General features: G+C 37.8%; 1 protein-coding gene across 1 annotated transcript; it reads right to left on the bottom strand.

Annotated features, from left to right (window-relative positions):
* Positions 1–79,738: 79,738 nt before the first annotated feature.
* Ccdc14 (coiled-coil domain containing 14) lies at positions 79,739–140,508 on the bottom strand. The gene is made up of 13 exons (XM_027936107.2): positions 140,428–140,508; positions 126,715–126,770; positions 126,320–126,392; positions 125,996–126,065; positions 125,780–125,902; positions 107,926–108,162; positions 107,719–107,813; positions 106,205–106,721; positions 103,805–103,946; positions 95,377–95,459; positions 89,832–90,050; positions 89,626–89,758; positions 79,739–80,744 (listed from the first exon to the last, which is right to left on the bottom strand). The coding sequence occupies exons 1-13, from the start codon at positions 140,455–140,457 to the stop codon at positions 79,814–79,816; spliced, it is 2,709 nt and encodes a 902-aa protein (XP_027791908.2). The 5' UTR covers positions 140,458–140,508; the 3' UTR covers positions 79,739–79,813.
* Positions 140,509–144,179: the final 3,671 nt, after the last annotated feature.

Genomic DNA, 144,179 nt, shown 5'->3' with positions numbered 1-144,179 from the left:
AGAAAACTGTGGTAGTGTGACAAGCCCTGATTTCCACACACTATTAGTCCCCTGCTCTCTCCACCAGTCTGCAGTGTGGGTGAGAAACAATGGCTTAGTGTTTTATGGAATTTACCTAGGGTGGTAGAGGGCTGCCAACTTGAGCAGCCAGGTTTATCAGTCCAAGGACAGAAAGTCAGGCTCAGGCACATCCTGCTCTCCTCCAGCCTCTCCACTCTCCATGCCAGGCAGCTGCTGCTTCTACCACCCAGCCCCATCCAGTCCCACCAGAGGTAGGGCTACAGGGAGCCAGCCTCTCTGAAGTTCCTGCAGGATTCGTTGGTACCCGTTTCAGGTCCTTTGTGGAGGAGAATTACATACCCCAGAAACCTGGAATATCACAACTAGGAGGGACCTTTGGAACTATCTAATCTAACCTCCATCCCCATAGGGGTGCAGCTGTGTGATCTTTGGGGAATTGTGAGGGTACCTCATTCTGGGACATCAACTTTACTCAAAGATTTGGGGAAAGCATTTTTATATTAAAATCAATCCATTCACATTATTGTAAAGAATGCCAACTGTAAGTCAAATTTATGAATAAATGTAAGAATGTAAAGAAATGTTTTCTGCAAGCTGCTTCAGGCTGCAACCCGAGCCTCACTCCCAGAACACATGCTTTTTTCTCTGCGACCCAACGGGCAAAGCTGGAAAAGCCCTGCTCTAATCCAACCCTTCTGTTTTACAGAAAGGAAACATAAGTTCTGGATGAGTGAAGGAACTGTGAATCACATGTCTATTGTCCCAATAAAACATAACCCATTTATTAAATGTTGACTGAAGCTATCTCTGCAGGTAACTTAGGGTTTAACCTAAGTTCACTTTAGTTCATTTTTACCTAAGTTCACTTTAATTTTCAAAGGAACTCCAGAAGATAGGTATTACTTTCATTTTAAAGATAAGGGAAAGACTCAGAAGTTAAACTGAAATCTCAAAGCTAATAGTAATAACCACTTGTGAGACCCCTGAATCCTGAAAGAGCTAGTCATTCAAAGGGTGAGCAACCAGATTTGAACCCAGATCTCTTGACTCCGCAGGTTCAGATCGTTGGTAGCAATTCACATTGTTGAAGATACTTTGAGGACTGGAGCTGAGTGGACTGGAGTCCAAGGTCCTGGTGGTTTGTCCTGGCTCAGCCACTAGGCAACATACAGCTATAGAACTCAAAGGGACTTTAGCTCACCTTCTCAGTCCACGGATAAGAAAGCTGAGGCCTAGGCTTAAGACCAGAGCCACCAAATTTTAGGGACAAGGTCTGTTAACAGTGGGGTCTGGGGAAGTGTCCTAACTCTCTGTCCCCCTGGGTGCACTGGCACACAATGCACACTTCCCTTTTCAGATGGCAGCTCAAACACTCAACCTCTTGCCAGTGAGCAGCGCACCGGATGCTAGGGACCTCATCTGACCATCCCAGTTGCTCGGCCTGAGACAGCGTGACAGTCTGCTAATGATGAGCTACGCCTGGTGTGCCAGGAAGTAGAACATACACACAGCAGCCACAAGCCAGTCCTGAAAGCATGCACAACCCTCAGCAAGGAAATTCCAGAAGTTTGTTAATTTCTGTGGTTTACATCTATAGAAAGTCTTCCTCCAGACACTGCATGCTTATGCCCCTGATGTCTAAGAGCTTACTCCACAGCCAGACAAGGTCAGCTGAGATAACAGGGCTCCCTCTTGACCCTAAGAAGGGCCTACATTATCTGAATTCAAGTTGCTCACTTGGACCAATCAAGCCAGGTGCATCAGGTTTGTGCTCTCAGGATAGCCTGGAGAATGAGGGCCTAAGGCCAGACACACACACTGTCTGTCTACCACCAGGTGTTTGCTGAGTGCTCCCAAGGTAGTAAAGAGCATGAATGGGTGAAAGGTTAAATAGAGTGTGGCAGATGCTCCCTTCTCCCACAGTGACATAAAATGCTGCAGGAAGAGCCAGGACACCCCCTTATCTCCCAACCTCATTCTGCTCAGGTTCCCATTTGTTCCCATAATCTACACCCTGCCCCCTCACCCCCCACATGCACCATGACTGCCCTCCCCTCTCCCCTGCCCTTTCAAACAGGGTGGCTGCTCCTTGGATGAAGGGATCAATCTGCAGTCCCCTGCAGGTGACAAGCAGGGCTGGAATCCTCAGGGCTGGAGTTGGTTTTGCTGAGCCTGGAATTCTCAGGCCCCCACCTAAACTGGCCCAGGGCCTTGGTGCGCAGTCCTCACTGCTCCATTTCTGACTCTCAGTGGAATAACTATTATCTCCCCCGCCTAGGGGAGCAGCAGGTGGAGCTGTGAGAGGACAAATTAAGGTCAAATACAAGATGAGAAAATTATTGTTGCCTTCAAGCACTTATTGACTATCCATCACCTGATGTGCCAATCAAGAGTCCAGGATTCTCCCAGACCAAGACCAAGGGCATCAGGCCAATGGGAGGGAAGACTCACAGCATTCCAGGGTGAAGGGACAGGAGTCAGAGAAAGCAGAGACTTGGGGAGCAGCCTTGGGTGGGGATATACTCCTCATTTTGCCTCTGAGGAGGGCCCTGGACATCAGAAACCTATTGGAGGAGAGCAACTATTGGAGGAGAAAGGTTTGGGTATAGAGAAAAGGGGGCTCATGGCCCCTGCTGACTTCCTCCTGGCTCTACCCCTTGACTCCACCCACACTGCCCCAAGCTGGAGCTGGTCTGCAGGTTGCTGGGGTCTCTCCTCTGCTCATAGCTAAAGCTAGTGAAGTGTACCTGGCCTCTACAGGATGTTCTCAGACTGCCCCTGGCTCTCTGTAGAGCTACCAACTGGGGGAGCTATTTGTATTTCCTCTAGACAAAAGGTCCTCTCAACAGGCTCAGGAATCCAGGACACCTCTGACCTGTCCTTTGTGCTCTGTGGGTAGGCATCTGAACCCACCTGAGGTCCAGATGTGATGCCTATGGCAGGGCTGGCTGGGAGTTCAGTCAGATCCCCAGCTGGCCTGATGGGACCTCACGATGGTCCAAAGTTGGAGGCCCTTCCACATCATGTCCTGCCTGCCTCTCTCCAAAAGGATTCCCTCAAGTTCCAGTGCCTCGGAGGGTAGCCTGTGTGTTGCTAACATCTGCTCCTCACCATCAGCAACATGGCAACCACAGGGATGGGCCTATTTTCTCCTTTAACAGTCTGATTTTTTTAGCAGTTCTGCCTGTCTCTTCATCTTCAGACTTTATGGAAGACACTGATGAAGCTAACAGGGTTCACTTCTTCACTTCTGGCTGTTGAGAAAGAAAATGGGGACCTTGGGAGCCTAGAAGAGAAGGTCTAGAGAAATTCAATGGCCCACCCAGGGCACAGCACATCAGCAGGAGGGTATTAAGGAACCTCAGCTCAGAGGTGTTACTCAACTGGCTCCCAGTGGTGGGAGACAGTACCTGTCCTCTTCCCACTCTCTCTCTGACACAGGAAGCCACTTGCATAAGTCCTTTCCCACAGAAGGCTCCATCAGCTGCTAGGGCAAGGAGACAGGATGATACAGGGTTGCCAGGAAGGTGAAGGGCTGCTGTTCAGTATTAGAGGGGCACACACTCGACTGGGGAGCATAGACCTCAAGGACATGGTTCAACTTCAGGGAACTTGGAGTCCAACTGGAGAAACCAGATTAATGAAAGAGAAAAAAAATGGAGCCCTAGAGGTGAGGAGAGTGGGATCTAGTAGGACAATATCCTGTTCACAGGTCCTAAATCTCTTCATGTTTTTCTACCCAATCCTGACATTCTGCACCTGCTGAGGCCACTACTAATGTAAAAGCAGTAGTTCATTTTATTAGCCTTCAGGCTTTCAAGAGCGTGGCATTTATGGGATGTAAATGCCGTCTCTCCCCCACAGTAACAAGATTGGTAGAGGACTCTGAAGAGAAGTATGGTGCTTACCATTCCTACAAAGCTTTAAAATATCAATTCTAGTTGGCAGAACATTTTCTTTCAGGCAATGTAGGGAAGCTTCTACCTCGGGGATAGAGCAGCCACCTGCAGGCCTCTCCAGGTGTGACCGATTAGGCCTATTTATATCTCTATAAAAACATCTATTAAATTCATAATGGAGGGGCTGGGGTTGTAGCTCAGTGGTACAGCACTTGCCTCGTACATGTGAGGCCCTGGGTTCAATCCTCAGTACCAAATAAATAAATAAAAAGATAATTTTTAAAAATTCACAATGGAGGTGCTGGGGTTGTGGTTCAGTGGTAGAGTTCTTGCCTAGTATGTGTGAGGCACTAGGTTCGACCCTCAGTACCACATATAAATAAATAAATTAAATAAAGATATTAAAAATTCAAAATGGACTTTTAATTACTACCCTCTATTTCTAGTTACATAGTATTTAGCAGAATGTTATTATCTGGAGCTTTTATCTTTAATGCTTAATGTAAGGACCCATTTTAATCTTACTTTTATTTTTTTTAATCATGAGTCAATTCAAGACTTTTCTTAGAGAAAGCAGCTACAGCATGGGACTTCTCAGAGTCCAGCATCTGAGAGAGATTCAGGGCACCCACAATGAAAATCTCTGGGCCTCAACTCTGCTTCCCTTATACCTATTAATTGGGGATGGTTTCCATCTTAATGGCCTCATCCCTCTCTGTTTCTGGGTCCAAGTGCAAAAGTGACTGTACTATTGATAGTACCCAGTCCCCATAGCACAGCTAAAATCCAAGGAGGAGCAGGTGGGCACCATCTTGCTTATGCAGCTTCGGTTTAAGCCCTACTCTGGTACTTCCTCCCTCATTACAAGTTCCTCTACCTCAGGAAGCTGTGCTTGGCATCAGGTATGCTCTGATCTTTGCAGGTTCCTGTCAATTCGATGTATAGCCTGGCCTCCAAAGTACAGTGGGGCAATGCTTCCTCCTTATCTCTGAGCTAGAGACTTAAAATAGCCTCCAGGCCCCAGGTGGTGGCACATGTCTGTAATCCTATCCACTCAGGAGGCTCAAGCAGGAAGATTCCAAGTTCAAGGCCAGCCTAAGTGAGGCCCTAAAGCAATTTAGTAAGACCCACTCTCAAAATTTAAAAACTAAAAATTCACTGGTGATGCAGCTCTGTGGTAAAGCACCCTAGGTTCAATTCCCAGTATATAAAAAAAATACATTAAAAATAGTATCCAGGTGCCACAAGGTAATTTCTTGCTTAAGTTCAGGAAAAGACAGTCTACCCCAACACTCAGCACCTGCACCCCTCAACCAACCAACAGAATGAAACATCTACAAAAATCTAGATATCTCTTTACACTAGCAATCCTGGCAGCACTAGTCTGTTGGTTCAGATACATGGTTAGCTGCACAGGTCTGGCTCCTCTACTGACTGGGAACTAAACTGAGCTGAGACTGGCTGCAAGCAGATGCCACCTACAGGTCCTTTGCCTCTTCCCTCCCAGTCCTCCCAAGATGTCCAGGCAGGCATCTTGGGGCACTCAGGGTCAGATCAGTCCTCCAGGGGGCACAATTCCATCTCACTTTTCTTGCAAGTTGAACCTAGGCTAGGCTCCCAGGCTGGTTCGTGGATGGTCGACATGGCACTGTGTTCATTATGGGTGACAGGGTCAATAGAATGGAGGGTAGCATCAAGAAGTAAACAGTGCCATAGGCTAAGCCCCCATCTGCTTGAAGTGCTCATCTACCCTTTGAACTGAATTTTGCAGGAGCCACGCCAGACTTCCCCATGAGAAGTCAAGAACTTCTGCAGGGAGAAGTGCTTCAAGGTCGCCAACAGGGGACAACTCAGCTGGCAAATTATTTACTCTTATTGCTTCTGCTCAATGGAAATTTTAGTGATTATGTATTACGGGTCTGTGGCAGGTAAAGAAGGAAGCAAGAGGAAAAAGGATCTCCTGGGTCAGAGATGGATATGAATTTTAGATTCATTGTGGGGCAGCTTAGAAATAACCACCTTGGTTATCTTCCATCCAGTCAGGAAGCATAGCTGTACCTTCTACTATACCTGGGTTACTTCTCCATCAGACTGGATCTACCTCAGCTTCTGAACCCAGGGGTTCTCTACTATGGAGTTATATCCTCAGCACCCCCTTTTTATTTTTTATTTTGAGACAGGATCTCACTAAGTTGCTGAGACAGGCCTCAAACTTGAAATTCTCCTGCCTCAGCCTCTCAAGTAACTGGAATTACAGGCATCTGCCACCACACCCAGCTACCATTTACCATTTTATTCATATAGATTCATGTACATATGTATAAATAATGTATATATGTGAAATGTGTATATGCATATATTTCAAGTCTTTTGTACTGGAAAAAAAAATTTTGTACATACATTATCACTGGCTTTATTTTCCATGTTTTTTTTCAAGCTACCACAAACTTTTTCCCAGATACAGAACACTTTTTATAAATTTTATTTTCAATGACTATATAATATTACACTGAGCAGATCAACCTTAATTCCTTCAGTCAATTCCATTATCAAACTATTATTTGTTTCATTAAAACAAATAATGTTTGTCAATGTTTCACAAACAGAACTCTTCCAGATTATTTCCCCAAGATATATTTCAAAATTTTTCATTTCTGAGTCAAAGCATATGAAATTTTTATGGTTCTTGAATCTGGGTTCTTTTTTTAAACTTTTTTTTAGTTGTAGATGGGAACAATACCTTTATTTTATTTATTTATTTTCATGTGGTGTTGAGGATTGAACCCAGGGCCTCACATACGCAAGGCAAGCGCTCTACCACTGAGCCACAACCCCAAAAGGAATCTGGGTCCTCTTGATCTCTGCCAACCTACCTAAAGCTAACTCATGTTAAATATTTCTCCCAAATATTTTACTCTCCTTTCTCAGCTCTGGTTTGTGCTTGGTCTCTTTGATCCTGTGCCAGGGTTGGGTAAGGGATCCCCAGGCACTTTAAAGGGATGCACGCTTAGATACCCAACCAAGTGAGGCAAGACCTTGGAAGTGAGGCAAGCATTGAGCAAGACAGGAAAGCATCCAAATCTGAGAAGTCACGAAGTTCAAAACAGCTGTTGTTATCAAACAAAACAGAGGCCTCTGCCCTCTCCTATAAAATTCTGCCAGCAGAGGCAGCTGTGGCATGGATTCCAGAGTCTCTTCCACTCTGCTGGAACCTGCTCCAACCTCAAGGTCCATCTCTTCTCTAAGGACTTCCCAGGAGGATACATGAGCTGCTAATGTCTTACCTAAGACCAGGGTTCACAAGCACCTGCCATGACAAAGTTCCCACCAAGTCATAACAAGTAAGAAAAACGGGGACAGCAAAAAAGGGTCTTTTACAGCTCAGTGCCTATAACTTAGAGGCTGTCCTTCCATCATGCTAAGTAAGCCTGTCCCCCAAAAGTCAAAGTTCTAGTGTTTTCTCTGATGCACAGAAGCTAACCCACATTAAAGGGGGCAGGGTAAAAAAAAATAGAAGAAAAATCAGTGAAGCAAACAAAGGGGAATGAAGGGAAGGGAGGAGGGAAAGGATAGGGAAATGAATCTGACCTAACTGTCTTATGTACGTATGTGAATATACCACAGTGAATCTCACCATCATGTAATCCACAAGACACTAATTTAAAAAAATTCTGTAAGTAAGCAGCAGGAAGATCAGTAGAATAGAGGGAACAGAACAGGGGGTAGGAGGAAGGGAGGGGAAAGGGAAGTACTGGGGACTGAATTAGAACAAACTGTATTTCATGCTTTTATGTCAAAATGAATTCTATTGTCATGTATAACTATAAAGAACCAATAAAAAACATTTTGTACCATAAAAGGTTTATTCTTAATGAAAGAAAACAGAAGATAGCAGAGACTGGAAACAGATTTCTACTGTTAACAAGTTCTTTCTATTTTTCAAAAGAATCTAATGTGTCATCCTTAATTTCCCTGGTTCATTAGAATTCTTAGATAAATACTTCTTATGTTTTATTTAAATGTCATGAAAGACAAATGACATCTTCCCTTACTGGACAAAACACTTATAAATCAATCAATAAATAATGGTACACATCCCACTCAAAAAAGAGAAAAGTAAAAGGCACAGGAAGTCCAGATATAAAAGATGGTTAACTTCAATGTTTTCTTCTTCTTCTTCTCCCTCCTCCTCCTCCTTCTCTTCTCCTTCTCCTTCTCCTTCTCCTTCTCCTTCTCCTTCTCCTTCTCCTTCTCCTTCTCCTTCTCCTTCTCCTTCTCCTTCTCCTTCTCCTTCTTCTTCTTCTTCTTCTTCTTCTTCTTCTTCTTCTTCTTCCTCCTCCTCCTCCTCCTCCTCTTCCTCTTTTAAATATTTATTTTTTAGTTGTAGTTGGACACATATCCTTATTTTATTTATTTATTTTTATGTGGTGCTGAGGATCGAACCCAGGGCCTCAATCGTGCTAGGTGAGCGCTCTACTGCTGAGCCACAATCCCAGCCCCTATTTTTATTTTTTGTACTAGGAATTGAACCCAGAGGCACTTAACCACTGAGCCACATCCCCAACATATTTTTGTATTTTATTTAGAGACAGGGTCTTGCTGAGTGCTTAGGGCCTCTCAAGTTGCTGAGGCTGGCTTTGAACTCACAATACTCCTGCCTCAGCCTCCCTAGCCACTGGGATTACTGTTGTGTGCCACTGCGCCCAGCTTAACTTCAATTTGTAAACCCTGAATTCAGAGTTTACTCCAGATGGTTTTTAAATTTTAGAATAATAAATTCTAATTTTAAGAAATCTAAAATAATGATAATAATAATAATGGCTGTCTTTGTATCTAACTTTATGGACTTCATGCTTTTTGGAATGAATATGTTCTTTTGTTTATTTGTAAAAATGTCAAGGCTTTGTTTAAAGTTTGCTGTTCATCACATATTTTTCAAGAGCTCACTGCTTTTAGGTGCTCTTCTGGTCCTTGGAGGTGAAGCAGTGAACAGGCAAAGTCATGGTTCTGACAGCTGAGGCTCTGCTCCCTGGCTGCAGTGCTGTGGGCAGTGCTAGGGTTGCTCTGTCTTTAGACTTCTGTGGCAGAGACTTCCCAGTCTGTACTCATTACACATTGGCTGAGGATAGGGTGATATCAGACACCAACAGTTCCTGAGGGGATAGGGGAGCATGTGCACACACAGCAGCTGCCCTATGTATGCATGTAGGGCAGTGTGGAATGGGGGCTGAAGTCAACCAGCTCTGTCCCACACTGCCTGGCTTCTAATCCTGGCTCTGCTATGGGACCATCAGCAAATTCTTTAATCTCCTTTAGTCTGCATCTTTAATTATAGGATGGGGAGGGTGATGATTAGTTAGTTTTCCATTACTCTAACAAGACACCTCCTGGGTACTTATGAAGAAATGAGGTGTTTCAGCTCAGTTTTGGAGGCTGATAGTCTAAACAGCATGAAGCTTGCTCTGGTAAGGACCAAAGTTCGCTGCTAGCACTGAGATTTAAATGGAATGTTGTACAGATTTAATATCAGTGGTGCAGATAAAATAATGTCATGGTGGATGGCATTGCAACAGTAGGAGCATACACAGGAGGGGGAGACACATTACAAGACACGAAGCCAGAGAGTAAGAAAGGACTAGTCTTGTAATCCCCCGCTAGGTCCCACATCTTAAGGCTCCATCACTTCTTAAACTGCCTCATTGGGGAATAAGTTTCCAACTCATGAACCCTTGCAAACCACACTCAAACCATATGCAAGCCATAGCAGATGGCAGTAGCACTTGCCTCAAGAGGTTGTGAGAACTGAAGCCCTGAGCACTCTGCCTGGTACCCTGGAAGCCCTCCTTAAGTGTGACCTAGCTGGAGTAGTAACAACTATAGTATCCACTGGATGCTAAATAACCAGCTATTTGGTGACTGTGTCAACCTTAAACCAGATGGAAAGGTCCACAGTCTGGAGAGACAAAATGAAATTGAAGATCCCTTTGACTGGCCAGGGAAAGTTAAAGATATAACAGGGAAATTTTCATTTGTACATAAAAGAGGGGAGAAAAAGTACACAGACTTTCTCTTCCTTCTCCATTGATGTCAATAACAGAAATATGGCAAAATGCTCCTGCTGAATCCATATTGCTCTAATGAGCATATGCCAGAACTCAACACAAGTGGCCAGGCTGCGCTGAGGAGGAAGAGTTGGGGGGCAAAAGCACACAGTTCAGGGACTCTCCTAAAGTATAGATATGCCACAGACAGAAAATTTCCAGTACCACAGAGAACTTGAGAGTTAAAAAGTCTGAAGGAGGGTGGAGTGGGAAACAGCATTGGCCACGACCAACAGAAGGACAAAGGCCCAAGTTCGCTGCTAGCACTGAGATTTAAATGGAATGTTGTACAGATTTAATATCAGTGGTGCAGATAAAATAATGTCAGCAGACTGGATAATTAAAGCTTTTTGGCTCTCTTCTTCACTCTCTCACATTCTGGAGGGATGTTGAAAGAGAAAGGAGATGGGTCCAAAAACCAAGAATTCCTCCGAGTTCTAAGTGTATTTTTAGTGATTCCTGACATCTGGAATAGCAGAGACATTATTTCAGGATCAACTCCTGACCATGCCCTTTACACTGGGCTAAGCATTACTTTTCAAAACTCTTTGATGAGATCGTAATTCTTTTAAAGAAATGCACAGGCTAATTAAGACCACATTTGGGGAGTCATTTGCTTCCAACAGACGATGTTTCTGGCTGAGTGGAATAGATGCCATTAAGTCAACTGCCACTGGTCCTATTCCTCACCATCTCCCCAAATTCCTCTCCCAACCAGTCCAGGGTCCCTCCCTGGACCTGCAGCTGGACCTGATCTGCTCAGCTCCAGACTGGAGCTGCCCACCACCAGGGGAGTTTCCATGGGGCCACAGCCAGGTCACTGCAGAAAGGCTGGACCCAACCACCTGTTCCCACTGGCTTTTTAAAGCTTGGGCCACTTGACAAGGAAAGAATGAATCACAGAACCACAGATAACAGTAGATAACAGTTAAGAGACACTGGAAATTTGCTAACTCAACCTCCCACCCAGGACAGGAATCCTGTTCTGTTCCAAACTGGGCAACACTGGGCCTGGGGTGTACATGGGGAATGGCTAGGCCAGGCCCTGAGGCTGGTGATTGCAGGATGGCAGCAGGGAAGGGATCAAAACCAGCAGGGTTAAGGCAGGACTTAGTCAAGATCCTGGAGATCTCCATAAGACTGAGCAGGCCTGGGAGTGCAAGGAGTGGGATCCCTTGGGAGGCAGCTGAGACTAAGTCTTCCAGACACCTTTGGTGGGCCCCAATTCCCAGAGGTGAGACACCCTCTACACACACACAGGAACCCTCTCTGTGCAGGTCTGACCCACAGAGTACCTAAGGTCCCCAGAGAAGACAGGAAGGGATGGCAGGGGAAGGAGCTCAGGCCACTGTGTCAGCAGGGTCATCTTTCTTAGGAAAAATCTAAAGTGGCCTCATTCAGGCCTCCTCCTATATTGTCTAGCTCCTGCAGGGAGTAGAAACAGAGGTACTTATTGTCAGGATCTTAACAGATCCTAGCCCTACGAGGTAATAACCAAGAAAATCCTGCATGAGGAGGTACTTACACTCAAGCACCCCGTTCCACACCATATCAGGGGGCATTAAATTACTTAGGACGTTATTTTTTGCTGAATATAACATGTCTCCTCCTCAAAGGCTCCAATTTTGCCTCCTGCAGTCATGAAGAATAAACCCTACTCTTCTAAAAGACATGTCTACAAATATTTGAAGTCAGTCCTCACTTATCCTTTATCTTTCTGCAGACTAAACACAGCCCTTCAACTATTCCAACTTGGCATGGTTTCCAAATCCTTGCACATCCTCTGGGCACATACTAGTTTGACCATGACCCCCTTGCTGTGACCCTGAGGACTAAAGAAAGAACATAACAGCACAGTGAGTGGTTCAGTGCACGGACTTAAGCCCTGGCTGTGTCACTCAGTGTCCTCAGCAGCACAGGATCATCTTGGTTGTAAGCATTAAATAAATCCATTCCTGGAGAATGCTCAGAACTATACTTGGTGCCTGATAAGAATCTAACTAAGTCTTGGCTATTTCATAGCACAATGGTAAGATATTCCTCGTGTACCCCCAAAATCCTCCATTAATCACCAGTTGCCTTACTGACAAAATAACAAAAAATGGGTACCACTACCTATAGAGATGAATTTAGGAATTTAGTGGAGTAAGGAATGAGAAGTCTCCTGGTCAGCCCCTGGTCCTTGCCTAACAAGGATGCAGTAAACATTAGATTCCTCTCCCTTTCTATTGGGAGAAAGGGATAACTATTAAGAGACCACGTTCATGGGTCTCTCACAATTCTGCATGTTACAAGCAGAGGTACTGATTCTTTATTCCTGACTCCCTTTTCAAGAATATTTGCATAGCTGGGCATAGTGGCACATACCTGGAATCCTGTCTACCTGGGAGGCTGAGGCTAGAGGATCATAAGTTCAAGGCAATAAACAGGGCAAGGTACGTAGCTAAGTGGTAGAGCACCCCTGGGTTCAATTCCAAGTGCCACCAAGTAAGAAATAAATTTAAATATGTATATATTTGCATAGCAAATAGCCTGGGAAGTGAAAGATGCTCCAACTAGAAATGTCTTCCTCTAAATGGACCAAGGGCAGGTGTGCTCCCTTTCCATTAAAAAAGAATCAAGTTCCCTTAGCTCAGGATTTCTCTCCACTATACAGGTGTCACCTGACTCTCTGTGTCATCTACGGGGTGGGAACTCAAAGAACCAATACAAGATACGCTGGCAGCTATGGGCTGGGGTTGTGACTCAGCGGTGGAGAGCTTGCCTAGCATGTGTGAGGCTCTGGGTTCGATCCTTAGCACCACATATAAATAAATAAAGTAAAGATATTGTGTCCAACTACAACTAAAAAATAATTTTTTAAAAAAAGATACTCTGGTAGCTGTACTGTTGTGAATCATAAAGTGCCTCATCTCTAAGCCATGAGTCTCATCTCCTGCCAGCTTCAAAGAAACTGGCAGGTTAACTCCTTAGCTTGCAAGTAAGTGAAATCTCAGTTTCTTCACAGTTATTAATAATAATCTATAGAAAAGATAGTAGTAGGGCTGGGATCGTGGCTCAGTGGTAGAGCGCTCGCCTAGCACGTGTGAGACCCTGGGTTCGATCCTCAGCACCACATAAAAATAAATGAATAAAATAAAAGATATTGTGTTCACCTACAACTAAAAAAAAAAAATTAAAAAAAAGACAGTAGTAAATCAACTTCCTCACTCTAGTCCTTATCTTAAATGTCATCAACCCCATCTCTTTCTCATGAAAGCACATGTATTTAATTTTTTAACTTAATTTAATTTTTGTGTATGTATGTGGTACTGGGAATTGAACTCAGGAGTGCTCTATAACTCCAGCCATTTTTTGTTTTGTTACAGGGTCTTGCTAAGTTGCCCAGGCTGACCTTGAACTTGAGATCCTCGGACCTAGGCCTCCTGAGTTGCTGGGATTACAGGTGTGTGCCTCTATGCTGTGATAATTTTAATTTTAAAAAAGTTTTGGAAGTTATGGGATTAAACCAGGACCTTTTGCATGCTAGTCAAGCCCTCTACCACTCAGTTATAAAAATTAACTACCACAGTCTGGGTTTAGTTGATTTTTATAAAATCCAAAGTAAAGGATTTTATACTTATTTATTCATGTTCATCTTCATCTTGATTTTAATCTAAGGTCCCATTCATTTAAGGTCCTTTTAAGGCTTTTGGCGTGGGAGGTGCATTTTTGAACTTGAAGTGCCCCTTTTTAAAGTTTCTTCTGAGATGCACAGACCACTGTCTCCCTCCTGCATTCCTTTGACCAGACCAGACAGACCCTCCTTTTAAATCTAGATTCTCACCCATGGCATCAGATGTGTAACTCATAACAAGTTTGAACCTTCCTTTGGTTTGTGGGCAAGAGGCCTACAAGTTCAAACATCATCCATCCTCTCCTCATTCTTTACCAGGGGCACTGAGCAGGTCTCTTATACTGACAACCCCACCCCACAAAAGGCAGAAATGCATGACCTGAAGAGTATGATATGGCTGACGGCCACCGGACACCAGAAGAGGTGAGGTAAACAGCCAGGGCCTTCCAGGAAATCTGGCCTAGGTTGTTAACGCCATACCCACAGCAAGCCAAGAGCTGAGATGCCACTGTGTGAATGGGGCAGGGAAGTGCAGACGCTGCCAGACGCACCAGGAACAGGAGGGAACAGTTAGGGACAATGTTAAGAAATGCACTGCAGTGGGAGGCTGGTAGATGCAGAAGTTGCTGTGGCTCCACATCTTCCTCAGATGCCAGGAATTAGTGGGATCTGAGCAGCACCCTGACATCACCACCACCCCTGTGACTCATTGCTAGATCAAGGACATGTGGGTGTTCAACTCTACCTTATAGATACCCACAGACTACTCCGCTAAGCTACCAGTGATTTGCAGTTTTCTCCCTTGGGTACTTTCTTGTTTTCTGTAATTATCCTCCCCTCTATAAAGTTGGATATATCTAGGTCTCCGCATCTGGTATTAAACTATAACTTATGATTCTTTTTCAAAAATAAACAAAAATAAATAGGCCAATAAAATCTCTTGAACTAAAAGTCTTTGCTATTATTCATCTTTTCAGTGTTTTGGTTTTTATTTTTATATTTTACTGTTTAAAGATTTCTTACAATATTTTTAAGCATGGCAGGGTATCCCAAGACCTCAACATCTGGTCATAAGTTACTTGCAGAACTGTAGCATAGTTTTCTTTCTTTTGAAAAATAATTAATCTGAGATGGCTTTAATGGATAGCAAATGAATAAAAACAGCTTTAATCTAGACATAGTTTTAGCAGTAAGATTGGGCTTTATCAGGTCCTGTGATCAGGGATCATCTGGAAAAGTTTAGTAATTAGGTTCCAAGGAAAACTCCAGGGGATGGACCCTTGGCCTGTGAGATTATTACCAGCTTAAGCTCAGTGGGGCCTAACTTCATCCCACACCCAGAGTCTCCTTTATTAGTAGAGGGCTCTCAACTGCTGTCCTGCCTTCTCCAAGATGGCCTTCCATCTCTTCAAAGCCCCCACAAGTGTCATAACCAGAAATTTTTCCTGTGCTTTCCTATGATACAATGTGTCCTCTGGTATCACACTTCCATGTAAGAGACAAGACAGGACCCAAATATTATCCCAATTTCCAGAAAACTCATCTCTTTCTATGTATAGATTAATTTTCATTTTGCCTAATTTGAAGGGTTGCTTTGCAGAGAGAGAAGAATAGAATTCTATTGTTATATCAATCAATGAATATTCAATAATCCTTCAGATCAGAGCCATATGACCACATTTAAGGGACCCAAAGTTTCTTAAGTTAGAATTTGACTCTTTATTGGATTCTTTCCTATTCTTCCATCTGTCTTCTCTGTCACCAACCCTTCTACTAGTAGTTTGAACATGACCAGGCTCTTCTACTCAGATTGAGATTAGTCTTGTCCTTTCTTATCAGCACTGTCCCCACAAAGCCTTGATGGACAACTCCAAAATTAGAGGAAGTGTCACCTCAGGCCTCAATTTTATATTGTAGAGCTGTTCAAGTGAAGTGCTTAAGTCACAGCTTTGAGTGGCTTCTAGTGCAAGCAGGAGAAGAGTAAAGTCATCCCTGGCCTCAAAGTGGTTCTAGTCTAATGGGGAACACAAGGCCCACACGTGGACAAAACCAGAGGCACAGGCTCAGTTGCTCAACCCCTCCTCTTAGTCTTTTCCCCTTGGTTTCTGGGATGTCACATTCTCCTCTTTTCCTCCTACTTCCTCCTCCTGGCCTCCTCATGACTGGTATGCTCATTCCTGAGGTAATCAAGTCCAGACTCCTGGTTTTATGTGCCAAGTACAGGCTGGGGATTCCCAAATGCAACTCCTATCCCAGGCTCCCACTGACCTCCAGAACATCACACCCAGTTACCTATTCCACATCTCCACTGGAAACAAGATATAGCAGAACCCTCCATCTTCTCCAAACATGCTCTTCTTATAATATTTCCCACCCAGCAGAAGGCACCACCCTCCACCCAAATGCTCAGGCTGAGTGCCATCCTGCTCCTCTCTCTCTCACCCACTTCCCAACCAACAGCTGCTTCTATCTTCAATCTGATGTTCTCACCTCCATTGCCACCAGCCACCAAGCAACCAGACTGATACTACAGTGGCCTCTCTTCTCCCCATCCGCTTCCCTCCCCTCCAGCCAGTTCCCAAACAGCAGTCAGATCAAGACACTACTCAGCACCCTCCAATGGCTGCCTATTATCTGAAGAAAAAAGCCCAACTCCTTCCCATGGCCTACAAGGCTGCTCAATTCAGGAGCCAACTGGGTAGGAAGGAGGGAGGGAGAAAGGAAGCCAAATCAGAGACAGACATGCAAAAGGGAATGTGACATGGGAGTACCTGGGAAGAGCTCATCATCCCAAAGATAGGCTTCCCTGTGTGGAAACAGGGAAGCATCCTAAAGATGACAATGGGTGGCTTTTTTTCACCAGACCTGGCCTACTGCACCAAACTCATATGTCCTGTTAAGCCCTTCTTCACCCCTCCACTCATACTCGCTGGCCTACTTGCTGTTCCTTCAACCCACCAAGCTCACTCCTGCTTCTGGGCCTTTGCAACTGCCAGACCCTCGCCTGAAAGAAATCTCCCTCCAGATCATCTCAAAGCCACTCACTCACCTCATTCTGTACCCTGATCACCTATGGCCTCTACTGAGAGGTCTTTCTCCATTACTTGACCATCGTAGATAAACAACCCTCTGCCTCTGCTCTGTTCTTCACAGGACATTACTGCCCTCTTCTCCCACTAGAAAGAAAATTACATGAGCGAAGGGACCTTGCCTCACTCGTCACTCAAAGAGGAGTTGGTGAATGAACGGATGCCAGGTCTGATAGAACGCTATGTCATGTTAACCACATTGATGGCAGTCATATTCTTTTCTGAAGAGATGGTTATAGTATTGATGAAGGTCCTAATGCCTACCTTTTAAATATATATGACCAAGCCAGGCAAGGTAGCACACTAATATCAGCTACTTGGGAGGCTGAGGCAAGAGGATCACAAGTGTGAAGCCAGCCTGGGCAAGTTAATGAGACCCTGTCTCAAAATAAAATAAAAAGAACTGATGCAGCTCAATGGTAGAGCACCCCTGATTTCAATCCACACATTGGCAAAAAGAGATGATCAAGCACCATATTTATTTATTTATTTTTTTAAATTTTTTATTGTGGGTTGTTCAAAACATTACAAATTTCTTGACATATCATATTCCACACTTTGATTCAAGTGGGTTATGAACTCCCACAAGCACCATATTTAATTACAAGTTATATATCAAACAAATAAAGATCTCTAAAATACATATGCTTTGTAACTGGGGAGGTAGTTGAGTGGCAGAGGGCTCAACTAGCATGCACAAGGTCCTGGTTTAATTCTATAACTCCCAAAACTTTTTTTAAATTAAAATATCACAGCATAGAGGCACACACCTGTAATCCCAGCAACTCAGGAGGCCTAGGTCAGAGGATCTCAAGTTCAAGGTCAGGCTGGGCAACTTAGCAAGACCCTGTAACAAAACAAAAAATGGCTGGAGTTATAGAGCACTCCTGAGTTCAATTCCCAGTACCACATACACACACAAAAATTAAATTAAGTTAAAAAATTAAATACATGTGCTTTCATGAGAAAGAGAACAGCACTGAAGCATATATAAATATAGTTTGATGTGGTATGGTATCACAACTGAGTGTTCAAAGTTATTATGTCCAAAGCAGAGATGAACCTCTTCATTATGGCCACAAAATTTAGACAGGAGATTTTCACAGGTGTTTCTGAAGATACACATGGAGGAGACTAAAGATTACATTCTCTTTAAGATACCTAAAGGAATGTCTATGACTATCAAGGAATGTCTGTCACTTGCTAAGGGTTCTGCTTTGCCTGGGAATAGCCCATCAGCTCAGACCTGAAGGGACTCAGAGTAAGAGCACGAGTTTTAGCAGCCTCTGCACTGTGAAGGGTGGCTCCTGGACCTTGCTTCTGTTGCTGTGTTCCCTCCTTGAAGCAGAGAAAAAGGTGCTGGACAATTCCTGCAGTCCCCTTGGCTGCTAGGTTTTACAGCTGAAGTCATTTGCATATATGTACTTCTTTTCCTCCTTGCAAATTTCCCTGTCCCCAGCATAATGCTAGTGACTGAATAGAGAGGACACTGCATGGCCCACGCATCAGCACCACAGGCACCAACTTCATTCTAATTTTAATTCTAATTTTAGCTGCAGCAAACCTGCCCTTTTTAATGAAAAACAAAATTGCACTGATCTTCCCAACCTTTGACCTTGCACCTCAGCTGCTCCAGGGTCACAAAGCCTTAAGGTTTTCCTTTAAAGGACACCTTTCTCGCATATACAGTGTTTTCTTTGGTCCAGCTCTCCCCAGCCACAGGGTTCTAAAGTGAAGCCCCCATCTCAGCCACACAGCTGCATTTTTCTCCTTTATCAGTCACTTTAGAGTCCAACTTCACAATCACTTTTAAAAAGCCTTTTAACTTCACAGGATTTATTTCCTTAACAAAAGAACAGAACCTACACACAAAGTTTGTGTTTCAAAGTAACCTAAGAAGCTGTTCTCACATCAGTGATGGGGCCACAGTTGAAAGCAGATTTAGAATCCTGGGGAAAACATTTAGCATTATTACTCTTTTTTTTTTTTTTTTTTTAAATCACAATCCATACTTTCTTTTACTAATTCCCATCTATCCTTCTCCCCCTGCTCTTCTCACTTTCTTGGCTTCAATGGAATTGGTTCTGGTCCTGCCTATCTCCTTTGCAGTGACAGAGAACAGAGACCCTAGGCTGACAGTGGCCAAGGATCCCTGGAGTCCTATAATGGTGAGACCCTAGGAAGGGGGTGAGGGTGGCGAAGGGAACTGTTCATCTCCCTCACAAGCAAAAGCTACAAAAAGCAATGGATACAGTCCTCCTAAATACACATAAGAAATCTCAAAGATATCTCCCATTCGTGAAATATCATTTAGAATATTTGCCAACTCACAGCTGCCCAAAGAAGGTGCCATCTTCATTCAACAGGCTCACTCCATGTGTGTTATCATAGGGAACTCCTCACTGGACAGAGGAAGATGACGGTGACTGTGAGGCAGTGCCTGTGGGAGCTCTTGGTCACAGCCTGGAAGAACTAAGCCCCACAGAACCAGATGTAGTAATGGGCCTAAATAACAGGGTTCTGCCTGTGCTCCAAACCCAAGAAGCCTGCTCTGAGTTCAGCAGAGCAGCAGGAGTGGAGGTTTCCTCAGTGTGGAAGGATGGAGGGCCACAGCTTAGCAGTGTGAACAGTCTCTAGCAGGGACCAGGGCACCCAGCAGGCACTTAATCTTTGTCCTGACTTACCCAATGGCTGTTCCCACCGACTTCACCAGTTCTAGAATTCTGACCAGCTAAGCTGAGGTCAACAGATAATGCTGCCTTCACCCCCACCTCACTGGGCAGCTGGCTAAGTGGCATATGACCTCGAGGGCACTGGTCTCTCCTGGTTGCCAAGCAAGACACACAGCCTCACTCTCTCCAGACTCCTCAGGGTGCTGGAAGGAAGAATGGTGCACAACAGAACTTTAACTGACCACTCACCAATGTCTTCTCTGCTGTTTGTTGTGGCAACTGGGCTGGGAAGCCAGGAAAGAAGTCCTAAGGTCTGCTTCCTGCCCTGGAGTCTGCTTCCTGGGGCTCAGGGAGTGCCTGAGACTGCTTTGAACTGCAGCAGAGGCAGCGACTCAGGAGCCACCTGGGTGGGAAGGAGGGCAGGAAGAAATGAGGAAAGCAAAACCAAATTGAGCAGACACCCAAAAGGGATGTGGGAGTGGCCAGGGGGAGTACATTGTTCCTGAGACAGGCTGTGTAGAACCAGGGAAATGTCCCAAAGGTGATAATAGGTGGCTTTTATTACCATGTGGAGGGTTATAGGTTTGGAGTTTCAGAACAGTAGTTACAAGGAGAACCAGAACAAGATGCTTTTCTCCTCCACTGAGGTCAGACACAGAACTGTGGAAGGCAGTGCTCAGGATAGGTGGGAGAGTTTGGGGAGTGGCCCTGGCAGGGGTGAGGGAGGAAGGTCCTGGGAAGCACCTGGGAACTACCTCCCTACAGGTGAGAGGGGTAGTGTAAGTAGGTGCCTGGCAGGCCTTCTGGAAGGAGTTGCCTTTTAGGCAATCAGGAGTCTGGCTCTGGTGATATGACCAGGGGAAGAAGGGACTAAAAGGGTAGGAAGAAAATACCCACACTCTGGGAGAGAACTGTCCTCAGAGATGAGTGACTCTCCACCCTCACTGTCCCTAGGGCTTAGCTCATGTCCTCTGTTTCCCCAGAACCCACACTCTGGCAGCCCACAGGGTCCACCCACCCTACCCAGCCTTCTGAGTTCCCCCTCCTCTCTTCAAACACTTCTGCTTCCTTCTGGAGGCAAGTCTCACTTCTTAAGGGGGAAACAAATAACTGCAGTAAATAGTAAAAACCTTTTCTCATAAGAGCAAATGACTTGTTTCTGAGCATTTGCGGCTTGTTTCTACCCTTCCAGAAGGTGTGTTGATTTGTGAAGCACAGTTTGCAAACCCAAAGGGAATCCAGCTCTCACAATGGCATTTCAGCAAGGAGACTTTCAGAACGAAAGGTCCTTACAGGATTCCCTAATAAAACACACAGGAGACCTAGAGGGTGGAACTTCTTGGCTCAGAGTGGTGGCTTCCCTCCACATTTTGAGGCACACTTTAAAGAGGAACTGGAAGTGCTGGGCTCTTGGTGGAGAGGTGGGATAGGATAGAATTACTCCCTTACAGTCCACTACCTTGATATCTTTTCCAACTGACAGTAACAGCAGAAAGCTAATCCCAGGAGCACCAGTCTTGTCTGTACCCAGTGACGCCCTTGAATCTATCTGGCTACAGGACCAAGTGGGAGCTAAAGCATGGTGGGTACTTATATAAGGAAGGTTTCTGATACTTCTGGACTATACCAGGCAGTCCCCATGAGGCTTCTCTTGGCCTTGAAGACAAAGGTCAAGCTCGGTTTCAGTTGCTGTCACTCTCTTCAATGATTCTCCACGCCCAGTGAGAGCTCTTAGTTCCTTGCCCTGACTCCACCTCCAACATGAGTACACCTGGCACCTCAGCCTCATTGGCTACATTTCCATGACCTGCCAGCCAGAGGTGCCTCCTGGCCTATTGCTCCTCCTATCCTCAGACCCACAACCCTGCTCTCTGTTCACACAGGGGGACATGGGAGCTCTGACAGTCCTACTCTTTGGGTGAACTTACCTGTACTATGAACCCTTTGTAGAACCTTTCTGTTTTTCAAAAGGTTTTAAATCATTGACAAAAAAGCACAAAACTATGGATTATTTGGAAATTATAACTGTATGAAAGCTGAGAAAATATGCAAAATGGTTTTCTATGCTAATTTTGCAACCTATCAAGCATTACATCTAGCCCCAAGATCTCTGACACTAACAGCAAACAAAAGAACAGCACAAGTTGCATAATTCTCCTGATCCAACAAAGATGCAAAGCCTCTTCCTCAGGAAACAGCCATCCAGTGCTAACATCCAAAGACCTCTCTACAAAAGGGAAACTGAACATCACATTGCACAATCCCACCTACTGGGTTTTCAGAAAGAAACATTTACTGTATGATTCCTTTTAAAGTCAAAATCTGAAAATATTAAAACATGGATGGAAGGCAATGGTTTGGGCAAAGGTCTCATGGCTTAATACAAATCTTGTGGTTCTCAGTGGAAACTTGTCCTGCCCTCACCACCCATCCTGTTGAGGGTGGGGGGTATGAGTGGATGGAGGTGGAGAGGTCAGAGGGCACTGGGATATGTGGTGGGATTGACTGTCATGATTTGAGGACAGGGTGAAGGGGGCTTAATGACCTACATTAAACAGAATGTTCATTATAAAGAACTGTCTTTCCTCAAATGCTAATAATACTCCTGCAAAGAAACACTGGGAGAGGAATCAGTAATTAGCATGACTCTTTCAATGCTTCCTCTTAAATGCCAATTAAGCCTTTGCAGGGATTTGACAGAAGTGACCACAAGAATGTCTGCTCTGAGAAGTGTAGATGAGATGCCAGGTTTCTGATGTGTCGGGCCTGATAGTGGTAAAGTGCATATTGTCTTAGGAGGGAGAAAGAAGCCTGGCAGGCATTGCTGGCTGGATAGAAAACTGAACACAGGTGTGCTACAGACATGCCCATGTTAAGAAACACACCTCTCCTGACTTTTATTTCTTAATAGGTCAAAATGAGGTCCCATCTGCACATTGACACATCACAGAAGAAGCAATTTTTTCTAGAGCAATGGTTCTCAAAGTCAGATACCTAATGAGTGTTACCTGGGAACATTTTAGACATGCAGATTCATGGGTTCACATCAGACCTACTGAATCAGAAACTGAGGGTGGGGGCCTGCCTTCTGTGTACTTTCCAGGTGACTGTGATGCAGGCTTAAGTTTGAGAACCACTGATCTAGAAAGTTTGGAGCTAAATATAGCAATCAGCCACAAGAGATATTTTAGAAATGCTGCCTCACCCTTCTATTTAACTCTGAGAGGGAGAGATTGCAACAGGTCTGCCACAAGTAAATGATCCAGAGTGAAGGGTGTGAAGAGGGAGGGACTAGGAGATGAGAAATGGGGCAAAGTCTAAATTATTAGGGGCCAATCTAAGTCTCAAGTTTGATTAACCATCCTAGAAGGATTCTGCTCTAATCCAACATCTAGTTCTCTTTGAATAGACAATGCATTGATATGGTTCAAAACTGAAAAGACACACAAGGTTATACATCCACCCCTGCTCTTTGGTGACCAATGACAATGCTCCAGAGTCAACCATGTCATCAGTGTTTTCTAGAGATATGGTACAAAAAGATTCATTTTTATCTCTACTTTTCCAAATACAAATGATAACCTATTATCATTTGGACAGAAAGCTGAACTGTTCTACAGCTTGCTTTTTATACTTAATATAGATGAGGGGGGGGGGGAGTGTTATTATATACCAGAAACATCTAGAACCATCTAGGAGAGTTCTGAATATTTAGAAACATACAATAGCCCAGAGCATGAGCATGTTTGCTGCAGAAAAGGAGCCCCTGCTAGGCTACCATGTTATGATTGTGAATTTCTTAGTGAACCTCCTAGGGAATCTGTCCTTAAATTCTCAGTTTGAAGAACTCTCCACAGGCCCTACTTATATGTTGTTTCATAACAGAAAAGGTAATATGGAAATTCTCAGCTAGGTCATTAAAATACAACAATAACACTGCCAGATAACCCCAGCACCAAGTGACCAGGCATCCTAGGACATATAGGAGAGAAGCACCTGAACACTTAGCAAGAAGTGAAAGCAAAGCAACAAACTACCACTTTTTTATCTGTAAGACTAATAACTACAGCCAATATTTTGTTTTTTCTAACATAATCACAGAATTGTGTAGTCATCACCTCAATTAACTTTGGAACACCTTTATCACTTGAAAAAGAAATCCTGTACTCATTCACAGTTGCTTCCTGTAACTCCCTAAGTCCCCTATCTCTAGGCAACCACCAGTCTGCTTTGTGTTTTTATGGAATGAAGGATGCGGTTAACAGGCATTATCCAAACTGAAAAAAAAAAAAAAAAAGAAAGAAAGAAATGAATAAGGGAAGAAACAAAGCACCTAAGAACTACAGGATAATATCATATGATCTAATATCTATTTAACTGGAATCTCTACAAGAAGAAATAGAGATTGGGGCAGAGAATGTATTTAAAGAAATAATGGCTAGGAATTTTCCAAAGCAATGAAAGTCATCAAACCACAAATCCAATAAGCTCAGAGAACTCTAAACAGTCTAGAGAGAAAACAAACACACTTAGACACTTCATATTCCAACTACTGAAAAATCAAACACAAAGGGAACATCTTAAAAGCAATCAGAAAGGGAGGGAAAACATTACATACAGAGGAAGAAAAACAAGTATGAAGGCACACTCCTCATCTGAAATAATGCAAATCAAGAAAAAAAATGACATCTTAAAAGTGCTGGAAGAAAAAACAAATGTTTATCCAGAATTATAAACTCATGAAAATATTGCCTGAAATAAAAGAGAAAGGAATCTGTTTAAAAATAAATGAAAACCTAAGAAAATTTGTTACCAAGAGACTTGCATACAAGGACTGTTGAAATAAATTCTTCAGGCAGAAGGAATATACCAGACAGAGCCTGGATCTAAACAAATAAGATCTCCAGAAATGGTTGAAATGAAGATAAGTGCTAATGACATTTAAAAAAAAAAATGTTTAGTTACTCTAAAAGATAATTGGCTACAAAAAACACAGTCATAATGTACTGTGGGTTTATGGAATACATACAAGGCAAATGCAGAATGACAATACAAAAGGTGGGAAGGAAGGATTGGAGTAGAATATTCTAAGATTTTATACTATATATGAAGTGGTATACATTATTTGAAGGTAGACTGTGATGAATGGTGTATGATGAAAACACTAGAGCAAACACTGCATTTTTAAAAAGTAGAAATAATAAGCCAATAATGGTAGATCACATGAAATAATAAAATTCTCAGTTAATACAAAGATAGGCAGGAAAAGAAGACAAAAAGAAAAAGAAGAGATTAAACAAAAAATATAAATGATACATTTTAATCCAACCACAATAATAATTACATTAAATAAAAATGGTCTTCCAACATCAAATAAAATTAGCAGATGGGATAAAAAAAAAAACAAGACCCAATTATAGGCTGCCTACAGAAAAGCTAATTTAAATATAAAGACAGTAGGACTGGGGATGTGGCTCAAGTGGTAGTGCGCTCGCCTGGCATGCGTGCGGCCCGGTTCCGTCCTCAGCACCACATACAAACAAAGATGTTGTGTCCGCCGAAAACCAAAAAATAAATATTTAATCTCTCTCTCTCTCTCTCATATATATATATATATATATATATATATATATATATAGAGAGAGAGAGAGAGAGAGAGAGAGAGACAGACAGACAGACAGACAGACAGTAATGGGTTAAAAATAAAAGGACAAAAAAAGGTATAAGTGCAAACACTAAGCAAAAAAAAAAAACCCTGAAATGACTATATTAATATTCAAAGTTTAGAACAAGGAATATCACCAGGAATATACAATATCTTCATAATGATAAAAAGGTCAATTAACTAAGAAAGAATAACTGTCCAAATATGGATGCATTTAACACAGGTCTCCAAAACATATTATTGAAAAACTCTTAGAACTAAAAGGAAAAACTAGGAAAATCCAAAATTGTAGTTAGAAGCTTCAACACTTTCTGCCTTGGTAACTGATGAAACAAATACAGAAAGTAAGCAAGATGTAGAAGGGCTAAACCGATTCTTAGTCAATCTGACTGATTTGAAACCCATCTACCAATGCAGAATACATATTCTTTTCAAGTGCACATGTAACATTCATCAAGATAAAAAAGATTCTGGGCCATTAAACAAGTTTGAATCAAACTAAAAGAAGCAAAATAAGAGGAATTTTTTCTAATAATAATGAAATTAAACTAAAAGGAGGTTATCTGAAAACATTCCTAAAATGTTTGAAGATTAAGCAACATAATTTTAGGGGTTGGGGTGGTGGCTCAGTGATAGAGTGCTTGCCTAGCATGTATGAGACACTGGGTTCGATTCTCAGCAGTGCATATAAATAAATAAAATAAAGGTCCATTGACAACTAAAAAATATTTTAAAAACATAATTTTAAACAACTCATAGGTCAAAATAAGAAGTTGCAAAGAAATATTAGAAAATATTTTAAATTGAATGAATATGAAAATACAACATTCACTTTTGGGTTGCAATGAAAGCTTAAACGAAAATTTATAGCATTAAATGCATATGCTAGTAAAAAAGTAAAATCTCAATCATGAGCTAAGGTTTCACTTCAGAAAACTAGGGGGGAAAAAAGCAAACTACATCCAAGTCAATCAGAAGGAAGGAAATAATAAAGATAAAGCAGAAATCAATGAAATTGAAAACAGAAAATTGATAAAACCAGAAATTTGTCCTTTGAAAATATCGATAAAATTGGTAAGCCTGTAGTCAAGCCTGTAGTCAGGAAGAGAGAGAGAGAAAGAGAAAAATTAAAATCTCAGGAATGAAAAAAGGGACATTATTACAGCTCCTACAGACATTGAAAAGATAGTAGTAGACCTCAACTGTTTCTGGCAATTGTATGAAATCTCAAATAATACCAAACCTTATATACACTGCTTTTTTTACATATAGATTTCTAATAAAGTTTAATTTATAAATTAAGCATAAGAAATTGACAAAGCTAAATCAAACTAAAAGATAAATATTATTTTTAAATAATAAAATTAAAAACTACTATGTTAAAATGTTTGCATGTTAAAGCTATTAATAAATAAAATAAGAGTTACTTGAACACAAGCACTGTGATACTGGGTCAGTCAATATGACAACTGAGATGTCTACTAAGTGACTAATGGGTGGGTAGTATATACAGTGTGGTATGCTAGACAAAAGGACAGAACTGGATGGTACAATTTCATCATGCTACTTAGAACAGTGCACAATTTAAATCTTACAAATTGCTTATTTCTGGAATTTTCCATTTAGTATTTTTGAAACTGTGGTTGACCTCAGGCAATTGAAACCATGGAAAGCAAAACCACAGATAAAGAGGAACTACTGTATTATGAATTAGTCTATGCCTGTAAATTTAATGATTTAGATAAAATAGTCAAATTCTTTGAAAGATACAAACTACCAAAACTCATGCAAGAAGGAATATAACCTAAATTAAAGAAATTTTATGAGGTTAATATTACTTGATATGAAAATCATATAAAAACCTTACAATGAAAAAAAAAACACAGTACAAAAATCTTCAAAATATTAGCAAATCCAATTCAGCAATATAAAAAAAATACATTATTATGATGTATGGTTAATCCTGAAAATGTAAGCCTAGTCTTACATTTGGAAATCAATGTAATTCATAATACCAACTAGTTATCAAAGAAAAATTAAGTAAACCCTCCTATTTCACTTGCTCTTAACTAACTTAAAAATTGCTAAATTTGGAGGTCACACATTGAGGTGATACATTACTAGTCCCCCACTAGTTTTGCTGTGGATGACACCTCTAACATGGGGGTTATTATAGTAACAGTGGCCTAGGTTACTCTTCAGGGACCTGAAGGCCACTTTTGCTGAAAACACTCTTCACTTATGTCTACAGAAAGCCCCATGAGAGACTAAAATGGGATGAAAAGGCTTGACATCTCTGTCTCTATATTGTGTTTGTCTCCTTTGTTGCCTTAACTTTTTTGGGGGGGTCAAATTATACTCAGATCTGCAATGTAGATCTATTGAAGATCTGAGAAATGTTTTGTCCAAAACTAGAATATAGGATTAACATGATCAAGACTTGCCGTGTGTGTGTGTGTGTGTGTGTGTGTGTCTTTTTTGTTGTTATTGTTTTATTTTGTTTTGTTTTGTTTTTCTCTCTCTCTCTCATTCTCCCTTCAAGGCTAAAGACATTTACCAGTCATCAAGACCAAAAACACCAGACCATGAAAGTAGTAAAGAGTTGGAGCACCCACATTCTTGGGAAGATCTCTACTTATTCCCAGAAAAGACATGAATATTCAATAGAAATCTGCAAACATGTAACCAGTTCTGCATCAAAGTAGCCAATTCTCTATTGTGATTATATTACATGTTTGAAGACTCTACCACGTGTCTATCCACTTATGCCCCATCCTCTAACATTAACATCCTCTAACCATAGAGAACTGGTTACATTTAAGTAGATTTCTGTTGAATAAAAGAAGAGCTTTACATTTCAGGCCTTGAGGCCAAGGCAGCTGCTTGCCATTTGAGGTAGTGGATTCTAAAAACTACAAATGTTCAACAGACCCTTGAAAACTATTCATCAAGGATGCTGTAAGAGGCCTCCAACCATAGATATAAATATCCTCGTGCTAAGAAAGAGTAGGAAAAGAAAATCCAGTTGGCTTAACTAATGTTTATTAAAAGCTAGTTAAGAAAGTAAGGGATTTATCTCCATTTTAAAAATCTAAATGCTTATCTTTATGTAGTTTCCACTGATAATTTAGTAGAGATGTATATATATTCCTATGATACACAACATTAAAAACTCTTCCTGCATATCTCTCTCCCTAAAGAGGCTAAGTGATAGCTTAGTCCTTGCCTCATTAACATCTTCAACCATTTGTTTTCTGACCATTCTTTTCTTTCTGCTCCAAACAGACCCCAAATTAGACCTACTGCTCTTTCCATGCTATTTCTAGCCTTCCTTTCCATCAATGCTCCCAATAAGTCATCAATACCTCCTGCCCACAATTTCCTTTCCACTCACTCCTTCTTTAAGTCCTGCAATCAGCTCAGTCCTTTTATGTACCACCTACATGGTCAGAATACACTAGAGGTCATGGAGGCTAAGAATATCATCAGGAGGACAACATTTGCACTCAAAGAGTAATAAGACTAAATTGATACAAATCATCCAAATATCAACGAGGCAGTGCCTGGGGGTACCTGGGAAAGGAGAACTCACGTTTATTAGATACCTTCTACTACTGTTATAGTAGATTATCTCCTATGACAACCATCAGAAATTCTTCCATTACTATACATTCACATCCCATTAATCCAAAATGCACTGAAAATCACAATAAATATAAGTGGATCAATTTCACCAGTTAAAAGACGATTTTATATGTATGCATATTTTGCATATAGTATATAAAATATCTATCTCTATCAATATATCCTAGTTATATACTGTTAGCAAGATGAACGTAAAACATGAAAAGATATTGAAAAAAATAACTGGGAAAATATGTCAGGCAAAAACCAACAATAAAAGAGAATAGATTAATTACAATCAGATTAATGACTTTAATGTAGTTAATCAGGAAAGAATCACTACATAATGATTAAGGAGTAAAATAAAGATGTAGAGGCTATCCCTTGCATTGATTTTAGTTAACAGGGACCCAGTAACAGCAACACAGTATAACAGCTCAGAATCAGACCAATTCTGCTCAATTTAATTCAATTTCATAGTTAATTATTTTTGTGAAAACATTCATATTTGTTACCACTGCAAAAAAATTTGATTAAAGAGATAAATATGGAGCCCTATATTTGATAATTAGAAAAATATGCATTATTTTTTAAGCACATAGGAAATATTTTCAAAAATTAATCTGTAGCCAGGTGTGGTGACATATGCCTATAATCTCAGCTACTCAGGAAGCTAAGGCAGGAGGATCACTAAGTTTGAGGCCAGTCTGGGCAATGATAATTTAGTAAAACCCTGTATCAAAATTTTTAAATCTAATAAAAAGGGCTGGGGATGTAGCTCAATGGTGGGGTGCCCCTGGGTACAATACTCAATACTTAAGGGAATTAAGTATTAATTCAATACTGTGAATTGCATTCATAGCCTCTTACAGGCTATGAATGCAATTCACAGCAAATTCCAATCATATAGACAAGATCAAAAGACAAGATCTACTGGTCTTGTTGGTATCAGTATCTCACTTCTCTGAAACTCCCTAATTCATTGTTGTACTTCTTTCTTTTAACATTGCATTAAGAACACTGAGTGCACTCATTCATTTATTCAGCACATTTATTAAATACTTAAATTTCAGTCCTGTTTTAAACTCAGGGACACATTAATGAACAAAGCAAGACAGATGAAGATCCCACCTTGGAGGGATTTATATTCTAGTCTCACATCTCTCACTAGACTCAAACAACTTAAGGCGGGACCATATATAACAGGTTTGGCTGGCTTCCAGTATACTGCTGCCTCTGGTCAGACAGGACCTACACACCCTGTAACCAAGTTCAGAGGACTTCATGGAGATGAAAGCTTGTCTTGGTACTCTATGAAACATGGCTCATTAGGCAGGTATCTGGGACCGGAAGTAATGAGAGAATATAGACACCCCTCATTATTTCACTGTCAGTTATTCATTAGCTAAAGTTTCAGAAGTCCATGAGTTAAGGCGGGCCAAAGTCTAGAAACCAGATTGTCAAAGCAGAGAGGCAGAAGGCCAGATGGAGGTCAAAAGTACCAGAAGCAATTAAATCAGACAGAATATAAGAAACAATCGTGTCTTTTAATATGTCTTTGCAAACTGAACTGCAGTTTAAGGAGGCCACATAAGCGAAGTGACTATGACGAGTGACCACATCCTATAGGTTAGCCTGGTTGAAAGGCTTCTTTTATCCTTCCCTGTGAGGTAGGAAGGAACAATCAGGCCTGAGAACATCCAGACAAGGAGAAGTACAACAAGGAGCATATGTGTAGCTTACTGCAAACAGGTTCACATTCTAACAGGAATGGGGGCAAAGTGGCTGACTTTAAAGAGATTCTGCTAAGTTTCAGAATAGCAAGTTAACAGTATACCCAAGAAAGAAAATGGCCTAAGAAAGAGAGATGCCTTCAGTTTTTGACACAGGTTTAAATAACGACTAGTTCCTTCTGCAGGGAGGTGCCTCCTTTCCAAAAGCCACATCAGTCCGGGTGGGGGGGGAGAAAAAAAAACAAAGTGAAGGCCCCACAGTCAGGGACAGGAAGGAGGGGAGCCCCTCTCCTCCATAGTACACAATAGCTGGGACCTCCAGTGGACAATCATGGCCCCAGGAGAACCCCTCTGACCTGGTGTTTTCTGGTTTTTAAGTCTCTGTTTAAGCACTGTCACTATGGCAACAAGGCTGGGATGCTCTGCTCTATGTGAGGGGCTTATCCCTCCAAATATGCTTCTTGAGTCAGCAACAAAGGAATTCGCTGAACCTCAACTAATCTCATATTCTCCTGGGAGACCTCTCTCAAAAGGCACTTTCCTTCCTTGCTCCCACACACTTCGCAGGTTACAATCTGCATTTAGCCCGCAGCCACAGTTAGGTAGTGATCTAGGTTTACTCACATATCTGGGCCAAGCTTCTAGGAGTAGAGGATATTTATGAATGCCAAGAATTTCTAACTGGAGCCAATGATGCACCACTACTTCACTAAAGTCTGTCACTCCCAAAGACAACCATGGTGACCAAGGTAAATGGGCCCCAATCCTACTCTCTGCCACCACCAGCTGCCCTGGAGACTTGGGTCCTCCTCCTTTTATACCTAAGTCATTCACTGATTAGGCCCACTAGAACAGAAGGCTTTGGCAAGAATTCAAGAGTAATATAATTGTTACTATTCATCCAAGTGTAAAAATTCTAGGTAGAAAGGGTGACATGGGAAGTGGAAAGAGTGGATCTTGTGATGTGAAACATAGCTCAAATCTACAAGGCCAGTCTTTCCAGAACAACACTTGGCACATTGGGCCCTAAATACCCGAGTCTCCAGTGTTTGTAATTTTTCTTTTTTACTAAGTTATAGGACAAAAAAGGGAATATAACCTAGTTTGGAATCAACAAATGGTGAATTTACAACACTTAAGTGGTTTTCCTTCCCTTTCCCTGAGAAGGGGCTCTTCCTTGCCTGTGAGCACAGAAGGAGAAGGTCACTTTCACCTGGAACACGTTCCTCTTTAACACACTACTACCACTCTGTGTACTCACTAGGGTCTTCTAAGAACCAGCATAATCCTCAGAGCTAACCACCTCGGTAGAAGGGTTATTTGTACATTTGCTTATTTATTTTTTTTATTTTGATTTTTTGGTACCAGGCATTGAACCCAGGGGTGCTTAACCATTGACCCACATTCCCAGCCCTTTTTTATATTTTATTTTGAGACAGGGTCATACTAAATTACCTAGGGCCTACTAAGTTGCTGAAGCTGGTTTTGAACTTGCAATCCTCCTGCCTCAGCCTCTGAGCCACTGGGATAACAGGCATACTCCACTGCACCAGGCCTCCTGTGCTTATTTTATTTATGCTCTTGCTCTATCCACCCAAGCACAGCCAGTTTTCCATTTAGCCACATCACCCATTCTTATATTTATTGAGCACCTATTGGTAGTAATTGCTCTTATTTAATGGGACTTTCTTCTCTATGCATTACAATGCATTGTATATACTCATTTAATCTTTAGACATGCAAAATCATCAAGGTCATCCTCACTTTTTAATAAATGAAATAGGCTCAGAGAAGTTCAGTGATTTCTCATCATCACAAAGACTAGAGCTTGAATTCAGCTATAACTTCAAAACCCATACTGTGTTTTATTATAATATGATGATGCCTGTTCTTTGGCATAAAGTTCTGCGACACTGGCTATGGCCATTACTGTATTTTCAACCCAGGGGCAAGGTCAGCCTAATAGCCTCTGCTAGGCCTATCTAACATCTATATATTCCTTTTCCCCTTCCACCTCAATCCTCACACTGTACTTATGGGGTCTAAAAGCCTATGACACTCTATTATAGCCAAAAGGCACAGGGAGACCAAAGACTTAGGGGTCCCCATTGGCGTGGGTTCTGGGTCCTTTCAGTGTCCTGAGGCTTGGTAGTTTCTTATGGCTGCTGCTGCTGCTGCTGCTGCTGCAGAGGCTCTGGGGAGCTGCCTGCCTGCCAAGCATATTTTTATCATTTGCAATGGTGCCCAGATCCTGTGGTATTGGCCTTGGCCTTGAAGATGGTATAATAGGCAGGAAAATGCAGAGTGTAACTTTGGAGAACTGAGAAGGTTCCAGAGTGGGAGAGGCCTCAAAGTACTGAAGAAAGGAAAATTGGAGCTTGTTCTCCAGAAATATGAGCAGTCAAAACCCACTGGTTTTGTCACTTAGGTAATTTCCAAGAGAGCCTGAGACAGTCATAAGTTTCATTTCAGCAAAGTGCTTCCCCTCACCCACACTGAAACCTCTCTTCCAGCCAGTGGGCTTCAGATAGCTTCCTGTGATACTTTTACATACTTGGCATCATTTGATTCTAGGACATAGGTGGGAAAGGGGTTGTCACCCCCATTTTAATGAGTCAGAGACAGAGGCAGTAGCTAATAGCTGCAGAGCTGGAACTAAACCCATCCTCCTGACCTGAATCCAGTGCTCTTGTTGCTCAAAGATAACCGTATTTACCACACTACCTCCAATCTGGTCTTGCCTCTGTAAAGTCTTACCTCTCCAAGTGTATTTGAACAGGGCCTCATTTTTTCACTTGAATCACTTCAACATGCAATTAGCCCCCTACCTTCATCCTAGTCCACTGGCACCCTGTCCCCATGGCATTCTCCGCTTCACTGGAAGGAGCTTCCTAAAAAGCAAATCTGATCATGTCACTTTCCCATGGTACATACAGTTGACAGGATGAAATCCAAAGTCTCTAGAATGGTATGATCTGGCCTTTGCCCACCTCACTGAATCTCATCTAATGCCACATCCTCATACACCCTAGGTGAGCCACATGCCTTCTTCCTCTGCATCTGTTGCTGATCCACTTGGAATAGCTTATTTCCACTCTATCTCCTGAACAATCATCCCCTCTATTTGTGTCATCTGTCTTAAGTTCTCCCAGAGTGCCCTCTTCCTGTCTTGTTCATAACTCTTTTATTTATTTTTTTAATTTTATTTACTCTTATTAGTTATATATGACAGCAGAATGCAATTCAATTCATATTATATAAATAGAGCACAATTTTTCATGTCTCTGGTTGAACATAAAGTAGATTCACACTATTCATGTTTTCATATACGTACTTAGGGTAATGATGTCTGTCTCATTCCATTGTCTTTCCTACTGCCATGGCACCCCATTCTCCTCCCTCCCCTTTGCCCTATCTAAAGTTCGTCTATTCCTCCCTTTCTCCCTGCCCCATCCCCATTATGAATCAGCATTCTTATATCAGAGAAGACATTCAACATTTAGTTTTTTGGGATTGGCTTACTTCACTTAGCATTATATTCTCCAACTTCATCTATTTACCTCAAATGCCATGATTTTATTCTCTTTTAATGCTGAGTAACATTCCATTGTGTGTGTATATGTATGTGTGTGTGTGTGTGTGTGTGTATATATATATATATACACACACACACAATATAATATATATGTGTATATATTATATATATATAAAACAGTTTCTTTATCCATTCATCTACTGAAAGGTATCTAGGTTGGATCCACACTTCAGCTATTGTGAATTGTGCTGCTATAAACATTGATGTGGCTGTGTCCCTGTAGAATGCTGTTTTTAAGTCCTTTGGGTATAAACCAAGGAATGAGATAGCTGGGTCAAATGACGGTTCCATTCCAAATTTTCCAAGGGACCTCCATACTGCTTTCTATATTGGCTGCACTAATTTGCAATCCCACCAGCAATGTAACAGTGTGCCCTTTTCCCCACATCCTCATCAACACTTTTTGTTGTTTGTATTCTTAATACCTGCCAGTCAGACTGGAGTGAGATGAAAACTTAGAGTAGTTTTGATTTGCATTTCTCTAATTGCTAGAGATGTTGAACTTTTTTTTATATATTTGTTGATTGATTGTATGTCATCTTCTGAGAAGTATCTGTTCAGTTCCTTGACCCATTTATTGGTTGGATTGGTTTTTTTTTTTTGTTGTTGTTGTTGTTTGTTTGTTTTTGGTGCGAAGATTTTTGAGTTCTTTATATATCCTAGAGATTAGTGCTCTATCTGATGTGTGTGTGGTAAAAAATTGCCCCCATTCTGTAGGTTCTCTATTCACCTCACTGATTGTTTCTTTTGCTAAGAAGAAGCTTTTCAGTTTGAATCCATCCATTTATTGATTCTTGATTTTAATTCTTGCACTGTAGGACTTGTTTTAAGGAAGTTGGGACCTAATCAGACATGATGGAGATTTGGGCCTACTTTTTCTTCTATTAGGTTCAGGGTCTCTGGCTTAATTCCTAGGTCCTCGATCCACTTTGAGTTGAGTTTTGTGCATAGTGAGAGATAGGGGTTTAATTTCATTTTGTTGCTTATGGATTTCCAGTTTTCCCAGCACCATTTGTTGAAGAGGCTATCTTTTCTTCCATATATGTTTTTGGCACCTTTGTCTAATATAAGATAATTGTATTTATGTGGGTTTGTCTCTGTGTCCTCTATGCTGTACCATTTGTCTACAATTCTATTTTGATGCCAATATCATGCTGTTTTTGTTACTATTGCTCTGTAGTATAGTTTAAGGTCTGATATAGTGATGCCACCTGCTTCACTCTTCTTGCTAAGGATTGCTTTAGCTATTCTGGGTCTCTTATTTTTCCAAATGAATTTCATGACTACTTTTTCTATTTCTATGAGGAATGTCATGGGATTCTGATTGGAATTGCATTAAATCTGTATAGTGCTCTTGGAGGTATGGTCATATTAACAATATTAATTCTGCCTATCCAAGAACAAGGGAGATCTTTCCTCTTCTAAGGTCTTCTTTAATTTCTTTCTTTAGCGTTCTGTAGGTTTTTTGTTTGTTTGTTTGTTTAGGCTATTATAAATGGGGTAGTTTTCCCTATTTCTCTTTCAGAGAATTTGTCACTGATACACAGGAATGCCTTTGATTTATGGGTGTTGATTTCATATCCTGCTACCTTGCCAAATTCATTCACTAGTTCTAAAAGTTTTCTAGTGGAGTTTTTTGGGTCTTCTATATATAGAATCATATCAACAGCAAATAGAGATAATTTGAGTTTCTCTTTTCCTAGCCATATCTCTTTAATTTCTTTTGTCTGTCTAATCCTCTGGCTAGTGTTTCAAGAACTATGTTAAATAGAAGTGGTGAAGAGGGCATCCCTATCTTGTTTCAGTTTTTAAAGGGAATGCTTTCATTTTTTCTCCATTTAGAATGATGTTGGACTGGGGCTTAGCATAGATAGCTTTTATGACGTTGATACATGTTCCTATTGTCCCTAGTTTTTCTAGTATATTGAACATGAAGTGGTGCTGTATTTTGCTGGATGGTTTTTCTGCGTCTATTGAGATGATCATATGATCTTATCTTTAAGTCTATTGATGTGATGAATTACATTTATTGATTTCTGTATGTTGAACTAACCTTGCATCCTGGGATGAACCCCACTTGATTGTGGTGCACTATCTTTTGGATATGTTTTTGTATTAGATTTGCCAGAATTTTATTGAGAATTTTTGCATCTATGTTCATTAGAATATTGGTCTGAAGTTCACTTTCTTTGACGTATCTTTGCCTGGTTTTGGAATCAGGGTGATATTGGCTTCATAGAATGAGTTTGGAAATATTCCTTCTTTTTCTATTTCATGAAATAATTTGAGGAATATTTGTATTAGTTCTTCTTTAAAGGTCTTGTGGAACTCAGCTGTGTATCCATCCAGTCCTGGACTTTTCTTCATTTGTAGGTTTCTGATGGCTTCTTCTATTTCATTACTTGATATTGTTCTGTTTAAATCATGTATATCATCCTGGTTCAAATTGGACAAATCATGTGACTCTAGAAATCTGTTGATGCCTTTGGTATATTCTATTTTATTGGAGTATAAATTTTCAAAATAATTTCTGACTATCTTCTGTATTTCTGTGGTGTCTGTTGTGATATTTCCTTTTTCATCATGGGTGTTAGTAATTTGAGTTTTCTCTCTCCTTCTCTTTGTTAGCATGGCTAAAGGTTTATCAATTTTACTTATTTTTTCAAAGAACCAACTTTTTGATTTGTCATTTTTTCAATTGTTTCTTTTGTTTCAATTTCATTGATTTCAGCTCTAATTTTAAGTATTTCCTATCTTCTACTGCTTTTGGTGTTAATTTGTTCTTCTTTTTCTAGGGCTTTGAGATATAATGTTAGGTCCTTTATTTGTTGACTTTTTCTTCTTTGAAGGAATGAACTCCATGCAATGAACTTTCCTCTCAGTAATGCCATCATAGTGTCCCAGAGATTCATATGTTGCATCAGTGTTCTCATTTACCTCTAAGAATTTTTTAATTTCCTGTTTGATGTCTTTTGCAACCCATTGTTCATTCAATAGTATATTATTTAGTCTCCAGGTGTTGAAGTAGCTTTTATTTTTTATTTTATCATTGATTTCTAATTTCATTCCATTATGATCTGATATAATGCAGGGTAGTATCTCTACTTTTTTGTATTTGCTAAGAGTTGCTTTGTGTCATAATATATTGTCTATTTTAGAGAAGGACCCATGAGCTGCTGAGAAGAAAGTGTATTCACTTCTTGATGGATGAAATATTCTATATATATCAGTTAAGTCTAAGTTATTGATTGTTTAATTGAGTTTTATAGTTTCTTTGTTCAGCTTTTGTTTGGAAGAGCTACCCAGTGGTGAAAGAGGTGTATTAAAGTCACCTAGAATTACTGTGTTGTGATCTATTTGACTCTGGAACTTAACAAGAGTTTGTTTGATGAACGTAGATGCTCCATTGTTTGGGGCATATGTATTTATAATTGTTATGTCTTGTTGATGTATGGTTCCCTTGAGCAGTATGAAACGTCCTTCTTTATCCCTTTTGATTAACTTTGGCTTGAAGTCTACTTTATTTGATATGAGAATGAAAACACCTGCTTGTTTCCACAGTCCAGTGGGTGGTTGTTTTTTCCTAAACTTTCACCTTTAGTCTGTGGATGTCTTTTCCTATGAGATGAGTCTCTTGGAGGCAGCTTATTGTTGGGTATTTTTTAATCTAATCTGCCAGTCTACATCTTTTGATTGATGAGCTTAGGCGGTCATCATTCAGGGTTATTACTGAGACATTATTTATATTATTTCCAGTCATTCTTGTTCATTTTTGGTATTTAACTGACTTGGTTTCTCCTTTGATTAGTTTTTCCTTTAGTGTAATACCTCCCTCCGCTAATTTTCATTGTTGTGTTTCATTTCCTCCTCATGGAATATTTTGCCGAGGATGTTCTATAGTGCCAGCTTTCTAGCTGTAAATTCTTTCAACTTTTTTTTTTATCATGGAAGGTTTTTATTTCATCATCAAATCTAAAGCTTAATTTTACTAGATATAAGATTCTTGGTTGACATCCATTTTCTTTCAGAGCTTGGTATATGTTGTTCCAGTATATTCTAGCTTTCAGGGTCTGGGTTGAAAACTTTGCAGATATCTTAATTGATTTCCCCCTATATATATCTGATTCCTTTCTATTATGACTTCTAAGATTCTCTCCTTGTTCTGTATGCTAGACATTTTTATTATAAAATATGCCTTGGTGTGGATCTGATGTGATTTGGTACATTTTGTGTCCTGTAAGCCTCTTGTATTTGATTTTCCAATTCATTCTTCACGTTCAGAAAATTTTCTGATATATTTCTTTGAACAGATTGCTCATTCCCTGGGTTTGGAACTCTATGCCTTCCTCCCTCCCAATAATTCTTAAATTTGGTCTTTTTATGTTATCCCATATTTCTTGAATATTCTGCTCATGGTTTTCCTACCATCTTCACTGTGTGATCTACATTATTCTCAAGATTATATATTTTGTCTTCATTGTCTGAGGTCCTGTTTTCTAAGTGGTCTAATCTGTTGGTGATGCTTTCTATTGAGCTTTTAATTTAGTTTATTGTTTCTTTCATTTCAGAGATTTCTGGGGTTTTTTTCCAGAACCTCCACCTTCTTATTGAAGTAACTTTTTGCTTCCTGTATTTGCTTACGTAGCTCTTTATCGAAATGATCTTTTGCTGCTTGTATTTGTTCTCTGCTATCATCCTTTAATTCACAGAACATTTTAAATATGTACATTCTGAACTCCTTCTCTGTCATTTCTTCTGTTGTGCTGGTCATGGATTCTAATAAATATAGGATCTTGATTTCTTTGGGGCACCTTTTTTCCCGTTTTTTCATGCTGTTCGTGTGTCCTTCTTTCTAGCACTGAGGATCCACGGCATTACTGTTTTTTCCAGTTTAGGAGTATAGTGCCCCTGCAGAGTTCTAATACCTCTCCTGCCCAGCCCAAGCTGGGAGTTGCCACAACAAAAGATGGCCACCATGGAGGCGGCTGCTTTCAGAGATGTAGTGTCAGGTTGGGTGGGAGGTGCCCAGGGAGGTGGTGTTGGGCGATGTTGGTGTTTAAAGATGCAGTGAGGACCCAGTGTGGGCTCTGTGCTGGCTCAACAGGGCTGTCCTGGGCCTGCCTGTGCTCCACTCAGGCTGGCGGGGTCGGAGGGGGGCATGTCCTGGGCCTGCCTGGGCTCCGTGGATGTCGGCCTTTTTCATAACTCTTAGAGAAGCTTTTATATATAGTCCATCTATTTCTGTGAGCTCCTTGAGGACCGTATATTATTCATCTGGGTCCCAGAATGCAAAATAGGTTCTAGGCCATACATTGGTAGGTTAATAAATGACATCTGGCTGAGGTCTGTGTGCCTGCCTTGACTATTTTCTGTGTTCTTTCTTTATACGAACACTCAGGTTTTCCTCTCCCAAGTACTTGAGGTATTTGAAGTGTTAGCCATAATGATTGTACTCATTTATATTCTGTTAAGAGTTCCCCTTACCCCACACCAACACAAACTCTAATTCACCCCTTTCTAACAGGATTGGTGACATAATTATTGGAAATTTTGGTTGAAGAGTCCAGAGTCCAATTAAATCAACATGTACCAGCCAGTACTCTGTGCTAAGAATCCCTCCAAATCCTCCAACCACACAAGCAAACTTTAGAAGACAATATGGAAAGGTCAAAGGGCATAGTCCTTTCAAAATACAGTCAAAATACACCAGTCAAATACAGCGTTGACCTCTCATAATCCAAATCCTCCAAATCCCTATAACTAATCTTTATGGACACATACAGATTTTAGACTTATCTTTTCTGGCCTTTACTATGAGACTATTTCCATACTGCTTTAGAGTATAGTCTGCATCAAACTGGTTGTTTGAAATCCCAACTGTGCCATTTACTAGCTGTGTTTGTAAGTAAAGTGTTATAGAACTTCTCTTTCCCTTGGTTCTTGCTTCTAGAAAATGGAGATAACAGTACAGACACCTCATAGCATGTTGTAAACATTAAACATCTTCACAGACATATGAAATAATGCAGACAAATCACTTAGCACACAGTAGTCACCCACTAAATGTTAGCTAGAGTCCCCCCCCACACTCCTTTATTAAGAGTAGTTTGGTTTTGTATTGATGCACATTATACATATCTTTCCACACTTTCATACATTAAAACAACAAAGCTAAAGCTCTGACATTTGTTTGATGTAGTTCATGGGACCCCTACACCTTCTTTAAGATCGATACATACTATTTGTACATATTTATGTGATGCATGTGTATAATTCAATTTGTGTGTACAATGTATGATTACCAAATCAGGGTAATTATCATTTTCATCTCCTGGAATGTTTATCATTTCTATGTGTTGGGAATCTTTAAACTTCCTAGTTATTTTGATATATGTGATAAATTGTTATAGGCTATAATCATCTTACACGTAAGTGAGAACAAATAAGTGAGAATGTGCACTATTTGTCTTTCTGTGCCTGGCTAATCTTACCAAACATAATATCTGTGTTCCATCTGTGTGGTTGCAAATGACAGGATTTCATACTTTTTGTGGCTGAATAATATTTCACTGTGGGTATACACATTTTCTTTATGTAGTCATCAGACACTTTGATTGATTATTGTGAATAGTGCTACAATAAATGTGGGAATGCAGATATCTATGACATAATGATTTCATTTCCTTTAGATATATGTAACACACACACACACACACAGAGTAGTGGAATTGAGGATCATTTGGCAGTTTTATTTTTAGTTTTCTGAGGAATATTCATAATCATTAGCCATAATGATTGTACTCATTTATATTCTGTTAAGAGTTCCCCTTACTCCACACCCTTATCAGCATTTGTTATATTTTATCTTTTTGGTAGTAGCCATGCTAACTGGGGTGAAGTGATATCTCACTATGGTTTTGATCTGCATTTCCCTGATCACTAATGATGTTAAACATTTTTCATATACTTCTTGGCCATTTGTATGTCTTCTTTTTAAATTATTTTTATTTTTGTAGTTGTAGATCGATGCATACATTTATTTTATTTCTTCATTTTTATGTGGTGCTGAGGATCAAATCATTGCCTCACACATGCTAGGCAAGCGCTCTGCCACTGAGCTACAGCCCCAGCCCCTGTATGTCTTTTTTTGAGAAATTTTTATTTGGATCATCCACCCATTTTTAAAATTTGATTTCTTTATTTTTTGTGAGGCTGGGCTGTTGAGTTTCTTCATTTCCTTATACGTTCTGGATATTAATCCCTGGTCAGATGTGTGGGGTGCAAATATTTTCTCCCATTCTGCAACCTGTCTCTTCACTCCACTGATTGCTTCATTCGCTTGTAGAAGCTAGAGTAGAAGCCCTTAATAAAAGGCCCCCACTCACCAGAATCACCTTTGTAGCCAGTACTTTCTGTCCCACCCCCACAAGATGCTGACCAATGCCCCATGGTGCTAAATGCTCATATCTAAGCTGCCTCAACCTTCTGCTCTCTGCATGAGAGCTGTGTGCTTACCAAGAATCCAGCAGACTTGTCACCAAAACATTTAAGTCAATTTTATTTATTATTTAAATTGAATTGGTAAATTTACATATAATTTAAATATGCTATACAGTGACTAAATATGAATATAAAAGATTTGTTTCTGTGAAATTTGATTGATAAAGATGAAATGTTAAAAAAAGAAAAAAGTTACTGTTGGTTTAGGTTTGGATGGCACAGCTGTAAAAAAATGAGAGAAAAATTATAAAAATTAGAGCTGTTGTGCTTCAGCTTTGCAGTTTCTATGCCATCATATGACTCAAATGGGAAAGTGTAGAAAATGCCTTGAAGATACAGTACAAGCAAGACAAAGAAGAAAAACTCCCACTGGCAGATCCAAAGGCAAAGAAAAAGTATTTCCCACAACAAAAGTTTACAAATGACATGACATTACATATTTCAAGTCCAATTGTTTAAGGTACACATGCATGAAGTTTTCCCCAGCTTTCTCAACTAACCAATTACTCATCAGAATCACACCTCCAATACTGTCTATTCTTTATTATATCAGACTCCAAGTCCACATGACAGGCTTAAATTCTTCCAAACATATGGTTACTAAAGTTATACTGCTGAAGTCAATCCAACCTGACTCAGTCGTGTCACATGTCAGCCATTTCCAAGAATCTATTCCATGTTCAAAAGATGAAGCCATGCACAATACCAGATTTTAAAAGGATTGTACAAATATCATTATCATATGCAGAACTTCTATAACTCAAGAAGAAAAAGTCACTTATTTTAATACAAAACAAACCAAGAACAAAAACAGAAAATTCACAGATAGCTAAAAAACATGGAAATGTGCCCAACCTCCCCTAGAGGTAAGTACAAATTAACAATGGGTTAGCATTTATTGCCCATTAGATTGAAAAATGTTTAAATAACTGTTATCATCTGGTTTGGGAAGCTAGGGGAATCAAATTGTTGCCAGTAATTTTCCCCTAGGTAGTAGAAGCAATAAGTTCATACACATAATACAGTTTTGGGTGTTAGGTTCTTCAATATTTTCAGGCACAGCTGAAAAAAATTAAAATACCCCCTCAGAAAGAAGAAACTTTATTGAACTTCAAACACGATTCTGAAACTAAAATTCCAGAAACATTTTGAGCAATGGCAGCATCACTAAGTTCTCTTCACTCTCTGAAAAGAACTGTTTTGAAGGACATTAGTGACTTGTACCAGGGTTAATCATGCCCCTCCTCCAGGTCTGCAGTCCCACCTCAGATGGCAGAGCGGTACCCATGTCCCTGCAGACCTGGCACTGGGCAGCCCCACAGCTGAACAGCCAGCATCGCTCTTCTCCTCAACTTCTGGTTCTTTCCCATGCTCTCTCTACAAAGCCTAGGCTGCACTTGGAGGGACGGTTTGCCTCTCACATTCTTTGATCGGGACATTGCTATGTCTCCAACCTTTCATGCTTGAAGCAGACTTGCTGGTATTTGAGCCCTTATGACACCCAGAACCTGAAGTAAAATAGAAACCCAGCCCCTCAGAGGACCCCTGAGCCAAGGACATAGCGTTCTATCTATACAATGAAATGCAGATTTCCCAATAAAAGGCAAAATGCTTGACTTCAGGAGGTTGAATAGGATGGAAAATAATTCCAGCTGGTTAAATTTATGGCATTGAAAAAAGCCCTGTCTGGGGATATTTCTTGTGTCTGAGCCCAAGATGTTGTCACCTTGCCATGGATTGTTAAAATGCTCATTCAGTGTGCTCCCATCCTCAAAGCTGTGCCCTGAAACATCCTAAATTGGTCAGTAAACACAGAAGTTTGGTCTTTCTGCCTCCTCTTCTAATATTAAGAATACTTTTGCTGAATTAGTGCCAGGGCAAAATGTCCAAGAGGCCATATTTAGTTAAAAAAAAAAAAATTGGCTGGACACTGTGATTGCATGTTAAGATCTTGAAAGAAATGTCAATAATCCTCCTTTGTGTTCCATATTTGAAAGAGGAATGCCATAAAACATAAGCCAACCAGGCTTTGATGGCCTAATAATGTAGGCTGTGGAGTGAGACTTCTGGTTTCCCACCCTCGTACCATTGCTTACCAGCTATGTGCCAATGTCAGTCTCCTGATATCTCTGTCCCTCTAATTCCCTGTCTAAAACACAGGGGGACTAACAGAGCTCATGTGTGATAGTCAGCTTTCCATTACTGTAACAAATATCTGAGACGATCAGTTAAAGAGAAAAGGTTTGTTTCGGCTCACAGTTATGAAGATTTTAGTCCATGATCAGTTGGTTCTATTGTTTCCAGCCCGTGGCAACACATGGCAAGAGCACAGAGCAGAGCAAAACTGTTCACCTTGTGGCCAGGAAGAGGGAAAGAGGAAGAGGAAGAGGCTGAGGCCCACGAGCTCTTTCAAGGACATGTGGACGAAGATTGGAAGACTTCCCAGGAGGCTTTGCCTCTTAAGAGTTCCACCACCTCTCAGGAGCACCAGGCTGGGACCAAGCCTTCAACACATGGGCCTTCAGGGAACACAAGATTCAAGCTATAACATCACCCACCGCATAGGGTCAGCACAAGGGGGCAACTGAGTTAACACATTTAAAGTGCTGCCCCTGTGATAAAGACCCAAATGTTGGTTATTACTACTAGAAGTGAGTGAAGACCGAGGAGATGTTGAAGGGCCTGAATGTCTGTCACAACCCACACTGAAGGCATCTATTCAAGTACTCTGCCCAAGCTGTCTTTGTCATTTCATCTATTTGGTCATTTCCATCTGGCACTTACCACAAACCCCTCTGTGACAGGAGTTTTAAGTCCTCCTATAGATACCCAGGGCTAAGCTGGCCACAGGAAACACCTACTCTCTGGTTCATGCACCCACTCACTTGTTGGCTCACTTGCTAAGTATTCATGTTGTGCCAGACAATCTTCGAGGTTCTTCAAAACACAAACCCGACCCTGAAGAAACTCAATTAGTGAAGACTGAGGAAGAGAGCCATCATAACTCACCCTAAGTCCTGGGTGGCAGATTTCACTCCAGCCTCACTCCAGATGGGGGCATGGCCTCAAAACCTTTGACATTCCTCCCATCAAGATGGGGAAGGAGACAAGCTCCCTTTGAATGTGAGCTCATAGTTTACAACTGCTTTGACCAATAGAATATGGCAGAGGCACCATGTGACTTTGAAGGCCAGGAAATAAAAGGTTGAACATCTTCTACCTGATTCTCACTGACTGCCCTCCTTTCCTCTGAGAATGCTTCCTCTAGAAGCCACCCCCACCATGTCCTATTGAAACTATTGACTCATAGAACCCTTGAGCATGATAAAGTGACTATTGTTTTATGCCACTAAGCGTAGGGTCTTTTGTCATCAGTAATGAAGAACAACAAATCCCTATAAGAATAGGGACTACTTATGACAGTCCCTGGGCAATAGGGGGCTGGAGCCAACAAAGAGTGACATCCCTCAAAGATCATAAGTGCTATAACCCTTTTAAATTTTTGCCCCATTTATTAAGTTTATGATACCTTCATTTATTCAACTTTTGACAAATATATATTGAGTGCTAGTATACAACAGGCGCTATTTTAGTATTGGATAAAAGCCTCTGCCCTCAAGGAGTTTACCATTCAGTGGAGAGAACAGACAATAAGTGGGACAAGTAAAACATAAACCCTGTTGGATAGGGACTGAGTACGGGAAGAAAAACAAAAGCTGAGACAGGGGGTTTGAAGTATCAGAGGTGAGGACACAGATGATTCTAGGCTTCCCTGCCCACCCCCAACCAAGACCTCTCTGCCCTCTGGATCAGGCACATCATGGTTTTACTAGATTTTAGAGACAGTGACCAAGAAAGTCCTCCTGGAGAAGGAGGCTTGAAGAAAGTCCTGGTGGAAAGGCCTGGGAGGGAAAACACCAGGCCCATCTGGCTGTCCCCTCCTCAGCACTCTCCCCATGCCAGCTGCTCACACACGGTCTCCCGACAAACCTCAGGACCACGCTCAGGGTCGAGGAGCTTGGGCTTCTCTAGAGCATCTAGTAGCAGTCTGCTCATTCCCCTAAAGCACTGTTTGGCAATGCGGAACAAAAGCAAAGCAGAGGATCACACCTTTCAACCTGCTAGTGCTTATCTTGGAATGTAATCCAAGCAAATGATACAACAGAGGAAATACACCATTTGGACAAATTATAGCAGGATTACTCATAATAGTAGAATAAAACCTGTAAACTTTAACTGTGAAACAATTAAAAGAGTATCATAATAATACCTAACATTTTATGAGCACTTACTCCATGCCAGGCACCAGGCCAAGCACTTTGCTGGATTTACCTATTTAACCCTCAAAGAAATCATATCAGGTAGCTGTCGTATCCCTGTTTCTTTATAGATCAAGAGGCTTTCAGGGGCTGGGACTGTGCCTCAGTGGCAGAGCGCTTGCCTAGCATGTGTGAGGCACTGGGTTTGATCCTTAGCACCGCATAAAAATTTTTTTTAAAAAAAGGCATTCTGTTCATCTACAAGTACAAAAAAAAATTTTTTTTAAAGAAGCTTGTTCAAGGTCATATAATGAGGAAGTAACCAGTGACCACTATTTTATACCCTCTGCTTAATTTGTGTCAGGCCTTTACTGTGGCTATTTGGTCTTGGGTGAGTTCCTTTTACTTCCCTAAACTTCAGACCATCACCTATAAAAATGGGAACAAGAGAAGAATCAAAGGATTGACAAAGATTAAATGTAAAATGTGTGAACGCAATAAAGTAAACCATACAAGTGTTATCCAAATGAAAAGTATTTATAGCCCCTCAAATGAAAACTCTGAATATCTTATATGGTAGGCCTCACTGTAACCTATTTTACATGTCAAGATGGAGAGTTGAATTTCTACCTTTTATGCAACAGGGGATTAACATTGTTTTTAATCAGGGTATTACAAGGGAATCTGTGTTTTAAATGTTGTTTTATGGTCTAATAATAGAAGATTATCTTAGGGTTATAAAATTGGAAATGTATTTAACTCCAGATTCTCAGGCCTTATGGACTCTCTAGTAAAACCATGATGTGTCTGATCCAGAGGGCAGAGAGGTCTTGGTTGGGGGTGGGCAGGGAGGCCTAGAATCATCTGTGTCCTTAACTTACTGACTTTCTGTAGGGTCCTCATTCCCAAACAGCCCAGGGGACTAGGATCTTGCCAAGAAGAAAGCAGAGACTCCAGAATACAAGAAGAGGTGGGGTGTTCTGAAGGCAGAGATGACTCTCACTTCTCTATCACTGTTGGCCTAAGGAGGGTTGTTAGTGCTGCCAGGTTCCAGGGCCTAGCACTATCAAATCCCAGGCAATTACATAATTGGTTCCTCCAAACAAGAACAAGCACAGCCCCAGATTCCCATCCTAATGAACTTGGCTGAATAACAAAAGACAGAGGTCCATACAACCCAAAGTATCACCCAGATCTAGCAGTCAATTCTCTTTTGCTCCAGAGTAAAATGAGGAAACTCAGTCCTTGAATTACCCCTATCTACTCTTCAGCCATAAAGCATCCAGGGAAGAAGAAAGTAACTACTACTTCCTTTCCATACCTTAGTTGTGTTAGAGGTACTTCACTATAACAAAATACCTAACATAATCAACTTAAAAAGAGAAAAAGTTTTGAAGTTCCTAGGATATGATTAGTTGGCCTTGTTGCTTTGGTCCTGTGACAAGGCAGCACATCATGCCAGAAGGATATAAGGGAGTAAAACTGTTCACCTCATAATGAGAAAGAGAGCAGGGTCCCACAAAACCCTTCAAGGGCACTCCCACAATGACCTAAAGACCTTCCACTGGCCCCGCTCCTTAAAGATTCCACCAACTCCCAGTAGCACCATCCTGGGGACCAAGCCTTTAGCTCATGGGCTTTCTGGGGAAATTCAAGCAGCATTAGTCTTCTAATGGATTTTCCCATTTTGTTTCAATTGGTTTTGTACTTCTCTGCAAACTCTTGTCCACCACTCCCTTCACCTTCCCAGTGTTGGGATGGTGGAGAACACAGTTAACAGAAGCCTCATAACAATACCATGAGGTTGTTACTATCCCCATTTTATAAGTGAGTGAACTGAAGTTCAAAGTAGCTAAATAATGTGCCCAGGTGCACCCATTTAATAAGTTGTTGAACTGGATTTAAACCCAGGTCTTTTAGCTCCAGACTCTTAAGGTAAACCCACATCCCACCCTCCTAATCAATGAGATAGATAATTCAATCCAACTGTATAAAATCTGTTTGGCATGCTGTGTCACCTTGCCTCTATCTGATCTAGGCTCCACAGACATGAAGGTCATTCAGAAACCAGACAGGTCTGGTCTTCTTGCTCTTCCCCTTCCCCCACACAGCACATCCCTTGGTAAAAAGGGCCCTCAGCCCTGGAAAGTGGCCATCAAGCCCTTTTAGAACACCAGCATGAGGTTGGCATCAGAGGCCTGAGTTCTTGGGTCTGGCATTCATGGTCCTGACCACAATCCTCAGGAAAAGAAGAGAGTAATTAGAGGGCAGAACCCACAGACAAAACTTGAGTCCCATTCCCAAAATAGCCTCTAAAATGAAAGATCTTCCTGGGACTTCAGTGACAGCACTTGAGCTCAATTCCTCCACACAACCCCCATGTCCCTTATAAGTCCCGGAGGCAACCTGAGCATGGAGCTGCAGCAAAGGTGCCACCATGAGCACAGTTGTTTCCAGCCAGCCACAAATGCTCATGAGCCCTGCTATATGCTTGATTAGAGACATGAGGTGGTACTACCATGGCCTTGCCTTGAGAAGCTCACAGCATGGTGATAACACACAGTAAGAAACAAAGACAGGGCCAGATGCTCTAAACCAAGTGAACTTTATCTCAAGAATGCAATCCATCTGACTTGATTGCTACAAATCAATGTATTTCCCCAAAATAACTGGCTAAAGCAGGAGCAGGCAAACTGTGGCCTGTGGCCCATCTTGTCTGTTTTTGTAAGTAAAAGTTTTTTGGAAAACATCCATGCCCATTCATTTGCATATTCTTTATGGCTATTTTCATATTAGTGGCAAAGCTGAATTCTTGTGACAAGGATGGTACAGCCTGCTAACTCGACAATATTTACCATCTGTCTCTTTAAAAAAAAAAAAATCACCCACCTCTAAACTATTGGGAGAGAATCCTTTCATTCATAAAACAACAGCAACTCCAGCTCTCTCTACTTTCTGCCTCTCTATCCTATAGACTATGTTGGGAGACAGATAAGCATTAGAACCTTAGACCATTAGGGCTAGCAGACCAGGCCACTGCTTCTCCTGAAGAAAACAGTCCAAGTATGACTTCTCTTCCTCCTTCCCACTAGTCTCACCCCCAGGCAGAAGCTTCAGGGCTCTATGGAAGAATCTGGCTCAGGAATTTTACTAAAGCTCTCATAATAAATTCTTGGAAGAAGGAAAACTAGCTCCATACCTCTATGTGCCTCTTCCAAACCCTATTGTTCCAGAAAAGGAGAACCCTGGAGATTACTGGAAAAGAAAAAGGTCTTAAACCAATTAAGTAAGCATCCATTTTAGCAAACTAGAAAAGGAAAAGCAACTAAACCCAAAGCAAGCAAAAGAAATAATAAAGATAATAAACCAATAAAATTAAAAACAGAAAAATAACCAAAAAAATTCAATGAAACCAACAGCTGGCTCTTTGGAAGGACAATAAAATTGACAAACTCTAGCCAGATTAATCAAGAGTAAAAGAGAAGATGCAAATTATAAATATCAGGAATGAAAAAGGATTCCCAAAGAAAGACATTAAAAGGATAACAAGTACATATTCTGAACATTTATAAACATTCTCTTTTAGATAAAATTACTCAAAAAATACAAACTATTGAAAATCACTCAAGAAGAAATAGATTATATAGATAGTCCTTTATTTATTAAATAATTTGTTGTTAAAATCATCCCACAATAAAATAAAATCTTCAAACTCAGATGGGAAATTCTACCAAAACTTAGGGGATAAATAATAACAACTTTATACAAACTCTTCCAGAAAATAGAAGGGAACACTTTCCAACTCATAAGACTACCAATACTCTGTCATGAAAATTAAGAAATTACAAGAAAACTATATCAATATCCTTCATAAACACAGACACCATAAATCTAAATCTAAAAAAATAATTTAAGCAAGCTGAATCCACCCAATACATAAAAAGATTAAGAATATATCATGGGCTGGGGATGTGGCTCAAGTGGTAGCACGCTCGCCAAGCATGTGTGAGGTACTGGGTTCAATTCTCAGCACCACATAAAAATGGAATAAAGATATTGTGTCCACCTAAAAAACTAAAAAATAAATATTTTAAAAAATATATCATAATGACCAAGTAGAGTTTATCTAGGAATTTAGGGCTGTTAAACATTTGACAAGAAGTCAATGTAAGTCAGCATATCAATAAATTAAAGCAGGGTCAGCAAACTATAACTGAGCAAAGTAAGACTCAAAGGCCAAATCCAATCTGTAGCATATTTTTGTAAATAAAGATGACTAGAATACAGCCATACCTATTCATTTGTATTTTGTCTAAGGCTGTTTTCATACTACAGTGGAGAAGTTAAGACATTGAGTAGAAGAGATCTGTGAAAATTAAGTAGAGAGTTGAACAGAGATGGTACCTCCCACATATGTTAAAATATTTACTATGTGTGGCAATTATGATTTATTTTTATCTCCCACATTTGACAGCAAATGTGTGGGAGTTTCCCCCTCACATCAAACAAGTCTCTAAGACTCCAGACACCAAATGGGAATCCTACAATTCAATTCAATTATGACACCATCTACTAGCAGTTAGCACTAGGTTCTACAAGTTAAGAGTTCAGTTTCATAAGACTATACCCACTTCAGATGCTAATCCCAAATCATGAGTCTCCCATATTTCTGACTGACCACTATAAATTATGGATTCCCCAAACCCTCTCCTTTGGTTCAATAATTTGCTAGAATAGCTTATAAAACTAAGCAACCCTCTTTACTTACATTTGCAGGTTTATTATAAAGGATACAACTGAGCAAAGGCCAAATGAATGAGATGAATAGGATGCATATGAGATATGCATATGAGAAGGGGTGTGTAGCTTCTGTGCCCTCTCCAGGCATAATACCTTGCAGCTTCTCAGTGTGCTTGCTTATCAACTTAAAAATCTCAGAACCTTCACTTAGGGTTCTTTGTAGTGGTTCCATTAAATCAGAATAATTAATTAAATAATTAGCCATTGGTTACTAACTCAGTCTTCAGCCCCTCTTCTCTTCCTGGAGGATATGGGGTAGGCCCAAAGTTCCAAATTTCTAATTATATGGCTGGTTCCTCAGACAACCAGGCCCCAACCTAAAGCTATGTAGGGGTCCTCCAAGTGTTACTTCACCAATAAAAGCTCAAATACATACATATACATCACAATATCACACTGGCCTTTTAGGAAAACTCATAGAAGAAAAAAAAAAATGTATGCTCTTCTCAAAGGTAAAAAAAGTACTTGGAAAAAATCATTATTCATTCATGATTAAAGAACAAACAAAAGGGGCCAGGGATGTAGCCTGGTGGCAGATTATGTACTTAGCATGTGCAAGGCTCTCAGTTCAATTCCCAGTACCAAAACCAAAAAGAAAACAAACAAACCTGAGAAAAGTAGGAATAGAAGCAAACTTCCTCAATCTGGTAAAGCACATTTATAAAAACTCCACATAAAGATCTAAGACTAAATGCCTGCCCCTAATATTTGAAGTAAGGCAATAATGTGTTTTTATTGTTCCAATTTAACTTTATACTAGGAGTTGTAGCCAGCACAGTAAAGCAAGAAAAATAAAAACAAATCAAAGATATTGGATTGGAAGAAATATAACTCTTTATTCAAAGATGACATAATTATCTATGATTAAAATCTCCAAGAATCTACAAAAAAGCTACTAGAGCTAATACAGTTTGGAAAAGTCACAAGATATGAGATCAATAAATAAAAATAAATTAAGAAAAATATGAAATAACTGCTCATGGAAATAATTTGCAGATAGATAAGGGCTGAAAACTATTCTAAACTACTCTCTGTATGCATTTTATTTATTGGCTAACTATAGTTAGATACTATTTATATTAGATCCCCATATTTTGTAGATACATATTTTGTTCCTCTTTAAATTCTTAAAAAATCCACAAAAATAATAAATCAATTGTATTATAAGTACTAGCAACAACTATAAAATAGAATTTTATCAAAATTACAATTTAAAATCATACTGAAATATGAACTAAATAGCTATAAATCTGACAAAATACATTCAGTATTTATAAGCTAAAACCTACAAATCATTGATGAAGAAATCAAAGAAGACCTAAATAAGTGGAGAGATATGGGTTGGTGATTTACTGGAAGACCCAATATTAGTATGTCAATTCTCTGCAATTTAACCTATTGATTCAATGCAGTACCAATGAGGGTTTTGGTTTGGCTTTGTTTGCAGTAATGTGGATTAAATCCAAGGCCTCACACAGGCTATGTAAGCACTCTACTACTGAGCTATGCCTCTAGCCTTATTTCTTTTATTTTGAGGAAGGGTTTCACTAAGTTGCCCAGGCCAACCTAGAACCTGCAGTCCCTCCTGCCTCAGCCTTCCTAGTAGCTGGGATTACCCATGTGTGCATTTGGGAGTAGCTGGGATTTCAGTTTCCAGCTAAATCAAGTATTTTATGTAGAATTTTATGCCAAGGACAACAAGAAGATTCTAAAATTTATATAAAAGGCAAAAGATCTGGAAAAGCCAAAACAATTTTTGAAAAGGAAGAAGTAAGCTAAAGAACTCAACTTTTTTTGTTTCAAAATTTATTCTAAAGGTACAATAATCAAGACAGTATTGATGGAAGGATACACACATAAATCAATGAAAGAAAATACTCAGAAACAGACCCCCTCATACATGTTCAATTGACTTTGAACAAATGTACAAAGATAATTTAATAGGGGAAGGAGAGTCTTTCACTATGGTGAACAATTGGACATTCCTATGCAAAAACAAAACAAAATAACTTTCGCACCTTGTACCATGTAGAAATTTTAACTGAAAATATATCAGACCTAAATATAAAATCTAAAACTACAAAACATCTCAAAGAAAGCACTGGAAAAAACCCTAAGGACTTCATATTACATAAATATTTCTTAGATTCAACACCAAAAGCATAATTTATTTTCTAAAATTGATAAATTGGATTTCATCAAAATTAGAGCCTCCTGCTCTGCAACAATAGATATTGTTAAGAGAATAAAGACAAGCCACAGACAGCAGAAAATATTTGCCAACCATGCACCTGATAAGAGACTCATGTCTAAAATATAAAAATCACAGATTTGCATTTCACTTGTGATGGTGCTTACATTTCAAGTTGTGATGGTGCTGAATTTTGTCAAAACTCAGGATCATGCACTAAAATAAGTGGATTTAACTCCATATAAATTATGCCATCATTTAAAAAAAGAGATAAAGAATCTTTAAAAATTCTATTGTGATGAAGCATTAAAAAGAAAAGTTACTGTGTACCTACATGAATAACTATTACTTGCCAAGCAATGGAATCAATAGGTAGTAAGAACTGACAAACTTATCAGAATAGAACACAAGCTTTTTAGAAGTAGGAAACATTGGAGGACTGATACAAGAGCAAGAGATGAGCCACTGAGTACTGAATATTCAGTTCTTCAAATTTCCAGTTAACTTTCAGAAAAGGATGCTCAACTTTTATCAATATTGTTTACTTACAGAAAAACCAGAACCATAAGTTGAACCTAAAGGAAATGTAAATAAACCCTTGCAGACGTCAGTATCTCTCAGAACCATTCTCTCAGTTCTAAAGGAGCTAAAAATGTCAAAATCATGGGCACATACAAAATTAGCCAAGGAAAACAAAGATAATAGTTTGATCTTACTTTGGACTATCGATGCAAAAAATCCAGACAAAATATTAGAAAATCAAAGCCAGCAGTGTTCTTTTATTTTTATTTTTTTTAAACTACATATCATGAGCAAATGTATCTCAGGAATGCAAGGATGGGTCAACATTCAAAAATCCCCAACACAGATTATAAAAAACAGCATTTTGTTTTGCAATCATGTGTAACTTTGACAAATAAACACAGTTGGGATCTTTATATTCTGGTTGTAACAATGATGAAGAAACTGGTATGTAACATTATGAATAAAGGCATGTTACAATTTAGAAAATTTTCTTAAATTGTGTATACTAAAAAGAAGTGTTTCCTCAAAAACTATAAAGTCATATGACTCTTACAGCCTGTGGTAATTTGGAACCAAGAAAACATGGGGATTTTAATTAATTCTTTCCTCTGCAGCTAAACTGATTAGTTTCTGTTAACTTTGAAGAATCATTCCTGATACACAAATCAAAGAAATAATTACATAGTAAAAAAAAAAAAAAAAAAATCAATTGATTCCCAACTTTGGCTGCCCTCTGAGTCACCTGGGGATGATTGTAAAACCAGAGACTCCCTGACTCCACTGATGTAGACCAGGTGGGGACTGGGAAGGCAAGGATTATTTTTCAAACAAGGATACTACAGGGATTTTGTTACCAGTCATTTCTAGAATCACTACTATGAGGAAATAAAGGCATTTGGCATGCCCCCCCATAGAAGTTTTCTCAATGTAATTATAAATATAAATTTTAGCATAAAAACTTAAATAAAAGTTAACATTTTATAATAATATTTGATTTATCACCTTAAGAAGAATTTTACAGGGACTAATTGCTGCAGAATTTCAGGATGGGGAGATCAGAGGCAGCCTCCATTTGGGGGAGTACCTGACAGATGATTTGGTACCCAACTCAGTCCCTGCAAACATCAAAGGATAGAATTTGTCAAAGAAGCAAGTGATTAATAATCCAGGAGAGAATGAATTCATAGTCAAAGTCAAAGAGACAGGACAGTATAAACTGGGTGAGGGACAGATCTTGTTGCTGTGGGACCCAGCAGTGTCGGGGAGACTGCTATGAGACTGGCCTTGGAATCAGATTATGGAGCCCCCTGAAGTTCAGGTTAAGTTCTTCTGTGAGAAAGAGCCACCAGAGGTTTTTGAAGGTGGAGTGACACAGCCTATCCTCTAAGATGAACAAAGCAATCAAGTGTACAATGAGTGTGGTCCAAAGACAGGTCATGGTTAATAGTCCAAGTGTGAGCTAGTGAAGGTCTGTCAGGAAGAACAGCAATATGAAGTAAAGCCCAGGGTTTCTTCGGGATAAACAATACCCACAGGGGAGGAGTTGAGTCTCTGGGCAGCTGCAACAAGCAGCCTGAAACACCACAGGTTGGAACTCCGTTGGGTGCTACCTACCAGCAGTGACTGTATTAACTGCACCATGCCCACCACAAATCACTGCTGAAACAACACAGCTTTTGGTAGTAATCAAAGGCAACCTGCAAGTGAGGACTGTGTTCCCACAGACTCCCACAGACACATTCCAACAACCTGCTGCCTCCTCCTCACCATGCTAATTTCCACAAGGAAATGATCTCTGGACACACACAGGAAAATAGCAAAAGGAATCTTAAACCTGGATAATGGGATAATGGAAAAGATTAGGAACAGATTAATTTTAGCTATGTTCTATGATCAGAGATGGTACTTAGCTGAAAAGATGCAAAAGCTCAGGAAAAAAGTGATATGAGGTTATACCTAGCCCTAGGTAAGACATAACCGAGGAAGTGAGGTAAGTGAGCAGCGCTTTCTCATGGAACAGCAGAAAGCAAAACTCTTCAAATCTTTTTTTTTTTTTTTTTTTTTTTTTGCATTTACCCCATTTGCCTCCATTTACCCCATTCACCTGTTCAATAACCTAGATGAATCGAGTACCTATAATGGCTCTGTGTGAGGACACAAAGGTGAACCATAGCCAGGAGCTCACAGCCTAGTGGACACTACACCTTAGAGCTCCATTGCAAATGAAGGTTCCTTCTTTTGCCCATAGCTTCTCCAGGTAAATACAGAGTGACTCCACTATTCACCTACAGATGCACAAGCAAAGACCTGGAGAGACGAAATCATGCAGCAGGGGACAGTGCCAGAACTTGGGCTCAAACCTAGGGCCTTTTCCTAGTTTTTCACACAGCATAGGAAGAATTCCATGTAGTTTAGCCCTAACAAAGGAGATCAGCACTCCTGCCAGGGCTGGCAGGGTCTGCCAGAGCCTGGAACTGTTCATCAGGGTGAAAATGTCTGTGCATTCCAGGGCCAATGCTGGCCCCAATACATCAACCACAGGTTTTGAGTCTGTAAAAACTGTGGTGGGATAGGGGTGGGGATGGAGGCTGGAACTTAAGAGTGGGATAGAATGTGTGATCAGACACTAGATATCCAAGGGCCCTGGAGGTAGAAAAAGGGCAGTGATCACAGAGTGGAGCCAGAAAAAGGAAAGGAAAACATCTCACAATACCCTCAGACTAAGAGAGGACAGACAGCCTTTAAGGACTCCAGAAAGACAGATGAAGCACATGATGGATCCCATCTGTATCCATTCCTCTATCCTTCACCTTCTGCCTGGTTGCTATCTTCCACCAGGATATACAGATAGAATTCAGGTTGATTGACTCTATCATGCACCTTCTTAGGTTAGAGTTTCCTTCCCCATCCAATGCAATGGTAATGTGAACCCACCTCCTCCAGTCCTAATGCCCTGTGATTCCACAACCAGAAAGTGAGGTATAATAAATGAGCCACAAGACTCCCAGAAACCCAAAAATCTTCTATGGGACTGAACTTTCATTCTGGCCATAGAATTGCTTCTCATTATTTTGATTCAGCATAAAATTAAAACAAATCCATTCCAGAAATATTCTGGGCAGCAGAGAGAAAACAAACCCAGAAATGAAAACCACCACCAAAATAAATCTCAGAATAAGCAGATACACATGACTGGAAGTGCCACAGGGTCAAAGGTGTAGCACCAGGTTCCAGCACAGGAGGGGCTGAGAACCTTTGAACACTGTTGTAGCGAAGTGTTCTGCCCTCCTCTCTCCTGGCCAATGCCCACCCTCCCTTTCTTTGAGGCAGTCCCCCATCACTCCAGCCCCTAAGTTTCTTGCTATCCTTTAATTCTCTTAATTGAGTCTGTACCACAGAACTTGGAAATTATGTGTTGTCCCTGTTTTCTAATTACTTCATACATGTTAGCTGTTTTCCCATATAGACTCAAGGTCTCTTGGGCATAAGACCTTTGTTTTATAATTCTCTATAGAGGTAGATGAACAGTAGGTACCTAATTATGTTTGTTGACTTATTTACAGGTCATTCCATAGACATGGAGAACACCCAATGCATATAGTAATAGCTAGCTATTCCTTATTTTGTGCTTCCTTTTATATTAATATGTTCATCTAATTTTAATAATTACTCCCCTAGTCAGATGAGGAAAGTGATATCAGCTATCAAAGGATAAAGACCACACCCAAGAACACCTAGCCAGAAAGTGAAAAGGGTAGATCTGAATCCAAGCTTGACACTAAAATTCACCTCTATCCTGCTGCTTCCTTCTGCCTGGGATCTAAAGAACTACTTTGTCCTAGAAATCCTCAATCTCTGAAAGCAAAAAAAGACAAACACATTCTCAATTATGAAAGCCCAAAACTGTAGGCATTTGATTCCTAAAGGATTATAAGAAATAACTTATGAGGTCCTGGATTAACAAATTAACATCAGATCTGAGGGCCCAGAGCCAGGAAAAAAACATCAAAAAGCAGATCTGAAAGAATAGGAAATCCTCTCCTCATCCCCTTTCTTTTGTCCCTGAGGGGTTTTCTGTCTCCGGAGGGCCCTGCTCTCAAGACCCAGGGGAGGAGCAGGGGTGGGCAGAAGGGGAGGGCGCAGAGGTACCAATAGTGGGGGATGGGACAACACTGGGAAATTTGAGAAGTAGAATAAAGACAAAAATGCCCACAGCTCCCTAGTGGGGTGCCCATTGTGAGCATTCACCCTCAAACGCCCAGGAACAGTGAGCAGGATGGCAGTGAAAAGGTCATGTGAGCATCTGGAAGTCTAGCCTCCCCCAGTCCCTGAGCTTCAAACAGGGAACAATTCTTGCTGGCCTTGCTTCTGTCCCAGCCCCCCTGGCCTGGATGTCCCTGCAAATTTCCACAAGGGCTGCAGCCCTGGCATCCCATGTGCACACACCAAGGCAGAAGAGATGCATCTGATGGTCTAGAGTGACACATGTTGAGGTCTATCCACCCTGAGTATGTAAGGAGAACTGCATTTGCTCAACCTGTTAGGTTCAAACAAACAGAAAATGTGCAGCCAAAACTCAAGAAAGAATAAATAGAATTTAACTGCAGAATGGTACAAGAGGGAGAGGCTCGGCTCATGCAGCAAGCTGCTACCCAGCACCCCACTTCATGCCTGTGGGATAAGAGGCCTTGTGACCAAAGGAAAGGGACAGAAAGCACATGGCATGGGAGCTCATCACTGTGATACTGCTGTCCTCATCCTGGATTACTGCTCAGTGGGTCCTTGATTCTGTGCCTCCATGCTACCAACCAGACCTAACTTGAACCTAAGCCTCATACAGATTTCCCAAGCCCCTGCCTTGCATCCTCTGCATGTACCATTTTTTGGCCAGAGGAAAATGACTCCATACTCAGGACGATGTCTTCTGATGGGAAAGATTACTTTTAAAGGGTTGTTCTCTAAATCTCAGTATATTTGTAGAAAAAATAAGATGGGAAGCTTTTAAGAATGAATAAACTCCCAACCTGTGTTTGGTTTCAGTTCGGGCAGGGATAGTTGGGCTTCCAAGTGGCCTTAGGAAATATTTCCCAAACATCAAGCTTTGGTCTCAGAAAGATACTGACAGAGACCCATATTCACAGGGACTCTGGACATCTACCTCCAAGCATGGCCGCATTCCCAAATTCCTACCTTATGAAACTTAAAAGGCAAAGACACATAAAGTCAATGAGTTGGATTTCACAGACTCTAGATTCATCAAAAATATGTATATGTATTTATGTATACATATATGTATATATTTTATTGTTGTTGTTGTTATTGTTGAGATGGGTTCTCACTATGTTGTCCAGGCTGGTCTCAAACTCTTGGGCACAAGCAATCCTCTTGCCTCAGCCTCATGAATAGCTAGGACTACAGGCATGTGTCATTGCACCCAGCTGTTCATCCTGTATTTTGAGAAACAAAGCAATGGGTCATTTTAATAGACAGTGAGTCCAGGGACCCATTCTATTCACAATTCATGTCCAAGGTTGGAGAAGACCTACTCATCCAGGACCAAGACCCTTTCCCTACCATGAGCCCTGCAAAGGCCTTGCTCCACTCTGCACCACCTGGAGCCAGCCATCTTCTCTAACAAACCTTCTCAGAAGAGTCCTCCCCATCTACCTGCCAGTCAGGATCCCCCTGATCTATAGTGACTCCCACCTATTTACTGTGTTTCAGGGAGCAGGTGGGTCTATCTGACCTTACCAGTTAGATCAGGAACTTCCCAAGGGCCTTGTCTGCTCAATATTTAATCCCCTAAAATCCAGTCCCTAGAGAAACCATCTCCTCCTGAAGAGGTCAGCAAACCTCACACAAATAAAGTTACTCCAAGGCTCTGGCCACCCTCCTCCTCAGCTAGCCAGTTACTGCACAAAAGAAACTGAACAAAGGACAATGGACTAGCACAAATCCTTCATCACAGGGAGACTGATCTCTAAGCTCATGCCTAGTGGTTTATGATTTAGATATGAGGTGTCCCTCAAAAACTCCCATGTTAGTGCAGGAATATTCAGAGATGAAATGATTGGATTATGAGAGCTATAACCTAACTAATCCATCCTCATTTGAATGGACTGACTGGTTGGTCACTGTAGGCAAATGGGTCTTGACTGGAGGAGGTGGGTCACTGGGAGCATTCCCTGGAAGGGTACATTTTCCCTGCCGTCCCTTTCCCTTCCTCTCACTCTCACTGCTTCCTAAACCCACCATGAGGTAAGCAGCTTTCTTCCACTGGTCCCTTCTTCCCTGATGTACTGCCTGCCTCTCACTGAACCCAGAGCCATGACGTCAGCTGTCCATTGACTGAGACCTCTGAAACCACCCCAAATAAGCTTTTTATCCTCTAAGTTGTTCTTGACAGGTATTTTGGTCACTGCAACAAAAAACTCTAACTAAAATAAGCAGCATCCTTTTATGTCGTCTGTGAATGAAGGGATAGACCTATCCGTCTTGGGGAAAAGATGTTCCTAGTGTCCTGAGTCCAACCACTCCCCACCCAGAACCAACTGCTCAGGCAGACTCCTACCTGCTTGGCTCAAGGCAACCTCACCCTGGCACAGGAAGGAATATCTCATGCTGGACTAGGGCACAGTCATGCCAACAGCATCACCCTCCACATTCCCTGCTGTGTGGAGAGCAAGGGAAGAGACAAAAATGACCACACAAGAGAAGGAAGGGAAACAATTTAAGAGAAAATAAAAGAGGTAGTAGAGGGGAAGTGAAAAAAGTAACCAAAACAAAAATGATTCTATTAGAACTCAAAATGTTTTTTAGGAACCCAATAAGGCACCTAGACTTCCCCCTGAACTTTGCATTGTGGATACCTAATGCTTTCATGTGTGTGTGGTAAGGGGAGAGGGTCCCTATGTGGTTATCTCAAGCTCCTCATTTGGAAATAATTTTGACAAGTTATGTGGTTTGGGGGAAAAAAATGATTCCACCAGGACAGAGAACACAGTCCCACTTGGAAGGAGAAAGCGGCTCTCCAGTAGGCTCTGGAGGGCTGGGTGGAGCAACACATACTCTGTTCCTAGCATTTGGGGAAGGGAAGGATGGTGAAAGCCAGTGCCCTGAATCCTGGCACCATGCCCACTGTCCAGGTGTACCAGTGCTCTGCCCTGCTTCTTGAAGCACAATAGCTGATTTTATTCCTCAATACCCCAATGGAGAACTAGGGATATAGCACAGAGGTAGAGCAATCGCCTAGCATGTGAGGCCCTGGGTTCAATTCCCAGTTACACACACACACACACACACACACACACACACACACGGATCCAGGTCTTTCTCCTTTATGATACAGCAAGTGTCTCCCATCCCAATTTTTAAATAAGTTCTAGAAACCCTGTCCCTGACAGCCCATCTTCACATCTGCAATACCAATCCTAGAAATTCAGTCTTTTGGGTCTAAAAAGGCTCACAACTCTGGAGAATTACTTTTAACCACAACTCTCCAACTGCAATGATCTGCGAACAAGGTCCCTCAACACTGGCACCCCAGCTAAAGCAAAGAAGGCAGAGTGCGGCCAGAGGCTTGCGTGAGGAGTAAGGAGTAAGAGAGCAAGACCACAAAGTACACGTCCCAGTTTCGCCCAGGACCTCCAGATCCTGGCAACCACGGACCAACAGCCTTTGCTGCCCTATCCGTCCTCATCACATTTGGGCAGGGAGGACCTTCACGTGGCATCCCGTCCTTGTGGCCGTCGCCGGGTCTTCTTGCAAGGGGCAGGGGTCAGGGAGAAGAGCCCGCTTCTCCTCCTTAATGTTAGCGGCGATTTGTACCCCTCAAACCAAATTCACCCCCTTTGGATAATTCCTATACAGACTGTCACATCGCAGTCTCCAAGTACCTTACCTCCCCCCAAGAAAACCAGGCTGTTTAGCGTCACTAGAGTCTTCCCCTCACGCCGCCAACTCCTCGCCGAACCTAGGAGGCCTTCTCAAATAGGGAAGTCGGAGAGTAGGGCCCTCGGCTTTTGGAGGGTCTCTGCCCTCACCCCAATCCTGCCCCTAGGTTATGACTCCCAGGGGCCTCGCCAGGACAAAGCACTGGGCGGGATCACTCACCCACGCAGCCGAGGCAGACAGCAAGCGAGGCACCAGCGCTTGGCGGGCGCACCAGCTGCAGGCACACAGCGCGGGATCCGCGCTGTCTGTGCTCGGACTGACGACCCCGCGAGGCGGGGCGGGACTGGGGGACCCAGCGAGAAAGCAAGTCGCCCAGCTCGAAGACGCGGAGACGCTCTAGCAAGCAAGAGCGCGGCGCTTCGGGTCTGGACTCAAACTGCCGGCTGAAACTTACACGCGCTGATTTGCATGTCATTTGCATGGTGCTCGGGGAGTGGACCTGCAGCCCTCCCGTTACGCCCACCCGCGCTCTGCATCGGATTCCAGAGCCGAGGACCCCAGCATAATTCATCGCTGGACTCGGGTGGGTCTGCCCCCGGCCCTCCCTGCCCTCCAGAGACTAGGAAGCGGGCTGTATGGTTTTTAATTTTTATTTCTGTATTTTACCTGGAGAAATCAGTAAATATAGGACAAAAGAGGAAACTATGTAGCGTAAACCTTAAATTAATTTCTTTTCTTTCCTATCAGCAACAAAAATGGACCAAGGACTAAGTAAGACTTCCTCAAAGAGATACAATTCGAGGACAAAGTATGTGAAAGACTCAATTTGATCAATTTCAAAATTAGAAATGTTACATGGTAACCCCAGCCACTCCGAAGGGCTGAGGGTGTAGCTCAGTGGTAGAGCACTTGCCTAAAATATTCAAGGCCCTGGGTTCAGTGGGGGAGTGTGAGAGAGAAAGGAAAAATAATGCATGCAGTATTGTTCAATTAAGAAAACAAAATTATGTAGACAAGATAACAGTTCTTAAAAATGACGACTCTGAAAATGAAGACCCTACACCCTTACTTCCTAGCTGGAAAATTTTGGGCATCTTAACATCTCCAATTAGATTTTCTTATCTCTAAGATAGGGATGATCTAAATGCCTCGAAGGCATTTAGGGTTTAGTGAGATACTGCAGGTAATTCATTTACACAGTGTTTAATATGCAATTACTATTAAAATTTTAATATGCAAGAATGATATAAATCTACTTACTTGAGAGGCATCCAGATGTAGGTGAGTCAAAGAGAAGGAGAAGAAGGGGCTCTCAGAAGTTAAGAGCAGAACTTCCCACCCAATTCAAAGCTAAATTTAAATATTTTAAAATTTATTTTTGGTACTAGGGATTGAACCCAAGGGTGTTTTACAACTTAGCTGCATCCCCAGACCCTTTAATTTTTATTTTGAGTCAGTGTCTCCCCTAGCTGAGACTAATCTTGAACTTGTGATCCTCCTGCCTCTCCCTATTGCTGGAATTCAGGTGTGCACCACTGCACGAGGCGAAATTTAAATATATTTGAAGGACTTCAATCTTCTACAATTCTAACCCCAATTAAAGCTCAAATTAAACCTACTTAAAGTTCCCAGTTTGGGTCAGAAGGAGCCTCTTCACTGGTTCTCCAGGGTCCTGTTGGTAAGACACTAATAGTCTTGACAGTTTCCAACCCCAGGATTCCAAGCAAGTGACTGAGGTGGATGGAGTCAAGGCTGGCACCAGGAGTCTGGGCCTCTGCTCCTAGCTGGTTCAGAACAACTCTGCTTTTCTCTATTTCATGTATTAGGCCTGCATGTAAGACTTTGCAGAAAACTTAAATCCACTGTTTTAAATAGTGCAATAATATCAGCAACAGTTTAAATGTTAAAAAAAAAAAAAGAACTCAAGTGATTACATTCTATTATTTTATATTCTATCTTCCTTCCCCCTTTTATTCTACTTCTGATAACCTGCACATTCTCTCTTTGCCGCCCTCACCAATCCGCTAGCACCGTGCCATGTAGACATTTGTTTTAGAAAAGCGATGGCGATCTAGGCAGGAGAGAGGACATTCTTTGAAAACACAGCACAGCAAAAATGACATTTACAAAGTTGAGCACATGTGAATCATGACTGAGAAACCTGTTGTATAAAGCAAATTGGGGTGTTTTATATATAAGACCTCTGATTTACATAAATTCTGTAAACTTAATTTTCTGCATAATGAGAATCTATAGCTAGATAATATCACCTATGGGGAAAAATAACAATTCCTTGACAGTAGAGAAAGTGGAGGGTACCTCAACCTACTTTGTAGGGTTGTTTTGAGGCCTGAAAGAGAAGATACACTGCAAAGAATATCAGCAGGGTGCATGGTATATCCAAATTATTTTACAAATAGTGAGTAGTATTGTTTAGGAGTATCAGTCCTAAATCATGCCATGCCAATACTGTCACTCCCAGTAGAGTAAAATTCTTTCCATTTTTCTGTGCTACTTCTTTTTGGATAACCACTACCTATGTGGTTTTCATTCAGTGCCAGATTAGAGAGACCCTGAACTAAGACAAGGCCCCAGTCAAGGAGGGCCATGCATAGCAGCAGGAGAGGTGGTATAAACCTAGGTGAGTGGAGTGAACAAACCAAGGAATCTCATAGGTGAATGGAGTGGGTAATACAGATTATCTGCACTTGGTGGATCCTGATGAGGTGGGAAGTGAAAAAACTTAAGTTTGAACCCACAGCACTTGTGAATATTCCATAAATTTTCATTCACTTTTTAAAAACTGACTTTTATAATTGTTTATTAATGAATTCAGAAGTTATTTTAATAAATAGTTGACTATAAATACAAACAGTATGCATTTACTAACTTCTCTGACTTTAAGACACATTGATTGCTTAATCAGTTTAGATTCTAAATTAAAACCGCATCAGAGGTACAAATCTGGTTCTGTTGTGAAAGCATTTCTCTGTTAAGTCGTCTTTGATAATTACTGTTGGAATGTGAGAGGAACTAACCCTTGGTTCTGTACCTTTCCTAGCCTTTCTTAGCTATTCACATGGTTTCAGCTCTTTGGCTGCCGCCAGTGATCCCTAAATGCACATCTCTAGTCTTTGCCTTCTGAGCCCCAGAACCCCACCCAGCTACTGGACTTTTTCACATGCAATTCACATTCAATAGTGCCCTTTTCCTCTTGTCCCCATTAAACTTGCTCATGCTCCTGGCTCCCAGGTTAATAATACTGACACCCATCCAGCTGCCCAGGTTGCCTCATTCCCATTGCTTGTCAAATTTTCTACCTGCGTGGATGACAAATTCCTCTTCTCAGTTCTCACTACCACTTGCCTTAGCTGTCCCTTAGGCTATTGTGGTAGCCTTCCACGTAGGTGTCCTGCTATCAGTCTTGCCCCTCTAATCCATAATCCACACTACTTAGTGACAGCATGATTTTCCTCAACATCTGTTAATCCAAGTCTCCTCTGTAAGCATCAGCTGACCAGACTCCTGATCTGTTTTCTGGGCTGTTCTCTAGCTATACATCATAACATGAGCTCTAGCTTCAAGCTCCTTACCACTTCCTGAACGTGCCCTGCTAGTTCAGGACTCACTGATGACCCTTTCTCTGTGACACTAACCAAACCCCACCCGTCTGATTGAGATGCCTCTCCTTTGGCTCCAATAATGTGTGCTGAGTAAGCTGTGTGTGTGTATCCTCAAATAGAAAGCAAGCATCTGAGGACAAAGACTGGGTCTGTGTTTTCTATACTAGCAATAACTAGAGAGCTTGACACAAAGTGAGTATTTTCTATAATATCTGTGGAAATATATTTTTAAAAGTATTAATTGCTGTGATGGTTACTTTTAGATGTCAATTTGACTGAATTAAAGAATACCCAAAGAACTGTTAAAGCATTACTTCTGGATGTGTCTGTAAGGGAGTTTCCAAAGGAGACTGGCATGTGAGTTGGTGGTCTGAATGAGGATTCCCCTCAGTGTGTGCAGCTACCTTTCAATCAGATGGGGAGCCCAAAAGAACAATAACAAACAAAAAGGCAGAAAAAGTTATTTCTTCTCTTTGTCTTGGGACTGAGATACTCTCCTCATGTCCTTGGACATTAGATCTCTAGGCTTTCTGGCTTTTGAACTCTAGGGCTTATACCAGAAAATACCAGGTTTTCAGGACTTTGGTCTCACACTGAGAATTTCACCATCAGCTTCCCTGGTTCTGAAGGCTTCAGACTTGGACTGAACTGTACTATTGAAATGCCATGGTCTCTAGCTTGCCTGTTATGGGACCTAGTCTGTATAATTATGTAAGCCAATTCCCCTAATAACTCACCTCTCCTTAAATATCTATTTCTATATCCTATTAGTTCTATCACTCTGGAAGACTCTAATTGCAAAAATAAAAAGGACACAAATAATTTCATAACAACAGAATTTATTCTTTTCCTTTTATTTTTGACTGGGGGCTGTAATGGAGATTGAACCCAGAGGTACTCTACCACTGAAGCACATTTCCAGCTTTTTTTTTTTTTTTTTTTTGAGACAGGGTCTCTCTAAATTACCTAAACTGGCCTCAAACTCAGTGATCCTCCTGCCTCAGCCTCCTGGGTAACTAGGATTATAGGTATACAACACTGTTCCAGGCAACAAAATAGAGTTTTCAAGAGACAGAGAGAAAAAATAGAAAGAAATTCTTCTTTGGGAAATGTTTGCTCTGAATTATCTCTGCATGTTTTATAATGGTTTCCTATATATCCATGTGCCCATTGGAAAAACTGGCTAGTTATGTCAAGAATCTTCATGAGTCCTGACTTTAGGAAGTTGGCTTAAACAGTAATGTTCAGATTCCTCTTCTTTATAGGTTTTCCAGGGCTCATCTTGTCCTTCCCCCTACCTCTCAGCAAGACCATACTTAAATGGTCTTATAAAGATACATATCCACCTTTCCTTTCTAGTAATATAAGAGATATATATTCCAGTAAGTTATGAATTCCAGTGACTGAACAACCTGTCTGGATAGTTCTTTTTTATGCTTTCATAATCATTTGTTGTTAATAAAAATCTATTCAGAATACTATAGTGACAAGAATTCTAAGTACTTATAAATAAATAAATAAATTTAACAAAATAGAGGATCTATATTTTTTAAAATTTGGAAAAAAAATATTAAAAGACATAAGATAGTATTTGAATAAATTGAAAGTCATACTAGCATGCTCCTGGAAGAAGAAAAGACTTAATGTAAAACTTAATTCTAGACATCTTAATATATAAATTTAATGCAGTTCTAATTAGAATTTCAGTTGGATTTTTCTTGGAATTAAATGATTCTGGAGTTCATAAAGAGAAAGAACACAAAGAATAGCTAGTAAAAACTATTTTAAAATGTAAGGGAGAGATACCCCAATTGATTCAAATGTATGAATTGCCAAGATCATTGTAATATCATGTGTAGCTAATAAAAAAAAATGTAAGGGAGAGAGACAGAACAAACGAAGAGGGGGGACTTACTAAAATATCTGTCATACTCTAAAGCTTGTGAATTTAAATCAACATGATACTGATAAGGAAATATAAAATATATTTGTGGAACAAAATAAACAATTATAATTATATTGGCAATTAGAAATGTTTGTGTGCCATATTGATAATTCAATGGGAAAATTATTATTTTTAAAAAGCATCTAGACACAACCGGCTGCCCAGCTGAAAGAAAATAAAAGTGGTGGATTATAATCTTATGGTAAATTCAAAAATAAATGCTGATGAATTAAAGGTTTACACAAAATAAAAATAATTTTAAATATAAGAAAAATATCTAGGACATTATGTATTTAACATGTAGTTTGAAGACTTTCTATCCTAAGAACCAAGGAACTATAAAAGACAGGCAAATATGACCATACACAAGTAACTTTTTTGGTATGGCAAAAGATGCTATAAACAAAGTTAAAATCTATTAGTACATTTGGCAAAATGTCTATGTCACTATAATCCCATAAAAATCTCTTTCTGGCCAGGTGTAGTGATGCCTATAATCCAGGAACTCAGGAGGCTGAGGCAGGAGGATGACAAATTCAATACCAGTCTCAGCAACTTAGCAAGACCCTGTCTTGAAATAAAAAATAAAAAGGACTGTGGAGACAGGCGCTGTGGTGCATACCTGTAATCCCATCATCTCAGTAGGCTGAGACAGGAGGATTGTGAGTTCAAAGCCAGCCTTGGCAAAAGCAAGGTGCTAAGCAACTCAGTGAAAGTTGCTGTCTCTAAATAAACAAAATACAAAAAATAGGGCTGGGGATGTGGCTCAGTGGTCAAGTACGCCCGAGTTCAATCCCCACTACCAAAAAAAAAAAAAAAAAAAAAAAAAAGACTGTGGATGTTGCTCAGTGGTAGAGAACCTCTGGGTTCAATCCCTAGTAAAACACACACATACACACACACAGAAAGATCACTTTCTGATAGTGACCCGATGGTACAGTTCACATATATTTAAGGCAAGATAAATGCTTCTTGCCATTATTTGCCAATTTTCAAAATAATTGTTTCCTTTGCATCCTTCAATGGTAACTTGCTTTTTAAAGATCTTTATGAAGTAATGGATTAAACCTACTTGATTTGTAGTTAAGTTTTTTATTGAATCTTTCACTGTCCCATAATGATCAGTAGAAATTTTACCATGGATATTTTTTATATTTGCCAGTGTGATAGGTATCAAGTGATTTTTATTAATTTTTTTGTTACTTTTATTTTATTTCCCTGATCGCCAGTAAATTTAAGCATATTAATATGTTTGTTGGGCCTTTTGGCACTACTCATTCATAAATTGTTTTTATCCCTTACCCAACTTTCTATTCAGTTGTCTTACCAGCAATTCTGCCCCCTGGGACTCTATTCCTTAAAAATAGAAGTAGAGACACATGAGGCCTGTGAAAAGTGTTTACTATGGTGCTGGGGACTCCAAACTAGAAAGAAGTGAATGTTCACAGTAACAGATTTGGTAAATGGACCCAAACTCCTCTAGTTAACCCTTTCTTGTGAGTGATTCTGGTTTTTGCAGAAGCTGGAAAGATAAAGGCATATTTCCCAGTCTCCCTCAAATCTGGGGTTCTAGACTGTGATTTAATTCACCAATCAGATGTACTAGTGCATGTTGGAGAGACACATGTGGGTCTGGAGTCAAAGGTTCTGAAGGTAGCTTTTTGATCACCATAATGTAGGTACGTCTATGTGATTCTGGAGCTAGTAGCTGAAACAGCAGCTTCTGAGGTGTGACAGAGACAGCAGTTCCCTTGGTGAGTAGGTTCTGACGGATTGTTGTGGGCGTGATACCTGGAGGTCTAGAGCCTGCTACCTGGGCCCCACTAAGGATTTGTAAGTCCCCTAGATTAAATACCTTTCTACTTAAAAACTCTTTCTTTTATATACAAATAAAAAAATGGTTGAATAAATGTGTATCATATCTCCATATCATGGAATAGTAAGTAACCATTGAAAATAATAAATTAGATCTATATTAGATTACTTCCTACTCATACTCATCAAGAGTGAGTTTTATAAGGTACTTCTAGATGAGAAAATAAAAATATAAAAAAGTAATTATATGATTCAGTGTTTTATAAAACAATGATAAGCCTCCCCAAGGTCTGTATAAATACATGGGATTTATGTAGGATTTTACGGACATGAGGAAAAGATTAAAGTTCACACATTAGGTTTTGAATATTGATTACAGGTATAGAGCTAGGGTGAGATAAAGGAGCTAATATGGAAAGAGGAGAAGAGAGAATGAGTTGATGAAAAAGGATAGAAAGCATGATTGACCCTATGTATATAGAAATATTTGTGTGTTCATATGTGTATGTATAAAGAATGCGGAAAGGATAATCAACTTGTTAGTTTTGAAATAGAGTCTCAAGAGGGATTTATTTTCTTTATATATTTATATAATGATCACATTTTTACAATAGTATTTATTTTATATAATCAAGAAAAACAGTATCTCATTGTGGAAAAGAAGAGGGGAGAGTCCTACAATTTACCATAGTAACAAAAGCAATTAGATACTTAGGGATAAATCCTATAAAAGTTTAACAAGATAGTTATTGGGTAAGTAAATGGAATGTTGTACAATACTAATGGATTATAGATCTCAATATAATAAAGATGACGTTTTTCCAAATTAACCTATACATTCAAAATGATTCTAATAAAATCTCAAGAGCAATTTTCACAGAATTTTGCACAGCATGGACAAACTGGTCTCTGAATTCATAAAGAAGAGTAAGGATCTTTTATAGATAAGAGAGTTTTAAAGATGAATAAGCTGAAGAGATAACCCTCAGGTATAAAGATGTTATGAATCAGCAATAATTAAAACAGCATGGTATTACAGAGAGAGAGATAAGAAGTGAAACAGGCCAGAGACAGTATAATCAGACCCAGGGGTAGAAGAGAACTTGGTGAGTGACAGAGATAACATTATATATTAGTAGAGAGGACAAGATGACAAATAAACATGTATTTCTGGATTCCTTTCAGAACCTACGTTGAAAATATTATAGAAGTAATAGGCATATAGATAACAGAATATAATTTTATAATTATAAAATTATAATTTTATAATTTTAACAGAATATAATTTTAAAACATGAAGAAAATAGATACCTAGGTATATGGAAAATATCAACCTAGATGAGATGATGGTCAGGCAAAGGATGAGTTGGGGAAAAAATCCTTTTCTTCTTCTTTCACCATCATCATTCTGGGTGAGTTACTGCTCACCTCATCACTTCTATGAGTTAGAAGAGGAGCACTGCATTCAGTGTCACTGAACATATGATTAATGTTGTGGCACAACTGTAATCAGGCTGTAGGGTGCAACTGACAACAGGAACAGATCAATGGTTTGACCCTTGAGCAGTCCTCACACTTTCCCAGTCCTAAGGGAGAAAGTTCTTGAAAAAGAGTGGAGCTTAGGAGAAAAGACACAGCTAGATCAAGCCTAGACCAAAATAATGGAGCTTTCCACTCTTTGGAGTATTTCTCATCACTCCAACCACCGTCATCATCATATCACACCCTCAATAAACTTATTAGAAGGAGTCTAATTTAGGATCTGAATTTCAGTTTCCTTTCCCTGGTATGCATTATATAAGTAGCAAAACCTCCCAGGGTAATGTGAGTTCATGAGGAAAATGATACAAATGAGGTGCACATGCTTAACAGTCTATGCTAAAGGAAGCAGACTCAATGGACCAAACAGACATGAATTTAATACATATATAATGAATATGTCCTACAAGATGAAATGTAGTACTAGAAATATGAAACAGGAACAAACAGTACAAAGACCAAACTGGTGGTAAAATCACCATTGAAATTAAGCACCATTGAAATTAATCAGCAAAATAGAGATAGCTGAAGGATGAATCAGTAAGATGCAAGATCAGATTATGAAAATTTCCCTGGAAGAGCTAAGAACAGACCGAGATGAGGAAAAAAAAAAAAACTAATAATAAAGGTTTGAAGTAGAAGTGTAATAGAGATCACAGAAGGAGAGAGAAAAACAAATACTAAGAAATATTTAAAGAAATAATGACTGAGAATTTTCCACAATTAGGAAAAAAAAGTAAGGCTGTTGATTTAGAGAGGTGATAAAGCACTAACGGGAAATGTTAAAAACAAAACAAAAACAAAAAAGTATATCCATTAGAGTGAAACTTAAGATAAAGTCTACAAAAACTCTCAAGACCTCTAGAGGGAAAAATTATATTACTTTCAAAACAAAAGGGATCTGCTGCATGTTGGATTTCTTAATAGTTACACTGGGAGCTATATGAAGGAAAAATGAGTTCGAACCTAAATTTTATATCAAAACTATCATACTTACATTTGCCTTCTCGTATCTTCAGTTTTGCTTTTGTTTCTGAGATGGCTTATTTTTCTGAAGTTCTGTCAACTCCTACGTCATTTGCTCCTGTTCTCTCATCTTGTTCCTAAGCTCTTGCTTCTCTGCTCAGTGCTCTTGATTGCAACAAATAGCTGTTCATTCAATCATGAAAATTCATGGCCAAATATTTAGTCACAATTTCTGTCTACTCTATGCCAGTATTTTTAGTTTAGTTTTATTTTCCTGTTTTTCTTCCTTCTTCATTTTTTTGTTTTGTTTTCACACTCAAAATAGTATAGAGCCTCTGCTGGTAGTTCTTTTCCTTTGTAGGTGTGGTACTGGGAATTAAACACAATGCCCCAAATGTGCTAGTAGTGAGCTTCATCCCCACCCCTCTAAAAAAATTTTTGGGACAGGGTCTCTAACTTGCCCAGGCTAGCCCCAAACTTGAAATTCTCCTGCCTCAGCCTCCTAAGTAGCTGGGATTATAAGTATATACAACCACATGTGGCCTCAGCTGGTCTTCCTTGATGACTTATTTATTTGAACTGGATAAGGAAGGTTTTTCTTAATCAACTATTTGCAGAGGGCTTGTGCATAAAGAAGGCTGTAATTTTCCTTAATATCTAAGTTTTGTGCATTAATTTATTATTTACTTCTCTACATACACACACACATAAGGCCCATGGATCCTCTTCTCATTGTTACAAACTAAGGATTTAGAACTGCCCCCTGTGTGTAAGCTTTCATCTTTTTAAAAAATTTATTTATTCTAATTTGTTATATATGACAGCAGAATGCATTTCAATTCATAGCACACATATAGAGCAAATTTTTTCATATCTCTGATTGTACACAGATTTTGTACACAAATTTTTTCATATCTCTGTGTCTTCATACATGTATTTGTAATAATGATGTCCACCTCATTCTACCATCTTTCCTAACCCCTGCTCCCTCCCCTTTGCCCTATCTAAAGTTCCTCCATTCCTCCCATGCCTCCCTCCCCATTTCCATTATGGATTAGCATCCTGATATCAGAGAAAACATTTGGCATCTGTATTTTGGGGGGATTGGCTTAATTCACTTAGCATGATATTCTCCAACTCCATCCATTTACCTCAAAATGCCATGATTTTATTTTCTTTTATTGCTGAGTAATATTCCACTATGTATACATACCACAGTTCTTTATCCATTCATCTACTGAAGGGAATCTGGGTTGATTCCACAATTTAGCCTTTGTGAATTGTGCTGCTATAAACATTGATGTGGCTGTGTTCCTGTAGCACGCTGTTTTTAAGTCCTTTGGGTATAAATTGAGAAGTGGGATAGCTGAGTCAAATGGTGGTTCCATTCCAAATTTTCCAAGGAATCTCCATACTGCTTTTCCATATTGGTTGCACCAATTTGCAGTCCCACCAACAATGTAAGAGTGTGCCTTTCTCCCCACATCCTTGACAACACTTATTGTTGTTGTATTCTTAATAGCTGCCATTCTGACCAGTAATGAAATCTTTAGTTTTGATTTGCATTTTTCTAATTGCTAGAGGTGTTGATTTTTTTTTTTCATATATTTGTTGATCGATTGTATATCATCTTCTGAGAAATGTCTGTTCAGTTCCATGGCCCATTTATTGATTGGGTTATTTGTTTTCTTTTTGAGTTTTTTATATACCCTAGAGATCAGTGCTCTATCTGATGTGCTGGGAAAACTGGAAATCCATATGCAACAAGTTGAAATTAAGCCCCTATCTCTCACCATGCACAAAATTCAACTCAAAGTGGATCAAGGACCTAGGAATTAAACCAGAGACCCTGTGCCTCATAGAAGAAAAATAGGCCCAAATCTTCATCATGTCAGATTAGGCCCCAACTTCATAAGACTCCTATAGTGCAAGAAATAAAATGAAGAATCAATAAATGGGATGGACTCAAACTAAAAAGCTTCTTCTCAGCAAAAGAATCAGTGAGGTGAATAGAGAGCCTACAGAATGGGAGCAAATTTTTACTATAAACTTTCATCTTTGAGAAGTGTACTCGGCTCTTTCTGCTCTCTGGAGCCATAGCATTCCATTTCCTCTCAGAGTCACTTCTTGACAACTGCAGCTTTGGGCAGTCCTTCCAGTTATTTGGGGGCTTGATTTTAGAGCTTTTTCTTTTTCTTGGGATCCCACTCAAATGGAGTTTGTATACTTCTTGCTTTTTATAAATGAAAGAGGGGAGAGGGCAACTTTACACTGCAATTGTCACTTTGAAAACCCACATAAACAATCTTAAATGTGAGGATGAAATAAAAATATTCAAGTTCTCAAAGAGTTACTAGACAAAGATATCCCCAAATTAACATCAGTCAGAAGGAAAATACAAAGAGTATCCAAGCTATGAGTATTATGGAAGAGACAGCAATTCAAAGCTAAAATTCTACTTGACACCAACTAGGCAGGAGTATATATCAGAGTTACGTGCCTACTTCTTTGGGTATTAGGAGACTTCTCCTTGGAAACTTGAGCATTTTGTGCTAGAGCAGGGGCTGGGGCTGTAGGTCTCTCAAAGACATACTTTCTTAACTGCCCTTAAATGCTTAATATGTAGCACATGGGAGAGAATAAATTATAAGTGAATAGTCACATAGAACATTAAGAGTCACTTAGGTCACCTGGCTCTTGATCCACTGCTCTTACTCTTCTAATACACCATGTTATTCAGATGAACTTTCCCACAGACTTATCATTACTTTTAAATGTTTTATTAAAATTAATAATAAACCATGAAAATTTCTCAAAATTTTGGCAGGATATGACTACAATATAATTCTCATACCATTTCTGGGTATGTTAGGGTTTAAGAGGAGCTTTATGTGTTTAGTTATTCATTATTACCAATATCTGACTAGACACTTAGATTGGTTGGGATGTGGGCACGGAAGAGTTGGTGACAATGGACTGCATGTATAAGTGACAAAAGATCACTAGCTTGTAGTGGGGGAAAGGATGAGATGATCGAATGTAGCTTGTAGCTCTAAACAGTGAAGACCTATTTATTCAAATATGTATTTGAATATATAGTTTCATCTTCTACTATTTCACCTCCCTATAAATCCTAAGACAGCAAGTATAATATTAATGACTGGTCTAAAAAGGAGAAAGAAGAAAAAAAGATCAATCTTCTCTTCATCCATTAAGGCTATATATTTGAAAATTACTTTTCCTTTATTCCTTTTTTCTTGCCAAATCTTAAACTACTACCCTCTAAGAGGGTCTGTTCTGTTTGTTTTGGAGCAGCTCACTTTGAAAATATTTGGTTCTAGTCTCCTGTCCTACTTTAGGCCTAGAACTCAGAGCCAAGTACAGAACAGTCTGGAAAGAGTAGGATGAAAATGTTCCTTGGCTATGTGCTCTCTATAGAGCAGCTGATGTTTCTTGTTATACACTTGAACAAATGTGTAAGTCTGCTCCCAATCTCTTCCTGGATGGTCTTTGACACTTACACAGGTCTCCTTGGGGTCTCATGGAGAAATGAGCCTTCTTAATCTAGAGGCTAAATAGAAGGTAGTGTTGGGGTCCTGGCAACATCAGAAATCACTTTGAATGGCAGTATCAATGGGAGAAAGGTTCATGTAACTTTACCAATTTTAATAACAAGTTTCAAAAATCCCTTTTGGTGGAATTGGCTAAGTGACAGGTAGGAAAATTGTTTTAACTAGCAGTATGCCACATTCTAAACAGATTTTTGAGAACAGTGTGTGTGTGTATGTGTGTGTGTGTGTATGTGTATAAAGTAAAAGTAGAACCTTAGCTATCCAGTGCAGTACACACACATATACACACATATACAAAGACCAATTGTCATAACCTATTGTTTATAGCTTACCAAGTATTTTTGTGTTATTTTACTTAGTTCTCATGACAAATCCCAGAGGAAATCCTGTATTAGACATGGTAGAGAGAATGGCCTAGAACTAGCTTTTTATAACAGATTGGGGCCCCAAAGGTTCAAATGGTCATGGTATTCAGCTGACATAATGAGATAACATAATGAAAAAGTAGTCTGCAAGTTACAGTATCTTAAGGTGTTAGGTAGTGGCCTTAAGCAAGAGTCTGAGTGTTCTTATTTGCTTCCATTTTATGTTTTATATTTCCATTATTATGGCCTTAGGAGCAGACCTGGCTTCAAAGAGAATAAGTACAGTGAGTTTGGGGTAAAATGTGAGTCCTTTTGTTAGGGATAGTTTACTACTTATTTGATCAGAATCTAGGCCTTGAGGAAATAGCTCACATTTACTTGGACAGGACCTGGACTCCCTGAGCTGCCCTAACATGATGCCATTCATCAATACGATTAACAATGTGAATATCATCTGGAAACCAAGCACTGTTCTAATACGATCTGTAGGATAATACGACAGCTGAGAGAGCCATTTTTTTTTTATTGGTTGTTCAAAACATTACAAAGCTCATGACATATCATCTTCCATACATTTGATTCAAGTGGGTTATGAACTCCCATTTTTTACCCCAAATACAAGTTGCAGAATCACATCGGTTACACATCCACATTTTTACATAATACCATATTAATGACTGTTGTATTCTGCTACCTTTCCTATCCCCTACTATCCCCCCTCCCCTTCCCTCTCATCTTCCCTCTCTACCCCATCTGCTGTTGTTTAATTCTCTCCCTTGTTTTTTTTTTCCCCTTTCCCCTCACAAACTCTTATATGTAATTTTGTGTAACAATGAGGGTCTCCTTCCATTTCCATAGTTTCCCTTCTCTCTCCCTTTCTCTCCCCCCATTCGTCTCTGTTTAATGTTAATCTTTTCCTCATGCAAGAGAGCCATTTTTAAACATCTATAACAAGACTATAGAAAACGATACTAACTGTACTCTGTTTGATCAGATGGCAGAGTTCATTGATCATTGCTGGATATAAATATTATGAGTCATCAACAAACTAACAGAAGAAAAGGATAAGCAGGATGGTAATGGATTTCTCAATGTTGTCTTAAGTCACAGACTGTACAGGGCACACAGCTTTCAAATATTCTGCCTACATTTACTCCTCCCTTAAATTGGTGAGGAAGGCTGGTGGGATGGAATTCTCTGCACTTAGTGACAGGGTTAAAATTTTTTTTGTTGTTCTATTCCCTCCCTCCTAAACATTTAAAAATCTGTGGCTTCTCTACAGCACCAATGTGTAAATGTTTGTTAAACGAATTTTGCTTCAGAAATAATAAACAATAGAAGTCAGAATAAAAGGAGGCTAATGATAAAGCAATAAACAAACTGCTGCAGGAAATTAACACCAAAAAAAAAAAAAAAAATCAAGTGATGCCTAGAGGCCCCTTTGTCAGGGATTTAGTTAAGTTGGACAGTAGTTATTAAGTACCTACTGTCTGACAGTCACCAAGCGTCATGAGGTAACATGAATAAACCCTGTCTTTGCGCCCTCATGAAGCATGTAGAGTAAGAAAGCCTGATATCTACTAGAGTACTAGAGTTGGAGGAACAATTTAGAATTATCAGAAGTCAGGCACATAGTGTGTGCCTATAATCCCAGCAGTTTGGGAGGCTGAGGCAGGAAGATTGTTAGTTCAAAGCGAGCCTCAGCGAATTAGCAAGGCCCTAAGCAACTCAGAAGTCTAAATTTAAAGTACAAAAAGGGCTGGGGATGTGGCTCAGTGGTTAAGTTCCCCAGGTTCAATCTCTGGTACAAAAAAAAAAAAAAAAAAAAGTCAGGAAAAGCCTGGACAAAAGAATAGTATAGACAAAAAGAATACAGGTGATGTACTTGAAGTCTTACCAGTAGTTGGTGTCATAGAGTAATTCCTTCTTTGGCTATGAAAATGAGATACATGGCTTCTAAAGTCCTTTTGAAACTCAACTTCAGAAATCTCTACTTTACCATCTCTGGTAATTCTCTGCCAGGTCCATCTCAGGCCAACCGGTTTAAATAAAATTGTGTGCTTCTTTACCAGTGGTGTATTAAAAACATTGAGAAAAGACATGGGCTTTGCTGCAGTGTTTTTAAGGTATGCTATATGGCCTTAGAACTCACTTGCTTAAGCAATTCTGACTAGAAATAGATTTGAAAAATCATTAAGGTGTTAGCTCACAAATAGAACCCAGCTTTACCTAATAGGACACTTAAATTCTGAACTACTAAACATAATTTTTGTAAAGAGGCCCTTATACTAGTAATTAAAACTTAAGCCAATTCTGTCACTCTTTGCACCCTTGATCTGCTTTAGTTTTCTTCACAGCATTTATCGCTTTACACTCCTTTGTATCCCACTGCGATGGAACACCTTTGAGGACAGAGAATGTCTGTCCTGTTGAGTGTGTATTTCCAGAGCCCATCATGATAGTAACTGGCACATTCCTGCTCCTTTTCTTCCCCAAGTCAGGACCACAGAAACTGGAATTTCCTCCCCAAGGCATGTCATAAAATATACTGTAATCTTCCCCCACAACTGTCTTGGAGATGGCCATTAAAAAAATTCTCTCACCTACCTTGTCGGTTAGTAAGTAGATCATAAGACTCCCATTTCAGTCCTGCCTCATACCCAGGAGGAAGAAATACTATAGACAGGCCAAGACGAATCTGAACAGACAGGCTTTGCTGGATTTCCCCACTCAGTCTAGTAACATCATACCATATCCTTTTTGTCCAACCACAGTTCTACACCCTTCAATCATATACAAAGAGGTTTCAGTAAAGCCTCCGTAGGATAAGATTGAGAGCTTCTGAACAGCTGAACACATGGAGGCTTATAGGAAGGTAAGCAAGAACTCCTACCTGTGCTTGAGGATGGTACACTCCAACTCCACGGGGACAGAAGCTCCTGCAGTCAAGGCCCATCCAGATATTGCCCTAGGTATACCTTCAGCTGGCTGTTTACTTCTATCCTTTAAAATATCATTTATAATGAGTGTATGTATTTTTCTGAGCTCTATGAGTTATTTTTTGAAAAATGATCAAGTCTAAGGAAGGGGTTCCAGGAATTCCAATTCATAGCTAGTTGGTCAGAACTTCTAGAGGCCTGGACTTGTGACTGGCATCTAAAGTGAAGGGCAGTCTGGTGGAACTGAGTTCTCAGTCTATCACTTTTGCTTTTATCTTCACACAGTGTCAGAACTGAACTGGATTAGAGCTATAATTTCGCACACATTTTAGGATCACAGAAGTGATCTATGTTGTGAACAAATAATAGGAGAAACACTTTATTTTCCCGCTATATCCTCAGAATTAACATAAAACACTCTTAAAATCTGCTTCTGCATATGAGTAACTATTGAAACTTGGGAGTAGAAAGATGACACAACTTTCTTCCTTGCATCATTATTTTGTGTTTCTGAATTTACATATTGAAGAATTGTGGCCTATTACTACCAAATAAGAAATTAATAAATTAACTTATGAAAGCTGGAAGATAGAACACTTAAAATGCTAATGAACAATTCTGTGAATATAGTTTAGAATTCATTTACTATTTTTAGACTCCAAAAATCTCTCTCTGTAAAAGAAAAAAATCTCTTAGCTGGACATATCAGAGGTTGTAACACTAACATCTAAAATGCTACCATGAAGAGACCCTGGGACCAATAAACACTCTTTAATTCTAAAGGCTGTCCAAGTGCTAAACATAATTGTACTAAGCAGATGACTTGTACTGAGTGTTTGTGACAACTTAAGACTCAGTTTTTAAGGGTAAAGGTGTGCTGCTTACATGGAGGAAGCTGACACTGGACAGTTAAGAAGTTCTAGTACAGAAAAATAGAGAAACCAGGTTAGTTCATATTTATAGAACAGTGAATGTTATCAGTTAAATTCTGGGAAAAAAACTGGCCCAGAAAGGCTGAATGACAACCAAGATTTACAAATTTCATTATTTTTAAAGAGAGTAAGGATAAAAAACCCAAATATTTCTTTTGTTTAAAAAAATTTTTTTTTTTTCAAAAGTAAAACTTAGCTGTCAGCCTTGTCAATCTGACTTTATTTTTTAAAGGCCTTAAAACACGCATTCAGGAATAAAAATTCCAAGAATTTTTAGAAACCATGTTAATTGAGAATATTATCAATGTTTTTTTTTAACAAATAACTTTATATTGTTTATATATATATATATATATATATGTGTATATATATATATATATATATATATATATATATTTTTTTTTTTTTTTTTTTTTTACAAAGTGGCATTAACTGGCAATTTTTCTTGTAAAAGAAATGTTTATACATCTCACCAAGAGCACTGGCCTATAGTACAGAACATTCCATACAAAAACACAATGTCATTAAGAAACACAGAGCTATCCTAAAACAGAAAAGAAATTCTAATTTAAATGTAATAATTGTCCCCAGAGACTTTCTTCCCATTATGCTTTAAGGAACAACCAAAAAAATCCTTTAACTTGAACCTTAAACCCCACAGTTAAATACTAGTAAAAGAACTCTAATTGATAAGTACTAAATTAAAATACTTTCCTAGTTATTGTCTTGGCAATTTTTAATTTCTTAAGATGACTTTTTATAAATTCCCAAGTGTCAAAATATTCCAACAGTAAGTTTTTATACATAAAATTTATTATTTTATACATAATTAACAATATAAAGTTATTTTTCTACAGAAATTTAAAATATACCTTCGATATAGCCAAGTTCTAATCTTAAAAAGAGAAAGTACTCAATCAATTTGCTTTTGAATTCATTTCTCTAGAAGACCAGTCCGTAAGGACTTCTGGAGCCTAGCTATGTTGGCATCCAATGCTGCTAGGCCATTTCTGAAGTCTTGTTCATCACGAGACGTAAACGTTGAAAAAGAAGAGATACTCCAGTCTGACATCAAGTCAGAATTTAAAAAGCTGCCATCACAGACAACATTGCTTTTCACTTGAACATTGGTGCTGTGACAAGCTGACAGGCCAGGACATGCAGCTTGTTCCTCTGGATCCTCAACAGCAACAGGGATCTTACCAATTGCCTCCTTTATTTTCTTGAGGAGCTGTTTGTCTTCCGTGTCGGTTGTTCTGGAAAGTTTTTCAGGTGCATCTTCTGTTTCATTTTTTGAAGAACAAACTACAGGTACACACAGTTTATTTTCTGTTTCAGAGATAAGTGCACTATCGCTGACTAGTTGTCTTGTAGCAACACTTATCTGTGGCTGGGGGGATACTCTCCTAGAAAGTGGTAGGTTCTTCTTAGAAGGGCTTCTAGCAAAAGGAATATAAATTGTGTTATCTAAATTACATTCATCTTCTATTAAAGTCATGGTTTCACACTCAGCATCAGAATCATGTTTTGAAAGGGTAGAAAGAATCTCAGGTGCTAATACTCTCTCCATGCCCCCAATATCACTATGTGGAGGGACTTTGGAGGGCAAAACATTTTCATAAGGTTTTTTTTCTATGGTTTTTTCATTTTTAATTGTAGAAAGTGGCTCCAAATGTGTAAAAATGTGATTTGTTTCTAACTTATTTAGGTAGCTCATAATGGAAGTGTGGGGAGGGACTGGGTCCTGTTGAAGCTGTTTATCATAAATGTTCAGAATTGATTTGGTAAGGTTATTTCCAGGCTTGCAGCAAGCAGTGTCCATACTAAGATCTGAGAGCAGCTTTGCCATACTGTTCTGTAAAGTTCTGTCAAGAAGAATTTAGTAAAGTAATTATTTTTTCTACCTGTTTCATTCATACATACATACCTTCATCTTTAAAAAGAAGGACTTGAGGCAAGGGTCTGGTTCTTACTATGAAAACTAAAAGACAAAAATTACAGAATATGCTCTGGCAAGAGTATATTAAAATAACAAAGGATGAAAGATATTGGTTTGCATCAGATCTAATTATATCTAAAAATAAAGGCTCAGAATTTTTTTCTCTCTTAAGATATAGAAATGCCTTATTCCTGAGCAACACTGCAAATAAATCTTTGAGTATAAAACCATCTTAATATAAGTAGGCTAAGATATAAAGCAAAAATGGAAAATAAAATACTCATTTGCTATGTATTCTGTTAAAAACTATTTTCCTTGCTGGGCATGGTGGTTCACATCTACAATCTCAGCTGCTCAGGAAGCTAAAGTAGGACCACCTGAAATTCAAGGTCATTCTGGGCAACTTAGAGAGACCCTTCCGCAAAATAAAACTTAGAGGGCTGGAGATGTATTTCAGTTGGAAAGCACCCCCGGGTTAAAGAAAAAAAAGAAAATCTTCCATTCAGGAGATACACTCAGGATAATATTAGAACAATACTGGAATAAACAGATGGATAGAGACAATTATGTCATAATTAGGGATAAGCAACAGCTAGTTATTGGAAAAGAGTGATATAAGAAAAACCACCCAGGCTTAGAAGCTAAAAAGAAATGGAGCCAAATCCTATTGCTATCATTAGCTGTGATCTTGGGCAAGTCACTTAGCCTTTCTGAATTTCAATTTCCTCAACTGTAAAATGTAGATACTTACTTTAGAATTACAAATAAATAAGATTAAATAATAAAATATGAGTAAAGTGCTTAGCACAGTTTCAGTCTAAATGTGTGTTCATCTCATTTGATGGCAGCTTTTATTAGTAGTCCTATTAAAACCATTTTAAAGCCTTTCATCTATATGAATTGAATCATATGATCTTAAATATCAATGAGAAGACAGGCACAGTGATGCACACCTATAATCCCAGTGGCTCGGGAGGCTGAGACAGGAGGATCACAAGTATAAAGCCAGCCTCAGCAATAGCAAGGTGCTAAGCAACTCAGTGAGACCCTGTCTCTAAATAAAATACAAAACAGGGCTGGGGATGTAGCTCAGTGATTGAGTGTCCCAGGTTCAATCCCTGGTACCCATCCTCCAAAAAAAAAAAAAAAAAAAATCAATGAGAAAAAGATAAACAGAGAAAAGATAGATACAAAAGATATCCACAGGTAACGAACAAAAACAACAACAACAAAAATATATAACTAGTCAATAAGCATGTCTTAAAAGTTCTACTTTTGTTTTTTCCACAAATTGCTAGGCAAGCACTATATCCTTGGCCTCAAACTTTTAAGTTTTAATGAGATAAACTCAAAATTTTAAATGTGATTTATTTTTTTTTTCCTTTTCTTTGTTTATTGAACATAGTAAAACAAGAATAGTCCTAGGGAATGAACCCAGGGCCTCCTGCATGCAAGCACTCTACCACTAACGTCCATTCACAGTACTTTTTACTTTTTGTTTTGAGCAGGGTCTCACCAAGTTGTCAATGCTGGCCTCAAACTTGAGATCCTCCTGCCTCAGTGTCCACAGTAGCAGGGATTACAGGTGTGCACCACCAACCCCAGAATATACTATATCCTGTGACCCACAAACTTGAACTTCCAGGAATTCATCCTAGTGCTGCTATATACAAAGAGATTGTACTCAAGGACAGTTATAAAGATACTAATAATAGAAAATTGATGGATATAAACTTTTAAAAAGATATTTACAATAGAAAAAATATGTATATTTGTCTATGTTTGATTTAGGTAAATTATGGATAACAGCATAACAGCTATTTTTTTTTTTTAGTTGTAGTTGGACACAATACCTTTACTTATTTTTATGTGGTACTGAGGATCGAATCCAGTGCCTCACATGTGCAAGGTGCACACTCTACCTCTGAGCAACAACCCCAGCCCACATAACAGCTATTTTATAGTCATGTTGTAAAGAATTTTTACTGATGGGAAAATGTACATTATATAAAGATAAGTTTAAAAGAGGAGGCCATAAATAAAGTGGATTTAATACCATCTTTATAAAAATAAGTAGTTAACACATGTAGACATAAAATATTAAAAGGAAATCTCTGTACCATTCTATATCTCTGGATATAGAATGAATGATTTTTTCCCCCTATAAAAGGGAAAGTTTGAAGGGTTGGAGGAACTATTTCACTCTGACCATGTTACCCCTCCTTCAAGCTGGTACACTGTCACACAGAGAGGAATGCCCTGGGTCCATGGTTTCTACAGTGGTAAACAAGCTGGAAGTAGATATTCAGCTTCCCCATCCAGCATCAGTGTTCTGCTTCAGGCTTCCCCAGGCCAGAAGATAAATTCAAGTCTCAGCATATCTGCGACAAGAGCATCTGGTGCCATCCAACCAGAGCTAATAGTGATGAACCTTCCCAGCATGACAGTTCTGCATACAACTTTCCTAGGCCAAAAGGAAAGTGTATCCACCCAATATGCCCATATCTATGAGGAGGCCATCTAGCCCTATCCAACCCCAGTGCCTGACTTATAATCCCACACAGCCTTGGTGCTCTGATTAAGGCTTTTCCAGGCCAGGAGGCAAATGTGCATCCACACATACTGTGAAGAACAGCTAAGTAGTAGAGGAGTGACCATAACCAAACTCCGAGTTCTGCATAAGGAAATGATGGCTGAAATTTTCCCCTATCTGCGGAAAGAGATTAAAATCCAAGTATAGGAAACTCAGAGGTTTCCAAACCAATTCAACCCAGAGATTTGGTCAAAATCAAAGACAAAGAATTCTGAAAGAAGCAAGAGCTAACAAACATATTATCATACAAGGGAGTGCTGATAAAGCTATTAGTGAATTTCTCAGCAAAATCCCTATGGACCAGGAGAGAAAAAATGGAGTAGCATACTCAAAGAACTGAAAAAAAAAAAAAAAAATTGCTAACCAAGAATACTTTACCTAGCAAAGGTGTTATTCAGATATGAGAATTAAAAAACTTCCCAAACAAACAAAAGCTAAAGGAGTTTATCACTAGGCCAGCCTTACAGGAATAACTACTAAAGGCAGTTTTTAAAGCTGAAATGAAAGGCCACTGAAAATACAAAACTCAATGATTAAAACATAACCAGATTCAGAATACTCTAGAGTAATGAAATGGTAGTGTGTAAAGCAATTTTATCTCTAATATAAAGGTTAAAAAGACAAAACTATGCAAAACAGCTAAAGCTACAACAAGTGGTTATATTGTGTATTACAAAAATATTATATATTACAAAAGGATGTAAACATTGACATCAAAATCATAAAGGGCAGGGGAGTAAAACTGTAGTTTCTGTTTGTATGAAGCTAAGGTACTATCAGTTTAAAATAGCCTTTTATATCTATAAGATATTTTATGTAAGCCTCATGTTTTATGTAACCACAAAACAAACCTCTACGGTAGTTATATAAAACATAAAAAGAAAGGATTCAAAGCATACCAATTCAGAAAATCATCAAATGCCAAGGAAAACAGGAAGAGAGAAAAGAAAGAATCTAAAAACTACCAGAAAAGAAATTACAGAATGGCTGTTATATGTCCGTACTTATCAATTACATTTTTTAATCCAAAGGCATAGGTTGAATGGATAAAACAAATGAAAAATACTACAAGAGACTCATTTGCCAGTAAGGACAACACAAAGAATAAAAGTAAAGAATGGTAAAAAATATTTCACACAAATGGGAAAATGGAAAACAAAATAGAGCAGAGGCAGCTATAATCATATCTGACAAAATAGAATTAAGTAAAAAAAGAGATGAGGAAGGTCACTATGTAACAATGAATCAACTCATCAAAAGGACATAACAATTGTAAATATATACACACCCAATATAAGACCACCTAAATATATAAAGCAGTTATTAATTTGAAGAGACAGACTGCAATGCAATAATACTAGAGGATGTTAATACCCCTCTTTCAACAAAGGACAATTATCTAGATGGAAAATTAATATGAAAATATTAAGAGTTGAATTACACTATAGACCAAACCAAAAGGAGCTATGCAAAACATTCTAACAAACAGCAGAGAATACATATTTTTCTCTACCAAAATGAAACATTCTCTATCTTAGATCATATGGTAGGATACAAAAAAGTTCTCAACAAATTTATAAGAAATAAAATCTTTAAGAAATAAAATCTTATCAAGTACCTTTTCTGATTGCAAATAAAACTAGAAATCAATAATAGGAGAAATTTTAGAAAATTCAGAAATGTGGAAATTAAGCAAAATGTTCCTGAACAACCAGTGGGTCAAAAAAGAATCAAAAGGGAAATAAAAAAAAAATATTCTGAGACAAAATGAAAACACTATATGCCAAAACTTACAGTATTCAGCAAAAGCAGTTCATAGAGGAAAAGAAGGTATAAGAAGAAAGAGCTCAAATAATCTACTGTTCAAATGACTAGAAAAAGAGGAACCAACTAAGCCTAAAGATAGCAGATATAAGAAAAGGACAAAAATCAGAGAAGAAATAATTAAAATAGAGACTAGAAAAATAATAGAAAAAAAATCAATGAAACTAAGTTGTTTTTTTATAAAGTAAGTAAATAGGCAAACTCTTAGTTAGATTTACCAGGAAGAAAGAAAAAACTCAAAATCTGAAATGAAAGAGAAGACATTACAATTGATACCACAAAAATAAAAATGATCATAACTACTAAGAACAGTTATACCACAAATTGATAGCCTAGAATAAATAAATTCCTAGACACACCTACCAAGAGCAAATCAAGCAAAACAGAAAATCCGAATAGATCAATAACAAGAGACTGAATCTGTAATAAAAAGGCTCCCATCAAAGAAAGCCTAAGACCAGATGGTTTCACAGCTGAATTACACCAAACGTTTAAAGAAGTATTAATCCTAATACTAATCCTTCTCAAATTCTTTCAAAAACTCAAAGTGGAGGAAATTTTTCCAAACTCATTTTAAAAGACTAATATTATCTTGATATCAAAGCCAGACAAGGACACTGCAAGAAAAGAAAATTACATGCCAGTATCCCTGATGAACATGGATGGCAAAATCCTCAACATAATACTAGCAAATCAAATTCAATAATACACGAAAAGAATCATTCACCATTATCAAATAAGACTTATCCCTGGGATATAAGGATAATTCAACATATGCAAATCAATAAATGTGATATACTACATTAACAAATGAAGAATAAAAACCATGATTATCTCAATTAATAAAGAAAAAGTATGTGACAGAATTCAACATCCTTTCAAGAAAAAAATCTTCACAGATTAGGTACAGAAGGAAAGTATCTTAACCTAATAAAATCCATATAACCCGTATATGACAAGCCCACAGTTAATATCATACTCAATGGAGAAAAGTTGTAAAGTTTTCTTCTAAAACCAGGATGCCCACTTTCACCACAAAATAGTACTGGAAGCCCTAGCCATAGCAATTTTTAGGTAAGAGAAAGAAATATATATGCTTCTTGACTTTATGATGGGGTTACATCCTGATAAACCTATCTATCATAAGTTGAAAATGCACTTTCATTTGGTATGAGGGATTCAATCCAGGGGTGCTTAACTACTGAGCCACATCCCCAGCTCTTGTTATTTTTTATTCAACGATACGGTCTCTCACTAAGTTGCTTAGGGCCTCGCTAAGTTGCTGAGGCTGGCTTTGAACTTGCAATTCTCCAGCTTCAGCCTCCCAAGCCACTGGGATTACAGGCATGCACCATTAAATGTGGCTGAAAATGCATTTAATACCCTGGTAAACTCATGAAAAGTAAAAAATCATGAGTTGAACCATTATAAAATAAGGACTCTGTAAAAGATATCCTAATACAAAGGAAGTGCTGAAAATATGGACTTACATATAAAGACTTCACCAAAAAACTGTTAAAATGATAGAAAAAAAAATCCAGGAAAATTGCAGAACACAAAAATAATTTACAAATATCAATATTGACAGCATTTCCCCCACCCTTTTTTGGTACCGGGGATTGGACCCAGGGACACTTTACCTCTGAGCTATATCCCTAATCCTTTTTATTTTTTACTTTAAGATAGTATCCTGCTAATTTGTTGACAGTCTCCCTAAGTTTCTGAAGCTGACCTCAAGATTGGAATCCTCCTGCCTCAGCCTCTCAAATTGCCAGGATTGCAGGTATAAACCATTGCACCCAACTTCTTCTTCTTCTTTTTTTTTTTAGAGAGAGAGAGAGAGAGAGAATTTTTTCAATATTTATTTTTAGTTTTCAGTGGACACAACATCTTTGTTTGTATGTGGTGCTGAGGATCGAACCCAGGCCACATGCATGCCAGGCGAGCGCGATACCGCTTAGCCACATCCCCAGCCCTGCACCCAACTTCTTGATAGCCATTCTACACACTAACAACAAACTATCCAAAAAGAGAAATTAAGAAGACAATCTTGCTTACAATAGTAAGTAAAATATCCAAAATACTTTGGAGTGAATTTTACCAAGGAGATGAAAGACCTGTATAATAAAAACTATAGAATAATGATGAAACTTAAGAAAATACAAATAAATATAAAGATATCCCATGCTCATAAACTGGAAGAATTAATAGTTAAATGACCATACTACCCTAAGTGGTCTATAGATTCAGTACAGTCCTATCATAATTCCAATATCATTTTTCAAAGAGACAGAAAAAAAATCCTAAAATTCATATGAAACCACAAAAATAACCAAAGAAATCTGGAACAAAAGAAAAACAAAAACAAAACAAAGCTGAGGCATTAAAGTCCTGAATTTCAAAATATATTATAAAGCTACTACAAGCAAGACAAGCATGGCACTTCCCACAAAAATAGACATATCTATCAATGGAACAAGATAGAAAGCCAGAAATAAACCCACAGATTTATAGCCAGTTGACTGCCAAGAACATACAATGATAAAAGGAGTTTCTTCAACAAATGGTTTGGGGAAAACTGGATATCCACAAACAAAAATATCAATGTACTTCATTAATTTCTTACTTTACTTTGAAGAAAAATTGTATAGGCTAGCATTTAGAAAACTGGCCAGGGCCTAATGAATTATAATTCCACATGGACATAAGAAATGTCTTTTGTTTTTCTAACTATTAAAGTCTTTAATGAGGGCTGGGGTTGTGGCCCAGTGGTAGAATGCTCACCTGGCACGTGTGAGGCTCTGGGTATGATCCTCAGTGCCATGTAAAAATAAATAAATAAAATAAAGGTATCGTGTCTGCCTACAACTAAAAATACATTTAAAATAAATAAATAAATAAAATAAAGATATTGCTTCCAGCCACAACCAACTAAATAAATAAATAAATCAGCTTTAATGAGGGGCTGGGGTTATGGCTCAGTGGTAGAATGCTTGCCTACCATGTGTGAGGCAGTGGGTTGGATTCTTGGCACCACATATAAATAAATAAAATAAATGTCCATTGACAACTAAAAAAATTTTTTTTTTAAAAAAAAAGCTTTAATGAAATTATCCTATGAAATAAATGTAGGAAAAAAGTAGTATTTCTGTATTAACAGATTATAAATTTTAGAAGTTTAAAAAGAATGAAATTAAGCCATCTCACATACATAAATCAAATCAAAATGAGTTAAAGACTTACATCACATAAGACATCCCCTTTCACCTAAACTGTAAAACTACCATAAAAAAAAATTAGGTAAAAAGCTTCATGTCATTGGTCTGGGCAATTCTGAGGGATATGACCTTCAGAGCATGGGTAATAAACACAAAATAGACAAATGGGACTAAAAATCTTCTTCATAGTAAACAGTTAACAAGGGTGAAGAGAAATCCCAGAAGAGGAGAAAATGTTTGCAAACCATGTGATAAGAAGTAGACATTTCAAATACGTCAAACACAACTCAATGACAACAAAAACCTCAACTCAGTTAAAAAATATTAGACTATACATGTGTATGCACATACATACATACATGCATACATTACTATTTAATCTATTTTTCTAAAAGTTTATAATTCAAAGTGGGTCTGTTAATTCGGAATACAATACATACTGTTTTATATTCAAAATTATCTTATATTTGGAAATATACATTTCTAGGATCATTCAAAGACATGGTCATACCTGATGATTTTCTGGCCTAAAATAACCTCTCATCTGGGACTTTAAACAGTTAAAAATCCAATCTTAGCAAATGTCTCAAAAGAAAATTTTATGAAAATTTAGTAATTTTATTTATCTGCTAGGAAATGAAGAATCTTAGGAGCCACTGCAAATTCCTCATTTTATTGTCAAAATGAAGAAAATGAAGCTCAAAGAGTATAAATGAGTTACCCAAGATCATATGGCATAAGGGCTTACCATGCTAACTGCTTTTCATGAATTGTTTCTGAGTTTCTCCCAACCCTATCTATGCCCCTACTTTACAAGAGAGGGTGAGAAAGTTTAAACAATGAGCTCAAAGTCATCAACTAATATGTAGCAGAACTGAGATTTCATTCAGGTCTTTGGCTTCACAGCCAGGTAGCTTACCACTTTGCTATACAGGTTGTTAGCCTCTCATCAGAGCTCATTACCTAGACTTACAGAGTCTAAAAAAGCATTTGCCCAAGTTTGGAATTTCTAAACTACCATAATTGGAACAGGAAGAAAAAATTAGAAATTAGCAAAAAAATTGAAAAAATAAGAGAAAATGATAAGGAAAAAAGGGCAGGTTTGACATTATTTTTAAGTTTATAATACATCAAATAAGAGGCCTAGGTTAGTTAAAGAAAGGCAATTTTACCTGGTTAATTCTCTCAGCCGAGTCACTTCAGCATCACGCTGACGCAGTGTTATTCCCAATATCTGATTTTCCTTTTCAGTAGTTTCTAACTTAAACCGGGAATTTTTCACATTGACCAAGGCTTCCTCCAATTCTAAAACAACAAAAGTTTCAGTTTCTCATTCCTTTCTAAAAAATCTGACTATAACAATAGCCTAAATACATACCAATTTTTATTCTTGTTATCTCAATGTCAAATTGCTGTTTATTTTCAAGAAGTGTTTGCTCTTTGTCTTTAAATATACTAGCAAATTTTTTGTTTTCATCTTTCTGATTTTCAATCACTTTTAAGAGCTCTTCATTTTTACTCTGTAGTAATTCCTGACTCTTCAGTGACTCCTGCAATTGATTTTGCAGTGATGTGTTCAATGATTGAAGGGAATACACTGCAAGACAAAATAGATTAAACAGTTCTTTCTCAATTTTAAAAATACAAACATGGAAAAGATTTGTTTTTAGAAAAAGGCCTGGAATTTACTGATTTTGCTTAATAATGATGTGTATAAGCAGTTCTATATAAATACCAAATGTATTTTTAAAAATTGATTGGTAAAAATCATGCCTTTCTTCTTCAATTGAAATTATGCGCATTAAATTATTTTTACCTTTTTAAATTAAAGAAAAATACATGCACAAAATAAAAAATTGAAATGCCACAAGATACCAATAGATAATACCTAATGATTCTCAAAGAAGTATCTCTCTTTTTCCCTACCTGACTCTTCTCCCAGAGGCATCATTATTAATTTTGGCTATCTTTCTTAAAAACCTTTTGCGAATAGTATATAATCTTATATAAAATTATACATATATTTAAATATAAAAGAATTATACTATACTCAGTTTCTAACACTGCCTTTTCCCCAAAAAAAGACTGTTAGGTATCAGCACATAGACTTATCATATTCTTTTTCTTAAAAACTACAGAAGTACATGGTACCATTTCATTTAGCAAACACAAGCTTCAGTCAATGTTTACCATGTATGAGACACTATATTAGAATCTGGGTACACAACAGTAAATAACATGGATGTGGTCCCTGATCTCATGAAGCTAGTACTAAACAAGTAAATATAACTCAAAAGAAAAGAGAAACAAAAACAACCCAATAAAGTAAATGAATAAGAGAATAAAAAGAGAGAAGCTGCTACTTAGAATGACAACCACTGATCTCCCCATTTCCATTCATGACCTTCCCTCTTTCACCTTCCTTTATCCCCCACCTTTTATTCACAGTAGAAACAGAATGATCTATCTGAAGTTACTCTCATGAAGACAAATACTTTCATGATACACTTGTTCTGCTGAATGCACATATTTTTCTTATTGCTTTGTAAGAGATATTAATATATTAAGAAAATTAAGCTCATGTCATATATTGCAAAAAACAAATTCCCCATTTTCTTGATGCTTTTTGAATGTACTTTGCTGTTCAGAAATCGAAAAAGAATTTTTGGAGAAAATTTTATCTGTTCCTCTGTGACATCTGCATTTACATCAGACTTTGTCCTGAGAACATTATTTTGAAAGTTCTCAATTAATAACTTCATAGCAAAGGAAACAATCAAGAACATGGAGAGCCTACCTGAATTAATCCCCAGGATATATGTAAAGAAATCAAAAAGTATAACAACAACAACAAAAAGAACCTAATTAATAAATTGGCAAAGGAACTGAACAGGCACTTCACAGAATACAAATGATTAACAAATATACAAAAATGTGTTCAATATTTCTAGCAATTAGAGAAATGCAAATTAAAACTACACTGAGATTTCATCTCGCACCAGTCAGAATAAAAATTATAAAGAATACAAGTAATAGTAAATGTTGGCAAGGATGTGGGGAGAAGGTACAGTCATACATTGCTAATGGAACTGCAAGTTGGTGCAACCACTATGGAAAAGCGGTATGGAGACTTCTCAAAAACTTGGAATGGAACCACCATTTGACCCAGTTATCCCACTCCTCAGCATTATATCCAAAAGACTTAAAATCAGCATACTACAGTGATGCAGCCACAATAATGTTAATAGCAGCTCAGTTCACAATAGCTAAGCTATGGAACCAACCTAGGTGCCCTACAACAGATGAAGAGATAAGGAAAATGTGGTATATATACACAATGGAGTATTACTCAGCCATAAAAAGAATGACTTTTGCGGTAAATGGATGGAACTAGAGACTATCAATCTAAGTGAAATAAACCAATCCCAAAAAATCCAAAGGCCAAATGTTCTGATATGTGGACACTGAAACACATCAAGGGGGGCAGTGAGAATAGAAGTTCACTGGATTAGACAAAGGGGAATGAAGGGAAGGGAGGAGGATGGTAAAAAGAAAAACAGTAGAATGAATTGGACTTTACTTTCCTATGTTCACATATGAATACATCACCACTGAAACTTCACATCATGTACAACCACAAGAATGGGATCCTAATTAGAATAAGTTATACTCCACGTAGGTATAATATGTCAAAATACACTCTTCTGTCATGTGTATCTAAAAAGAACAAATAAAAAAAAAATCTAAGGAAGATAGTAGAGGAAAGGGACCCGTGGGGAGGGAGGAGGGATAGGAAAGGAAAAAAATAGAAATGATAAGGTTCTATCTAAAATGAGGGCTGGTAATAACTATTATAATAAGGGATGGTGACATAGCACAGTTGGTAGAGTGCTTGCCTTGCATGTACAAGGCCATGGGTTCAATTCCCAGACCACACACCCACACATACACGCACACACAAAACCTATTCTAATAGGCACTGTTGACATAAAAATTTTCAGTTCCAAACTTTCATTGCTTTTTCATCCTCAATGTATTCATCAGGAAAACAAAAAAACAAAAACCATAGGGTAGAGAGGCGGGAGGGAAAGGTAGGAGAAGGGGATTTGCAAGGATGGTGGAATGTGATAAACATCATTATCCAAAGTGCATGTACGAAGACACGAATTGGTGTCAACATACTTTATATACAGAGATATGAAAAACTGTGCTATAATGCAATGGAGGAAGGATAGCATCTTCAACAAATGGTGCTGGGAAAACTGGAAATCCATATGCAACAAAATGAAACTGAATCCCTTTCTCTCGCCATGCACAAAAGTTAATTCAAAATGGATCAAGGAGCTTGATATCAAATCAGAGACACGCCGTCTGATAGAAGAAAAAGTTGGCTATGATCTACATACTGTGGGGTCGGGCTCCAAATTCCTCAATAGGACACCCATAGCACAAAAGTTAATAACTAGAATCAACAAATGGGACTTACTCAAACTAAAAAGTTTTTTCTCAGCAAAAGAAACAATAAGAGAGGTAAATAGAGAGCCTACATCCTGGGAACAAATCTTTACTCCTCACACTTCAGATAGAGCCCTAATATCCAGAGTATACAAAGAACTCAAAAAATTAGACAATAAGAGAACAAACAACCCAATCAACAAATGGGCCAAGGACCTGAACAGACACTTCTCAGAGGAGGACATACAATCAATCAACAAGTACATGAAAAAATGCTCACCATCTCTAGCAGTCAGAGAAATGCAAATCAAAACCACCCTAAGATACCATCTCACTCCAGTTAGATTGGCAGCCATTATGAAGTCAAACAACAACAAGTGCTGGGGAGGATGTGGGGAAAAGGGTACACTTGTACATTGCTGGTGGGACTGCAAATTGGTGCAGCCAATTTGGAAAGCAGTATGGAGATTTCTTGGAAAGCTGGGAATGGAGCCACCATTTGACCCAGCTATTCCCCTTCTCGGTCTATTCCCTAAAGACCTAAAAAGAGCATGCTACAGGGACACTGCTACATCGATGTTCATAGCAGCACAATTCACAATAGCAAGACTGTGGAACCAACCTAGATGCCCTTCAATAGATGAATGGATAAAAAAAATGTGGCATTTATACACAATGGAGTATTACTCTGCATTAAAAAATGACAAAATCATAGAATTTACAGGGAAATGGATGGCATTAGAGCAGATTATGCTAAGTGAAGCTACCCAATCCCTAAAACACAAATGCCAAATGTCTTCTTTGATATAAGGAGAGTAACTAAGAACAGAGTAGGGTCGAAGAGCATGAGAAGAAGATTAATATTAAACAGGGATGAGAGGTGGGAGGGAAAGGGAGAGAGAAGGGAAATTGCATGGAAATGGAAGGAGACCCTCAGAGTTATACAAAAGTACATACAAGAGGAAGTGAGGGGAAAGGGAAAAATAATACAAGGGGGACAAATGAATGTCAGTAGAGGGGGCAGAGAGAAGAGGGGAGGGGAGGGGAGGGGAGGGGGGGTAGTAGAGGATAGGAAAGGCAGCAGAACACAACAGACACTAGTATGGCAATATGTAAATCAATGGATGTGTAACTGATGTAATTCTGCAATCTGTATATGGGGTAAAAATGGGAGCTCATAACCCACTTGAATCAAAGTGTGAAATATGATATATCAAGAACTATGTAATGTTTTGAACAGCCAACAATAAAAAATTTAAAAAAAAAAAGAAGAAAAATTGTGCTATATACGTATAATAAGAATTGTAATGCATTCTGCTGTCATTTATGAAAAAAAAAACCCTCGATATTTAGGCAAGAGATTCTACAACTTTTCATTTATACCCTATGAAAATAATCTAAACTGCATAGTTCTTCATCAATCACAAATATTTTTCATTGACTACTGCAAGAAAGGAAATGAGGCAGGTTTTGTAGCACAAACAATGTAGCATATAACCACAGCAGGCAATAATAATAATAATAAGTCTCATTTTTTTCTCTTCTAATACTATTAGTTTTTATTTCTCTATTAACCTGTGACCCCTAAGGACAATTTGGTGGCTTGTGCCTGTAGTCCCAGCTACTGAGGAGGCTAAGGAGGGCGATCTCTTGAGCTTGGGACTTTAAAAAACCAGCCTAAACAATATAGTTAGACTCTGTCTCAAAACAACATAAGGATAATTTAGTGATATTGGTTAAAATTGCGATTGCATATACTATTTGGCTCATCAGTTCTATTATTATAAATCTATCTTGCAAAATGCTCACATATTTGTATAAAGATAAGAATCTTTCAGGGGCTGGGGTTGTGGCTCAGCAGTAGAGCGCTCATCTAGCATGTGCAAGGCCCTGGGTTCAATCCTCAGCACCACAAAAAAAACAAATAAATAAAATAAAGGCATTGTGTCCAACTACAACTAAAAAAATAAATATTAAAAAAAAAGAAGAATTTTCACTGCATTGTTGTTTGCTTTGAGGAAAAGGGGCGAAGTATTCAGATGTCTTCCAGAAGATCTTCAATATATTATGGTAGAGCCACACAAGCAGAAAATAAGTTATCAAAGAAAAAAAAAAGAAAATTTATGTATTTTTATAGGAAAAATGTTCACTATGTATAAAATGAATAAATGTAAGCTTTGAAAGAGTACATAAAGCACACACTCAATTTTTAAAAATTTGAAAGTACATATATAATTTTATTGTGCTTGGCACAATATACACCTTTAGTAGAGGTGTATTATTGGGATGTAGACAGCACACTAATCTTTTATTTTCCTGCACTATTTTCTGTTTTAATATGGAGCACCATACCTATTTTTAAGTTGATTGGAAACAAAGAAAATCCACTGGACAAACTAATTTATTTTTTTTTTAAATCATTTCCAGAGCCTCTAAGATTTTAATAGTTTTAAAGTTCTTTTACCTACATTCATGGTTGCATTCTATGGGGCCAGATGTCTTTTGAGTGTTTTCTTGTTCTCTGAGTCGCTGGTTCAAAATTCTCAATTGTCTGAAAGGAAATAATGAAGAACTATGAATTTAAGAATCCAAGCCCATTTAACAGTAAACATTATAATTATGCATACTAATGCACCAACAAAAAATTGAGAAAAAAACAAAAGCAAACAAGACCAAACAGTGATATACAAAAACTACTCAGTAGAAAAGTGGAAGTTTGGCATTTGTTTTTTGGGGATTGGCTAACTTCACTTAGCATTATCTTCTCTAACTACATCCATTTACCTACAAATGCCATGATTTTATTCTCTTTTATTGCTGAGTAATATTCCATTGTGTATATATGCCACATTTTTTTTATCCATTCATTTATTGAAGGGCATCTAGGTTGGTCCCACAGTTTAGCTATTGTGAATTGTGCTGCTAGAAACATTGATGTGGCTGTGTCCCTGTAGTATGCTGCTTTTAAGGCCTTTGGGTATAGATGGAGGAGAGGGATAGCTGGGTCAAATGGTGGTTCCATTCCTAATTTTCCAAAAATCTCCATAACTGCTTTCCAAATTGACTGCACCAATTTTCAGTCCCCATCAGCACTGTATGAGTGTACCTTTTTCCTGCTAACACTTATTGTTGTTAGTATGCCTAATAGCTGCCATTCTGACTGGAGTGAGATGAAATCTTAGAGTGGTTTTGATTTGCATTTTTCTAATTGATAGGATAATGAACATTTTTTTCATATATTTGTTGATTGATGGTATATCATCTTCTGAGAAGTGTCTGTTCAGGTCCTTGGCCCATTTATTGATTGGGTTGTTTTTTTTGGTGCTTAGCTTTTTGAGATTAGTGTTCTATCTGATGTGTGAGGAGTAAAGATTTGCTCCCAAGATGAAGGCTCTCTATTCACCTCACAGATTGTTTCTTTTGCTGAGAAGAAACTTTTAGTTTGAGTCCATCCCATTTGTTTTACTTTTTATTTTTAGTTGTTGATGGAACTTTATTTTATTTTCTTATTTATATGTAGTGCTGGGAATCGAACCCAGTGCCTCATGCATACAAGGCAAGCGCTCTACCGCTGCCCTACAACTCCAGCCCCCAATCCCATTTATTGATTCTTGATTTTAATTCTTATGCCATAGGAATCTTATTAAGGAAGTTGGGGCCTAATCCCACATGATGGAGATTAGGGCCTACTTTTTCTTCTATTAGATGCAGGGTCTCTGGTTTTTTATTCCTAAGTCCTTGATCCATTTTGAGTTGAGTTTTATGCATGTGAGAGATAGGGGTTTAATTTCATTTTGTTGCATATGGATTTTCATAGTGGGATAGGGAGCAGGAGCATGGGAGGAATAGACAAACTCTAGATAGGGCAGAGGGTTGGAGGGGAAGGGAGGGGGCACGGGGTTATAAATGATGGTGGAATGTGATGATCATTATTATCCAAAATATATGTATGAAGACATGAATTGATGTGAATATACTTTGAATACAACCAGAGATATGAAAAATTGTGCTTTTTATGTGTTATAAGAATTCTAATGCATTCTACTGTCATATATAAATTAAAAAAATAGAAAAGCTAGGCAGAAAAAAAAAAAAAGAATAGTGGAAGTTCATCTCACCTCCAAAACAAAAGACAAATACTGAGCAAAATAACAACAAAAACACCCTACTACCAGGAGCCTGGGATAATTCCAGCCAGCTTAACTGCCATATCACCAGCTACTCTCTTCTTCCCTGTTTTCAGGGTTAGACTTTTAAAAAGTAATTATTCTATAAAAAGTGATATATGAAAAAATAACCCAAGATAATCTTCTAAAAATGGGTGTTACACATGCTATTGCAAAATATTAAGTTAAATTTTTCTTTCTCTCCCCCCCACCCCATTTTCTACTGTCTCTTTCTTTTCTTTTTTGTTGTTCTATTCTTTTCCCTTATATCCTTTATTGCTATTTTCTTTTTCTGCTTTCCTTCTCTGCATCTTCATTACTGTAGTCAATCATCTACTTTTTAAAAGATCAGTCACTATGAACTAGATACCTGCAGACCACTGACTACTAATAGATAACTTTCTGCTTGATGTTTGTCACACACTGACAAAATTGGTAAACAGAAATATATGCTTCTAGTAATTTCCTCATTAGATGGAAAAGTTAATGTCTATTTAATGAGAATGTGAATAAATAGCAACCTTGCCCAAAATGAACTTCACAACATGTAACTTTTCACCAATAAGAACATACAAAAGTGTTTACTTCTAAGAAGGCACTGCTTAAAAAAAAAAAAAAGAAGAAGAAGAAGAAGTTATCTCTAGCATCTTCCTAGAATAACTTACCTTGAAAATATCTGAATTAAAATATTTATTTTTATTATTGAATCTAAAATGATAGTACCCCTACCTCATTATCATTCATGTGTATTAAATACAAAATACACAAACAACAAAGCCCAACAATGGAGTTTTAGGAGAGAAATCTAAATAATCTTTAAGTGAGAAAGGCATTCCTTAGCAAGATTCAAAATCCAGCAACCATCAAGGAAAAGAATACAGGATTTAAGTACATCAAAATTTGAAGCTTATTCTAGAATTGAAGGCTTGGAAAAAAATTCCTACCATATATATGATGGGGAAAGGGTACACAACATTTAAAGAGCTTCTACAAATATAGAAGTCAACCTAGTAAAATGTGACAAAGGACAGAATAGGCCATTCACATAAAAAATAGAAATGGTCTATAGATACTTGAAAACTGCTCAATCTGCAAATTTAAAACAAGGAAATATATTTTGATCATAGGATTGACAGAAATAAAAAGAAATAACACTTTGTTGGTGACAGTATAGGGAAATTAATTATCTCAAATGATGAGTCACTTTAGATAACAATTTGGCAATATTCAACAAAATGTAAAATGTTCATAATCTTTGACAAAATAATTCTACTTCTAGGTTATCTGTCCTCAGAAATAGCTGTACATGTGCAAAAGCATCTAAAACCTTGTATATATAAAGAAATATGCATTATTTAATAATGACAAGTTGGAAACACAATGTATATAATTATGGTATATACATAGAGTGAAATATTAATGCACAGGCATTAAGAATAAGAAGATATCCATATACACTGATATGGAAAGATATCCCAAACACATTAATGATACAGTGAAAAACCACAAAGTGTAAAACAACTGAATTCTGATTTTCTAAAAAGATTTTCCCTTTATAACAAAGAGTATAGAACTAGAAAAGGCAACATAGACTGGTGACCCAGAACATACAGAATGCTCCTTTCAGTATCTTTCAGAAAATCAGCAAGTGCCGAGGCCCTCTTACACACCAAGTGTGTAAGAGAAGCTTTGTTGACAATCTTTTTGTATGTACCTGGTCATATTCTTCTTTTCCCAAACACAGTCAATTCGTCATTCATTACAAACCTTTCATCCTTACCCTCCTTCTCTCAACAGGATACTTTCCTATTTTCACAAAAATAATATGGTTTGAGACTGACTTTATCTGCATGCATATTAACCCTCAGTTCTTCCCTCTGGTCTCAGATAAAGAGAAGTCTCACCTGCACCAAAATGCCATCTCCTTTTAGACTCTCAAGGACCCTGTTTCTATCCTCTTCCCTTTAGTTCTGTGTCTGCAGCTTCTCCCACTTGGCCCATTGCTATGCTTGAGATACAAGCACAATGCAACTCCTTCCACACTGGAAGTGAAAACACTTCAGCCAGCTTAACTGCTACATCACCAGCTACTCTCTTCTTCCCTGCTTTCAGGGTTAGACTTTTAAAAAGTAATTTTTCTATAAAAAGTGATATATGAAAAAATAACCCAAAATAATCTTCTAAAAATGCTATTGCAAAACATTATGTGTTAAATTAAATACACTTGATTTTAACAAAGAAAAGGAAAAACTGCTGATATTTAGGCAAATTTTTTCAATTTACTCATTTTTACATAGGTTTATTGATATAAAACTGACCTCTGATAAACTGCCAGAGTATAAAATTTTATACATTTTGACATATGTGATGAAACCATCACAATTAAAATATTCACCACCCTCAAGTTTTCTCATGTCCTTTTTCATAACCTCCCCTTTCTAGACAAGATTTATAGATTAATTTTGCATTTTCCAGAATTTCATATATATGGAATCAACATACAATGTATATTCTTATACCTGGCTTATTTACTCAGCATGATGATTTTGAGATTCAACCGTTCTGTTCCATGTATCAACAATTCCTTCCTTTTTACTGTTGAGTAGTATTCTATTGTATGGACATACCACCATCTGTTTATCCATTCACCTGTTGATAGACACTGGGGTTGTTTCCTCTGAATATTCATGAACAAGTTTGTAAGGATAACTTTCACTTATCTTGAGAAACATTTAGGGATGGAATTGTTGGATCAAATGGTAGGTATATTTTAATTTCCAAGAAACTGCCAAATTGTTTTCCAAAGTAGTTGGGAAAAAAATACCATTTACTTTCCTACATACAACGTGAAAGTTCCAGTTCTTCCACAAGCTCACTAACACCTAGTATGATGTTCTGAATTTTTGTCATCCCAATGGGTGTGCCTGGTATCTCATCATGGTTTTAATTTGCATTTTCCTAGTGATTAATGATGATAATCATCTTTTTTTGGGAGGAGGGCAGGTAGCAGGGATTGAACTCAGGGGTACTCAATCACTTAAGCCACATTTCTAGCTCTATTTTGTATTTTATTTAGAGACAGGGTCTCACTGAGTTGCTTCGTGCTTTGCCCTTGCTGAGGCTGACTTTGAACTCTCGATCCTCCTGCATCTTTTCATGTTCTTATTTGATATTCATACATCTTCTTTGGTGTAGTGTCTGTTCAAATATTTTACCCATTTTTAAACCAGATATTTAAAAACTGATAGTTTTATTATCGAGTTCTGATAGTTCTTATACTTCTAGATACAAGTTCTTTGTTAAGTGTTTTACAAATACTTTCTCTCAATTTGTTGCTTGCCTCTTCATTTTTAAAAGTACCTTTTGAAGAGAAAAAGTTTTAATTTTAGTGAAGTCCAATGTATGCACTTTTTCCTTTCTCTGTTTTAAAAAATCTTTCCCAACTCAAAGTAACTAAGGTTTTCTTTTATCATTTATTCTAGTAGTTTATTTTGAATGTTATATACGGATCTCTCCTATAATTTTTTATCTTTTCCTGGCTTTTATGACATTACTCTCTTAGCTTTCCCACTATTTCCCTTGTTGCTCCTTCTCAGGCCTCTTTCACAGGTTTCTCTTGCTCTGGTCTTCCAGTCTAAGCTATTATCACCCAGCAATTCATTCTTTGCTGTGTTGTCATTCTATACCTTTTTGGTGAATTTACCATTTATATGTTGATAACAAATTACATGCTATTATTACAGTTGTCTCCAGTATCTATAAAAGTGCTAGATCCATAGTAAAAGCTCAATAAAAATGTGTTCAGTGAATTACTTCTAAGTCTACATTTCAATTCTAGATCTTGTTACTGTGCTCCAGACTTACACAAATCTCCAGATGGTCTAAATGACACATTTAGTATAGTCTAAATCTTAACTCATGGGCTCTCCCATTACCTCTTCTAAATAAAAAAATAAAGTGAAATTTAAAAAAAAATTAAACAAATCTATTCTTCTTCTACTAGCTCCCATCTGGAGGAATTATGTTACCATCTGTCAAATTATAAAGACAAGAAAATCTTAATGCCACCCATCATTTTTTTGTTCTGTGTGAGCCTACTGGTGGTCTTCTATTTGAGTTTACATTCAGGAAGTGGTCTTAAAATCTAAGTTGCCTTATAAATATTAAGGCTTTCCTAGTGTGACAGTACTTAATAATAAGTAATATCCTACCTCCAGCTCCCACCCAAGATATTTGGGAATGTTCCAGGGTTTTAGCGGTCAAAATAAAAGGGGCTCTACAGACATTTTATGGGTGGGGACCAGGAAAGCTAAAAACTGGACAACTGTTCCATGTCTCACATAAAAACTGTCCAATTCAAAATGCCAAGATTCCATAGAAACAATGTTTTGTTTTTTTTTTTTTTTAAACCACAAGATGTCAATAAACTTTGCGAAAGTTCTGGGATGGGGGAGTCACTTCGGTCTACAAAAAAACATGTTGTTTCCCAATGTCTAAACATAAAATTTTTTTTTGATTGAAAATCATTTCTGAATGAGCTTATACATTCTAGTTTTATTTGTAATTATGAATGATTCCAAATAAAGATTATGAAGCAGCACAAAAATCCCTACATTACTACTTGAAACCTCATCCCGCTAAAAGGAGCAAATTACATATCTGACCAATTCTTCATTTTTCAGTAATTTTATCTTTGAAAAGGTCAAGTGAACAACAGTGACAAGAACTTTCTATATAGTCATTGCCCTTTAAGGAAAGAAGGCCTAAAAAGCTCTAGTACCAAGTCTAAAGAATTAGATTAGTCATCAATTAGCTTAATATCTTTTTTAAAAAATTAAAAATAATTGGCAGCCAATAAAATAATAAGCCTCATTTCCTTGAGTAGCTTATAAATTAGCAAAATAGTAGATTTATAAAATGCTCTAAGGAACAAAAATAAATAAGAATCACTGATATTTCCATGGTGACAATGTTAAAATACATAATATTCTGAGATTAACTTACAGTATGCTTAAGAAAACAATCCTTTGATAATCATTGCTTTAAATAATATGCATGTTTATTTTGACTGGCTTATAGTATGACTCTTTCGTTTCAAATAATACACCTAAATAGTGATAGGTAAATGAATCTCTATTTCCTAGTGGAGGCAATATATAAGTCAATAAGTTAGAATTCTTCTCTCTAAAACCTAATTGCCTTGGATTTGAGTCTTGATTCCAACAAGAATTCAACATTTCTTAGCTATTTGATCTTGAGCAAATTACATACCGTTTGCTTTGATTTCCCCATGTATAAATGAGAATAGCAATATCTACTCATAGAACACTGTGAAGATTTAGAGATGACACATATAAAGGACAATAGCCTCAGGCTGCGGTTGTGGTTCATTGACAGAGCGCTTGCCTCGTACATGTGAGGCACGAGTTCAATCCTCAGCACCACATAAAAATATTGTGTCCATGTATAACTAAAAGTAAAAAAAATTTTTAAAAAAGACAATAGCCTGACCTAAATGTAGCTGCTGTTCATTACCATTATTATTTAGTCTTGGTTTTGAAAAATTAACATTGTTATAGAATCCCTTATGTCAGGACTGATGACAGAATTTAAACTTGGCGAGTCTATCAAGTATCAGATATTTTACATACACACACACAAGATTTCTAGAAAAGTAACACTAAGAAAGTAAATCTCACTAGGTATCTCGCCTGTTTAGAATCCAATCAATAAAATTAAGCTATTCTCCAACCAAAAATCCTATTTTTTTTTGCTTTCCAGTTTCTTAAAAAAATCTGTGCAGGTCCCTAAAATCCCATCTTATACAATGATTAAAGCTCCTGCAACTGTAACACTCAGGACACATTCACATTGTAGTGTTGCGGAAGCACCTGGAAGTAAATGTACTCTAATTCTCTGTGAAGTATATTAATAGACACTGGAGTATTGGCCCTGTTGGTCATCACCAAAAGATTCAAAGTTAGGATATTATTAATATGTGGGTGATTTCTTCTACATTTTGAGATAAGATCCCTGATTTACATCTTTCTTAAACAATTATTCCAAAATGTTAAGATGGCCAAAAATAAAAATAAATCCAAGAATTTAAATGAATTTTTTCCCCTATGTTCAAATGTGATAGGGTTACATACTTACTCATATCAGGTTCTACTTTCCTTTCTAGAAATATGGAAGTCTGGAAAAATTATGTGCCTCGAACATTATGTTAGGAAGAGCCATGTACCTTGTTTTAGCCTACAAAATATTAAGTGGTCCATGGCATATAAGAATGCCCCATGGCTATATCCATATTCTCTTTTTCCTAGAAAACACACACTGACACTGTGGTTTCATGAGGTAAAAGGAACCTAGATCCTGAGTCAAAAGATGAAAAAGATCTCCAGTGACCCACGATGTCTTGCAGTGAGGGAGAACTAAACATTTCTGTACTATGCCTCTGAGATTTAGACATATGTTACAGTAGAATTATCTTGTCTATACACTAAACCAGGTGACAGAGGTTTAAAAAAGGTGGAAGAAAATAGGTATTAGTAGGCAGAAGTAATGGAAAAGTTAGTTAGAAAATCCTAGAAATCTTTGGAAAAAAGTGGAATACAGTAAGACAGCAAATCAATTTTTCTTATGAAGTCCTAGATTTTTCCATTGGGCACCTTCATTCTAACTATGGGACATCTTTACTTACACACAAAAATATTCGAAGAGCAATTACCTTCGTAACTGAGCATTTTCACTTCTCAATGGCTGCATAGCCAGTGCTATTTCAACTTGAATATTTCTGTTTCCACTTACTGCTGGAAGCCCACATATACATGCTTCTACTTCTGTTATCAATCTCTGAATTTCTGAATCCTCTATAAGAGACAAAAGAAATGAGTAAAATCAATATTTTAAACTGATTTTGGACAAGCCCATTGGTACATATAACTATAAAAGAAAATCTTTATAGGTATGTTCATACTTGGCTATAAATACATTTTAATTCAATTATTTATGAATTTATATACAAATCCCATTTTCCTCTTTCCTGCTTACTTAGAAAAATTCTAAAGAAATTAAATCTAGTAAATTAAAGGTTAATCTTAAATCAATAGCTTATATTTTTTCATTTGAGTCAAGGAGGACAGTAGTTTACACATATCTCCTAATTCACACTTATCAAAGGTCTATAGTGGACTTCTGAGTGCTATAGGGTTTCCTAAAATTGAATACAGTACAAACATGAAAAATTCATGTTATAAAAATTAACTGATCCTGTTATAAAAATTAATTTATTTTACGTGACTCATTTTGCAAATACTGAGGGATGGCTTGCTAAGTTTCGTTATTTGATTTATTCTATAAAATAGATTTAATACAGCCAGCCACAATTCTAACATTTTGGTTATTAATTGTGCATAGTAAATATTTTAAGAAGTAGCAAACAGATACAGGTACATTAGCTTTTTTGTCCTTTTTATTTTTGTTTCTTAATTCTCAAATTTTCTGTGGACTGGGAATATTTAAAATTACCTATTAACCAATATCAAAACATTCAATAGGTTGAAAGTATATTCAAATTACAAAAACTTATTCAACTCCACAAACATTTTAACATCCTAATGAAAAATACATGTACACAGTAAACAACTATACCCAATCACTGAGCCATCTTCTATAGTCACTGTAGACTGACTGTGTTTGCTTATGAATTTTCAAGGGACAGACTGGGGCCTTATCCCTTCCTAGATTATAGCCTTAGTCAAATCACTTGACTCTTTTTTAAAAACTAAATTAATCTTTTAAAAAGATTAATGCATTTAAATTGACCAATAAGCATATATTTATCACATACAACATGTTTTAAAATATGTATACATCGTGGAATGGGTAGCTTTACTTCATATACTTATTTTTTGTAATGAGAACACTAGCATTCTCTTGGCAATTTTAATGAATGCAATACATTTTTATTAATTATATTCACCATGTTGTACAATAGATCTCTTGAACTTATTCCTCCTATCTGAAATTTTGTATCCTTTGACCAGCATCTAAATTACTAACTCTTGAAGCCTGGGTCTCTTCATGATTAAATGGAAGTAATAACAATACCTCACTGGGTAGTTCAGAAGATTAAATGAAATGCTGTTCTCCAAGCCTCAATATACTCATCTGTAAAATGGGGAAATGATGGAACTTCACAGGGTTGCTGTGAAGATTAAATGAAGTGATTCATGAAAAATATAGCACAAGGCACAAAGTAAGTATAAAAGAGTGATAAGTAACATCATTATTACTATCATTATTATGATTAAGTATTTGGTTAGGAGAAGAGTAATAATTTGATCGTCTGAAAACACAGCAATTTTAATTTGCTAAATATGTGGCTGTTCCTGCAGTATTTTATGATTATGAGTATGTCTGTCTGCAAATGTTATATATTCAGTCATTACTTCCATAATCAATTACCATGTTTTTCATGATGACAAATTTGTAACTCATTCAAAGCAAAGCCTTACTTTGGAGGGGGGGGGGCGGGCAGGGTTATATATATATCTCTCTCTCTCAATTAAATACACCCTGGCTCAAAGACATTATTTTTAAGAGAAAAATCCTAAAACCAAACTGAAAAGAGGTTTGGGTTACTTCTCAAAGTGCAATTTGATGAACAATATAATAGTTATTAAAGAAATAATGGGAAGGAAATCTCTGTGTCTTTTTTAAATAGGAAAATTAAGCAATCTACTTCATAGAGTTAATCATTTTAAGGGGTCTTCTAACCACTCTAATTTTATCTCTACAAATTCTCTTTAACTGAATCTTTTCAGGATCCATTTGGATCAAATGGAATGAATACACACTTGCAAGCAAAACTTTGAATGCTTACTATTTCCCAACATGTTTCAAATTCATAGGAAAGAAGAGATCAAAACCTAAAAAAATAAGAATACCACAGAAATTTCCTTATTAGTTCAAGACATAGTTCCATGAAAAACACCACAAACTTCAGGGAAATTATTCTAAATTTGAATCATAGCTAGACAATATGACACAGCTATTTAGCACAATACCATACTATACAAAATAGGAATGGTAATAAGTATGTAGTATGAAGAAAGTACTCATCTACCTTGTTCTGCTACCAGAGCCTTGAGTTCTCTCAACAAATATTTTATAGTTCTAACTTTGTCAGCAGTCTGGTTCACATTTTTTGCCTTCTGTACATCCTTGACTGTTTTTGTATCTTGCACATGTATGTTTAAATACTTTCCTTCATTTGTGGCCTCTCCAATTTGTTCTCTGGCACATCTTTCTTCATTAGTGGCCAAGAAAGCTAGCTGTGATTGAGTGGAGCTTCGGTGTGTCTGACTGTCCGGAAGAGTTTCTTTTTCATGAGATTGAAACAGAGACATATGTGTTTGAAAACACTTTAGTAGGTCTGCTTCCTTAGGAACTCCTTGTTGTGTCAGAATCCAATTAGCAAGACTTGGCTGCTGAAATGTTGGAATAGCCGCTTTGTCAGTTTGGGGCAAGCCACATGGAACTCCAGGACTGATATTAAATGAATTCCTTGGGCCATCAGAATAGTTCACAGAGATTATTTTACTTTGTGATGCCGAATGGTTATCATCATCAGTTTGAACTTCCTGAAGCAAGGGAAAAAAAAAAAGCCATCAAAACTGTGAGCATTCACTTAGTGGAGGGATTAATTATAACAAACTCAAATGAAAAATATTAGAAAATAGCTTTCAAATATTAGAAACTAACTTTCTGTTATTTTCAGCTTAAAAGCAAGCTGGATTTCTCCAGTTTACTATAAAGATTCTAGTTTGCAATATGAGAACATTATAAGGTTATGACTAAAATAGATTGTTTACATACTTTAGAGGCAGCAAAAATTTGTCCACTTTCGGATCAAAACAAACATTTGCAAATTGGGAAATTGCATTGTAAGAAAATAAGCTCAAGGGGCCAGGGTTGTGGCTCAGTGGTAGAGCGCTTGCCTAGCATGCGTAAGGTACTGGGTTTGATCCCTGGCACCACATAAAAATAAAAAGAAGGTATTGTGCCCATCTACAACTAAAAAAAAAAAAAAAAATTTAAAAAAAAAGAAAAGAAGCACAAACATACAAAAAGCCTTTGCATAAATATACTCACAGAAATATTACAGAAAAAAATTGGCTGTTACTTAAATACATATGTAGTTGAACTATAGTATATCCACAAAATACAGCATTAACTACTTATTCAGAAAAGATATAAACATGCTTGTAATAAATGAAAAGCATATTTAAAGCTATAAATTTAATTATAACTCTTATTTTAAAAAGAAAGCAAGCTTAACAAATAAACAGAAAACAAAACCTACAAAGATAATTAAATGACTCAAAAGTACTATATCAGAGTGCAGCTGTGCTTGGTTGATGGGTATGGTTGATTTCTTTTTTCTACTGATTTCTTCCCCTCATTCTTGCTATTGTTCTAAAAAAAGAGGTCAAACTTTTCTAATAAAAAAATAACTTGAAAAAATAATTGTTTTTTACATACTAGCACATTAAGAATTAATAAAATTCAATATTCACTCCTAAGATGCCAATTTCTATAAGCAAACTATCACTTGTGTAATATAAAAACTGTACACACAGAATGAACCACTGGAGGGCAGGGCAGCCGCTGAGGTGACCAGGCTGGGGTAGAGGTAGAACAGCCATAACCAGAACGTGATGTTGCCTGATATTCTAAAAAGTAAGAGGAGGGAAAAGTCATTCACATATCGCATTGCTTATATAATAACGAAACAATTTAATCACAGTTTACATCCAGTATTTTAAAAACATCATTCATACTAACCAGAACCAGACTCAGTATGGCAAGGTGTAGCAGGAATTCCATTAGAACAATTCTTCGAAGCCAAGTTACTCATCATTGACATCTGAGTCTGCACATGCTCACAGAGGGCTTGGTATATTATTGGTGAATACATTCTATAATGATCTTGTAATGACCAATCTTGTGCTATGCTTGATGTGTCTCTTTCACTTCCAGCAGAAGCTTCATTAAGTATCTGCTTTTTATTATCTGAAGATACTAATGGAAAAAGGAAAAAAGTTCTTGTAATATGATTCCTCAAAAACATTTACCATTAACATCTTAGGGGAAAAAAGGACTTTCAAAAGTAGTTCAATTCATCACACATTTTACAGAAGGGCTTTAACACTATTATTCCCTAAAGAAAAACACCTGAATTATTTTTGAAAGTGGTGAATTAAGCTTTTTCCAGTCAAAAATTTATGCTAATTCTTTAATAGTCCCCACTAAATGCTCTTTGTAAAACCTCTCCTTCAATTACAATATCTGTCTTAAGGGTATTGTATTCTAAAATCCTTCACTTAGTTCCTAGTCCAGTCTATAGTCTCAGGGGAAAAGGGAATAAAAAAGACAGAATATAATAATCCTGATGCTTTAACACATTAAAAAATTAGGAGTTTTGAGATCAATCAGTAAGAGTGAAATAATACGCCAAAAACAACACTTAGCAAATGCAAAAAAAAAAAAAGATATTAATTCCTTGTTATCTTATCAGATCAAAATGGAATGAAATTAGAAACCAACATGAAAAGACCCTACAGAAGTTATATAAACACATGGAGATTGAAAACATGGAAATTGAACAATATACTTTTTTTTTAAAGTTTCCTTTTTTTTTTCTTCTTTTTTGGTACTAGGGACACTTAATCACTGAGCCATATCTCCAATCCCTTTTTAAATATCTTTATTTTATTTATTTATATTTAAATGTGGTGCTGATCAAACTCAGTGCCTCACACATGCTAGGTAAGTGCTCACACTGAGTCACAACTGCAGCATCCTGAGCAATATATTTTTCAATGATGAATGGGTGATAGATGAAATCAGGGAGAAATTTAAAAATTCTTAGACTCAAACAAGAATAGTGATACAACATACCAGAACCTCTAGGACACTATGAAGGGAGTTCCAAGACGAAAATTTATAGCTATGAGTAAGTACTTACATAAGAAAATCAGAAAGATCCCAAATAAACAACCTAATGATGCATCTCAAGGCCCTTGAAAAAGAACAAACTAATTCCAAACCATTAGAAAGAAGAAAATAATAAAGATCGGAGCTGATATCAATGAAATTGAGAATGAAAAAAAAAATTCAAAGGATCAATGAAAGGGAAGAATTGGTTCTGAGGAAAAAAACGAGATTTATAAGCCCTTAAAATTAACTGAAAAGAGAGAAAATCCATTTTAATATAATTAGAGATTTTTTTAAAAAGGCATCACAGAAATACAGAGGATCATTAGAGACGATTTTGAAAACATACACTTCAATAAATAGGAAAACTTAGAAGAAATGGATACATTTCTAGACAAATATGATCTACAAAACTGAATCAAGAAGAAATAAATGGAAAACCTAAACAGTCCAATAACCTGTATTGAGATAGAAGCAATAATAAAAAGCTTCCAACAAAGAAAACCCCAGGACCAGATGGATTCTCAGATGAATTCTACCAAACAAACCTTTAAAGAAGAACTAATGTCAATACTCCTCAAATTATTCCAATAAGATAAAACACTACCAAAAATACATTCTAGGAAGCCAGTATCACACTCATAACAAAACCAGATAAGGACACATCAAAGAAATAAAACAACAACCCAGTATCCCTGAAGAACTTAGATAAAAAATTCTTAATAAAATAACATGAGAAGAATGTACACCAGGTCCAAAGTTGGTTTTGTTCCAGATATGCAAGGATGGTCTAATACATGTAAATCAATAAATGTAATCAAACACATAAATAGAAAGACAAAAATCACAGTCACCTCAATAGATGCAGATAATGCCTTCGACAAAATTTAGCATCCATTATAATAAAAACACTGAAGAAAAGAGATAGAAAGAACCTACCTCAACATATAAAGGCTATATATGAAAAAATCAAAGCCAAATTCATAGTAAATGGGGGAAAACTGAAAGTATTTCCTTCAAGATCTGGGACAAGACAAGGATGTCTACTCTTAACCAATCCTATTTAAAATATTGTGCTAGAAATTCAAGCAACAGCAATTAGGCAAGAGAAAGAAATAAAAGGGATAAAAATAGGAAAGAAAAGTGAAATTATCACTGTTTGTAATGTGATCCTATACTTAGAAGGTCCAAAAACCTCCATTAAAAGACTGTTAAGCTAATAAATTTGGCAAAGTAGCAGGTTACAAAATCAACATACAAAAATCAATTAGTTTTCTATACATCAACAATGAATCTGAGAAAGAAATCAGGAAGACAATTCCATTCACAATAGCCTCAAAGAAAATAAAATACCTAGGAATAAATGTAAACGAGGAGGTGGAAGACCTCTATAAAGAAAACTGAAGAAAGAAATTGAAAAAGGGGCTGGGGCTGTAGCTCAGTGGTACAGCGCTTGCCTTGCACATGTGAGGCACTAGGTTCAATCCTCAGCACCATATAAAAATAAAGGTATTGTGTACATCTACAACTAAAAATATTAAAAAAAAAAAAAAAAGAAAGAAATTGAAGAACTCAGAAAATGGAAAGACCTTCAATACTCATGGACAGGCAGAAATAATACTATTAAGTGGCCATACTACCAAAAAGAATATACATATTCAATGCAATTCCCATCAAAATACCAATGACATTCTTCACTGAACTAGAAAAACAGTCTTAAAACTCAATAGGAAGAATAAAAGACCCAGAATAGCCAAAGCAATTCTAAGCCCCGCCCCCAAAAACAAACAAACAAAAAACAGTGCAGAAGGCATCACAATACCTGACTTTGAAATATACTGCAGAGCTATAGTAACATGTGTGGTACTGACATTAAAACAAATGCAGAGACCAATGTTACAATAGAAGACACAGGGACAAAACTACATAGAAACAGTTATCTGATCCTTGACAAAAGTGCCATACATAGGAGTATTTTTAAACATAAGATCTTTTAAACAAATGGTGCTGGGAAAACTGGTTATCCCTATGTAGAAGAATTAAATACACCCTTATCTCTAACCCTGCACAAAAATTAACTCAAAATGGATGAAAAGATCTAGGAATTAGAACAGAAAATATGCAACTCCTAGAAGAAAACACAGGGTCAACACTCCAACAACTTTCTCAATAGGACCTCTAAAGTTCAGGAAATAATGCCAAAGGTTAATAAATGGGATGGCATCAAATTCAAAACCTTCTGCACAGCAAAGGAAACAATTAGGAATATGAAGAGAAAACCTACAGAATGGGAGAAAATCTTTGTTAGCTACTCTTCTGACAGAAGATTAACATCTAGAATATGTAAAGAACTCAAAAAACTTTTGCACCAATAAAATCATATAACCCAATTAATAAATGGGCAAATGAACTAAATAGATGCTTCTCAATAAAAAAATAAATAAAATGATTAATACATGAAAATGCGTTCAATATCATTAACAATTAGGAAAATGCAAATAACAACTACACTGAGATTACATCTTACACCAGTCAGAATGGTAATCATCAAGAATACAAATAATAATAAATGCTGACAAGGATATGGAAAATAAAGGAACACTTTTACACTGTTGGTGGGATTGTAAATTAGTACAGCCACTATGGAAATCAGTATGAAGGTTTCCCCAAGGACTAGAGATGAAACCATGAGCCAGCTGTATCACTCCTCAATATTCATCCTAAAGAATTAAAGCCATCACACTACAATGATACATGCATACCCATGTTTATATCATTGCAATTCATAATAGCCAAACTATGGAATCAGTGTAGGTGTCCATCAATGGATGAATGGATAAAGAAAATGTGGTATATATACCCAATGGAGTTTTATTCAGTCATAAAAGAAAAATGAAATTATGTCATTTGCAGTAAAATGGATGGAACTAGATAGTATTATGTCAAATTATTAAATAAGTTAAACTCAGATGGTCAAGGGTCATATGTTTTCTCTCACATGGAAACTAAAGAAACAGGAAGAGGGGGAGAAATCCCATGAAAATCAGAGGGAGATTAGTACAGGAAAGGGACCAAGGGATTATACAAAATAGAAACCTGGTATTAATAAACTAATAAATAAAAAACAAGTTTTCTATATAGTACTACTCAACAGATTGATATAAAATCTGAATTCTACTTACCTGTCTAATAAAATGCCCTCCACAAATGTTCACAAAACAATATTAGCAGAAATGAGAGTGTTCTGGTAGATCACAGGTTATCAGAGTACAAAATAAATTTAGAAAAATACATAGCCTGTGGTAGTACCTATCAAAGCCAAACATACATATAATCTATGACACAACAATTCTACTCTCTTGTATAAACCTAACACAAATGAGTGCCTATATCAATTTCAAAAGTTCACTTACTGAGTAACCTTGAGCAAATTGCTTAGCTTTTATTGACTTCCTTTTCCTCATTAGAAAAATGGTAATTAAAAAAGTATTTTAAGGGCTGGGGTTGTGGCTCAGTGGTAGAGTGCCTGCCTAGCACATGGAAGCACTGGGTTCGATCCTCAGCACCACATAACAATAAATCAATCAAAAAAAGTATTGTGTCCATCTACAACTAAAAAAGATTTTTTAAAAAACTCTAAAAAAAATTTTAAGACTGTTGTAAGAAGTAAACACTTGCCTAGTTCTTAAATCAATGTACAGTATACAGTAAAAATTCATTAAATGTTATAACATCAGATAGCTGCAAACTCTTAAGTAAATACTTCATTATCCATAAATATTGCTATCTGATGATAATATACCACTGAACAAGAGGTGATTAAAACCAAAAGCAGTAATTGTTATATTCACAATCTGAACAAATGAGTTACCAAAAAAAAAAAAAAAAAAAAAAGCGCTGGTTAATAGATCCCTGTAAAGCAAGTATTACTTCTTATTACAAATATAATTTTATAATAAATTAAATGGAAAGGTACTCTTATCTAGAATATTTTAACTTTGAAATGCAATAGCTCTTATTCCTTCTTTTCAAGGGGTCATTTTACAGGCTCTCATCAAGCTGAGCTACGTACAATATTATGCCTCTGCCAGCAGATGTCATCGTCCAACATAAAATTTTAACTCCAAACATACTTCTTAAAAATCAAAGTCCTCTAATAAAATGACTTATTTTGCTCCTCTAAAAACTCAGTTTGTATGAAACTCTATTGATAATGGTGAATATTTGTACATATGGTATAAAGTCTTAAAGCAAATAATCCAGGACAAGTTAGAAACCACAAATGGATATAAAAGAAATTTGAATTATTATTATACAATTTAATTTTAAAAACAAAGCAATAAAATAGGTTTGTTACTATATAAACACAAATGAAGTATATGTTCTTGCTTTTCTTAATGACACCAAAGCACCTTCCATGAAAACTTTACCTAACAGATCAGGATGACAATGTTTAATTAATGATTAGAACTCATGAGGGAGGCATTCATTTATTCAGTCCATGAAACCTTTTCAGTCCATGAATTCTAGGTGTTGTACAACTGGTGGTCTTTGCTTGGATATATAAGCACAGGCAAGTCAGCCTTCCACCCAAATAAAGAGCATCTAGTGCAGTTAAAAGCAACTGGATACCTATTATAATTTGAAATACAAAAGAACATCTGGCCTTGATAGGGCAATCACTGCTCAAAAGATTCTGCTTGTGTGGTTTATTTCTCAAAGAGAGAGCAGATGGCCCCCAGCTTATGATGGCTCAATTTACGATTTTATTTTTTTATCTTACAATGCTATAAAGCAAGATGCATTCAGTAGAAACCATACTTCAGATTGTGAATGTTTATCTTTTCTAGGTTGTACCATATTCTCTTGTGATGCTAGGCAACAGCACCAAAAAGCTATAGCTCCCGGCAGCCATGCAATCATGAGGTTAAACATATTTTTCAATGAATTGTGTTGCTAAGCTATGATGTTTGGTAGGCTAGGTATTTTTCTTTAAGTTATAATATTTTTAATTTACACTGGATTTATGGAAAATATACCACCACCATAGGTCAAAAAGCATCTGTATGTTATTAAAAGCATAATCACGAAAGCATTCAACAGTTATCAAATCTAAAAAGTTGTTTATTTAAGTGAAACTTTTTTGGACAGGTGCAATGGTATAGGCCTTTAGTCTTAGCTAACTGGGAGGCTAAGACAGTAGGATCTTGAGATCAAGGCCAGCCTGGGTTACACAGCAAGGTCCTCTCTCAAGAGAAAAAAAAAAAAAAAATTTAAATGTCAGAAGCACTTCATATAAGCTCAATACATTTCTCAAACTGCCTCTCTGCCTTTCACCAGAATGCATTGAATAGGTTTACTTGACTCCACAGACATTCAAAATCAAGTAGGTCCCAGACAGAAAGTATATAAGAAAGCTGTGCCCCAGAAGACAGTTAACCAAAAAAAAAAAACCCAGCAAGATGGAATATGTTAAAATTAAAATGATAGCTACTAGTTAACATGCTGAAATAGATTCCTTAAAATTCTATTTATGATTATCTCAGTTGGGAAGAGAGGTAAAAGAGAAGAATATCAGGGCTGGAGATGTGGCTCAAGCGGTGGCGCGCTCGCCTGGCATGCATGCAGCCCGGGTTCGATCCTCAGCACCACATTCAAAGATGTTGTGTCCGCCAATAACTAAAAAAATAAACATTAAAATTCTCTCTCTCTCTTAAAAAAAAAAAAAGAGAGAAGAATATCACTGAGCATTAAGATAACAGGGCAAAATCCCCTACTTTACCACACATACACCAAAAAAACAAAAAATGTTCCTTTCTAGATAGCATTACAGGTTAGTAAACTAAAGAACAAGAGGGAAGGAGAATTCTCTTCTAGTGAGTTGAATTTAGGAGTAAATTAATCAATGAGACCTAATTTCTAATACTGTAACCCTAAAGAAGATTGTCCTATGGAAGTAGGTCCTTCCTTCTGATGAAGAAAGTATGGTGGAGGAAGAACAATAAGAATATTGTGTACTGATCACAGGTTAGAACTGCTGATTTGACTCTAATCCAAATAAGAATTTAATGCTAGGAGCCCAAAATGTCAGTTTTCATTCATCTGCCACTCCAAATCCATCCTCTACTGGTCTCCATCCTGCTCTTCCAGGGATGCTGATCTATATGGATTACACTGTTAAGAGACAATTCTTCATGGGTCTCTCTTGCTCCTACACATCTTCCTGTGTATGCTGAGAAAGCAAGGTTTTTTGACTTAAGCTCTTTACCTGGGCCAATTCTCAGGGTTGTATTTGTAGTCAGCAAACTTGAAGATGAGGTAATGTATCCCTCTGGACATATCTGCTTACTGTTTATTATCATAGTGACAGATTTCTCAAGCTCAGTGTTCCTTAGCTGCTATCCTAACCCAAAGCATGTGCAGCATGTATCTGGTTCCATCACATTACCACCCCCTACCCCCTAATAAGGTGTTAGGGAGAACTAACGCAAATATGCTGATGGATACACTGCTTGCTATGCTATAAAAGAGTTCTTTGTCTCTGATCCAGTAACCTGTGTCCTCTGTCAGGATTTGCGACACAATAAGACTAATTTACCAACCTGTGAGAATAAAAATCAAATTGGATAAAAAGTCAATCCAATCAATTGGCATATCCAAGAAAGGAAGAAGAATGAAGTCAGAGTGCTTCTTCCTGTTCCCTCTTGATGAGGTAATCTTAAGCTAGTTTTGTAAGCTAGCTGCACTTCTCAAGATAGTCTACTCTATAAATAGTGTCTCCTTCTGGGTCCAGTAATCTTTTGTCTCTCCTAATTCTTTAAGGCTTAGTGTTAATGACAGCTCTGCTGCTGTTGCTAGCACTAGGTAGCACAATCTCTTATGGTTTTCACTACCTGATTCATTTCTTTGTAATGAAACTCTCCTCAAATTATATTGGATATTGCCATCTTGTTTCTTGTTAGAACTCTGACTGACAGAAGTCAGAATCCAACAAGTCACTACCATGATACCCACTGTCAATCACATATTCAAATGAGAATTTCTTGAGGAAGGGTCCCCTGGAGACTGAAGGAATAGGTGCTACCAGTTCTTTCTTTATCCATTGGGCCCCCATCCAAGGGCTTCTGTGCAAAGAGGTAAGATCAGGGTTGAGCTCATTTTTTCTTAAAAGGTCAGACAGTAAATGTATTAGGTTTAGTTGGCCAGTTTCCTGTCAGAACTCAAGTCTAACACTGAAACACAAAACCAGTCACAGAAAACACATAAATAGGGGGGTTTTGAAATGGAAAAATAGAGAAGGTTGCTTTTCTGGCTGCTACATGGATGACCCAAATAAAGAAGATAGGCAGCTTCTCAGCAAGGGGGGTGAAAAAGCGGGGGAGGTACTTTACTGGAATTTAGTACTGGACATTCAAAGCAGATCAAAGACTCAGATGGTTGGTTATAATAAGAAAGAAATCCTCAATGTCACAGCCACTGCCACAGCCAAAGGCACCAGCCAGAGTGGTCCCTCAGCGAGCAAAGTATAAGGACAAGGAAATTGATGGAACCTGCATTTTTAGGAGGCCTGAGTCATTGCACAATATCCCACAATATCCGGGTGCAGGAAAGAAGCAGTATATCTCCTGGCTGGTGTGGAAGACAAAGGAAGGAACCATTTAGCAGCCATGGCCTGGGGGCTGGAAGCTAAGGGACCCATTTCCTAGCTAACCCAAGTTTCATCTGAAATATACGCCTGGCAAACCCAAAATACATGACACTTGCTATGCTACAAAAGAGTCTTTTTGTCTCTGATCCAGTAATCTTCTGTCCTCTGTTAGGATTCATGACACAATAAGACTAATTATCAGCTTGTGAAAATAAAACTTGTGAGAACAAATTCCAGACCTCATACACATTAAGAGGGCTATACACATTAAGAGGGCTTCAGTAAGTGTGCCTAAATGATCAGAAGAAAATCAAACGTTGAGAGGGGTTTACACAGGGGAACACTAGTCATGGCAACCCACCCAGCTCTCCCCCTCCCCATCCAAACCAGCTGCTTGTAAGACCAGCTGGGAGAGACCACCCTGCCTGGGAATTCAAAAGGGTTGGTAGGGGGACAGGAAAGAGTTTGGAGACTAAACGTTGAGACCAGGAAACATGGGGTCCACTGGGGACAGAGTGGACTAAGAATCAGCTCCTCCACCACACAAGTAGAACCCAGGAGCGATCCCTAGGATAGAGCCTTCCAACATGGACTAGCAAGTGCAGGGCCCTGGAGATGCACTGATTTAAAATCTCCAGACCAACTGGCATTCAGTGAAGAGCCTGGAGCCTTCCTAAACCTAAACCCTGCCTAAAGGAGTTCCACCTACAGGATTACCTCCCTCACTCCAGACACCCCACCCTGACACTGCTAAGAAGGAAAGCTGGGAATCTTTTGAATTCCAATGGAAATAATTCCTTAACTTCTCATCAAGATTTTTTTTTTCTTTTCAATGTTTGTGACCTTAATGATTCATGAACATTTATACATATTCTTTTCTTTATTTTTTTATTTCTAGCATTTTTGAAGCCAGTTGTTTTTCATGGATCAATAATTTGAGGAGTAGGATGTTTGACTATTATAGGTCAGTTTTGTTTTGTACTCTTATTTTTAATTTTTAAATTTTTTACTTTATATATTTTTTGTCTCACTTATCTGTTTCCCTTGATTCTCTCTCTTGCTTCTGCTCACAGCCAATCTCTACTATTCTCTTTCACTCCTTTTAATTTTTTTACTACTATCTTCTCTCCTTCTCCCTCATAATCATCAAATCCTACATCATTCCGTTCTCTCCCTGTGCAACATTTGAAATTGTAAACCCTTTTACAAACTTACTGTTTTTATTGTACGCTGATAATTTTACTCATAACTGATCATGTCATTACTGTTTATTGTCACAACTAACATTGTAGATGTCATTGCAGAAACTATTTGGTTTAATGGTATATATTGTTTGAACTGATTGTTGTTATTATTTTTCATATAACTTTATTTATTTTATGTGGTGCTGAGGATTGAACCTAGTGCCTCACATGTGTTAGGCAAGCACTCTACCACTGAGCCACAACCCCAGCTCCTGTTGTTATTATTTATCTCCCCCTAAATGGTGAGGTACTGGAAACCTTCAGTTACAGATAAGTCCACATGGTAGAAACTACTGCCTCAGATCCATACTGTTAGATGGGTAGACAAAGAAAAAACATGAAAAAGCAAGGGAACAAATTACCCCAAACAAACCAAAATACTTCAATAACAGAATCCATTGACACTACAGTGGAAGAAATGTCAGAGAAAGAGTTTAGAATGTACATAAACTAATCCGCTAGATAAAGGACAATGTAAGGAGTAAAATCAGAGAGAAAATTCAGAAAGTGAAAGTTCACTTCAATAGAGATACAGATTCTAAAATGAAATCAGCAAAAAAAAAAAAAAAAAAATCCTCAAAATGAAGGAATTAATAAACCAAATTAAAATTTCAATGGAATGCATCACCAACAGACTAGACTACTTGAAAGACAGTTTCAGGCAATGAGAACAATATATATAATCTTGAAAATAAAGTTTACCATAGAGAAAAGATGTTAAGAGACCATGAACAGAACTTCCAAGAAATATAGGATAACCAGGAAAGACCAAACTTAAGGTTTATTGAGATAGATGAAGGCTTGGAGATATAAACCAAAGGAATGGACATGCTTTTCAATGAAATAATATTAGAAAATTTCCCAAACCTAAATAATGAAATGGAAAAATCAAATAGAGAAGGCTTACAGGACCCCAAATATACAAAATTATAACAGACCCAAACTAAGGCACATTATTATAAAAATGCCTAACATACAGAATAAGGACTGAATTTTAAAAGTTGACAGAGAAAAATAATAGGTCACATTTAAAGGGAAACACATCCAGATCTCAGCTGATTTCTCAACCCAGATCCTCAAAGCTAGGAGGTCTTGAAATAATATATATCAAGCTCTGAAGGAAAATGGATGCCAGCCAAGAATATTATACCCAGCAAAATCAAGCTTCAGAATTGCCAATGAACTAAAAGCCTTCCATGATAAACAAAAGTTAAAAGAATTCACAACTAGAAAGCCTGCACTACAAAACATACTCAATAAGATACTTCATGAAGAAGAAATGAAAAACAAAAATGAAAATCAGCAAAGGAAGAAACTACACTAGACCAATAGTCAATCAAAGGCGAAACTAATTCAAATTAAAAATCAGAAATAAATCAAATTGACAGGGAACAAAAATCATTTCTCAATAATAACACTGAATGTAAATGACCTAAATAAATCAATCAAAAGGCACAGACAGGGCTGGAGTTGTGGTTCAGTGGTAGAGCACTTGCCTAGCATGTGTGAGGTATGGGTTTGATTCTCAGCACCACATATAAATAAATAAAAGGTCCATAGACAACTAAAAGAATATATATAAATAATATAATATATATAAAAAGGCAGATTGAATTAAAAACAAAGACTCAACAATGTACTGTCTCCAAGAGACTCACCTTATAGGCAAAGACATCCACAGACTCATGGTAAAAGGATAGGAAAAAATATATCATTCACATAGATCTTGTAAACAATCAGGGATTTACATCTTCATATCATATAAAGTGGACTTCAAACCAAAATTAATCAGAAGGGACAAAGAAAGACATTTCATACTACTTAAAGGAATTATACATCAACAGGACATAAGAATATTCATGCCCCGAACAATGAAGCATCTACATACATCAAACAAACTGTTCTCAATTTCAAGAATCAAACAGACCATAACACAATAATACTGGGTGTCTAACACACCTCTCTCACCACTGAATACATTCTCCATACAAAAGAAATTAATAATTTAAACTTAACAAACATATATAGAATATTTCATCCATCAATGACTGAATACATTTTCTTCTTAGCAGCACACAGATCTTTCTCTAAAATAGATCATATCTTAGACCACAAAGCTACTCTTAGCAAATACAAAAAATATAGATAATACCTTGCATTCTATCAGATTATAATGGAATGAAATTAAAAATCAGTGATAAAATAAAAAATAGAAGCTACTCTAATAACCAGATATTAAATAATATACTGTTGAATGACTAATGGATAGCAGAAGAAATCCAGGGATGAAATTAAAAAAAAAAAATACAGGTAAATGAGAATAGCAGCACAACATAGCAAAATATCTGGGACACTATGAAGGACAATATGAAGTTCTAAGAGGAAGGTTCATTGCATTGAAGTCATTCATTAAAAGAATATAAAGTCACCAAATAACCTAACATTACTCCTCCAACCCATAGAAAAAGAAGAACAAATCAACACCAAAAGCAGAAGACAGGAAATAATTAAAATCAGAGCTAAACTCAATGAAATTGAAAAAAAAAAATTCAAAAAAAAAGTTCATTCTTTGAAAAAAATAAATAAAATTGATAAACTCTTAGCCAAGCTAACAAATAAAAAACTCAAATTATAAAAATTCATGATGAAAAAGGAAATATCACAATGGACACAACTGAAATAAAAATGATAATAAAACTATTTTAAAAATTTATACTATAATAAAGTAGAAAAACTTGAAGACACTGACAAATTTCTAAAGACACAGGACAAACCCAAATTGAAGCAGGAGAACAGAGAAAATTTAAACAGATCAATTTCAAGCAAGGAAATTGAAGACACAATCAAAAGCCTACCAACAATGGGGCAGAAAAGATGGTGAAATAAGATGGACATCATTATCCTAGGTACATGTAAGACTGCACATATGATGCAATGCTACATTGTGACAGAGAAATAAAAAGTTGTGATGAAATTACATACAATGAATCAAAATGCATTCTGCTATCATGTATAGCTAATTAAAATAAATTTTTTTAAAAAAAGGCCTACCAACAAAGAAAAGACTAGGATCAGATGGATTCTCAGCCAAGTTCTTACCAGATCTTCAAAGAAGAACTAATACCAATCCTCCTGAAATTATTCCATGAAACAGAAAAGGAGGGAACTCTTCTAAACTCATTTTATGAAGCTAGTATCACCCTGATATCAAAACCTGAAAAAACACATCAAGGAAAGAAAATCTCAAACCAATATCCCTGATTAATACAGATGCAAAAATTAATAAAATACTGGCAAATCACATATAAGAACATAAAGCGTACAATATGATCGAGTGGGGTTCAAAAGAGAGTAAAAGATGATCAAGTGGGATTTATCCTCAGGATACAAGTCTGGTTCAACATAAAGGAATCAATAAACATAATTCATCATATCAATAAACTTGAAAGACAAGAATCACATGATTATCTCAATAGATGCAGAAAAAGCATTTGACACAATATAGCTAGCATGCATTCATGTTCAAAACACTAGAAAAACTAGGGATAGTAGTAACATACCTCAATATTGTAAAAGCTATGTATGTTAAAGGCCAACATCAATCTAAATGAAGAAAAATTCAAAGCATTCCCTCTACAAACTGGAATAAGACAAGGATGTCCTGTTTCACCACTTCTATTCAATGAAGTCCTTGACACTCTGGCAATTAGGCAGAAAAAAGAAATTAAAGGGATACAAATAGGAAAAGAAGAACTCAAACTATCCTTATTTGCTAATGACATTATTTTATACTTAGAAGATACAAAAAAACTCCATCAAAAAACTTCTAAAACTCATAAACAAATTCAGCAAAATAGCAGGATATAAAATTAACACCCGGAGGGGAGGGAGGCGGGGATAGGGAGGGCAGCAGAATACAACAGACACTAGTATTGCTGTATGTATATACGTGGCTGTATAACCAATGTGATCCTGCAATCTGTACACGTGGAAAAATGAAAATTCATACCCCATTTGAATCAAATGTATGATATGTCAAGATCATTGTATTGTCTCGAGCAACTAATAAAAAATAAAAATTAAAAAAAAATTAACACCCATAAATCAACTGCATTCCTATACACCAATGATAAATCAACTGAAAAAGAAATTAGGAAAACTATCCAATTCACAATAGCCTCAAAGCAAAAAATATTTGGTAAGCAATCTTACAAAAAAGAGGTGAAAGACCTCTACAATGAAAACTACAGAACACTGAAGAGGCCTAAAGACCTTAGAAGATAGAAGATCCCCTGTATTCTTGGATAGGCAGAATTAATATTTTCAAAATGGCCATACTACCAAAAACACTCTACAGATTTAATGCAATTTCTATTAAACTTCCAATGATGTTCTTCATAGAAATAGAGAAAGCAGTCATGAAATTCATATGAAAAAATAAGAGACCCAGAATAGCGAAAGCAATCCATAGTTTAAAAAAAAGTGAAGCAGGAGAATCACAATACCAGACCTTAAATTATACTACAGTAATAAAAATGGCATGGTATTGGCACCAAAACAGACATGAAGACCAATGGTACAAAACAGAAGACACAGAGAAAAAGCCACATAAATACTATTAGCTCATATTAGACAAAGGTGCCATAAGCATATACTGGAGAAAAGATAGCCTATTCAATAAGTGGTGCTGGGAAAACTGGGAATCCATATGTAGCAAAATAACATTAACCCTTATCTCTCACCCTGCACAAAACTCAACTTAATGTGGATCAAGGACCTAGGCATTAGATCAGAAACCCTGCACCTACTGGAAGAAAATGTAGGCCCAATGCTCCATCCTGTCAGCTTAGGAATCAAATTCCTCAACAAGACTCCTAAAACACAAAAAATAAAATCAGGAATCAATAAATGGGATGGTATCAAACTAAAAATCTTCACAATAGAGGACAATCAAAAATATGAAGAGAGCCAACAGAATTTGGGACAAAATCTTTACTATCTACCTGCACCTCAAATAAAGCATTAATGTATAACACAAAAAACTTAACACCAAAATAGCAGATAACCCAATCAATAAATGGGCAAAGGAAATAAAGAGGCACTTCAAGAAGAAATACAATTAGTCAACAAATATGCGAAAAAATATTCAACATCTCTAACAATTAAATAAATGCAAATTAAAACTACACTGAGATTTCATCACATACCAGTCAGAATAAAAATTAAGAATACAAGTAACAATAAATGTTGGTGAGGATATGAGGGAAAAAGTTACACTTATATGCTACTGGTAGGACCATACATTGGTGCAAGCCTCTAGAAAGCAATATGAAGATTCCTCAGAAAACTTGGAATGGAACCACCATTTGATCCAGTTATCCTACTCCTTGGCATATACCCAAAGGACTTAAAATGAGCATACTACAGTGACGCAGCCACATCAATGTTAATAGCAGCTCAATTCACAATAGCTAAACCATAGGAATCAACCAAGGTGCCCTACAACAGATGAATGGATAAAGAAAATGTGGTATATATACACAATGGAATATTACTGCCATAGAGAAGAATGAAATTATGGCATTTTCCAGTAAATAGATGGAACTGGAGACTATCATGCTAAGTGAAATAAGCCAATCCCAAAAAACCAGAGGCCAAATGTTCTCTCTGATAGGCAGATGCTAACACACAATAAAGTGAAGAGGGAAGAACAGAAGTTCACTGGATTAGACAAAGGAGAATGAAAGGAAGTGAGGATGGGAAAAGGAAAGACAGTAGAATGAACCAGACATAACTTTCCTGTGTTCATATTGGTCATTCATTATGGCCAATGTAACTCCACATCACGTACAACCACAAGAATGGGAAGCTATAGTCCATGTAATGTATAATATGTCAAAATACACTCTACTGTCCTATGTATGTAAAAAGAATAAAATTTTTTAAAAAAGAAAAAAACTATGAATAAATAAGCAGGACCGCATTCTAATAAAACTTTGTTCACAAAATAAAATATTATTTATAAAATAAAATTGACCATACCATGTTGACCCCTGGTTTAGACTGATGTTGTTCAGACATATAATACAAGCCATATATTATTTAAAATTCTTAGTAGCCACATTTAAAAGTGAAAAGGATAGGTAAGTTTAGTTTTCATAATATTTTACATTTTAAATCAATGCAGCCAAAATATTAATATTTCAATATGTAGTACAGAGAACTGAGATGTTTTATTTTTTGTATTAGATTTTCTAAATCCAATATATATTTTACACAAAGCACATCTTAATCTGGGCAACAAGTTTTCATCATAAATACCTGATCTAAATTTATACTTAATGAAATTTACAGTTGAAAACAAATAGATTCATTCACTCAAGTGATTCCAAAGATAGCTATAAGTTTTATTAATTGGATAAAGCTGTTTTCAATTTTATTAATTAGAATTCAATAACATCAAAAAATTCCTTGCATTCACATTTCAAGTGCTCAACAGCTTCATGTGGCTAGTGCCTATCCTCCTGAACAGGGCAGGTCAACATATGAGGCTCAACTGACTGACCTTCCAACATACATGGAAGGACTGAAATAAGCTGTTTCTCTTCTTTCATTCTCTAACTCATGACCATATAGAATAATATCTAGCCCTATGAATGTTTTACCTCCATTTTCTTAGCCTCTTTGCCTGGATCCTGATCTCTTAATATCCAGGGGTAGCCAGATGATTTTCTAAATTTTATCCTTTGTACTAAATGTAAGCATGCACTGAAGTGCTAACATTTCTGACCCACCATAAACTATGGAACTATTCAGAATTCTCATTGTACCCTGATTTTATTAGTACATATTCTATATACATGTTGAAATATCACGCTGTACCCTATACATATGTACAATTACATTTTAACTAAAAAAAAAAAAAAAAATAGAAATAGCCAGGTGTGGTGGTTATGTGCCCGTAATACCAGCAACTCAGAAAATTGAGGCAGGAGGATGACAAATTCAACTCCAGCCTGGGCAACTTAGCAAGACCATGTCCAAAATAAAAAGGGCTGGGGATGTAACTCAGTGGCAAAGCACTTGCCTAGATTGTACTTGGTCCTGGGTTCAATCTCCAGATTCAGAGGGAGGGAGGGAGGGAGGGAGGGAGGGAAGGAAGGAAGGAAGGAATCCTATTGTGGATACTTTATTCAATTATTATTTTGGACCACACTGTTCTATATATCTTTTTGAGAAACATAATCAAAATTTGCTTGTTCTAAACTGTTTGCTGAACTGCTACCCTTAGTTAACCCTAAGGATATAAAATACCACTGGTTGTATTAACCATCAATCAATCACTGGCAGGCTTTCTTTTCTGTTCAACTTGGAAGCTTACCTTCTTATGTACCATGAACCTTAACTGCAGCTCAAAAAAGTTGAGTTCTGTAACCAACTTAGGATATAAACATACAAAGTAATTTTAAAACAATTATTATTTATAAGTATATCCCTGAAATGCAACCAATTTGTGATTATCTATGAAAACAAGTGACAGGTGAAACAAAGATAATTATACATACGCCTCCTAAATGTCATTCTGAGTTTAAATACTTTATCCTGCAAACCCATAGATTCTTATCCTACTTTTCTACTTAGAAAAGTAACAATAAACAAAGTGACTACTAAGCTGTATAGTGAGAAACACAAACGCACACATATACTTAAATAAAAATATATTTAAATGAAAGAAAACTGCATACTCCTGATAATTTATCAAATCCCCAGAATTAAGGATTATCTTTAATAAGAGAAAAAAAATGCTTACATGTTTCCTTCCAGACTACTGAAGGAAAAATATGTTTCTCATGTCCTTTCTTTTTAGATCCACATTTTTTGCCTTCTAAAGGTCTGGAGTTACATCTATTTTCTGAATATGCTGTTTCTGAAGCTATGAATAATTAAAACAAAATTTGTTAGCATTTATAAAAATTACTTAATTGAGAAAAGGTGATCAGGGAAGAAGCATTAAAAAAAATAAAACCTGAATCTTCATTTCTCAAAATGTCCCGCAGCAAAGAAGCACAACCATCAAGCCCCTGTATAGTTTCAGTCTGTAAGGAGAAAGTCATTTAAAATACATTTGTATATAAAATTATAGTGCAGAGAAAAAATATGTATTATGCAACCTTAAATAAAATTCTTTATAAGCAATTTATTATTGGTAGAAAACATGTTTTAAAGCAATAGCCTTCCTATTTCCTCAAGGCAATTTATACTTTACCTTTGTATTTTATTTCCATTTCTAGGCTTTTACCTGAAAGCTAAGTAAAATAGTGTGTATTATAGCTGTTCGGTCTAATCTTACCTGACTTTCTGAATCAGAATGAGTGGGATAGCCAGAATTTGCATTAAAACGTGATATTTTTCTTAAATGAGTCCTAGAAAACAAGATTAACAGTGTTATAAATAATACAATTTTTCCCCCTCAAAATATGTTAGTAAGTAGTCATTTTCTTTCCACCACAGGTTGTAAAGAAAGCTTGCCTAACAATATATAACATGAATAGGACATTATGAAGACTGGAAAGACTGTTAAAACACTATAATGATTGACCTGGGTAGATTTGAAAAGTTATTCCCCAGAGGATGTAAAGGAAGAGGTGCATCTAGTTTTCTGGAATAGGGAAAATGTAATCCAGCCCAAAGCTCTGAAAACTTTCTTGAGATTTCCTGAAGTTATAAACTTCTTTCTGTACTTACCCTTTCTTTCCATTTGTTAATTTAGCAGATCCAGAGTTCCTTCCTGAAGATAACACCTATGACATAATGTATTATATTATAGTAGATATACAAATACTTTTCCATCATATTTTCAATATGCTATCTTAACAAGACCTGAAATGTTATTCATATTTTTCCATTTTCCCAAGCTGAAACTCTGTACCTACCAAACAGTAAGTTCCCATCCTCTCTTCTCATCACCCGTTGAAACCACCATATTCTACTTTATATAAATTTGACTACTCTAGAGACCTCATATAAGTGAAATTATACAGTATAATGTCTTAAAGCTTCATCCATGTTGTATCATATATAAAAATTTTCCTTCCTTTATAAGGCTGAATATTCCATAGTATATGTGCAGTATTCATTCATTTTTTTAAATAAATGAGATATCCTAAAAGTCCACAATTATAATTTAACACTTTACAATAAATTTGCTACATAAAATGTGAAGCAAGCAACACATGTGTTTGTTCCTTATGCTTATTTAGGCTGAAAATTGAGATATCATTTCAAACCTACTACAATTAAGTTGGAACTATACTCATAATCCCTGAACATGTTCTACATTTCCCAAATTCTTTGAAACTTAATACTTCAAGATATAGGACAGAGTTCATAACTCTGGTTCCATTTATCCACATTACTTAGAAGGTCTAATAAGGACCAGCACATAAAAACTATCCTTCTTCTTTATCTACATCTCATTCTTTCAATCTTTCTTTTTAAACTAATATAGCAATGTTGGTTCTTCAAAAAGGTTTTATTTTTAAAGTAACATAGGTAGGCTACCTTTTATGTAGAACAAAAGGAAAAGCATGCATTTGCTTTTATATGTACCCAATAACTTCGAAGTTATGAAAGAAAACAGTTAAGTATAGTTACTTCCAGAGAGAGAAACAGGGTATCCGGGGGATAGAGTAAAAGGGGAACTTTCTATGGCATACATTAATAGATACGTATCAGATAAATATAATCTTTCAAATATAATTTAAAGACATTAAAGTCTCTAATCCTCTCCCCCTTATTCCATCCTCTAGATAGAGGTACTGCTGGCAGTTTCATTTGTGATTTGTCTTGACACGTTTACATATTTCATCCCAAGATAGCTCTGAGCAGTAACTACCAAACTTCCTGAAGTTGTATTCTATTATTTGCTTAAATATGTACTCCCCCTTCTAATGAGAATACCTTTTAAAAAAAAAATGGGTTGATAATAGTTATACCTTTTGAGATAACTTGGAATACGATGGAGGGTCATAAACCGCACAGTGAAAAATCAACATCATAGAAAATACAATGCCATGTAACATAGCCCCACTGAATCCTGCATCACACTCAGGTCTTTCCCTTTGGTATATCTGTGTTGGTGTCCTGGCTGGAATAATGATACAAATCCAACCCATGATGCTGCTATGCCCCAGATCAATTCTGAAAACAATTACCACATTTACTGCCTTTCAAAATTAAGTGGAAAAAAATACACTGTCTGAAATAAATGTATGGCGTAATTAGATGATTATCTACAAAATATTTCTTAAAAAGAAAAACACTGACTAAAAAGAAAAATCTGGTAAAGAAAATTACCCCTAAGAAAAACACTCCAAAAGAGTATCTCTCATATTGAACATTTCCTCCCAATTCGTGGAGGTATTTTTTTTATTTTGAAATAGCACAAAGAAGTCCTATATATGCTTCAATCAGATTCCACAAATTCTGACATTTTACTACATTTGCCATATTCTCAATATGTATCTACAACATTATTTCTTGTCTGAACCATTTCAGAGTAACTGCAGACATAATATGTTTAAATATGCCAGGTGTGGTGACACACGCCTCTAATCCCAGCAGTTCAGGAGGCTAAGGCAAGAGGATCATTAGTTCAAAGCCAGTATCGGCAATTTAGTGTGGCCTTAAGCAACTTAGTGAGACCCTGTCTCAAAATAAAATATACAAAGGGCTGTAGATGTGACTCAGTGATTAAGCACCCCTGGGTTCAATCCCTGGTACAAAATAATATAAATAAATATATATAAGTATATATTTATGTGCATATAATACACACACACACATACACATATATGCCTAAATATAGGTCATTCTCTAATATAATTATCAAAACCAGGAAATTAACATTGATATAGTATTACAACCTGTGATCTTATTTGCATGTTGCCAATTATCCCAATACTGCCCTCTACAGAAAAAAAACCTGATCCATAGCTAATTCAGGATCATATTTTGCATTAAGCTGTCATAGCCATAGCCCTTAGGTCTCCTTTAATGTGGAATAGTTCCCTGGATAGCCATTCACTGTCCTTTATAACCCTGATATATTCAAAGAGTAGAGGCCAGTTAGTTTGTAGAATTTCCATCTAGAAGTTTAGATGTCTGTGATGTTTCCTCAGGATCAAACTAGGTTATGCATTTTGGGCAGGAATACTACAAAGTCATTTTGGGCAGAAATACTACAAAGTCAAATGTCATTTTCAATACAGTATGAGCAGACATGTGATGTCAGTTTGTCCTACCACTGGCTATGTAAACTGATTATTTAAAACAGTGTCTCGGGCTGGGGTTGTGGCTCAGTGGTAGAGCACTTGTCTAACATATGTGAGGCACTGGGTTCAATCCTAAGCACCACATTAAAAAATAAACAAATAAAATAAAGGTATTGTGTCCATCTATAAAAATATTTTTTAAAACAACGTGTCTGCCAGGTTTTTCACTGTAAAGTTACTATTTTTACCTTTGCAATTATTAAGCATTTTGTGGGGAAATATCTAGACACTATGTAGATATCCAATCATCAAACTTCCACCCAATTTAGCATCCACTGAGGACTCTCGGTTCACTCAATTGTCAAATGGTGATTTCTTAAAATTTTTTTATTTTTAATTTGTTCTTTTTAGTTATATATGACAGTAGAATGTATTTTGACATATTATACACACATGGAGTATAACTTCCCATTCTTGTGGTTGTACATGATGTGCCATTACACTGGTCATGAATTCATATATGAATTCACAACAAAGGAAAGTTATGTCCAATTCCAAATAGTGAGGTTTTGTTTTTGTTTTTCCTTTTGGTATCTGGGGAATGAATCCAGTGGCACATAACCATTGATCCACATCTCCAGTTCTCCTTTGTATTTTATTTAGAGACAGAGTCTCACTGAGTTACTTAGGGCCTTGCTAAGTTGTTGAAGCTGGCTTTGAACTGGCAGTACTCCTGCCTCAGCCTCCCCAGCCACTGGGATTACAGGTGTGTGCCACCATGCCCAGCCTTCCTAAATGGTTAGTTTTTTTAACATCATTCCTTCTACATTTATTAATTGTCATTTATTAGTTGAATTTCAACTAATAAATGTAGAACTAATTAGGAAAGAATTTTTCCTTGTTTCTTGTTCATTTGAATGTAGGCTCATGGATTCATATTTTATTCAGTGGGTTATGATCTATTATTATTAGTTATAATGGTCAAAATGCGCCAGATTTAGTAGTGGGAGCCTCTTCAAGTTGGTTCCTTCTTAATTTTAACAAGTCCCCATCATTTTTTGAATTATTCCTTACCTTTTTACAACCAAGCACATCTCTTTTTTAGACTGTCTTAAGAATATTCAATATGAGATCTACCTTAACAAAATACAGTATTGGTAACTATAAGCACAATATTGGTTAGATCTCTAGAGCTTATTCATTTTACAAAACCAAAACTTTATACCTCCTGAATAGCAAGTCCCTTTTTCCCTCTTGCCCCAACCTCTGCAATCACCATTCTACTCTACTCCTGTATATTTGGCCTACACCCTGACTACTTTAGATACCTCATATGAGTGGAATCATGCAGTACTGAATCATTCAGTATTTGTCCTGGGCTAGCTTAGTTCACTTAGCAGAATGTCCTCAGGGTTCATCCTTGTTATTGCATATGGCAGGATTTCCTTCTTTTTCAGTGCTGAAAAAGATTTCACTGTATGTATATGCCATATTTCCTTTATCCATTCATCTATAGATAAACATGTAGATTGTTTCTACTTCTTGGTATTGTGAATAATGAATACCAGTGTAAATATCTATTTAAGATCCTGATTTCAATTAACATAAATACCACGAAGTAGAATTGGCTAGACCTTATAAGAGTTCTATTTAAGTTCTTTTAAGGAAACTTCATACTTTTCTATAGCAGCTGTACCATATTTATTCCCAGCAATAGCTATCCATGTTCTAATTTCTCAACATCCTCACCAACACTTTGTTTTGTGATCAGTATTTAGAAACCAAGCTTTAGGTACTAAATGTGCTCTTTGCTATCAGGGCCTCCAGTCTTTCTCCTATGCATTTTTTTACTGAGTCATGATGACTAGATACTTGTAATTTTGAATTTTTTTTTTTTTTTTTTTTTTTTAGCTTTTGAATCTTTTTCTATATTAACAGTCAAAAAAGTTAATGGTGGGCTGGGTTATGGCTCAGAGGTAAAGCGCTTGCCTAGCATGCGAGAGGCACTGGATTCGATCCTCAGCACCACATGAAAATAAAATATATTGTGTCCATCTGTAACTAAAAATAAGTTTTTTTTAAAAAGTTAATGGTGAGAGCTTCCAATCACTCCTGCAAGGTAGGCGGGCCTGCAACCCACCGGCAGAAGAGGAGCAGCGGCCTGCTGAGAGGCTGAGCCGCCCCCTCCCCCTGCGCCGGCAAGGTAGAGGGAACTGTGACCACCCACAGAGCAGGCCCAGCGGCCTGCTGAGGGGCAGAGCCGCCCCCCACCCCCCGCGCCTGCCAGGTAGGAGGAACTGTGACCACCGACAGAAAAGGCCCAGTGGCCCGCGGAGGGACAGAGATTCCAATCACTCCTGCAAGGTAGGCGGGCCTGCGACCCACCGGAAGAAGAGGAGCAGCGGCCTGCTGAGAGGCAGAGCCGCCCCCCACCCCCCGCGCCTGCCAGGCAGGCGGAACTGTGACCACCAACAGAAAAGGCCCAGTGGCCCGCAGAGGGGCAGAGCTTCCAATCACTCCTGCAAGGTAGGTGGGCCTGCGACCCACCAGCAGAAGAGGAGCAGCGGCCTGCTGAGAGGCAGAGCCGCCCCCTCCCCCTGCGCCGGCAAGGTAGACGGAACTGTGACCACCCACAGAGCAGGCCCAGCGGCCTGCTGAGGGGCAGAGCCGCCCCCCACCCCCCGCGCCTGCCAGGTAGGCGGAACTGTGACCACCATCAGAACAGGCCAGACATGCAACCGACAGACAGAACAGGCCCAGTGGCCTGAGGAAGGGTAGAGCCGCCCGCCCCCATGCGCCTGCAAGGTAGGCGGACCTGCGACCCACTGGCAGAACAGCCCCAGAGGCCTGCAGAGGGGCAGTGCCGCTGCCTGCGCCTGCAAAGTAGGCAGAACTGCGACCACCAACAGAACAAGCCTAGCGGCCCGCAGAGGGACAGAGCCGCCGCCCGTGCCTGCAAGGTAGGCGGACCTGCTACCCACCGGCAGAGCAGGCCCAGCGGCCTGCCGGCATGGTAGGCACATTGCCCCAATTGGAGGAGGGGCAGAGTCGCCGCCCGCGCCTGCAAGGGAGACTTTGCAACTATACAAGACCAATATAAATATATAGGGGGAAAATTCAATAGCACAACAGTTTCACCAAGTAGAAAGGAACGCGAACAGTATGAAGAGACAAGGAAAGAAAGGACCACAAGCAATGCAGGTCAACTCAACGTTAGAAGAGGTAATAGCTGCAGCAGATGGAATGTCAGATAAAGAATTCAGGATATACATGCTTCAGATGATCTGGAGTCTCAAGGAAGACATCAGACAGCAAAATCAGACAATGAAAGATCACTTCAACAATGAATTACATAAACAAATCCAAGAAGCAAAAGATCAACTATACAGGGAGATAGAGGTTATAAAAAACAAACAAACAGAAATCCTAGAAATGCAGGAAGCAATAAACCAACTTAAAAACTCAATGGAGAATACTACCAGCAGAGTAGAACACTTAGAAGATAGAACATCAGACAATGAAGATAAAGTATTTCAACTTGAAAAGAACATAAACAGCTCAGCAAGACTGTTAAGAAACCATGAGCAGAACATCCAAGAAATATGGGATAACATCAAGAGACCAAATTTAAGAGTCATTGGTATACAGGAAGGGACAGAGTTTCAAACCAAAGGAATGAGCAATCTATTCAATGAAATAATACGAGAAAACTTCCCAGACTTGAAGAATGAGACAGAATCCCAAATCCTAGAAGCCTACAGGACGCCGAATGTGCAAAATCATAAGAGACCCACACCTAGACACATTATAATGAAGATGCCCAACATACAGAACAAGGAGAGAATTTTAAAAGCTACAAGAGAAAGGAAGCAGATCACATTTAGGGGTAAGCCAATCAGGATAACAGCTGATCTTTCAACACAGACTCTGAAAGCTAGAAGATCCTGGAATAACATATTTCAAACACTGAAAGAAAATGGGTTCCAACCAAGAATTGTGTTTCCAGCGAAATTAAGCTTCAGGATGGAAGATGAAATTAAAACCTTCCACTATAAACAAAAGTTAAAAGAATTTGCAGCTAGAAAACCATCTCTTCAAAACGTCCTTGGCAAAACATTACAGGAAGAGGAAATGGAAAATAACAATGAAAACCAACAGTGGGAGGTAGGACAGTAAAGGGGGGAAAAATAATCAAAGAGGAAAACAAACCATGTTTAGTAACATAAATAAACAAATATGGCTGGAAGAACAACCCATATCTCAATAATAACCCTAAATGTTAATGGCTTAAACTCACCAATCAAGAGACACAGGCTAGTAGAATGGATCACAAAACAAGACCCAACAATATGCTGCCTACAGGAGACGCATTTGATAGGAAAAGACATACATAGGCTGAAGGTGAAAGGTTGGGAAAAATCATATCACTCATATGGACTTCGGAAACAAGCAGGAGTGTCCATACTCATATCAAATAAAATAGATTTCAAGCCAAAGTTAATCAAAAGGGATAAAGAGGGACACTACATACTGCTCAAGGGAACCATACACCAACAAGACATAACAATCATAAATATATATGCCCCAAACAATGGTGCAGCTATGTTCATCAAACAAACTCTTCTCAAGTTCAAGAGTCTAATAGACCACCATACAATAATCATGGGAGACTTCAAAACACCTCTCTCGCCACTGGACAGATCTTCCAAACAAAAGTTGAATAAGGAAACTATAGAACTCAATAACACAATTAATAACCTAGACTTAATTGACATATATAGAATATACCACCCAACATCAAGCAGTTACACTTTTTTCTCAGCAGCACATGGATCCTTCTCAAAAATAGATCATATATTATGTCACAGGGAAACTCTTAGACAATACAAAGGAGTAGAGATAATACCATGCATCCTATCTGATCATAATGGAATGGAACTGAAAATCAACGATAAAAGAAGGAAGGAAAAAGAATACATCACTTGGAGAATGAACAATAGGTTACTGAATGATCAATGGGTTATAGAAGACATCAAGGAGGAAATTAAAAAATTCTTAGAGATTAATGAAAACACTGACACAACATATCGGAATCTATGGGACACATTGAAAGCAGTTCTAAGAGGAAAATTCATTGCTTGGAGTTCATTCCTTCAAAAAAGAAAAAACCAACAAATAAATGATCTCATACTTCATCTCAAAATCCTAGAAAAAGAAGAGCAAAACAACAGCAAAAGAAGTAGAAGGCAAGAAATAATTAAAATCAGAGCTGAAATTAATGAAATCAAAACAAAAGAAACAATTGAAAAAATTGACAAAACTAAAAGTTGGTTCTTTGAAAAAATAAACAAAATCGACAGACCCTTAGCCATGCTAGCGAAGAGAAAAAGAGAGAGAACTCAAATTACTAGCATACGGGATGAAAAAGGCAATATCACAACAGACATTTCAGATATACAGAAGATAATCAAAAATTATTTTGAATCCTTATACTCCAATAAATTAGAAGATAGTGAAGGCATCGATAAATTTCTTAAGTCATATGATCTGCCCAGATTGAGTCAGGAGGATATAGACAACCTAAACAGACCAATATCAATTGAGGAAATAGAAGAAACCATCAAAAGACTACCAACTAAGAAAAGCCCAGGACCGGATGGGTATACAGCAGAGTTTTACAAAACCTTTAAAGAGGAACTAATACCAATACTTTTCAAGCTACTTCGGGAAATAGAAAAAGAGGGAGAACTTCCAAATTCATTCTACGAGGCCAACATCACCCTGATACCTAAACCAGACAAAGACACTTCAAAGAAAGAAAACTACAGACCAATATCTCTAATGAACCTAGATGCAAAAATCCTCAATAAAATTCTGGCGAATCGGATACAAAAACATATCAAAAAAATTGTGCACCATGATCAAGTAGGATTCATCCCTGGGATGCAAGGCTGGTTCAATATACGGAAATCAATAAATGTTATTCACCACATCAATAGACTTAAAAATAAGAACCATATGATCATCTTGATAGATGCGGAAAAAGCATTCGACAAAGTACAGCAGAAAAACTAGGGATAACAGGAACATACCTCAATATTGTAAAAGCAATCTATGCTAAGCCTCAGGCTAGCATCATTCTGAATGGAGAAAAATTGAAGGCATTCCCTCTAAAATCTGGAACAAGACAGGGATGCCCTCTCTCACCACTTCTGTTCAACATAGTTCTCAAAACACTGGCCAGAGCAATTAGACAGACGAAAGAAATTAAAGGCATCAAAATAGGAAAAGAAGAACTTAAATTATCACTATTTGCAGATGACATGATTCTATACCTAGCAGACCCAAAAGGCTCTACAAAGAAACTATTAAAGCTAATAAATGAATTCAGCAAAGTGGCAGGATATAAAATCAACATGCATAAATCAAAGGCATTCCTGTATATCAGCAACAAATCCTCTGAAATGGAAATGAGGACAACCACTCCATTCACAATATCTTCAAAAAAAATAAAATACTTGGGAATCAACCTAACAAAAGAGGTGAAAGACTTATACAATGAAAACTACAGAACCTTAAAGAGAGAAATAGAAGAAGATCTTAGAAGATGGAAAAATATACCCTGTTCATGGATAGGCAGAACTAACATCATCAAAATGGCGATATTACCAAAAGTTCTCTATAGGTTTAATGCAATGCCAATCAAAATCCCAACGGCATTTCTTGTAGAAATAGAGAAAGCAATCATGAAATTCATATGGAAAAATAAACGACCCAGAATAGCAAAAACAATGCTAAGCAGGAAGTGTGAATCAGGCGGTATAGCGATACCAGACTTCAAACTATACTACAGAGCAATAGTAACAAAAACAGCATGGTACTGGTACCAAAACAGGCGGGTGGACCAATGGTACAGAATAGAGGACACAGAAACCAATCCACAAAACTACAACTACCTTATATTTGATAAAGGGGCTAAAAGCATGCAATGGAGGAAGGATAGCATCTTCAACAAATGGTGCTGGGAAAACTGGAAATCCATATGCAACAAAATGAAACTGAATCCCTTTCTCTCGCCATGCACAAAAGTGAATTCAAAATGGATCAAGGAGCTTGATATCAAATCAGAGACACGCCGTCTGATAGAAGAAAAATTTGGCTACGATCTACATACTGTGGGGTCGGGCTCCAAATTCCTCAATAGGACACCCATAGCACAAAAGTTAATAACTAGAATCAACAAATGGGACTTACTCAAACTAAAAAGTTTTTTCTCAGCAAAAGAAACAATAAGAGAGGTAAATAGAGAGCCTACATCCTGGGAACAAATCTTTACTCCTCACACTTCAGATAGAGCCCTAATATCCAGAGTATACAAAGAACTCAAAAAATTAGACAATAAGAGAACAAACAACCCAGTCAACAAATGGACCAAGGACCTGAACAGACACTTCTCAGAGGAGGACATACAATCAATCAACAAGTACATGAAAAAATGCTCACCATCTCTAGCAGTCAGAGAAATGCAAATCAAAACCACCCTAAGATACCATCTCACTCCAGTTAGATTGGCAGCCATTATGAAGTCAAACAACAACAAGTGCTGGCGAGGATGTGGGGAAAAGGGTACACTTGTACATTGCTGGTGGGACTGCAAATTGGTGCAGCCAATTTGGAAAGCAGTATGGAGATTTCTTGGAAAGCTGGGAATGGAGCCACCATTTGACCCAGCTATTCCCCTTCTCGGTCTATTCCCTAAAGACCTAAAAAGAGCATGCTACAGGGACACTGCTACATCGATGTTCATAGCAGCACAATTCACAATAGCAAGACTGTGGAACCAACCTAGATGCCCTTCAATAGATGAATGGATAAAAAAAATGTGGCATTTATACACAATGGAGTATTACTCTGCATTAAAAAAATGACAAAATCATAGAATTTACAGGGAAATGGATGGCATTAGAGCAGATTATGCTAAGTGAAGCTAGCCAATCCCTAAAAAACAAATGCCAAATGTCTTCTTTGATATAAGGAGAGTAAGTAAGAACAGAGTAGGGTCGAAGAGCATGAGAAGAAGATTAACATTAAACAGGGATGAGAGGTGGGAGGGAAAGGGAGAGAGAAGGGAAATTGCATGGAAATGGAAGGAGACCCTCAGAGTTATACAAAAGTACATACAAGAGGAAGTGAGGGGAAAGGGAAAAATAATACAAGGGGGACAAATGAATGTCAGTAGAGGGGGCAGAGAGAGAAGAGGGGAGGGGAGGGGAGGGGAGGGGGGATAGTAGAGGATAGGAAAGGCAGCAGAACACAACAGACACTAGTATGGCAATATGTAAATCAATGGATGTGTAACTGATGTGATTCTGCAATCTGTATATGGGGTAAAAATGGGAGCTCATAACCCACTTGAATCAAAGTGTGAAATATGATATATCAAGAACTATGTAATGTTTTGAACAGCCAACAATAAAAAATTAAAAAAAAATAAAAGTTAATGGTAACGTTCCCTTGAGTAGAAGTAATATAATATGTCCTTGATTTGCTTCCCATCTTTGATAATTAAAAATCAAACCTGGGGGCTGGAGCTGTAGAGTTCAGCAGCAGAGTGCTTTCCTGACATGTATGAGGCACTGGGTTCAATCCTCAGCACCACACAAAAAATAAATAAATAAACAAATAAAATAAAAGCATTCTGTCCATCTACAATAATAAAAAATAAAATATATTTTAAAAAATCAAACTGGGCGCTGGGGCTGAGGCTCAGTGACAGAGCTCTTCTTGCCTCACAGGTATGAGGGACTAGATTCAATCTTCAGCACCACATAAAAATAAATACATAAAAAGATATTATGTCAATTTACAACTAAAAAAAATATTTAAAAAAAAAATAAAACCTGGGAGGACTGGGGTTGTGGCTCAGCAGTAGAGCCTTCACCTAGCATGTATGAGGCACTAGGTTCGATCCTTGGCTCCACATAAAAATAAATAAAATAAAAATTTTTTAAAAATCAAACCTGGAACAATCCTTTCTATATACTGAAAATACCCTTTTTATATTTAGGATTAAAATCATAATTTCTTTGGAAAAGGTTATTAGCAGTTTAATGCCCTTGCTACAAACTGCAAAACTGCACTTAGGAGTGTCCCAAATCATAATACAGCAGCTAATCAGTTTGTTTTCACACTTACTTCCACTACTTTTCATTAAACTTTTAATTTTTCTATATGAGAATATAAGCTTTTCTTAATCATCATATTTCCTACCAAGTACAAGATAGCATTACCTTTGTAGAATAACTGGTTATATTAAAGCCTTTCCACTTAATGAACTCCCTGCCATTATTTCTGTGAAGTATAAACCTAAAATTAAGAAATTTACCTTGTCTAAAGTCATACATCTAAGAATAGTATGATGTTTAAAAGAATGGACTCTGGCTATGCGAGTCTGAATACTGTTTCCACAGTCTACCAACTGTGTAATTAGTTAGTTGGGAAGTTATTTGAATTCTCCATCCCTCGATCTCCTTATTTATAAAACAGAGATGATAACATTATTTACCTCATAAGGCTAGTATAAAAATTAAATGAGTTATTATATGTAATGTATAAAAAACTCTCATAGTAGTACCTGCCACATAATGAATGCTAGTTATCATCAGGATGATAACAAACTAGGTGTTTGGGGAATTAAAATTTATTGGATACATATGTCATTTGTGTGGCAGATATTTTACCAGATTTTCTTATTTCATCTCCCCAATTCCTTGAAGCAGAATTTTACACCTATTTAATAGCAAAAGGATAGGATTCTCAAAGAAGCAAAAAGTACTTTGCTTACCATCATCACAATAGTGGCAGAACTGGAATCTGAATCTGATTATTGTGAATATCAAAACCATATTTTTCATCCTTGTTAAATGCACATATTCTGAATTCATTCAATATATGAGTTCATTCATTCAATATCTTAGTTCATTCAAAAAACAAAATCTGTAAAAGTGGGCTGGTCTAGAAGTATTCACACTTCTAGTTTCAAGCCAAATCTCGAAAAAAGGGTGCAAGATTCACATTAATGGGGAAGACAGTAGTTTTGGTAAATGAAGGAACACCAAAAACAAAAACAAATAAAGTTCTATATAGTTAAGGGAAGATCAACCTGAGCAAAGGGTCTGAGAAATAATTGATTCAATCCCTGAAAATATACAATATGACAGGTGCTGTCCTTGACCTTGAAGATATGGAGAAAAAATAGTCTAGAAGCAGAGGCAGACTACCAACATAGCCAGCCTGAAAAGTGGTTTGATAAGTTATTAAGGATATAAATGGGGGGGCTGAAGAGTACCCAACCAACGGAGGATGCTAGGGTGTAAGGTAAGGGTTCTACAGATGGTCCGTGAGTTGAGGACCAGAAGATGCAAAGCTGTGATGTCAGTCTTAAAAGGGCATTCTACACAGACCAGAATGTGAAAAGGCAGCAGAGGGCCCAGAGCACTGGGATTATGTAGTTTTGAATGTGACTGTTTGGGAAAGGAGGCTGAAAAGTATAAAACATGGTAGTGTTCCCACACCAAAGAACAGGATCCACTTTGCAAAAAATGAGCTCCCGTGTTGGATTTTAAGCAGAACCATTGTATTACAACGAGGAACGTATACTTGAGACACTAACCGGGAAACTTTTTAAAAAAATGTCAGCAATAGTGATGGAAGGCTGGGGATATAGCTCAGTTGGTAGAGTGCTTGCCTAGCATACACATGGACCTGGGTTCAATCCCCAGCACCACCATAAAAAATTTAAAAAAAAAAAATAGTGATGGAAGATGAGCTAACAATGGCAATAGTGGAAAAACCCAGGAGCTGGATCTGATGCGACGACTTACACACGCAGGGAGAGATTAAGTCAAGTCACTCGACCAGCGGCGAAAGCTGGGACTCGAACCCGGCCCGACCTCAAAGCCGGCCTGAGCTCTGGAGGGCTGAGGCGACTTGCATCTACCGACAGAACCGCTGTTAGGATGGGAGGACCAAGGGTTCCCCTACTACCCAGCCTCATCATTTTCAGTGCCGCCGCGCCGTCTTGGGTTTTTTTTTTCCCCCCCAAGCAGTTTTACACGCCCCCTGCCAGAGTCCCCTCAAGTCCCCGCCACCCACACAGTGGACTCCTCGGATCCACAACCCTCACCTGGCTCGGTCGGGATCCAGACCTAACCATTTCTCGCAGCCTCAGGAAATCCCAGAACCAGGGATGAGAAGCCACTCTGTAAAAAGAATTAACCGCCGCGGGCTCCCCGCCCCCTTTGGACCGCCCCCCGAGCTTCCGCTTCCGGCAACGCTCCCGCCGAACGCCGCGCTTCATAGCCTCTAGCACAGGGCGGCGACCTTTCTCTCGCCGATTGCCCGGCACCAGCGTGCGCAATAGACTCCTCCCGTCACACACTGTAGTGGGTGGGAAAAGCCAACCGAATGCACGAGGGGCGGGGTCTGAGGGGCGGGGTCTGGGGCGGGGTCTGAGGGGCGGGGTCTGGGGGCGGGGTATGAGGGGCGGGTCTAAGGGGCGGGGCGTGGTCTGAGGGCGGGGGGAGGAGAGGCGTGGAGCCCGGGCTCTAGGTGGGCGGAGGAAATATCTGACAGAACTGATTGGGCAGTCTTGCTCCACAGGCTTTCAGGGGAGGAGCGCGGAACCTTCACGGGTGGGGACCAAGACCAGCCAACACCAAAGGAAGGGACTGGAGTGGGGAAAGGATGGGTTTAAGAGGTATTAGGTTATGCTTTGGGGTTTTAGCTCTTTATTTTTAGTTCGGAACTTCGTGTGCCTTTTAAAATGATTTTGTTTTTAATATTCAATAAAAATTAAGCCTCGGTATCATTATCTTTGCATAATTCTAATAATTTCAAAGGTTGACTGTGGTCAGTGATCTCAGAATGGTGCTCATTAGTTAGGATTTTGGTTTTATTTCCATATATAGTCTATTCTTCTGCTGAGGCCATTGCTATTAGTAAAGTATGACAGTATTCTTACCATTGACTAACTGAACTAAATTATAATAGAGATTCGACATTGGTTTGTAAGATATTGTGTTTGGGGTTCATGTTTTAAATCAAATTGGAGAGAAATTATGTAACTCGGTGGATCCCTATTTTTTTATAGGAAAGAGAGCTGTGTTTTTAAAAATGTTAAAATTAATAATGACGCCCAGGAACTAAAATATTTGTATCAATATATTACATACTCATTATGAGGGATTTTAGGAAACTATTTGATAAACTTGGTTTTCAATTGATTATCTCTAAAAATCCTATCCTTTCCTTCCCCATCTCTCTCACAATTTTTAACATATTCACCTTAGATTCCCCCTGGTTTTAATAATCAATTAATTAATTATTTCTATGTGGTGCTAAGAATGGAAACAAGTGCCTTGCTAGGCAAGCACTCTGCCACTGAGCTACAGCCTCAGCCCTCTGCGTGTTTTTTTTTTTAATATTTATTTTTTATTTATTTTTTTTTTTTAAGAGTCAAACCAAAATTTTTTTTTTAATTTTTTATTGTGGGTTGTTCAAAACATTACAAATTTCTTGACATATCATATTCCACACTTTGATTAATATTTATTTTTTAGTTGTAGTTGGACACAATACCTTTATTTTATTTATTTATATGTGGTGCTGAGGATTGAACTCAGAGCCTCGCACACATGCTCTACTGCTGAGCCACAACCCCAGTGCCTCACACATGCTAGGCAAGTGCTCTGCCACTGAGCTACAACCCCAGCTCTCTAGATGTTTTTTTTTAATATTTTAATATTTATTTTTATTTTTTAGTTTTCCGCGGACACAACATCTTTGTTTGTATGTGGTGCTGAGAATCGAACCCGTGCCGCACACATGCCAGGCGAACTTGAGCCACATCCCCAGCCGACTAGATGTTTTTCTTAATTTATTTTTTTAAAACATTGATTTTTTCTTAATACATATTTGCTCTAGAAAATATAGATAAGAAAAAAGAAAAAAAATCACCCATGACCCAACTACCCATGCTTTGGTGCATTCCTTTCCAGACTTTTCCCTACCTGGGTGTATATGTATAAATGTATTACAACAATATGATATGATACATGTTACCATAATGTGTTTTATCTTAACATCTCAACATTGTTTTCTCATTAATCTACAATTATAAAATGACTGAGTAATGTTCTATTGTTTCTCACTGTTTGGAATTGTTATTTGCTATTATAAATATCAGTGAGCTGATATCTTAAAGTAAACTCAATGAAGAGGGGAGAGAACAGTATTTTAAATAGACAGAAACAGCATGGTGTTGAATAAGAAGGACTAGAAGAGGCCCTTGTAGCTGAATATAGAGAGTGAGGATGGAGATGTATGTATTGTCAGACTCTGAAGTTCTCATAGGTCAAGGCTTTGTTATTATTCAAAAGGTAGTGGAATGTCCAAAGGTTTCAGCAGGGGCACCAGGAACTAACTGATGTTTCACAAACATGGCTGGCTGCATGGTAGAGCCAGAGTCTCCACTATGGCCCTGACCAAATCTAGTCTGCTGCCATGTTATCATTGTTGTTGTTGAGCCCATGAGGGATTTGAATATCATGGCTTTTTAAAAAATCTAAAGAACAAGTCAGGTACAGAGGCACAAGCCTGCCATCCCAGCAACTGGGAAGGCTGACACAGTAGGGTGGCAAGTTTGAGGCCAGCCTCAGCAACTTAGCAAGATTCTAACTAAAAAAAATAAATAAGTGAAGAAATAAAAGGGCTGATGATATAGCTTCTGGTTTTGTTTAGTTGATAGGAATAACTAGCAGAAGATAGGGGAGGGAGGAGAGAGAGAGATTGGGATATTCCTCCTCTCAACCATCTGGCTAATGCAGTGACTTTTGCTACTATAGCTCCTCAGGGGAGCTTTTTGGAGTCCAGCTCTCTCCTGGCTCCTAAAATATAACATCCCCCTAGTCCCTTCAGTCCAACGGGTGATAGTCTGGGTACTTCAACACCCCTTGGTAATTTCCTTGTCCACAGCTCTGTAAATCTTTTCATTATCTTCAAAATCTGGCTGTCTTCTGTTTTCTGTCAGGACCAGACTCATAGGAGACCTGGATGCCATATGAAGGCCTTGTAAGCAATGGGAAACTGGGTGGGAATGAGGAGGAAAGATGAACAGATTTGAGAGAGGTGTAGGAGCTCAAATGGGCAGAATTTGGTATTAGAATTTGGAAGTAAGGCAAAGGGTAGGCATTCATTGAGGAGGGAAGTTTATAGAAACATTTTCCCCAAACATTTTATTATGGGAAAATGCAAACTAGTGGGGCTGGGGATGTGGCTCAAGCGGTAGTGCCGTCGCCTAGCATGCGTGCGGCCCAGGTTCGATCCTCAGCACCACATACAAACAAAGATGTTGTGTCCGCCGAAAACTAAAAAAAATAAATATTAAAATTCTCTCTCTTTCTAAAAAAAAAAAAAAATGCAAACTAGGAAGTCATTTGGGGGCATGTTGAATTAGGGAGTGCCTTGGAAGCATCCAACAGAAGACTGAGTCAGCTACTGGGTATTTAAGTTTGGAGCCTGGCGAGGGAGTGTAGGGTACAAAACACATTTCTGTTATCTGTGGTAACCAATGCTGTAGGCTTCCAAGTTTGCCCTCAGATTACTTCCTCAAGAAAGCTTTTCCTTCTACCTCTGTCTTGCTTTGGCAAACTAATTCATGTGCCCCTAGACTATAATAGAATAACACCATTTCCACAATTACAGTTATGACTATTTGTTTGATGTCTGTCTTCCCAAGAATAATTTAATCTTGTGACAGCAAGGACTTTACCTTGTTCAGTGCAGGATCCCCAATGCCTTGCACAACACCTTGCACATTGTAGAACTGTTTAAATCGTTTATTAAGTAAATGAACCAACCATTGTTCGGACTGTTTTC

Source organism: Marmota flaviventris, chromosome 8 (assembly GCF_047511675.1).
Source record: "Marmota flaviventris isolate mMarFla1 chromosome 8, mMarFla1.hap1, whole genome shotgun sequence".
NCBI lineage: Eukaryota > Metazoa > Chordata > Mammalia > Rodentia > Sciuridae > Marmota > Marmota flaviventris.
The sequence above is the reverse complement of the archived record's forward strand: the minus strand, read 5'-3'. Positions and strand labels throughout refer to the sequence as shown.

Bases quoted from the DNA above. Each gene is read 5' to 3' on its own strand.
- Ccdc14 (XM_027936107.2), bottom strand. From the start codon at position 140,457: ATGGTTAGGTCTGGATCCCGACCGAGCCAG. The intron at 103,947-106,204 runs GTAGATGAGTAC...TGTCTCTTATAG, and splicing joins GGCTCTGGTAGCAGAACAAG to AGGATTCAGAAATTCAGAGA. The intron at 90,051-95,376 runs GTAGGTAAAAGA...TTTGTCTTGCAG, and splicing joins CATAGAATGCAACCATGAAT to TGTATTCCCTTCAATCATTG.